The sequence below is a fragment of the Drosophila takahashii genome, chromosome 2L, assembly GCF_030179915.1.
Source record: "Drosophila takahashii strain IR98-3 E-12201 chromosome 2L, DtakHiC1v2, whole genome shotgun sequence".
NCBI lineage: Eukaryota > Metazoa > Arthropoda > Insecta > Diptera > Drosophilidae > Drosophila > Drosophila takahashii.
Genome location: NC_091678.1, coordinates 4,573,517 through 4,717,326, shown reverse-complemented (window position 1 = coordinate 4,717,326; position 143,810 = coordinate 4,573,517). Strand labels below are relative to the sequence as shown.

The 143,810-nt window shown below is 39.6% G+C and overlaps 10 protein-coding genes and 1 long non-coding RNA gene across 12 annotated transcripts in view; 4 read left to right on the top strand and 7 right to left on the bottom strand.

The window, feature by feature from the left end:
* Positions 1-567, bottom strand: part of LOC108057762 (deubiquitinase otu) — a 1,711-nt gene extending 1,144 nt beyond the window's left edge. The window contains exons 1-2 of the mRNA XM_017142163.3: positions 456-567; positions 1-399 (exon numbers count right to left, since the gene is read on the bottom strand). The exon at positions 1-399 is cut by the window's left edge and continues 1,144 nt beyond it. Coding sequence (XP_016997652.3) covers positions 1-399; positions 456-501 — 445 coding nt within the window. The 5' untranslated portion in view covers positions 502-567. The remainder of the gene's footprint in view (positions 400-455) is intronic.
* Positions 568-2,430: 1,863 nt separating this feature from the next.
* On the top strand, positions 2,431-3,900 carry LOC138913527 (uncharacterized). Its single transcript, XM_070217463.1, has 3 exons — positions 2,431-2,448; positions 2,500-3,198; positions 3,331-3,900. Exons 2-3 carry the CDS (start codon positions 2,578-2,580, stop codon positions 3,361-3,363), a joined length of 654 nt encoding a protein of 217 aa, XP_070073564.1. The 5' UTR covers positions 2,431-2,448; positions 2,500-2,577; the 3' UTR covers positions 3,364-3,900.
* Positions 3,901-9,360: 5,460 nt separating this feature from the next.
* dcma (decima) lies at positions 9,361-43,469 on the top strand. Its single transcript, XM_044394880.2, has 6 exons — positions 9,361-9,626; positions 22,746-23,061; positions 31,719-31,885; positions 38,073-38,209; positions 40,394-40,570; positions 41,277-43,469. Exons 2-6 carry the CDS (start codon positions 22,975-22,977, stop codon positions 41,387-41,389), a joined length of 681 nt encoding a protein of 226 aa, XP_044250815.1. The 5' UTR covers positions 9,361-9,626; positions 22,746-22,974; the 3' UTR covers positions 41,390-43,469.
* Positions 14,902-19,695, bottom strand: Taf12L (TBP-associated factor 30kD subunit alpha-2). Its single transcript, XM_017142164.3, has 3 exons — positions 19,681-19,695; positions 15,328-15,543; positions 14,902-15,244 (listed from the first exon to the last, which is right to left on the bottom strand). Exons 2-3 carry the CDS (start codon positions 15,517-15,519, stop codon positions 15,020-15,022), a joined length of 417 nt encoding a protein of 138 aa, XP_016997653.2. The 5' UTR covers positions 15,520-15,543; positions 19,681-19,695; the 3' UTR covers positions 14,902-15,019.
* On the bottom strand, positions 19,909-20,874 carry LOC138911866 (uncharacterized). Its single transcript, XR_011417501.1, has 2 exons — positions 20,570-20,874; positions 19,909-20,507 (listed from the first exon to the last, which is right to left on the bottom strand). It is a non-coding gene; the product is annotated as an uncharacterized lncRNA (long non-coding RNA).
* Positions 43,470-47,629: 4,160 nt separating the features above from the next.
* Positions 47,630-48,267, bottom strand: LOC108057798 (E3 ubiquitin-protein ligase RNF181 homolog). Its single transcript, XM_017142232.3, has one exon. It carries the CDS (start codon positions 48,188-48,190, stop codon positions 47,672-47,674), a length of 519 nt encoding a protein of 172 aa, XP_016997721.2. The 5' UTR covers positions 48,191-48,267; the 3' UTR covers positions 47,630-47,671.
* A 6,554-nt stretch (positions 48,268-54,821) lies between these two features.
* Positions 54,822-57,044, bottom strand: LOC108063968 (uncharacterized). Its single transcript, XM_017151258.3, has 2 exons — positions 56,832-57,044; positions 54,822-56,771 (listed from the first exon to the last, which is right to left on the bottom strand). The coding sequence occupies exons 1-2, from the start codon at positions 56,950-56,952 to the stop codon at positions 54,910-54,912; spliced, it is 1,983 nt and encodes a 660-aa protein (XP_017006747.3). The 5' UTR covers positions 56,953-57,044; the 3' UTR covers positions 54,822-54,909.
* A 629-nt stretch (positions 57,045-57,673) lies between these two features.
* fipi (factor of interpulse interval) lies at positions 57,674-127,654 on the bottom strand. Its single transcript, XM_017151343.3, has 7 exons — positions 127,215-127,654; positions 61,079-61,273; positions 60,400-60,510; positions 60,180-60,317; positions 59,926-60,078; positions 58,531-59,022; positions 57,674-58,396 (listed from the first exon to the last, which is right to left on the bottom strand). Exons 1-7 carry the CDS (start codon positions 127,255-127,257, stop codon positions 58,182-58,184), a joined length of 1,347 nt encoding a protein of 448 aa, XP_017006832.2. The 5' UTR covers positions 127,258-127,654; the 3' UTR covers positions 57,674-58,181.
* LOC108064021 (uncharacterized) lies at positions 88,692-89,671 on the top strand. The gene has a single exon (XM_017151344.3). It carries the CDS (start codon positions 88,806-88,808, stop codon positions 89,397-89,399), a length of 594 nt encoding a protein of 197 aa, XP_017006833.2. The 5' UTR covers positions 88,692-88,805; the 3' UTR covers positions 89,400-89,671.
* Positions 127,655-128,797: 1,143 nt separating the features above from the next.
* On the top strand, positions 128,798-131,005 carry LOC108064017 (U2 small nuclear ribonucleoprotein auxiliary factor 35 kDa subunit-related protein 2). 2 transcript variants are annotated; one of them, XM_017151339.3, is made up of 5 exons: positions 128,798-128,869; positions 128,928-129,746; positions 130,212-130,315; positions 130,439-130,595; positions 130,658-131,005. In XM_017151339.3, the coding sequence occupies exons 1-5, from the start codon at positions 128,856-128,858 to the stop codon at positions 130,902-130,904; spliced, it is 1,341 nt and encodes a 446-aa protein (XP_017006828.2). In that variant the 5' UTR covers positions 128,798-128,855; the 3' UTR covers positions 130,905-131,005. The 2 variants fall into 2 exon arrangements, with proteins under 2 accessions (XP_017006828.2, XP_070075591.1); XM_070219490.1 differs by lacking the exon at positions 130,658-131,005 and having other exon boundaries at positions 130,212-130,343; positions 130,469-130,587.
* Positions 130,925-136,669, bottom strand: slf (C-type lectin domain-containing protein slf). Its single transcript, XM_017151340.3, has 3 exons — positions 136,559-136,669; positions 134,660-134,792; positions 130,925-131,925 (listed from the first exon to the last, which is right to left on the bottom strand). Exons 2-3 carry the CDS (start codon positions 134,790-134,792, stop codon positions 131,363-131,365), a joined length of 696 nt encoding a protein of 231 aa, XP_017006829.1. The 5' UTR covers positions 136,559-136,669; the 3' UTR covers positions 130,925-131,362.
* Between the last annotated feature and the right edge of the window lie 7,141 nt (positions 136,670-143,810).

Genomic DNA, 143,810 nt, shown 5'->3' with positions numbered 1-143,810 from the left:
TCACGGAGTCAAAGTGCCCCTGGGGGTTCACAAAGATCCTCAGGGTCTCCGGATATCCCCGGTTGTAGACAACCAGGTGGCCCAGATCGAAGGGCTGGTGGATGATGACATTGCGCCGGTACAGGTGACACAGGGCGCGCAGCTCCAGCAGGGTGCCCTCCGTCCTGGTCCGCTCCAGCTGCCACAAATACTCGTCGTAGTCGCCGCTCACCAGCCGCCCGAAGCTCCTCCGTTTCCGGAACATGTAGCGGATGCACTCCATCCGCACCTCGTAGTGCAGCATCTGGGTGTCGTACACCTGCTCGGCGATCACCCGGAACAAGCTGCAGGCGTCCGCCGCCGTGTGCTTGCGGTACAGTAGGTGCTGCTCCAGGAACTGGTCCACCGGATCCGGGGCTCCTTTGGGGAATTACACTTAATATCGCTATCGATTCTATCGGTTTTATATTACTCACTTCTACTGCCCAGGGAAACGGATCTCTGCAGCATTTCGGACATCATTGTTAGGATTTAAAATGCAGAATAAACAGCCAATTAGGAAAAAAACACTTGCGGGAAAAGCACGCGGTCAGGAGAAAGAAAGAGACGGTCACATTGAATGCGATGGATAAATCACGCTTTCGTGATTTCGATAACATTCTAAAGTTGAAAGCATGATGATACGCAGCTCTGGCAACTCTGGTATTAATTATCGACGTAGCCAGATCGGTAAAAATTAAACCAATTTTTCATTTTTCAAAAAATAATACAAATTATAATTTGTTTGTTTTATTTTACTATTGCACGAGTATATTTGCATTTTTTCAATTCCATTTTCCATTTGTTATGAAATAATATACCAGAGAGTGAATAAAAGCATGCCTCGCATAAACATAGTAAGTGGAACCGAAATGAGAAACGGTTAGCCAAAGTGCTTGCAAGTTTGTCCCACCCTGTGCAAATAAATAAGTGCAACATTCTTTTTAAATATTGATTACCATTTGTACTAGCCTTATGACCGAAGAAATTTTAGAACTATGAAATTGAACTGAACCACATTTCGAGTCAATCCTAAAAACACTTGAAAACAATTTAATTTGTTGCAATTTTAAGTCATACAACTATAAGTTTTAGTCTAAAACAGCAGGAACGACGATGGACAAAAATTCTCAATAATAATAATTTGAAAGTAAACCTAGTAGCTTCTGACTTTATGGGGTATTTCATTTTTGTATCAGCACTGACGGAGGGATTATAAAAATCAATCTGGACAAAACCTGCAAAATGGACGATTTTTCATTTTCCCAATGGATACCCAATCCACAAGTTCCACCGGACATACTAAACAAATTTAAAGAAATAATGGTAATAGTCTAGAAGAGCGGCCTGAGCACCAAAAACCGCGAAAAAATTACCCTCGATGGACCGCGATTTCTTAGGAATTTACGTGCAGAAGATTATTTGCGGAAATGCAAGGTTCTCTTGTAATTGCATTTCAAAGTTGCGTGTTTTGCTATAAAAACAAAGTAGGATTTTGAGGTGTTTTGTGTCATTTTGCTATAAAAACAATGTAGCATTTTCTAGGAATTTATGGGTTTGCTATAAAAAACAAGTAGGCTTTTGTTGCTTAATCAGAAATGGCACTTTTGATTTTTGTTTACTATGGATTCCTGCAACGGGTGCACTATTTCTTATAAAGACTTTCTTGCCATGGACGAAGAAGAAGTGTTTGCATTTCTGCAGAGACATGGAGTTGTTCTAAAGAGCAAGAACTGTCCCAACTGCAGTAAGCCCGCAACATTGTCTTTCAATGCGAAGAGACCGATTAGTACGCCATTTTGGAGGTGCCGCAGGATGATAAGTAATCATCAACAGAAACGAAAACAAGAGAGAACGCTATAGTCGGGTGCCCCGACTATCAGATACCCGTTACTCAGCTAAAGGGAGTGCGAAAGAGATGGAGAAAAACTTTGATCCGCCGTAACTTTTTAACGAATGGTCCGATTTAAAAAATTTCTTCTACATTTCGATAGGTATTGATAAACACAATAAAACTGCATTTTTACTTTTCCAAAATATTGAAATTTTTAAAATCGTATATATGCGATTGTGGGCGTTAGAGGGGGCGTGGCACCCTTTTGAAACAAACTTGCGCTGCGTAGGAACTCCTAGAATCTGCATGCAAAATGTCAATCTTCTAGCTTTTATAGTTTCCGAGATCTCAGCGTTCATACGGACAGACGGACAGACAGACAGACAGACAGACAGACAGACAGACAGACAGACAGACAGACGGACAGACGGACATGGCTAGATCGACTCGGCTAGTGATCCTGATCAAGAATATATATACTTTATGGGGTCGGAAACGCTTCCTTCTACCTGTTACATACTTTTGCACGAATACAATATACCCTTTTACTCTACGAGTAACGGGTATAATTAAGAAAAGTTCAATGCTCCTTTAAGGTAACAATTGTTTAATTTAAAAAAAATATTGCTTTAAATTATATTTGTAAGGAATCCGCCATCAAACGGACATTCTTCAGCAAGTCCCACGTTGGCATTGAACAGGCCTGTAATTTTGTGGCTTGGGAGATGAAGGGTTCAACAATCTCATTCCTTCGGGAAGAACTAGGCTGGTCCCAACAGACGGTGGTTGATTGGAGTAATTTTCTTCGGGAAATTTATCTTAGCTGGACGAAGAAGAACGCAAAACAAATAATAGGTGGAGACGGTTTAACCGTCGAAATTGACGAAACCAAAATTGGCCGGCGCAAGTATAATTGCGGTCGCGTGGTGGATGGCCAGTGGGTTTTCGGAGGAATTTGCAGAGAAACCGGTGACTTTTTTTTGGTGCCTGTGGAGGACCGTAGCCAGGAAACGCTCCTTCCAATTATAGAGGCCAACATCGCCAATGGAACCAGAATTATATCCGACTGCTGGAAGTCATACAATGGTTTAAAGGATGCGAACTACTCTCACATGACCGTTAATCACTCAGTAAACTTCGTCGACCCTGAAACGGGAGCCAATACACAGCGAATAGAGAGACTATGGCGTGATCTAAAGGAGAACATTCCCCACTATGGCCGGAAAACGGAGCACTACCAAGGGTACCTAGCGCGATTCACTTTTTTGAAAAGGCACCCAAACCACACCTCAAGATTCCATGCAATTTTCTCAGCAATGGGCGAATTGTTTAATCCTGAACGCGATGTTAGTATTTAAAAAGAGATGGGAAATGCTAAAATCGCGCGATTTTTTTTTTTTAATTTTTTTGCCTCCGGCGCTTTTTTAGCATTTCCCATCTCTTTTTAAATACTAACAATTAACTATCTTAAATTTCAGGAATCCACCGATACGGACAATGAAAAAGAATAGGCTTAATCTGTACCACTAACCAGCATTTTTTATAAATAAATATTTACTGTCCAATCATTAACCATAGTTTTATATAGCATTTTATTTACTATTACAAATAAGTTACAAGTATAAGGAGGTACTGATAAAGACTAAGGTTGATCCTCCTCGGATTGCGATTTCTTAAGACACATCTTAAAAATGTATATGTTGGTCATCCATGGTCGCCCAAGCTCTTAAGGAATCACGGTCCATCGAGGATATTAATTCGCGGTTGTGGGGTCTGGCCTGCTATAAAAACAATTTCACATTTTTGTCGAATTTTTTCGAACGCTTATTATTTTGACAACAAACGGAAAGCCCATATGTTTTTTATAGCAAAATGACACAAAACACCTCAAAATCCTAGAAAATCCTACTTTGTTTTTATAGCAAAACACGCAACTTTGAAATGCAATTACAAGAGAACCATGCATTTCCGCAAATAATCTTCTGCACGTAAATTCCTAAGAAATCGCGGTCCATCGAGGGTAATTTTTTCGCGGTTTTTGGTGCTCAGGCCGCTCTTCTAGACTATTACCCACGGACGATGAAGCATTTACGGACAATTTCTGCCTAGTTGTCGATCAGTTGGAAAAATATGTATCTCTGATGGAACCTATTAAAACTCGCTATGATGCTTTATATACCGAGTTTAAAAATAACCAATCAAGCCCTGAACTTAGGAAAATTTTGGCAGAATTCATCCTTAAAATGAGCGAAACTATAGAACAAAACAACCCTTTTAAATAACGTACACCCAGAAAAATTGAGAACGAAAAAAATCAACATCGACCGATCTTGATTTTAGTATTCGTATTCTCACTTTTTTCTTCTTGATATCAAGATGAAAGCAGTGCTGATTCTAGTATTCCCAGTCAAAGTCAATCTCAGTTTTTATGTTGTGGAAGAGGGACGTGAGGAAAAGACATCGAAAAAATGAGAGGAAAAGGGCGGAGAGGCCGAATTCCTCTCTTGTAGCTATCGGGCAGTCATGCTTCTTGATATCGGTAGCCTAGGGGACTAAAGCGTGCGGATTATATGTTTTGTAAGCGTATAGTCGGAAGTGTGTGTTCAGTCCCGCGTCGAGGCGGAAATTTTTTGCGTTTTTTTTTTTTTACTCATTAATATTTATATTTAATAAAAATTTGGATTTTGTTAATCTAACACTTATAAATGGCTTAATAAGAGTAAAAACCAAGAACCCAAGAGAACAAAATGTGATTGAACTTTGTACAGCGCCTCATGTGATGCTTCCATGGCGCAGCTAGTAGAGTGTTTGACTGCAAACTGTGAGGCAACGGGCTCGATTCCCACGACCGACCAAAGGTGTTTTTCCCAAGATAGTAAGTTATTTGAATTTTGTTAATTATATAATAATTTCAGTTATTGTTTCAGTTAAAATTTGAAACTAAATGTGTTCTTATATACGAACATAGTGTGACGTCATCCATGTGTTTAAATAAAGGAAAGAAAAATACATAAGTTGAGAAACGGGGGGAACCAACAACAACACCGACGAGGACAGGAGGGGGTGCAAGAGGCAAAAATTTCCGATTCCTCAATTATTTTTTTTCTTCTTCTTATTCAATTTGTATCTTAAAATCGACATCGATTCGATGTTGAAACCGAGAATTATTTTTTTTCTTCTTCTTATTCAATTTGTATCTTAAAATCGACATCGATTCGATGTTGAAACCGAGAAGACGTCATCTCGATATCGATAGCACACATACTTAAAAACCATTCTCAAAACCGAGATGACATCGATGTTGATTTTAGTATTTTCGATCTCGGCTAGGTTTTGTGATCGAAAATACTAAAATCAACATCGATGAGAACGGTTTTTTTTCTCGGTGTAGGTCCAAATGAAATGAAAAAACGTTTGTTTTATTAATTTAATTTAAATTTTCATTCTAGTTCCATCCTTGGATCATGGATTGATATAATATCAACAAGAAAGGATTTCTTAAATAATCAAGTTCAGAATATAACCAGCTCTTCATTTTGTAAAATATAATAACTATTAATTATAATAACTATTTTGAACTTGATGTGGTTTCTTCTTAATTAATGGGCAAACAACTGTGTGGCACATAAATAAAACTTAAATGCATCCGCATCTAAGACGCACGCTGATTTATTAAACTCTAGAATGGACAATTGGGAACAGCAAAAATGATTATTTGACATAAATGCGGCAATAAATAACTAAGCCAGGAAAAAGCATTTTAACATTTGCTTGAAAACATGTATGTAAAATACTCCAGTGGTGTTCAATAAATTAAAACCTATTTAACATTTTAGCAGGTGGGTAATCAATTGAGGGGCAGAAATAATCGAGTGAATTATGCCGGCATAATTCGATTTCTGCACGTGTCGCAATCAATATCCACCAAACGATGCTGAACAATTAACTAAGCGCTCTTCCATTATTTGGCAATCATGGATCATTCATGGAATTAATTCCGCCAACCGAGCCACTTCATCATCATCACAAGGGGGGCAAGGGAAATAGTAGGACCAACTCGATAATGAAGTGGCCCGAAAATAGACTTGTGGAAGATTTAAGCGTTTCTTCCGCTGCCCATCGGGATATTGACTTGCTGATTATTTTTATTTGCCCGGCAAACGCCTCAATTGAGACATAAAACTATGCCGACACACACATAAACATGTATACACACGATTAGGAGTGCTGTTTGTTTTTATGTTTGGTTTAGCGCTTCCGCTGTTTGCGGCTACCAAGAAATTCCAGCAGATATTGCGTATACGCATTAAATGGCCCAGAATGAGATACAAACAAACAAACGGAAAAATGGGCAGGAGGGAGGAAAACAAAAACGAAAATTGGCAAAAGCGAAGGGAGCGCAAACATTTGGCCAGATTAAAGTGTGCACTTCGAGGCCAGGGCCAAAATTCAATAAAACATGGCCCATAAATCAATGAAAAACTAATCAAAAAATCAAAAGGAAAACACTGGGGGATTTGTTGGTTCCGAAATGGAATTGGCTGCCAAATAAAAATAAAAACTATGTATGAAAAGCAAATTACAGCAGAAATTAGGGCTGCTTCTGTTGCAAAATTCATTTAAAATGCAAATCAATTAAATTAAGAGCGCAACTTTGTGTTTTCCAGCCGGGCTAAAATTGAACACTTAAATTTATGCAAATGCAACAGCAGCAGCAGTAGTAGAAAAAGCGAGATTCTGGCCAAGCCGCAAGCTTAAATGCTCATTAGTGTTTTGGACCAAAAAAAAAGCAGTAATAAAATAAAACCCCCGAAACTAAAACGAAGAGGGAGCGCAGTGGAGCGTGTTTTCGTCGCCTGCATCGCATTTACATTTTCAGATCTAGCAGTGCCCCATAAGCAGGGTTTATAAGGACGAATAGCCGCCCCATCTAAATGCAAAGCACTTGAAGAACCGGGGGGCTTTAGGTTGCCGAACTGCAAGCAATTAATTGGGACTTATGGCCCAAAGCCAAGGCCAACTTGGACTTTGGCTGAAACAGTAGGATTTCGGCTGCTGCATTCTTATGCACTCTTGCGTAAATTGATCCCCATTTAATGATGCGCTTCAGTGGCAAAAATAACTTGCTTGTGACAGCTAAGCCTTCGTTTTATTTCATTGTTATTTCATGCGAGTCAGGTCTTCATGCAAACAAACTCACTGCTTTGTTTTTCGTTTGAATGGAAAGTCTCATTGATTTCTGCACACAATGCAAATTCAAAATGTTAAGTATACGCAGCGTTGCGCCAGCCAAAGTTTGCGCAAGCAAATTTTCCGATAAACTTTGGCTAATTAAAAAGTTGCTCTCAATACATTAAAAGTGCACTTTTTCTGTGTGCTGGGGTGATGACAAATTGGCATATTGTGGCTGCAGAAGGTTGCAACTTGTAACTCTTGCCACATGTGGCACAACAGGAGGTCTAATTCTTGCGGCTAATTCCGAGTTTGTTGCTCTAAGCCTCGAGCATTTGGCATCAGCTTCCCGGCGTTATGCACAAAATTGTCAGCACACACAGACTGTTGGCCACACGATAAAACGAGGGCCAAACAAAACCGCACACAAGCTACCAGCGGTTTTACTAGCCCCCTTGGCAATTGCAGAAATAGGAAAAAAAGAGGAAAAAAGCATGTCGAACACACTGTTGTTGTAGCCCACAAGCAGTTGGCCAAGAACTGCGGGCTGCAGTTTAAAAAATACCGAACTCAGCCACTACTCGACTGGACTCTCCAGCCAAAGAACACTCCGAGTTTAAGCTGTGCGTGAGTTTACTATCAATAACTTTTTTTATTCACTTTTAAAGTGCATATACACCATTTCGCTGGTGTAATCTTTATTTATGGGGTTACTTTTTATGCATGCCAACAGTATGGTTGGTGTGAGCTTCGCTTTGGCTTAGTTTAATCTTTTAACGTAAGCTTATTTTGCAAACCTGATTATATTTCAATTTTTGGGAGTTATATTGATCTTATATGGCCTGAACTTTGGCTTTAATAATACGAAATTAAGGCGAATATACACAAAAAACACGTATTTATCAAGTCAAAATAAAAAATACAGCATATCTGTAAACTTAAGAAACTAGATATCGTTTAAAAGTAAATAAATATTTTAAAAAATTTTTCAAAACAAGGAAAAAATAATTTCAAAGAAGAGACATCTTAATCTTTGAATTTCCGTTGACAACAGAAGGCATATCGGGTATCGAAGAGTCGAATTCGTTGAAGCATTTACTTTTTATAATTCACTTGAGCCTTGTTAAGACTGCTGGTGGGCAGCATGTGTGTGTTTATGGGCCACCTCATCATCGGCAACCCGAGGAGAACCCCAGGAAAACCCGAGGAAAACCCCACATGCAACCACTCCAATTTGCTGTGGTTGTTGCTGCTGTTTGTATTTGCCATGCCATTTGCTGGAGAAATTTTTCTTGATTGCCTCGCCCTTAGCATTTTGCTTGTTTTTCGCTTATGCGTCGTCATCTTTCTTTCGCAGTTTCCACTGGCACCGCCACTTCCTTTACCCATTTTCCACTTTTCCACTGGCTCCTTCTCTTTATTTTTCCTAGCAGACAGTGATTTTGACATTTCACGCGCATTTGTTTGTTATGCTTTTCTGCTTTTCTGGTTTCTGGCCAGCAGCATTGACAGCATTGAGCGCGGGAAAGGTCAACATTTCCCTTTTTTGCATATATAAGTGCGTAAGGCCATGTATTCATAGAAATCGTAGTGGGGCATAATAAAAATAAAGGCTATGGCACGCAGGCTCATTAACATTTGCGAGGCACGTGGCGGGAATGACGCTAACTCAGTTGCTCCCCAGCGTCGCATTCGACTTAGCCAAATTGATTTTCCGTCCTGCCGGCCAAACAATCTGGCACAGCGAAAAAATACATAACAATATCAGTTACATTACCATCCCCAGTTTTGCATAACAGTTTTGGGCTTTCCAATTTCTAATCCAAGGCCTCTTACGATCATAACTTATCTGAATTTTTGCCAATTTGAGAGCTTATTTTGATGGGAAAATATATTTGCATGCATTGAAAACGGTTTAAAATATTACCCATATTTTATGAAAATCTATTTAAATGTTTATCATGATTAACAAATTCAAGGAACTTGAAAATTATGCTTTTTTAATTCCAAAATCTACAATTATTATTTTATTTAATATTTTAAAATTACTAATTATATTTTAGAATATTTTAAAATGTATTGCTTGAATTAACAAGTCTGAAAAATATATTATATTATATGTTTTCCTCTTTTTCCTTACTCTGTATTCCCTCAAAGGCAAAATAAACCTCAGGCCAACACACAATTCCACTCAAAACAATTATGAATGAATGGCCAGCAGAGCACTCAATCCAGCTAACAGAGGAGCTGTTGCTGTCGAGCGTATGTTAACGCCTTCAGTTGGCCAACAGCCACAGCTTCTGGCAAATATTCTGGATTTAGTCCAACAACAGACGTCGAGGCGAGAGCACGCGGCCCCAAAGACGTGCGCATGTCAAGTTGCGAGCTGCGTTCGGTTTTCCATTTGAGCCACATGGCGTATACGCGATTCGGTCCGTGCCACTGCCTGCATTGAGTATTGAGTCAATAATGGTCGGTGGTCAGTGCTGCGGCTATAGTGCGTGAGCTGAGTGGCAGATAATGTGTCAATAATTGATTGACTGGGCAATCGGCATTGCTCGATCAGTATGTGAACAGGAATAAACTGGGAAGGAACTTCGATGTAAGGTTTCAAGAATATATAATTATAAGTTAAAGAATATGTGCATGATAAGAACTCAAATATTTCAATCGGTATAACTTACTTAAATGGTGTAATATATATAAAGTGAAGTGAATACTTTTCGAAAAGATTGTGAAATTAGAAAATATTTAAATAAAAAGCCTTTTGACTTTATGTTGAGTGTATCATCAAGACCCATTAACTGCTATCAAAAAGTCAACAAAAATCATATTTGAATTTCGAAAAATAAAACCCTGTTTTTTCACTTAACCCAATCCTTTAAGTAAAATTAAATAACAATACGAAATATAATATAAATTTAAGGGCAGGGCCTTTGAGACAATCCAAAGAAAGCCAGAAGGGCCCAAATAAATGCAAATGAAATAAATTCAAATCGGATCAGGACGGTGACGTATTTAAATTTCACCAGGAGCGAAACGAGCCCACACGTAGTTCGACATTCGAGCTGTCATAAGCCGGAATTCAGGGCGTATTGCATTAGGGAAGTTCTTTCTTGTGCCGCTCGAATTTCCCCGGGGCACTTGGGATGCACGTGAATTCCATGCCGATGGATTTGCCTCTTATTCCCCTTCCGCTCTCATGTATTTTCCTTTTTTTACGGCGTTTGTCAACGCCATTTCCCCTCTGTTTGATTTGCATATAGCTACCTGTCTGAGTTCCCCGAAAAAACACCCAAGAACGTGCGTCCAAAGTAAACAGGGGATGGGAATAAAAAATATAAAAGACGCAAAACGTGATAAAATAGGCGGAAAAATAGCGGATAAAAAATGAAAACATTTGCCGGAAAACAAAGAAAATTATCTGACCAGATGCCCGGTTTCCCTTCACTTCCCGGGGGAGAAAAAAGGAGGAATACATAAAAAAATCCTGGGGTCGCCGCAGTGACAAGTGACAGTTTGTTTGTTTGTTTGCCGGCCAAATAACGTCTGATACGGCCGCCTAATTTGGCCGACGCTTTTATTGTTTGCCCACGGACATGGCGTCATTATCTCCTGGCATTTTCATGACCCCCCTCCTCTCCCCGCGCTTGTTTACACGCACTTTTAACGTGTTTATTCGGCCGTAACGCCAACTAATTGAAACACACCGGGCGTATACTTATTGTAATGCCCGTGGGCGTGTCACGTTCCGCGTGCAATCAGTGGCCGCCTTGAGATCCACTCACCTGCAATTGCAGTGCACTGAGGCTACCACTACCACTACTGTCATTCGGCCCTCAATGCCAGCAACTGAAAGCAGAAACAACAGTAGTCAGTAGTGAGTAGTCAGTAGTCAGAAGTCCTCGTCGTCGTCATCAACAGCCTCGTAGTCGCGATGCCGTTCAGAGGTTGAGGTTCAGGTTCAGGCCGAGTTGAGGTTGAGCCGAGCTGAGTGAGTGAGTGCCATGGGCGGCAACTTGTTTACCCGCCTGTGTTTTAATGAAATGCAAATGCAAACACAAGCCCTGAAGTACCATGGGCGGGATGAGCTCAAAGTGAGGCCAAAAATAGGTGAAGGGTTAGCAAATCAAAACCCCTTTTATATTTGTATATTTGCTTACCATTAAATTGTTTGAAAATATTGTTTTTAAAATATAAAATTCTAGCGGAAAATACAATTCCAAAATTAAATTTTTGTTCCAATAAATTTACCCTAAACAGAATTCAAACAAAATGTTGCCCACTTTCTTTTCATTCAAAAAACCTTTAATTGAGGATGTTTTGATTTGGTCTATCGAATTTGGTGTATTCTAAATCAGCAGTGTTTGTTTTCATAAGCCAGCTCGATGGCTTGCCAAGATTGATGGCTTCCATAAATCGAAATAAATGGTTGGAAGTCTCCGGTATTTGAGGTAAACACTCCACAGTGCGCACCTGGTCCGCTCCCCTCTCCCCTTCGAAGAGGTAATTTTTCTTGGCCCGCCTGCAATGGCACTTAGTGGTAATGGGGTTACTGCCAAGGAGCCGCAGTCGCTTTGAAAATGTCCCTGATTTGCTACGCAAACACTTCAATTTCCGTGACAGATGACAATTTGCCACAATTGCACATTGCAGTGCAATTGGATTTAATAAATTTTCAAATCACATTTGGCCGCCATTAAATATGTATTTATCATAATTTTATTCATGTTAGTCCTGCGTTTGATGTCCTCCCCGCTCGCATAAATAAATTGGCAAAAGATTTCTTTACGACCAAAGGGGATGATGGCGTTTCGGCCCTCAAGTTGACTTTGCCAGCGAGGTCATAAAAACAGATTTAAACACAATTTTGAAATTGCCTCGGATTGGCCACCATTCAGCTGGATTTTGATTTAAACTGCAATTTGGGTATGCATTAAATTTATGGCAATACATTAAACTAAATACTCTTCATCGAAGATATCGAAGGTGTCGCAGCGGATATTGAACGTGACAAACTTATGAAAAGCGCTAAAACATGTTTGCCTAAGCTTATTTTTTTATGAGGAATATTAAAAGGGGGTTCTTAAGTCGTAAATATTTAAATATTTAAAAAGCGTAAAGTTTATTCAGCTTGATGAGTTAATTACACCATTACTATTCACTCAAGAGAGGAAAGTTTGAAACTTCCAGCAAACTTTGAAATTGACTCCATCATATTAAAATAAACACAAATATAACTCTGTAATTCAAGTTAAATTCACATTAAAGTTGCTTGCGCTTTACCAAATACATTTTTGAGCTCAGCCCAAGTATTTTCTTTCAAAAGTCAAACCGTCAAGGATAACGTCAAATACTCCTTAAGACGAACTCGAAAAGTTGAAAACTTTTCCAATTCACTTAGTTCATTAACGTGATTCATCGGCCAGTGAGTTTGAGAAACTCCGCAAATGGTAATCAACTGGCATTGATTGCTCCCTTTTTTTTTTGGTCTTGAGTCCTGATCCTGTGCCAAGAACTCGTCTCGGATTGCAGCAACCCATTGACCTTGGCCGGAAACCAGAGAGGAATATTTTTTGGCCAGGCCCAGCGACAACTCTTTGGTAACATATCACTCAACTCAAGTTTTTAGCCCCGGCTCCCCAGTCCTCTGAAAGTTGCCATGAATAACTTGTGAATTTCTTTGAAAATGACTCTCTCAAAGGCAAAGGAGGAAAAGCGGAAGTTTCCTTTGCTCGCGTTTGACATGCAGAAAAGGTCGTCCAACACTTGAATTTAATTAAAAAAGAATTTGTGCTCTAAACTTTTAAGCTGCAAAGGCAAAGGATGCTGAAGCTGCTGCAGTTATTTACCCATTATGCCGGTTAATCCAAATTAATTTACAAGTTCGGTCGGGTCTTTATGATTTATGCTGATAACTCAATTTGGCTCCCCCGTATTTATATTTATATTTATATTTATTATTCTGACGCCTAGCCAACATTTTCATTAATTTATTACCGCCAGCGGCGACTGATTTCACTTTAATTCAATTTATGTCGGCCAACAACATCGCATCCGTAACACCATCGAGAATTCGTATTTATTTCATGCACACGATTTCCAACAGCCAACCGTCAACAGCCCATGGGCCATGATGTCGGGACAAAGTCACTTAGCTGCTTATCTCCTCGGAACTAAGCCAAATCGCCCTGAAATGGAGTGGGCGTGGCACATTGTGTCTGTTTTTCTTTTTTTTTTCGTTTTTGGAGGGAACAGAGAGAGTCACGCATCGGGGAATATATGTACTACTAGTATGCACGACAAATTCATTATAATTTCGCCTACCCAAAATCCTCGACGGCTTGAATTTTCCTGCGTGCGTGCCAAGACATACGGCAAACGAATTTCCTGCCAGCTTTGCGGTTGTATTGGTGGCACCAACACATACAACCCCCACTCACCCGCACACGGACACTGGGAAAACACTCACTGATCCAATATGAAATCAGTTTAAATGCGCCCCAATGTGTCGTTCCTGGATTATGATTGCGAACGTTTGCGGCTGCCTCGAGGGCGGCTCCAAATGTAATGAAAGATTTTCTATTTTTGGCTATAACTGAGCGGGAAATTTATTGAGTGATCAATATTTCCATGGGAAGAATAGCTTTAATTTTAATATTAGTTATTATTTAATAATCTGGGACTTATGAAATAGCAATAACTTGTTTGATTTTTGACTAGCTGTCAGTATTTATTAAGCATGATAAATTCATAAAATATTGTTGGAGTCATAAGGACTTAAGTTTTGCACATTTATTCCATCTTTATTAAATAATTTAAATACAAATAAGCATTAAATCAATAGTAGAAGTATAATCTCTTATTAATCAGCTGCTTTTAATTATATTAATTACAGTTTTTAATCAGTCCATTTGCAATTCGTATTTCATTTCAACTATTGAGTGTGCTAAATAAACTGAAGCCAAAAATATTACAGCTCGTCTGTTTAAACTTTAAAGCTTTCCTCTCGCCTTTTCTATGTGAATTCAATTTTGTTTTTGATTAAATGATAATAGCATATCCACACGTTAGTTTATAAACGCCATTTTATATCAAAGCAATTGCATTTGAATGGGTGTTTAGTTTCAATCTTTATTATATTGGAAGCTGGCATACAAAATAAATATTTTCGCCATTGGTTTTTATTGTTGTTGATTTCCCGAAAAATATTCAATTCAGTTGCACATAATAAATGGCGCAAAAACGAAAAGAATTGCAGCTACTGGGAATGCCATAGGGAAAAAGTATAAAGTCCCGTGGTGATTATTTAAATAAATACAGATCATCTTCTGCATATATAAATACAAGTTTGCTTAAGAGCCAGAGAGAAAAGCTGCAGAATTATGCCTTTTTCCGTTGCCACAATGTGCCCATGGCCATGGCCAGCGAAAAAGTATTCTTTATTCTTCGGGCAGCAGGCGAAAAATATGAAGAAAAAATCGTTCTCGAAATTTCCGCCTTAGCTTTCTCCAGGTTTTTTTTCGTTTTTTTTCGCAAAGGATCTGAAAAGGAACCCAGTGCTTGTTCATGTGTGTAAATGGGAGCATGTGAGTGTTTTCCAGCAACTGTGTGAGTGAGGCATTATGCGCCCTGGCATTTTTATGGCACTTTAACTTTATGTTGAGTAATTCCCGGCTGAAAGGCGAGAGTCAAGGGCCCGAGCAAGTGTGGCCGAGACCATGATGACCGTTTTGTAGGGGCGATTGAATGCGTGTGTTCGGCCCTTAACGGCGGCTATTGAATTTATTAATTGCTTAATCATGATCCGGTTTACAATTTTTCACCCCTTTTCATCGATACCTGAATGGGTTTTTTGATGAGATTTTCACGTATTTTCTTTTGGTCGAAAGAATTGTTTATTTATATGAAAGTCTTTAATCATTTTTAATTAATCAAAAGGCAGACATTTTTGGGGGATTGGTAAAATATTTTTTTTTTTACTTATTTTTCCATTTATTTGTTGGGAAACTCCATGTTGTATTCGCGCTTGAGGACGAACTTCAGGTCTAGCAGGCCTACACGGCTCTTTCGGTACTTGGCCAACTTGACCATGCGCATGGAGACGTCATTAGCGAAGGCATCGGCTATTTTGGCCATCATATCGCAGCCCTGATCGTCCAGCGAGGAATTTCCGTCGATTTTCTGCACAAATTGCTGCAGGTTGCTCTTGGTTATAATCTGTGTGTGTGTGTGTGTGTGTGTGTGGGTTGGGGGAAAAGCGGCTCGATTAATACATCTTAATTGGGAAAGTCGTTACTCACATCATAGCTGCCGCCTGGGACGCAGAGGCTCTCCATTTCGCTAGACGGCTTCACTTCGACGCAACTGTCGCTGCTGGAGTCGCTGGAGCTGCTCGAGGATCTGGTGGAAAAGTGAGTCTCGCTGTCAGACGATTTATCGCTGTCGTCGCCATTGCGGCCAAAGGACCAGAAGTCCTTGTTCTTCCTCTCCATGCTTCAATTAATTTCTTGCTTTTCCTGGATAATACCACATGAAATAGGTGAGAAAATGGCCAAAACTAGTTGGAAATTATAGGGAGATAATAGTAATAGCATACTTTTTGGCGTTTAATATTTATAGTTTCTTTAAGGTAAAAGGAAAATGTTGAGACTCAATAAAAGTTAACTCATTAAAATGGGAAAATAAGAACTATTTTTTTTTTTTACTCTTTGAATCGGGGAATCCCAGCTGCGCGGGAAACCCAGACTCTACTCCCTTCGCCCTTGGCCCTGCCATAAATAACCAGTTTAAGTCTCTGCACCTGAACGCTTGCCATTGTTGCCGCAGCGTTTCCCTTTTCCGCTGCGGCTTTTCCTTCACGGTTTTTCCGCCGTCTTGTGCTTTTGATTTATGTCCCGACTCGACGGTGCACTTTTCATTTCACATGCGCCGCATCTAAGTAAATATCAAAAAGCAACAAATTGTGGCCGTGCCATAAACGACCTTTGGCCCAAGCCTAAGAAGCGGCCAGGCGACAAGAGCGTCGTCGTCGTCGTGGCTTAATTTTATGCCAGGTGGGTCGGGACAAGGCCAGTCAAAACAACAGCCCACACGTGCCCAGGTGTCCTGCCGGCCCATTATGCCGTTTGTTCTTTTCGCACACGGCCTACGGCACAGTGGGAATTTCACTCGGGCGAAACGCGCAAAATTTAAGACCACCTTGGGAGTTGTGGAGCTGGCTGAGCTGGAATTTAAACTGATTTAAATTTGAGATTTTCATCCACAGTAAATATTTTAAGATTACGAGTTACGCATTAAAGAGATGAATTTTAAATTATATTTAAAAACATTCAGTAAATCGGAAAATAATTTTTTTTTATAAGTTTGTAGGTTTGCTGGCAGAAAACAATTTTCCATTTTTAATGTAAAAACTGCACTAAGTAAGTGGTATTTATAAGAACAATTTATTATATATTTTACAGATAAAAGTTATTATAAAATGTTTTAAATTGGGATCACTTTAAAATTCTAAATTATAATTGCGCATAAAATTAATTCTAATAAATATTTAAAGTATTTAATTTAATTTTTCCAGTTCCATAGTCCCCATTTTTGACATTCTAAAATGGTGTGCCATTTGTTTGTGCTGCGCTCTGGCCACTTTGGAGGTGCTCCTCGGTGTCCTCGGCTTAATAAAGTCGCCTACTTAAAGCGAGCGACAATGACATTGTGCGTATGTTGCCAGTCCGCCAGGCGCAGAGGTTCTGGGGGGTCGGGGTCACCCCTTGGCCATGTGTCACACATCCGCATCCGGTGTTTGGCATTGGCATTAGGCTTTCCACTTGCCCCCTTCCCCCTGCCACTTTCCTACTTTCCCCTGCCGACTGTCGTTTGTCGTTTCCGGCATGCGACTCTTTTATATCGCCGCTTTTATTTGCTGTGTGCACTTTTTTGCTCCTGTCCGCCCATTGTTGCTGCCCCTGCGCCTGATTTCTGTTTCATATTTTCACATTTTGCCCGGCGTCCTTATGCACAGTGCGAGAGCAAAAAGCGCTCGACGTTTAGCTTTAAGTGTGCTGAGTGCCATAAATTTCACTTTGTCAGGGTCTTTAATCGCCCAAGCCCCAATCAGGCAGTCATTGTGGGGCTTGAATAGAACTTGGCTGGTTGCGAAAGGTTAACTGTCGTCGGGCAGACGAGAAAAAAGGAACTGAGTCTAATACATGAGAAATATGTTTTAAATTTTATATCTAGCCAAACATATTTTTTAAAATTTATTTTAATACTTGTGCAGACATTTTATTATTTTAATGACATAAATCATTGCATTTTTGATTAAGATTTGTTAGAGTGTTTAGACATCAAAAAATTTTAAAAACTTTCTCTGAATCTCTAAAAGTGTTTACTTAGTTATACCTCACACAACTTTTTATTAAAAAAGGTATATTTCCCCTAAAGTACTGTTCAAATTCAACATATCATTCCCTCAGTTCGTGTTTATGAAGTGCTAATTTGCAGTCGCACTCGCTCATAAAAAATAACAGGCTTAGTTGCCAAAATGTTTGAATTAATCACACATTTGTCAAAATTATTCAAATGTCTTTTGCGGCGCACAGAGAGAAAGTGTGGGTGACTGAGTGACTGCGACTGTGTGCGGACATGAATAGTTAATACGAATGCGGTCGTTCCGCCTCCTCCGCCTCACTTTTATCCGGGGCATGTGTCTGGTGTAATAAAGCTAATGAGTTTCTGCCATGTCTGGCAGAGTGTCGAGACTGAGGGGCTAATTCTCATTGCCATTCGCAGCCAAAAGAGATGGGGAACATGCACTCGCAGCATGGTTTTATTTCACATGATTATGGCATTCTGTTGTTAAGGATTTCCCACACACAAAAGAAACTGCCTCGCATTCTTAGTCACCATTTTATTGGCGGGGGAATTTTCTTAGCCCGCGCCATAGCCATATCCAGATATTGCGTATACGTCACGGTGGCAGATATTGCGTATACGAAATTGATTTAATTCGTGCCAGACACTGCACACATACTATGTTTATACGATAGCAATCACGATTTCTTGAAAGCGCGATATAGAAATTGCCCCTGTTTATACGACAGCCGAGAATTCATGCTTTTATTCACTCTCAGCTGATATGTATGCCGGACCGGTAAAAATATCTAATTTTTAATACCACTGATTAGAGAAATGGCCTATAAAAAGCCATCAATTTCTAGCGATCTGGCAACGTCGATAATTTTTTACAGAGTTACCAGATTGCATATCACCAAATCACGCTTTTGGGCTGAAATCATAGTCAACTTTCGTGTGTTGCCGAATTCACGAAATGGCGTTTATACAAGCACGAATCGGCCGAAAGCGTGAAATGATAGCGTGAATTCGGCATCGTATAAACACAGTAACAGACAATTAAACATAACTTGATCTGCAACAGATTCGCGTTAATGTTTCATAAATGCAAAAAGCAACGCATTTAAATTCCTTCTACATTTAAGTTTTTAATTACACTCAGCACGTCAGCAACAGGAACGAAAATGGAAATGAAAATGGGGAGAAGACGAATACGAAAACGAGGACGTGGATGAGATGAAATCCTTTAATAGGCGGCGCGCCATTTTGTCGCCGGCATCGTCACTTAATCCTTTCGCGGCATATTTTCCAACGCGCCGTGACTTAATGAGGCGCATGTAACGAACATTGATAATTCTCAGGCCAAGATGTTGACTAAGAGAAGAGCTCACGCGAAATTATCTTCCGGCTTGGCTCGTCGACATTGGTGTAGGTTTTAGCTACTTCTCTTGACTGGCCTATTTTCATTATTAATTCTAAACAATATTCGCGTGACAGGACAAGCTATGACAAGGGGACGAGATACTACATATTTTTAATCAGACAATACGGAAATCTACGACTATGGGGTCTATTGCACTTCGCCTATTTTGTGAACACTTTAAAACCTCAGATGTTGTGGAGATTTTACATCGCCCTCCCTTCCTTTGACCGTTTCTTTCCTTATTAAAAAAACCCATATTCTATGAAACGGTCCCTTGTTGTTCAGGGGTGTCAGGGGGTCATTTATGCCGAGTCAAAAAATTGGGGATTTTAAAACATTATAATATTTTATTTAAAAACTAAAAGAAAAATACGAGCAATTCATGGGGACAGCTATACATCATAATAAATTAGAGAACAGTAAAAATATAATAAATGGGACAATATAAAAATATATATAAATAAAATTGCGATAAAAATATGGAATAAAATATAGTTTATATAAAAGGTTAAATATTCATGCGGGCTCTTATGCGATGAGATCGGATTTAAACATCTTGGATATCAAAAAATAAAAATGACAGGATTTAGAAAGCGAATCAGATTATTTTGGCAAACAAGTGTAAACACATAGCCATGACTTGAGCAGCAAAACGCAAATTATTTGAATTATATTTTTTTGATTTTCCACCACTCATTTGTTTTCTTTACTTCTTATTTTCGGCTTTCATCTTCCCGTGGGATTTTTTTGGTTAATTTTACTTTAAGGAAAAAAAATGTATAAATTCTCGCATATCGCATATTTTTACTTGTGACCTTTTCTTTGTTAGATTATCCTCTATATGTCATGGTTCATAATTAATACGGAACTTTTGTTCGCTCACCACAATTTCTGCTGGGGTCCTCCTCGACGAAAGCGCTTTCTCGGGATGAACCTGAAACTTCAGAAAATATTCTTTTTTCCTGGCACAAACATATCACGGGATTTAAATATATATATATATTATTTTTTTTTATACATTTAAGATTAAAAAAAAATCACACAAAAAAATGCGATTGAGTCGCCGGGCAGAAATCACCAAAAAAAAAAACCACTCAATTTTTAAAACCACTCAAATCGACCTTTGCCTTTTTCTCATCATTTTCGCACTTTGATCGGGTTTCGTTTTTTTTTTCACCGCATGGATATTATATAATTAAATTAGGTTAAACAACTAAACTAATATATTTTTTTTCTTTTTTTTTTCTTTAAATTAAGACTTAACTAAAAATTTTCTGCTGCCTGATTTTTTTTTATATTTTTTTATCATTGGGCACTCGGATTCGTTCCGACATTTCAACAACTATATGTGCGCCACTTATTTGTTGGCTTTGGGGGATCTAAATTGGGCTTTGACAATTTTTCACGTCACTCGGTCGGGGCACTCATGATTGGAAATTTTTCCTCTATTTTTCCCACTAAAACTGAATTTTCCCGACGAAAGTTTAGCGACTTTCGGTCATCCTCTTCCCGGCGTAAAATAATTCGCCCTCGAAGGCGGCTGCGCGACAACTGCGCGAATCCAGAAAAAACTCAAGCAGGCGCGGCGATTTGGAGATTTCTTGTTGTTGCAAGCCTTCGTCTTTCTTCGGTCCTCGCTTTGCCAATATGCACTCAATTTTGGTGCGCTTACTTCCCAACTGATGATTTTGATTTTCTTTAGCGCCAAGCCTAATAAAATAAATTCCTTACTAAATTTTCCTTCACCCAAACCCTACGCTTTGGAAACTCACCAGCTAGGATTTAGCGCTGCGCTGGATATTTGAACGCTTTTGCGTTTCTCTATTCGCCAAGCTGCCGGGGATTACTTCCGCACAAAAAAATGTAATTTGGACTGTATAATTTGAACTTTTGTCCAGCACAACTTGTACCTCTGACGCCACGATTAGAACAGACAGATTCAGACGCCACAATTATGGCGGTAACCTCTAGCCGGGTAGATTAGATAGAGAAAGGGAAAGTTGACAGAAAGGTCTGTTGCTCTCCTTGCCGCTTTTCTTTTGCCACACCCCATACCGCCGAGCGACTCCTAGATGGCGCTAACCCTATTTTACATTTAGCTAACTACAAGCGCTACACGCATTTCCATTTCCATGCCAAGCACGCGGCTCGTCCTTCCACGCTCGATGGCAAACAATGCGGATCCTTCCGGGAAAAGTGTGACTCTAAGCCAACCGCCATACACCTCTTATCAGTTGCATTTACGGTGGCCCAGGCACAAATGTGGAATCACATTTAGTTGGCTTGGCAGGTGCTTAAAGCCCCCCTTTGTTGGCCAGAAAAGTGTGAAAATTTAATTTTCCAACAGGAAATTAATTTCGTTTCCGCTCTGAAAATATCCTAGCAGACTAAGTTAAATTGGCAAACCATTTTAAATTGTTTGGAAAGAGTGGGAAATTATTAAATAAATTAAATGGATATCAGAAGATTTATTTGGATTTTAAATAGATTTTATAAATATTTATTTTCAACATTTTTTTTTTTAGTCAATGGAAAAGATTTAATAGTTCTAGAAATTCAAATAGTTTAAAGAAATTCGCAAGGTAGTCCTTTTTCAATTATATTCCCAATAAATCAGATGATTTGAGTGGATCGAACCGTGAGAAATACAGCCGATTTAAAGGATATTAATTGAATTATTGCATTTCTTCACTCTTTTCATGGCCACTCGAATGATATCCTTCGTAATTTATTCAAAACTCTTGCCCAAGGCCTGTACAAAGCTGTTTGTGTTGGTAAATTGAGCGACTTGACTGGCACAAATCAAACACGGACTGCAGGCAGACAGCTTCCACTCATCTCGGCCCCCAATCTCCTAGCCATTGCAAACAATTTACCTTGGATCTTAGCCTACATTATTTGTTTGCTTTGCTTTCCTGCGCTGGCTTTCAGACCTTTCAGCTGATGCAGCTGGCTCAGTTATGCTCAGTTGTTTTCCTTTTAATGTAATTTCATCGTTTTATGGAGAAGATGGTCTAGCAAAGGTCAGAATGGCGGCGGAGGTTGCTAGGGAACTTTTTAATATTTTAGTCCGAAAATTTAAGATATTTAAAAAGTAAATGAACAGCATTTTAGTTCTGTCACACATACAAATTACTTTAATATTGTTTAAAATATTAGAACTATTTATTAAGTACCTGAGAAACATAAAGAAATACATTTAATAGTAAAATATGCATTATTTTCTTCATGGTCCCGAAACGATATCTTATTTTTAACACGATACTACACCATTTAAATAGGATTTTATTTTAAAAACTTTTGTTTATCTCCACGGATTTTTAAGCTCCATGCTCTATTATAAACTCTGCTTTCCAGTACTTCTGTAGCCACCCTCTTTGTAGATCCTCCGTCTGTTGTCTTGCATATTCCTGCTGCACCAAGAGTTGAATTTAATTTCATTTCGCTCGACTCGGGCTCGACCTTTGTTGACTGCTTGTTTATTTGTGCGCATCGAGGGGTGCCGAGGGCGAGGGCAGGGGTTAAGTGGATACAAGTTTGTGGCCACCTAGAATAGCCAATTCCGCCACTCAAAGCCAAATGAAGTGTTAACGCCGAAAAAGCCAAGAGCGTTCGGTTGCCAACTGTCGCATCCGGTGTGATTGTTGTTTTGTGCCTGAGGGGCAAGCAAGAAAAAAAAAACAAGCAGAGCCACAAACAAAAATCGATGGCATGGCAAAAAATGCGAAACTAAAATCCCCGTCTGAATCGAATCGATTGCGGCGACGATGGTGAAGTGACGTGCCGGAAATCGACGATGCCACATCCCAATTCTCTCCACCTTCCGCTTTTCCGGCGATTCCGGAAAAGCGTGACAACGCGTTCCCGGTGTCGCCGGATTTTGCATATATGCAATTTGATCTCCAACCCACTCAATCTCACTCTATGTTATTTGTCCCGCTTCCGCAGATGGTCAGCAATCCAGGCGAGGTGATTGGAAATAAGCGAAGCTAAGTGCATCCATTTGCATTTGCCAATTTGCAATTTGCGAGCTGAGCGGCCGCCTTGATGGCTTGCCGCGATTTCGAGAACAAATAGCGGATATCTGTGACTTGTGAGCCATGTTCGATTGAATGCGGCAGCAACATCTAGACCAACAGCAGCAACAACAACGGCAAGAGCAACACCAACGAACAACATGTTGACAACTCACCATCTGCACCACCTGCACCACCATCGCGGCAGTACGGCCGTGGAACTGGACAAGATCACCAACCTGAATACGGTAAGTTCCCAAAAATATTACAGAAATACTTAACTTAAATTTAGACCGCCGTGGATCTTTTAAAACCATCTCTAAATTTATTATTATTTAAATAACCTTGAGCTATAAAATATTTCTCATTAAATGACATCTGATTGCTTTTTATAGCAAATTAATCCTATTCCAAGCTTAAAACTCTAACAAATCGCAAGACCGCCGGCCAAGAAAATAATCTTTAAAGTTTTTAGGCTGCAATGATTTAAAAATCTCCGAATAAGCTAAAATCTAAATTCTTGTCTGTAGGCAAATATCGCTTTAATATCAAAAGACCAAACTCTCTAGTTTTTCTGATGGCATCAATAACTTTGCTTTCCGTAGTCAAAGCCGAAACGCTTGATTGCATTTGAAAAGATAAATTCAAGCAAAAACTGAAACCAATTTAGCTTGTTCCGAAACTTGCAAACCTCAAACGATTGCCAAATTGCATTTATTTTTTCCAAAGAATTCCGGCTGTGTGACCTTTCCAAGAAGTGCCGACTCGCCTTTCGGCAAGTAAAGTAAAGACGAGCACTAATGAATCCCAATTCCGAATGCACAGTTTAATCCGTTGGAAAATTGCGAGGGAGAGCTTAGAACTGCAAAGCCACCTTAAGTTGGCGCCGTAAAGTGCGCTGCAGGAAATGCATCGCGGGAAAATCAACTAATTGACATGGCCTTCAATTAGGGCGAAGTTAGCTGCGATTTTCCACAGTGCAGCTGGTCAGCATCCGGCCCAGAATAATAATAACAGGATTGAGTGGAAAACAAGTTTATGGCTAGCATGTGAAGGAGGTTAGTTAAAAGCAGACCACCCACACTGCATTAACAGCTGATGGAAATTATTGAAAGGATTGCATTAAGTGAAAGTGGGTTTGGCGGGGGCGGCGGGGATAGAAAAAGCGAACGTGGCTCTCTTGACCATACACAAAAGTTGTCTAGCAGCAAAATGAAAAATGTTTTTGTAAAAAAGCGGGGGGAAAAGCGGGCAGAGTGGCAGCGAAAAGGAAAATGTGAAACACGTTTATTGCCATTCATTATATTCTCGCGAGCTGTTGCGCAAAGTAATGAAGCACTTTTATACGAGGCAGCTCTCCTTTCACAGGGCACGCACAGACCCACGCCCATTCCAAACTACGCCTTTTGCACTGCAAATAATATTTTTAAAACATTTATACAGCTGTTCTTAAAACCGTGTTTATAAAGAAAATATTTTATCAAACCAAAATATAAATTGAGTTAAAATAAGACAAAACATTTTGATTTCAAATATTTGAAAAAATAAATAAAAACTGTGTTTTATAATGAATCAAAATAGTTCTAAATTTTTTTAGCAAAAAATATTTGACTATTATTTTTAGTCCCACATTTTTCCCAGTGTCTCAGCATGTTTTTGCTTTAAAAAACACTCTTCGGAACGGGAGATTGACTGGCGTTGATGAGAAAAGACTTCTCGGTCCTCCCGTTTTTGTTCAAGAAAAATGGCTTGCTGTCTTGGACTAGAGTGGAAATAATAATTTCGGGTTTGGCCACTGCAGTTTTCCACGGACCGAGCCGGAAAAGTGCGTGCCAAAAAAGAACTACAACCAATTTTCATTAAACGAGCACTCCCACACTCAACAGCCGCCAATATGTCTTCATTAATTTCGGAATAATGTATGGCATGTTTGTGTAGACATTTAGTCGACCCTGTCATTGGGCTTGCTGGCTTGTCGGTTCGGCTCTTAGCTCTTGGCCCCTGGCATTCAAGGGGGCCTGGAACCGCAGGACCTCAATAAAAACTGAAAACTTCTACTTAACTTTAGCGGCGAACATTTGTCTCTCCTGCGTGAGAGATACCGAGTGTGTGTGTGTGGGGTTTGAAGGCCAAATAAATTTCGGGGCTGCCCCAGGAAGTTGCGCAATAAAATGGCCCTGCCTAAACAAAGGATCCTGTTCAAGGCCTTCGCACACAGGACTCACCCGCCCTGTGTCACTCTCAATATGGTCGAAAGGTATCCGTCGATTGTCAGTCTGCTTGATTGATAATGTAAACCGAGCAGCTCAGCACACACTCCGACCATTTGGGCCCCGCAATCCCTATCCCTATTTCTATACCTATCCGAATCCCATCGTCGTAATCGCAGGCCATTGAAACCACTATGGTCCCACTCCTCGTCAAGGAGCAAATAAAAGTCCGTCTCGTTCTGGGCTAGCATCTTATCGATTTTGCGGATTACAAGTTTTTGTTATCACTTACGCAAATGACCCGAATGGCCGATGCAATTGCCGACTAGATGGGAGTTTTCTTTCAAAATGGAAAGGCTGAGTTTAGTTGAAGATGAAGAGGAGGTCTTTAAGGAGTAGAGCTTTAAAATTCCATATAAAAATATTTTAGGTATTTTTACGGATTAATTAATATTTTATTTCTATTTAAATATTATCAGGATAATTGTGTACTACAACACATTTTAATTCTATCAAGGATAATTTAAACAAAAATTGATCTCTACGCAAAATTCCATTTCGATGGCAACCAATTGGGAAACCTCAAAGAAACTGCATGTGATCTAACCAGAGGCATGCCGTCCAATCCAAATTGCTTTCTGCGGCATCAGGAGTCGTGTTCAGAGGGGTCGGGGGATCAGGGAATCAGGGGGTTAGGAGCTCTCATCACCGTCACGTTGCTGCAGCTGCGATTCGATGGTTGTTCTAGACACTTCTCTTCTTTTATTGTTGCCGCTGGCCGAGTGGGGCTTTGTGGCTCACACCAACACACCATTGGGTGCAACACACATCCCTCTTGTCCCCCACACAACCCTCACATGGGTCCATTCGATATTGGCCGTGTGTGTTGCACATCTGCGGCATTGTGTTGTTTTTGCTGCCGCCTCTTGCTGCAAGTTGCTGCCGAGCTGTAATGCACTGAGCAAAATACCTTAATTAAAGCTGGAAATTTAATTTGGAAATGTATCTTCTAAAGTATACTTTTAAGTGTAACCATATTTTGAATTATATTAAAATTTGTATATCCTCTGCTACCCTCTGCAAAGTTGATTTCTTTTTAATTTAAAGATATTTTACAAATTATTTACGATCCTTTATGAAACTTACTTTTTGATGGGTTCTTGTTGGGTTCACAAATTGGAACTACTAGAATTATATTGCATTTTTTCTAGAATAAAATAAACATTTATTTTAACGCTATAAAACAATATAATTTAAGCATAATTACACGTAAAATTGAAAAGTTAAAGTCTTTTAAACGGATTATTCCTTGCATCTTTTTAAAAAAAATCAGCCTCAATTGCTTCTTAGGTAAATTTCTCTCTCTGTAAGCCGATTTCAAAACGATGTCCGACATTCATACACTGTAACGAACCTTTGTTTGACTGAAGGGGGAAGTGGGAGTTGATGCAGGCGACAGGAGGAAGTGGAGAGTTGGGTCAAAGGTCGACTGTTGAATGGACAGTTGGCTAGTTGGCTGCTTCCTGCGATTGCCCGATGCCCCCCCCTTTTGACGTTCCTGCCAGTTCGATTGTAATTATTCTACAGTTCAACTTGTTGGTTCGCCGGCTAATGCGTTTTGGCACTGCACTCTGTTAGTTTTGCCCCAGTATACTGGTAATTGTTCCTTGTGGGCGTGGCCTTTTCTGGACATCAACAGATGTGGATGTGGAAAGCGCATTAGCAGCAGCGCGTTATCAAAGTTTTTGCAGCTCGTGTTGCAAATGGCGCGTGATATTTATTGGCCAAAAGGAGTACATCTGTAGTTTTGCGCAAAATGAAAAAAAGGAAAATGAATATTATCTTATCCTAACACAAACATACTGCACATGTGGTGAAAGGGGAAAATATTATTGTAATGTTTAAACATAAAAGCTTAATGGTGTTTCTTAATGTTTTTCGAAAAACTACATTTTAGTAGTCTTATATCCACATCCAAAATGGCTTTATAAAACGTTACGAGTATAAGTGCCAATAGTATTTCATTAAATAAAAATAATTGGAAATAAAGTAAATTAAATTAAATGAACTGAAAGGGAGCCTTTAAGGAAATCTTCTACTCTTTGTGGGAATGTAAATAATTATAATTCTGAAAGGCTCAAATTAAAAAGTAAAATTTTTATCTTTTAAAAAATGTAGCTTAAAATTTTTGTAATTCTGAAAAGCTTTTTTTTGTATTATTAATTTGTGAAGTGTGGGTCTCAGAGTTATGCCAGGCAGTGGACATTGTCATTCCATGGCCCTGGGCAAATGCATTCTTAAATGTATCAAAAACACTCTTTTACATATTCTAACGCCCATACACTCTCTTCATTACGAGTGCTGTCTGGCTTTGTCTTTGTTGGTTCCTCTTTTTTGTATTGCAATTTTAATTTCCGCTTTCACTTTGTCTAGATTCAGTCGTACTTGTCGTCGTCGCTTTCTTTTGTTTGTTAGTTTCGTTCTTTACCCTGTCACCCAACCACCCCCTACCACCCACACCCACACGCACACCCACACCAACCATCTTATCTCATCTCCTCCCCGCGGGCTTTCTTTGTCTTGTTCTTGGCGTTGTGGCATTTGCGTTTTTGCTGATTTACACATTTGGCCAACGAGAGCGGGAGTGCAATTGTGTTTTCCTACGGCAGCCACAGCACGTAGGTGCACTGGGAAAAAATTAGGGCACTTTAAATTAATTTGGATTAAAGAAATTATAATTATGAAGGTGACTAAAAGTATGCAGTGAAATATTTCTGTCTGACATCCTCAATACATTTTAGTGCATACTATTTGGCACCTTTTTTATTGATTTCAAAACGCATTTGCCATCTGTGATTTTGAAATTTGCTTTATGCTTAAGTACCTTATTCATCTTTCAGTGTATTTAGCATATGGCATGTGGCACGTAGAACGCGTGCATTTCTTGCTTTCACTTGCTTTTGTTGCATTAAATTCGCAGCAGATGTTTTTCAATTTTCCGCCTCAACTGTTGACGTAAAAGTGGTTCAAAGTGGTTGCCAGTAGGAGAATAATAGAACAACATGGCCAGTCCAGTTCCGCATGAATATGCATATTCACACGGAATGGGGGATTTCTCCTCCGACTTGTTATTATTCTACACGCCACATCATGTGGCGGCACATCTTTTGTAGCACACTTTTTAGGAGGCACTGCTCTCATTACTGACCAAATGAAGCGCCAACTGCGGCGGGGGAATTGAATGTGTATACAGGATACCCAGTCTTATACAAATGAATTTCCCTCATATGGGTAACTGTGTGTGTGTGTGGTCAGGTAATTTCAGAAATGTGCCCCGCTTTTTTCTCGCATCTGTATTATTTTCTGTTTTTGCACTGGGACTTGACTCTGGTTTAGCACTGCCCTCGGCTGTCCCTTTTTATGCCAGCCCAAGGACCTTTGCCGCAGGACGAAGACGACAGGCGTTTACGTTTGGGATTTGCATGAGCTGCATGAACTTTTTGCAATGCCATTCCGACTGGGCCAAAAGCCCCTCAAACTCCCTCCTCCCCGCCTTTCAACCTTTCCACCTTCTCACCCAAAAGCCCTGCTTTGTCTCTTTATATCTGCCGAGATTTAAGCGTCATATAAAATTTATGCGTGTGGCTTTTATGAGCTTATACCTGTGCCACACTTGCTAGTGTTTTATGGGACTCACTGTCCTTGGCGGACAGGTGAAAAAACCCAAATAATTAGGTAGCTACGGCGAGGGGATTCTGTGGGGTCCCCAATGAGCTATGTCTTATTAAAGTATTTAATGAAACAGTTTAGGGATACTGGTTTCGGGTCATATAGGAATACACTATTGGAGGGAAGATGTGTGCTAAAAATAAAGAATTAAATTATTGGGGGTGCCACAGAAATAGCTAGGTTTTTAAAATCACTTTTAAATGTCAAAATAGGTGTCTAAAAGTATGCAACAATATACTTTATATCCTTTATTTTTATTTTATTAATTTATTTAATGACTGCACTCAGAAAAAAAATCGCCCTAAATTTTAGAAAATCGCCATACTTTGAAAATCGCCTTGAAATTCAGAAAATATTTCTATTTTTCAGAAATATTTTTCTAAATAATAAGAAAAACTTACCCTGATTAGATCAACTCCTCTTGTTATCCACTTTTAGAAAAATTTTCTGTTATTCAGAAATTTTTCTTTCAAACTAAGAAAAAATCGCCTTACATTTTAGAAAATTGGCCCAATCGGTAGCCTAGGGGTCTAATGCGAGCGGATTATTTGTTTTCTACGCTTATATTCGGAAGCGTGTGTTCGATCCCACGTCGAGGCGGACATTTTTTGCGTCTTTTTTTTTTTTTTTTTTGCGCATTAAAATGTATACTTTAATACAAATAAGGATTTAGGTAAGCTAACACACACATAATGGATAAATAAGAGTATAAACCTAGAACCCAAGAGAACAGAATGAGAAAGTACTTTGTACAGCGCCTCTCGTGATGCTTCCCTGGCGCAGCTAGTAGAGTGTTTGACTGCAACATGTGAGGTAAGGGGTTCGAATCCCGCGAGCGACCAAAATGTTTTCCTCAAGATAGTAAGTTATTTGATTTTTATGTTTATCATTAATAAATAATATAATAATTTCAGTTATTATTTCAGTTACAATTAAAGATTAAAAGTGTGTTTGTGTACAAGCATCGTGACGTCATCCATGTGTTTAAATAGAGGAGAGAAAAATAAGTTGAGAAACGAGAACCCCAACAACAACACCCCACACCGACAGACTCCACCCAGTCGGCATAACTCCCGATTCCCCGATTTTTTTTTTCTTCTTCTTATTCAATTTTGCAAAAACTAACCCTAAATTTAAGAAATTTTTTTTCTAATTTTTAGAAATATTTTTTCTAAAAGGCAAGGCGAGCTGCCTTTGGCTTAAAAAGTATGGCGATTTTCTAAAATTCAGGGCGATTTTTTTTCTGAGTGTGGATACTTTTAGCAATTTCTGTGGCACCCCCTATATTTAATATATATAAAAGAAAGAATAAATATTTACTTATGGATTGAATTTGAAGCTTACCCTTTGATGCATTACATAAATACCTTGTGTAATCTTTACTCAACCCTTTTTAGAAACCCATTTTCATGAGATGGCAAAATTTGTGCCTGAAATGAATCCGCATTCAGCAATCGACCCTGCCTTGTTCCTGTCAATATCACAAGCAACTGGGGCAAACAAAGCTGGGTTCCAAAAACAATGAATCCAATAAATTTGCCAACGAAAGGGGGGCTGGGGGGCAGCAACAGCTGATGGTGGAAAAGTTTTGCCTATGCTCAGAGGCTAAGAGGAATGATTACAAAACCATGATCCCGCCCCTAGGCTCTCCCTGGTTTTTTGAGGGAAAGTTTCTGGGGGCGAATCTCGTACTCGCAGCACATTCAATAAGCAATTTGGCTAAGTGCCCCGCCCTGCTCCTCGGCCGCCCTCTTTTCTGTGTTCCAGTGTCTGTGTGCTCGGCATTGTCAAGCCGATGCCATCAATATGACTAATCATGCATATATTTCATAAAGCTGTAAATCTTCCAGCCTCCCCTTAGACTTCCTAATCGGCACAGTCTTCACATCGCACAGCTGTCGTCCCAAATTGAGTCAAGCCACAGAATTCACTTTGCATTCGCCGGGGGCGTTTCAGACTTTCGAGGATTATTAAAATTACGCATACGCCGCGTTTTAAATGAAGTGCGCGACCAGATGGAGGGGCGTGGATTTTGGTGGGCGGGGGGTTGTTGGAAGGTCGGTCGGAAAATGAGGTTGCCAAAGTCAACCATTAATATTTAAACGTGCCGCTCGCATGTGTGTGCACGTGGATTTGCGGCATTGGTTCGTTTTTGTGCGGGAATTACGCGGAAAATTAAGCTTAGCGACTGACGGTAAAACTTTCTTGGCGGAGATGGTAAAATAAAATCAAATTTTAATTGAAATTGGAAAGGCTAAGGGAAAATGTAAATTTTAAATTGGTTATAATTAAAATATAAATATTTTATTTAAAACTATGAAACTTCTAATTAATAAAATCTTGCATTATTTGGCGTCCTGTTGTCGAACCCCTAATTGACTTATCAAAGCATTCCATACTGTTCTATATTTAAACCCATCAAATTAACCTAAAGCCAAGAATAAGGAGTACAGTCAATAATAATTGACTTAATATACTTTTCAGCAACAGCTTGACCCTTCTTCGGCCCTCAAAAAGGGCTGGCCAACCCGAAAGCCATAAAAATGAGCTCGAATAATCCCTTGCATTTCAGGCATTTTAATTTTTATGAGCCTGATTCGGCCGCAGGCAAAAGGCGATGGCGTCGGCAAAGGAATTAGGTCTCGATTGCTCGATTCATTTGCCGCCCTCCATTTCGGCAATGAGCCGTAAAACGGCAGCAGCATCAACAACAACAGAATCCGGCTCAGTTTTATCTGGCCAGAGAATTTTCCCAGAAATTTTGCTGCCAGCCAGTTGGGCAAACAAATATGTATACATATATATTCTTAGGCTGCTGCTTCTGCTGCCTGCGGACCTCGGATGGGGTTGTGCATAAATTAAAATATGTAATGTGCTATGTGCCGGGCCTAATAGAGCTTTCGCATAAATTAAGCATCAGTTGCCGCCGATGACCCTGATACCAGCTTCTCCCTCTGTGATTCCAGCTCATCGTGGAGATCAACAGCCATGTGGCGCTATTCCGCGATATGCTGATACACGTGGGCCAGGCCAAGGATTGCCCCGAGCTGCGAGAGAAGATCCGGAAGCTGCGACGCACCTGCGTGGAGGCACTCAAGCACACCGCCCAGATCCTGATGCCGCAGGTCAAGAGGTGAGTTGGCGCCACTTTCACTCCTTTCCCACAGGTGCACTGGAATAAAATCGATAACTTTATCGAAAATGAGCAAAATTTGAGAACAAAATTAATTTGGTGATTTATATAAATTAAACATATGTTAAAGAAAATCATAACACTTGAAATAAAATATTACGTATCCTACTTATTTCTTATTTATATTAAATTCAAAATTTTTTTATTTTTTATCATATTTATAACTTTATTTATCGAAAATATATTTAAACACAGTTTAAGAAATTGGAAAAATAAAATATGACATGTATTTGTTTCTTATTTAAATTAAATTCACACCTAACTTATTATTATAAAATAATCTCCAAAATAAGTCCATTATATTAATTGTTTAAATTTATTTTAAATATTTGTCGTTTTACAAAAAAAGTATGCCATCATATGAAATATCCCCAATTTCCTTCAGTGCACCTAAGCGGAAGACCCTAAAGGGATAGATAGCATTAACATAAACATAAACAGCAACGTGTGTGTGACATTTGGGGCATTTCCTTCATGTGTCTGTCCCTTCTTTATGGAAATGTATGCAAATCTAATTGCACTCAAATTGGGAGGGGAAGGTATAACATAAATAACAATTTGTTGGACTCGGATTGAAGACCCTTGGAATGCTCTCCAAAATGAGTTAGTGGCTGAGTTTGAAATTCAATTTCAAAGTGCTGCATAATTTATCAAAGCACTTCACCTCACTCTCCTCCTCCGAACGAAACGGCAAAAGTTAATAACATTTTTTCGAGCTGCCTCGGGGGCTCACAGCATATTGGGTAATTTTTTTTCATTAAACCTGATGAAAGGACCTCTGAGCGAGTGAGTGTGAGTGCAATTGTTTTTCTCATTTGTTTGGGGATAACAAAACAAAGCAGCAAATAAAGGAAAACTGCACAAATGTGGTTGGAAATTATTTTGTTCGATGTGGTAAGAGGTGCCATCAATGTGATATGGATTTACACTCTGGAGAGCCCAGTCCCGTGTCAGCTGGAAAGGCACAAAAAACTTTAACGTCCCAGTTGACTTTCACGGCCTGTCTGTTTACCGACTTCAATTTATTGATTTATGCCCCCCGAAAAATGTTTCAAAGACGAAATCCCAAGTGGATGCCACACATGTGCCGCCATTATCGCACCCCTAAAAACGCCTTCTTACTTATCTTATTTTTTAACAAAACATCTTGAGGGGGGAAACCCTATACAATATCTACCATATTTGTAATTTCAGACGTGTGCGGGGTATCTGTCAAATTTTTGTTTGCCGAGAAGAACTTTTTAAGCACACCACGCTGGCATATGACAATGTGATTTATTATCGAGCAGACGCTTTAAATGTCACTCTGGAGTGGAGAAATGTCAATATAACGAGACGAGCATCCGCATCAGCATTTTGTCCATTCGCACTCTATATGTATTGGCAGATAGTCGGCAAAAGTGCAGAAGAATGAAGAGTAAAGAAAAAGCGGAACCAGAGACACAGTTAAATTGATGATTGGCTGGCAGAAGGCCAGAGACAAAAATACTGACGGGGAGATTTCAATTAATTTTTGCTTTATTGACACAAATGAACGAGTCGTTTTTTCTCTCTCTCTCTCAGAAGCATTTGCAAATAGGCGCACATGGCGTATGAGTGACGACAATGAATTAGCGCTGCAAAAAGCAGACTGCTCGAGGACTCAAACTCAAAGTTAAATTGAAAGTAAAAGCAAAAGTTCAATAAAGCAAAAAGTATGCTCAAAAAATGAACAAAGCAAATGGAAAAGCCGGCAATGGATGGAATGGGGAAAACTTCGGTCGCAACTTGACAATGACAGAGCCAAACTTTGTGACAGTGTTTCGTTGTTTGTTGCTGTTTTGTGTATTGTAAACACATGCATGACCCATGTGAGACAGCCAAAGTCACAACAACTCGATAGTACTGTGTGCCATAAAAGAGAAAGGAGAAAGAAAAGAAAGTGAGGACACCAAAAGAAAATAAATACTTTAAGTTGGATGTTTTGCCATGAGGAATATGTCATACTCTGGGCGAAACCCCTCAAGTTAAAGAGGGAAAATATTAGTCAGAGCTTTTAAAACGAATTTCAATTGCAAATAAACCAAAATAGAAGCCAACTCCTGATGGCAAACTTTTAATATATTCTTGGCTTAAAATCAAGTATCCTGTCTTTAAATTTAAGTCTCCTGCCAGATTAAACTTAAATTAAACCACATTTGTCTCTTGCATATATGCAATGAAAACTTATTTTTATGGCTTCTTAAACTGTTTTATATCTAGCTATTTATGTTAGATCACCACAAACCAAACATTTGTAATAACAACTCAAATATGGCCAAGTTGGCTTTTAGCCTCAACTTTAGTGGTCTTGTTGGCCAAACAAGACGACAAAGTTGTGATACCTTGTGGACACCCAAGGCAAGCAAGTGTTTTTCCCAACCCCTCGAAAAGGGGGGCGCTAAGAAAAATCAGCCCAGACCTATCAGACTACCTTGGAATAGACACTCTTGCTGACGCTTTTCCCGAGTCATGCTCATGCCCATTTCCATTTCCATTCCACCTCCATTTCCACTCTCATTCTCAGATGGCGGCAGCACTTTGCCAACTGCCTTGAGTGACTGATAGTTGTTTGCCTGCTTGTTTGTCCAACTCGCACTTATACATGTACTGAAGATACACTGAAAGAAAATCAATATCAAAGGGATAATGACATATAATTTAAAAGAAATAAGAATTACAATATTTTCAAAGTCTCTCCAAAAAATATATACTTTCTTTTTCGATATTTTAGTAGAATTGTATTTTATTTAATTCAACTTTCACTCAGCTAATTACATTTTTTCCATGTGCATCTTATAGAGCACATATATCCTTGGAGGCGACGTTCGGTCCATTTCGCCGTGTTTGCGCTCGTGTTCATGTTATCTATCCATCTGTCTATTTGCCTGCGCTTACTTCGCATTTGTTCTGCTGTTTGCCTTGTAGTTATGTGCAGTTGTTTGTTGTTGCTAAATTACTGGCGCTGCCTTTGTTTTAGCCGCTTGGTTCCTCCTGTTTTGACAGTCAAGTTAGTCAACAGAGAGAGTCCTCGGGGGCCGGACTGGCTCCCATTGCCATGAAACCCATCCCCGAAAGACATTCCACGTCATGTTGGCTTAAACGCATTTCCGCTGCAAATATTACTCGGACTTCTGCTTCTGCTAGCAGTCTCCTTCGTCCTTCGCTGCTGAACGGAAAACACAATCCGACAATTGCCCAGAGTCCGCAGGGAGAACATAACACAAGGATTCTGACCTCCGGGGACAGCGCCATCAAAGCCAATCCAATCCCATAGACGTCGTCGATGGCGTTGTCTGCGGCTGTGTCGGAAATTTTATGTTTCCTGCAACTGCTCTTGGCACATTGCACTGTGGGAAAGGACCCTTTATATAATTTTCACATTTAAGAAAAGTTTTAAGAGCATTTTATTAATTTAAAAATATAAAAAATTTATGATCCTAGCTTAAAGAGGTTTTTACCAAGTTTATCAAAAAGGCTCTTTGCTAAAATATCATTCTAATTTAATATGGCATTCAAGTGATAAATGTTTAATTATGAAAAACATATTTTTTTTATTTTATTATAAAATATTTGGGTTGAAAACTATATAGAAGAATAAAATACATAATTAAGATAGCATTTCTTAAAACATACGGATATATATTAATTTATTTTTTAAATTCTTTGATTAAACTTACATGAATTAAATATTGGTTGCAATTTGATATTTGGTTATCTCTATTTAATTTAGGATAAATTCATTTTATGTGAGCATAAGTAATTTTACATTCCCAAAATTTATGAATTTTAAACAAGCAGCTTGAATGATTTTTGTAAAGATACTTTGCCTTCCATAGTCCTCGCTGGCCTGCATTGTTTTATTGTCGCTGTCGGCTACTTCGTTCATTATTTCGACACTTGATGCCGGTTCCCTGTTCCCGTCTGCGGATGCCCAGCTTACAGGCGATGTTCTGTGGTCATGTTTGTGAAAATTACAGGAAATTATTGAAGACAGGCGCTGCTGTCTGGAAAGGCAGAAAAAGGAAAGGAACAGAAAGGAAAAGTGGGTAAAGTTACACAATTAGGAGGAGCTCGTCACGTAGCGTCAGACATTTTAAGGAATTCTGTCTCGTAAAGTGTGGCAATTTTAACAGCTTTATACAGCTGCAGTTAATAACTTCGATTGGAGTGGCAGAGAGACCCAGGCGAAAGCGTTTTATGAACGGCAGTCCCTTTACCATTTTGCACAATTTCGCCAGCAACATTTTCTTGGGTCTAGCGAGGGAATAAAAAATATTTCACTGTTATTTGCCATAAATGAATATAACGTCCGAGCTGTAATCAAGACCATCTGCTGACAATGGTCTGCCCATTTTTTCTTCGGTCTGCCCTTCGCTCTTTATTCGCCTTGATTTTTTTTGCTTTCTGGGTTTTCGGATGCTTTGCAGATTTTGTTTCGTTGCTCCAAACTTATTATTGCGATTTTCTGGGTGTGGTGGTGGGGGTTGTGCTGGGCGAAAATGACCCACGTTAATGTCCGCGCACCACAATCAAGAAAAGATGGGATAAACGGCGGGGGAAGTCATTAAAACATTGCTCTCTGCCATTTACAACTTGCAGTTTTTCAAGGAAATCGCTTAGCATTAATTTGATTACGATTTGAGGCATTAAAGTCGCACTCTTTGCCTAGCAAAATGTACTATAAATGCTGATGTGTGATAATAAAATATTGATGGGGGTATTAGGCAAGGTCATAACCGGATGATTATGAATTGCGGATAGCCCAGCTAATTTGTATGGAATTATTGGGAACTCAGCAATTTGTGCAGATATTCGAAAGAATATTTATGTTTGTGGGTATTAAAAAATGGTTTATTTTCCGCATTAAATCTATCTTAAAGTTTAAAATCTCTCCCTAATCGTATGAGCCATAGGCACTCCCCCCAAAAATGTTGCCAACATTTGCCTGAACAAGGAGCCCAAATCTAAATCGCTTTAAGCCGTATCCTCTCGGGCTCCAACTCCTTTTCAGAAACACCTTGGGAAAGATTAATTTGCAATTTATTTGCTTTAATGCCAGCCGTGGAGGGTGAAATCAGAAGACACGGCAACACTTTCAGGACCTCGCTCCCTGGCCCAAATACATATTTTTCATTTCCAGCTCCGTAGAGTTTAGGCCAATGCAAAAGCAATTTACAAATTGAATTTATTCCCGTGTAGCTGAAAATATGTTTATGGCAATTTATATCTGTGTCCCACTCGGCAACTGCCCCCGGATTCCTTCATAATTGCCCCGTCTGTGTTCCTGGCCCTGCTAAAACTGAAATTAATGTCAACTAAGCAGCAATTTGCGTACCAACTGTAAATTCTGAGTGTCTTCTAAATGAATTATGCCGCTGCGAATGCTGCTGCTATATAAGTTATTTTCGTAATGGTAATTTCGTTGAATTAAAATGTCGTTTTGGTGCTGATCAGGAAATTATAAATACATTTTCAGTGTTTATTTGCAGCTGTTGATTGTAAAATTATAATATTCATGTCTTTATAGGGGAAGGAAAATACCAAAAAATATTTGATATTAAAGTAAATTAAAGTAAATTTACAGTTTAAAACTTCTTTATTCGTTCTTTAGAATTATGTAAAAAGTAGTTTACAAATAGTTACAAACCAAATTTCATGCGAAGAGGTTATTATTTTAAATATTTTACATTGAACTGCTGCCAGCAGGAATTATTTTTTCAATGCTTCCCAACAATAGCAAAGTTGTAAATGTCCTGAAAAAAATGCAATGTGCTTTCCACAAAATATCCCTGTCTCGACAAGAGCAGCTGAAAACATACACAACAATCGATGGTGGCCTTTAAAACTTTGCCGGAAATGAATTAGTTTGTCACCAGTTTACGATCCCCACTCCCGACCCAAAGAAATGTCATAAAATCATATAAATTTCATTTCACAATTTCCGCATGCAATTTGGCGTGCCACAAATGCGGCCCACACAATGCGGCATTCCAGTTTTATACCCACTCGGAACTCAGAACTCGGAGCCCGATGTTCATGTTACCTTGCAATGCTCTCATTGTTTTTTACCCTTTCAATTTGGTTTATTTTTGCCTTCTTTTTGCAGCGCCATGGCCGATGGCATCCTCACCGACAACCCGCACTTGGTGCTCCTGTTCTACATGGCCCAGTTGTTCCTACGTGAACTTGTGAAAAGTTATCGTCTCATACAAGTCGTGCCAATGGATATGTCCGGCTATTATGGTAAGTTTAATGCAACACCCACGCACTATTCCACATTTCCACCCAGCCAACTGGGACCATGTTTCAGCTGTCGCCACTCCGATTGCGGGTCATTGCGAATTTGCAGTCGCCAGCAAATGTCAAAGTCAGCGAAGGACTTTGGCAAATCGAGTTCGGTTTCGGTGCACATAATTTGTTTAAAGTGTGCAAAGGCATTCCTATTGCATTATATAGTCGTTATTAAATTTACTATGTGTAACAACTCACATAATAAGTTAACCAGGAACTGCAAATAACGAGTAATTGGAGGCCTTTATTTTTAAAGTCGTAATAACATTTTTTCATTTTCGTTTTTTCATTTTTTCGTTTACCATTTCGACTGATTTGTATGTGCTTTGTACAAAAAAATGATGATGAAATTTATTATAAGCAGAAGTCTCAAATGAATTTAATTTTCTTTCCTGAAAATAAACAAATAAATAAAAAAGGCACATTTAAAAATATATTAGTTAAGAAAAGATTTTTATAATGTAATTGCAATTACTTTAAATTAAAATTTTTAACGTCTCGAAACTTTAATGACATTGCTGCACAACTATTTCCCTGCATTCCGAGTTGGTTCTAACGAGGATATCCTTTCTTTGACATTGCCATTCAGAGCAGCATTCCCTCACTCAAAAGCAGACACTCGGTGCACGTTCAACAATTGTTTGGCATACTCCCAGGGACTGCAGTTGCGATTCTGATTCGGATTCAGACTGTGATTGCCATTCTTTAGCCATGTTTAATGTGCACGTGCGAGCGCAAAAATATGCAGAGCCAAACTTCGAACTGATTTGTCGCCAGGCTGACCATGGAAAATGCCGTCGAATACAAATGGGAACGCAAATGCCAAATGCCAATTGCTGATCATAAATTTTTAAATTACAACCACTGTGCTGGCACTGGTTTTTCCACTGTCAACGCGCCCGGAAAATTTGCTTGGAATGGGGAGTAAATATTTACAGAGCCACAGAGCCAGAGTTTCTGGCTTTGGGCCTTTGGATGCAGCAAATTTACAACGCACCCGCATTTTCCCCAGCATGGAAACAAACAAATATCTGCAGTGCCATGAAAACGCCATCAACGCAGAATAAGCAATAAAAAATTCAAAAATTGCAGGCAATTTTTTTTTCTGTGTTTGGCTGTTATAATTGCAAACCAAAATATACGAAAAATTGACAGGGCAGAGATAGTATGTAGTATGTGATGATGGAATGGGCCGAAGCGATGACAGCTTTATGCGGACCTTTAATTATTGCCATGCTGGCGAAAATTCATTGCCTTCCAGGGTTTAAGCAAAAGAACTACTCGGTTTGGGGCTAGGACTATGGAGTACCCTCTAGGTAGATAAAATAAATAATAAAAATAATACCCAAATAAGGAAAATGGTAATTTAAGCAATAGGTATCTATAGATAGTGCAAAAAGGTTTTCATAAATTAATTCACAAATGTCTTATGCTCTTTTTAAAACCAATATACCCTCAAACCCCGCTGATACCCTGTAGAAAAATGGCAAACGTTGAATGCTGGTCATGCATGTTCGCATACGCGATGAAATATGAATATTGCGCATACGCCGCATTGGACGATCGAATAGATTGCAATTCATTGGGGCATGCAGCTCAGAAAGTTTTACTAAGTAATTAATTTGACTATGGCTGATGAAAACTGATGGGCGATCGGAAATTGATTGCAGCATCAATCAATCAAAGGACCGGTATCAGCTAAGACACTAGTGAAATGTGGAAACATTAGGGCTTATGCTATCCACAAGATAACACAGCCGTATAATTGACAAAGTTATAATATATTTCGTTTTACTTTTAAATTTCTGATCATTAAATTAGGAAAAGTTGGGGCCAAAAAAAGTTCCGGCAGACATCAAAGCGCGGTAAAAATAAAACGCAAAAGCTAATGAAGCAGTAAGAGAACGGAAGTAAATAAAAAGCCGGGAATGCAAACGTCAAAGGAAAATGTTTGCATAAAAATGAATGGAACAAATAAATGTGGCTGCGGCCCAGTCAAACAAAATGGTTTATTTTATTGCCACGATGCGGAAATGTTGGCCGAAGAGCTTGACCGGGCTGCAGCTTGGCTTAGAGGCGGCTTATTACTTGACTCTGAATTATCCCCTGGCCTCTCTGTTTTTCGGTTTCTTGCAGAGAACCGAGCTGGGCCCTCGAACCTGGGCAATGTCATCAGCCAGATATTGTTGTGCAAACAGTTTACGCCCGACTTCAACGAGGAGGAATTATGCAGCATCACCAAAGACTCCCAGGACATCGCCGTGCTCCTTTCCGAGATGCAGGAGTACATGCCGCAGCACGAGGCGTACTTGGGTGAGTTTTGCTGTTCTGCTGCTCCGACTGCGCAGGCTCCCGGTTTCGGTTTTTGCCCATTGCCTCGGTGGCTCGACTGCAGTTCCATTGCCGTGCACTTTGGTATTTGGCCAAGGACCGTCGAGCAAACAAAATTGTATAGCCAACACAAAAAGGGCAAAGCTGCGCACAAAAAAAGGACAGGCTATTAAAGTCTATAGCTGCAGAGATTTAGTGTCATTTTTTTCTAAAAAAAAATTAATTACCATTAAAGTGTTTTGAATAATAGGGAAATGATTTATAAATCAATTAAATCAAAAAATAAATAGATTTAGATAAAAAACTCCAATTTTTTTTTAAATTTTTTCTTAAATTTATAGTTGAAATGGCAAGTTTTATTAAGTAAGCTTACAGAGCTTTTTCTCTTTGTAACATATAATTAAAAAACAATTACAGATTTATTGAGTGTTGGATAAAAATCTTTACATATAATTTTCAGTGTAATTTTTTTTTTGGAAAAATAAAGGATTGTTAAAAGTGTTAATAAATATTCCAAGAGATCTTAATGAAAATCTACATTCATTTAAATTGATTTTTGTATTATTTGTATTATTTATTAAACACGTTCACTGATTATTTCCAGTGTCCTCTGCCCACACTTTCCTTTTTCCGCCGAACTCATTAATTAATCAAGCCAATTGTTTGCTCTTTCATGTGGTGTTTGCAGAACGAAACGCGGCCCTGGACACAACTGGACCTTGGCAGGCCAAGAGGCGCCAGAACTACATCTGCAAGAACATGAGCCTCCTCTGCTGCGTATCCAGGCCCAACTATCTCTGAGAGCAGGCCGATAGTGTGTAGTCCGAGCTGAGCTAAGCCCCCGACAATGTGACCATCTCCGCACTCAACCACTACTTATATCAATTACTAGCGCCTAAGTTGAGCCTGCAAACCCGTAGAGGAAATTCTAGATCTTAAGCCGAGGAGCGGAACACTCAATTAGCATTGTAACATAATCAAAGGTCAATGCATTGACAGCCATTGCAATGGCTGGGCCAGGAGGGCATTGGATGGTTCTACTCCTCCCAGAGACATGTGTATAATCAAAGTTAATTATGCTGCATAAACAATATTAATGTAAAACCAATTACACAGTACGGATATGGATATCTACTATATAGACACCGATATAGAGACGTTTAACTAATGGAACGAAGCCAGTTAAGACTTTTAGGTCATTAAAATGTATTCACTGTATAGACCCAAGCAAAAACCAACACACACACATCGTAAATTATCTGAAAATGGTATAACACCTGAGTTAACATTAAGATTAGAGGCTGGGCCAAGGGATAGAGTAGGGTGCTGGGAGCAAATGGCAGTTTAGTGGTAGTTCAAAACGATATAGCCTTCGTAATTAAGTTGAAAGCCTGGCCAGGCAAGTGCTAAACAGAAGCAATAACAATCGTGTTACTCAAAAGCATAAATATATATACATATATCTAACCGAAAGGAAGTGTAATTGAAGTGTCTCTAGGTTTCCGTTTGTTCATTTCACGGTTTTCAAAGTGAACTCTGCACAGTACCTAAAATCAGAACAAATAATCGAGCAACAAACGAGCAACGTGTGACCAATGAAAATACAAATAAACCAAATCAATCTGTTTAAAAAACATGGTTTAATAGCAAATCAATATCCCATTCTCAAATGGTAATATTAAAAATTCAGTGAATGTTGGAGGCAACAAAGAATTTCAATCAGCAAGTGGATATTTATTTCAGCACAAGGGATTCATTTCAAATAATAGTTGGATCTAATCACAATAATAATAATAAATATTTTTATTTAATAAATGAGACCAAAAATTTAACAATTAAATTATTAAAGTTAGCATTTATACTCCTCCCATTTAAAATTCTTATTTGCCCATGGGGTCGAATATTGCATGTAAAATGAAGCAATTGTTGGCAAACAAATTTATTGCACCGCCAAAATGAATAATTATGTGCTTATTGTGTTTTCGGTTCCATTGAAATCGCATTAAAATTGCACAAATTTTATTTTTACAAATTAAAATATGCTTTTAAACGGCTGCTGCCAAGCATATGGAAAATTCATAAGTTGGTTGGGTTCGAAAGCAAAAACAACTTTTCCATTCAATGCATTTTTCATTCGGAGTGCGCATACTTTTGGCCATTGGTTGCGGGTATGTGTTGCATATTTAATGGCAATTAATTGAAGAATATTTTTTTTGTTTGCCAATTAAACTGGCAGGAAGTGAGCAGAACACTTGTTTAACGTTGTAAATCAATTTGTTGTGCCAACAAGTAAGTGCTGATCAACTATGCTTGGGCTCTCAACAATTGTTGGACCGCTGAAATGACAATGAAAATGTAAAAACTCTGTTAGAATGTCCGAAACACAATGGGTCAAGTAGCTGAGAAAAGCAAATATTTGTACATACTTGGAACCCAATAGAAAATACATATATATATATATAAACAGAGTCTCTCATTGATATTAAAAATGTAGTACAGATTATTTACTAATTTTTATTTACTTATTCGATTCTAGGCATAAATCAAACACCAAACAAATTTACACGTCTCTAGAGAAGTTAGTTCTAAAATAGAACGTTTATGATATTGATAATTATTTACCTGTATATGAATGTATATTGCTTAGATCGTTTAAATAGGTATTCCAGCAACAAGCCGTGATTGTTATATGATATTCATATAAGAATAATCTGAATGTATTTATTAAATGTTTGTTCATGTTGTTCGAAACTAAAGGCCACTGAGAAGTAACTCAAAAACTCACACACTAGCAACAAGAAACTAAAGCCGAAAAACCGAAACTAATTACCAAACTGGGTACCAATCAAATATGAATAAAGCTATTTTTAGAGAAACTAAAGCCAAGTCTTGGGTTTATTTCGTGTTCTCGGAGGCTTAATGCTTTGGAAAGGGGCCAAGAGCGTAACTCTGAATTTATTACACTTCATAAAAGAGCGATTAATGTTTATAGATGTGATTTTATCACGAACACCCGGGCAACGAAATATATGTATGTTGGAGCACATAAAGGTGGAAGATGGCTGCCGATTGAAACGTCGAAGGGTTGATACCTTGGAAAAATATTCAGATGAATAAGAACACCACTTAAGGAGTTAAAAATAATTTTATTTTACTAAAGAGAATATTTTAAAAAATAATAAAAGGTTATTCAAATTTCGAAAATTGACTTAAAAATAGTTGGACATCTCCTGGTCGTATATACTCCCATTTATACCCCTTATAACCCTGCTGAATAAAATGGTTCAGCTTTAAGCACTTCGGGAGGTGCCGTTTTACGTGCCAAGACATCGAGGACAAGCCAACGTGTTCGACAATAGATACGTCTTAATCAATCTTTACCTGATGCCAAGTGGCAAGGTGGCAGCATCGCAAAACCCCGTCACCTTGTTTATTTTAAACGCACTGTTTGACGGCGAAAAGGTTCTAGCTTATCGAAGAGCTAGCGGGACGAACGTGGCTTAAAAGTTGCAGCCACGACTGAGGCCCAATGCAAATTGCATGGTCACGTAGAAGTCTATGTAAATTAGTTGAAAAAGTTACGCCAGCGATTGCCTTTTGATGTGGGGAAAATCTGGGATCCCAGGGGGTAGGTGCTGAAGCTGAAGCCTTTTGCGAATACGTGCCGTTTTGGCCAAAACGCTTCATTTACCGCACACACACACGCACTTGGACACCTTGCTCGATGGCATTGGCTGTGGTTTTGGCCCAGCTTTCCCACTCTCTCCTTTCTCCTTTCCCGATTGCGGCCATAGCGGGCTTATCCTCCAGTCAGACGTGAGGTGTTAATAGATTTACGTGGCGCCCGTGCGGCATGGGCCTTCTGGTTGAGCAATGTACATGTACTCCTTGCCACGTTTAAGTGCGTACTCCATCAGGTGCAGTGGGAAAAAGTGCGATTACAGTCCGGGTTTAAGGCATGAATTTACCCAAAGAAGAAATAATTACTTTTACTTTTTAAGATACATAAAGATTTTGATATATTACTACAGACTGCCTCGTGGTCATAGCATTTTTACTCTGCCGGAGCTCTGCCGATACACACACAGTGTAGCCAGAGAACAAGACTGACCTAAGCTATAAGTTTAATTTATTAATGACTAACTTAATAATCAGTAAATTTGATTAGACTTATTATCTTAATTTTTTTTTATTAATTGTAGCTTTGAAATATTTGATATTTAAATTAATTAATTAATTATTATTTTCTCTGCGTGTAAACTGCTAAATGACAATGGGGCACGCATGCCGTGGCTGTGGCAGCACTCGCGGCTCATTATGCTCCGCAATGAAGTGAAAATAAAAAATATAAAGGGCCAAACAAAAATTTGCAATTCAAAGTAAACAGAAAGCGGGCAAAACAGCAGCGAAAAGTTAAAACATCGAGCAGAGGCTGGCGTCAAAAGTTGGCTAAGCAGAACGGAAGTTGACATTATTTTTATTCTCCCTCGTTTGTTTTTTGTGTGTTTGTTTGTGTGTGTTTGTTTCTTTTGATGTGTGTGTTTCAGGGTCTCCGAAAAAAGCGGAATGGAGTTGAGTGGCCAGCAAACAAGTTGCCACTGCCACAGGATATCCCAACATCCCAACTCCCACTGTGTATTTATTCGTGTATGTGGGTCTGGCTGCGTCAAAGCCAAAATAAATGCCAACAAGGATAATTCTGGGGTAATCCGATTTAGTGCGTTGCCCGCTGCTGGTTCTCTGCAGAGGATCCCTGGCTCACACACAAAAAACCCTCTTGATTATGTGCCGCTGCCCCGGACTCCTGATGTCCCCACTTTCGTTGCTCTCTATAACGCTGTCCTGGCCAATGTCCTGGGCACTTACTAGCCAGCTGATGCTGGTTAGATGGCCTGCGGATTCCACTGGATACAGTGGGGATGGTCAATGTAGCTGGCTAGCCCTTTATTGAGATTTAATAGCTTTACAGGAAATAAATTAAATTTTATGGGAACAAAGTAGTTCGCTTGCTGTTTTTGCAACATTTCTTGCAAAGTAAACTTTAAACGGTTTTTCTGTTGATATTTTAGTTGGATATATTAATGGATTTTTCATATTCCCCCTTTACTGATTTTTAAAAATTAATAGAAAATATTTGAATTTTGTTCCACTGTTCGACCCTCTGTGCTTTTGTTCTGTGTGTTGGCTTTTGCAGCGCAGACCTGACTTTTTAATGTTGTTTGATGCGTTTCGTGGTCGGTGAATTTTGTTTGGGTCCCAAAATGTTGTTTTACCCCCTCCCACCCTTTTGCAGTGTTTTTGTGGCGTAGTCGAAAAAAATTAAAAACATAATTTTCATGTTGCCGCACGCATTATTGCTGCCTTTTGCATAATTGAATAACGTAGTCGGGCGGAATGATAATATCGAACGGTGGGTGGTTAGGGGCTGAGTCTGCGGCTTTTGTGTGTCCCCTACCAACTGCGGTCTTTAAGACAAAACGCCGGGGCTATTGTACAAATAAGCACGGCCGAAATCCAAAATCCGTCTCAGACGGAGGCAATTGCTCTTGGTCTTCGTCTTGGCCCTCTTCCAAATGAGAATGGAAATCGAGCGCTGACCTCGAGTCGTTTTGTTTAGTCGCCAACTTATCAGATGCCCTGTTTTTGGAGGACTTTGTCCTTAAAGTCTCCCAGACTTCCAGACAAAGTCTTAAATTTAACAAGCTCGTGCTTGAGGCAGTGGATAGGGGGCTATATACCTACTTCCGTAAGTACTTAAACGGCACACGTGGCGTATGCGCAATAAAACGATAGCGATAGCTAATCATTGAAGTACATTGATTACGCAAAGTCTTAAAGCCATTAATTAAAGACCACGTTTCGCAGAGCAAACTCAAGTATTTCGATTTTATTTCCTTCTGGGCATCCATCCTCCTTTTTCATCACAAAGCCAAAACCACTTCGCATTGCTGGGGCACAAATGTTTTAGCTTCGTTCTGCTTTTTCGCTTAGAAATGCACAAAGGAATTTCAGCACAAAGTGGGCGAATGTTTGGTTCGCGATGCCTGTTAAAAATGCATTCGTGCTGCTTTCCTTTTTTTTTTTGTGCGAATTGCATGCGATAAACTTTATAATTCAATTGTGGCTCTCCAAGTCGTATGTCGTGTCGAAGTCAAAGAACAGCACACACATCGTGCTGTTGGTTTGTAATTTTAAAACTGAATTACAGCACTTGTGGCTTAACCGCAAAACCACCGACTTAATTCAGCCGGTTAGTGGTGCTGCGCAGAGTTTTCCATGCTTTTTTGGTGCACACTATACGTTACTTATTTTTACTTTCCACCTGACAACTTTAATACAGCTCCAAGTGAGGGTGTCAGAGCCTCATTAGTATGCCAATTGTAATTAAACCGTAGAATGTCCTTTCACGCTCCTGTCAATCGAGTGACCCTGTCCATGTGACAACCTTCAAGGGGGCTTTCCCCCGTTTTGGACGGATTAGTGGTGAGTTGGTTGTACTGTCGATTGGGTAACTAATTTGCAGTTAATTGGCTACTTAAGAAAGTAAATTCGACGGCTACCAGATATAATGGATGACACAAAATTCGTCGTACTTCGCTGAGAACTTCCACTTAATTATTTACAACATTTAGGCCGAATTTTAAACGAAAGAGTTTCCGTGTCCCCAAATATAATATTCCCAATTTCCGTTAGGATCTCTTTAAATTACACATTTGCAGCAGTTAGCTCCTGAAGAGTAATACTCAGCTTTTAGTCTAGACAAGCTGAAGGTTTGTGTTCGAATAACTGGTTCGTGTCTTGACTTTTGTCCTTGTAGAATAAGGACGTAAAAGGACGAAAAAATTAAGCTTTTAATTTCAGAAAGAGCCGCTAGAGGGAGTTTTTTATTTGGCGCCAATTTAAATGATTAGTCGGCTAAGAAAAAATCAAAAGTTTAATATCTCAAATGTCTAGTTATCACTTACAGAGTGGTTTAAAAAATTAAACATAGGCTAATATTAGTTTATTATTGTTTAAGTAGAACACAAAGTTCGTAAACAACTCAGAAAAAAAACAAATAAAGGAACATAAATAATTTCGGGTTCAAACAGTTGGTAAATTATTAACATTGGAAATGCGAGGTTTTTTATCTGGGCTATTAGTTTGAGAAGCTGCGAAGACATGACATCCGAAGATTCGTATCGGATCTGAGTACTGAAATACAAAATCATGGCAAGTGGGGCATTTATAGTAATCTCTTAAATATGTCGTGATGCAGCTTTCCCCAAAAAGATGACCGCACGTCAGAGTGACGAGGCGATGGTCGCCATCCGCATTCCAGGGCATTAGACAAATGCAGCAAAGGTTCCCATCCTCGATTTCCTGCAACTTCTTTTTCAGCTGGTGCACCTCTTCGACCAGTGAACGGTGCTCCGCCTCCCGGAGATCAAAGATGGCCTGATTGGACTGCTCCTGCTCTGCGATTTGTTGACGCAGTGCCTCATTCTTGGCCAACTCATTTTGCAGTTGCTGCAGTAGACCATCGCGCTCATTGGGAACTTCCAGTGGCCAGTCCGTGGTAAGCATAGTAATATAATCCTCGGAATTTGACTCTTCTCCCATAGTTTTTAGATAAAGTTCTAACAAATTACAAATAATACAACCGACCTTGGAGAGTATGTGTAAAATATTGCTGTAAAAGTTACGCCTACTTGAACAAAAATAATGAATACATTTTTTTAAACCAAGTTTTTAAGCTTATAATTTTGATTTGATTACATTTCTTCATAAATAATTGACTAAATTAAGTAAATGGGTTAAAAATCAATATATTTGCCAGTGTAAAAGGAGTACGTTTAAAGCTTTCGAACTAAACTACTTTTTGGCCTTTCGACTAGCACATTTGGAATCATATTTCGATGGGCGTTAGCATTCGCACGTCTGGCCACTCGGTGCTCCTCATATTTGCATGGCTCACTTCAGGTGCACCTGCTACCCCGAATAAGCAGTACATCCTGCGGCCGTAAAAGCAAATACACCTAAGTTCAAACACCTGCTAAAGTTCAAAACATCAACGGCAACGGGAACCGCAACAAGCAAACAAATGAGGGTCAAACTGCGAAAAAAGGAGAAACATTCTGCCCACAGAGCTCAACACGGGCACATGCTAGCTGGCACAATTCAATGCGGCACATTAACCCTCCCCTCCCTTCCATGAGTTTCCTATTCCTGTTCCTGATCCCCTTTCAATTAGGGGCGGCTGAAAAGCGGAGAAACTAGATGAACTTTGACCATTCAACACGTCCATTTCCATTCGCAATGAGAGCATGGGCGGTGCAAAAGGGTATTACATTTTAGAATCTGCTGTTCTAAGGATTATTTGCGCTTTTGTCGACCTATAAATTAATATTCCGTAATCTGAATCATCTTAATATTAAAAAGTATTATAATGTTGATCCCCCTTCCAGCACACCCCTGATTAACTCGTTTTTTATGAGCTGGCCAACAGGAAGACTGGAAGTTGCTCGTAATTCTGTTTCCGCTTGATTTACAAATATTTGCATGGCAAAACATTTTTCAACAATTTTGCGGGCAAGCGGGTGGAATAAAAAATCGGCTGCAATACAAATACCAAAATAGAACAAAAAATCTTCAACGAAAATTGCAAGGAAATGCAAAACTGGCAAAGTTGTTGAAATGTTTCTAGCAAACTATTTTTGTGGCCAGTTGAGTCTGATGAGTATAAACCAATGGGTTTGTTGCCTTCGAACTGGTATTGGAAAAGTTAAACGGCATAATTGGTGGGTGCAACAAGTAAAATTGTGCAGGAATATAATTTAAACAGCAGATGGTTTCCTTTTATGTAAATTAGTTGAGAAATTTGTATTTGATGTAAGGAAACACTTTTTTATCATTTTATTGTGATTATTATAATGCCCAGAAAATATCTAATTAATTTGTATTGATTTTTAAATAACTTAAAACTATAAAAACTATATAATTTTGTATTTCTACTACTAAAAGCGAATAATTTATTGACTGCTGCTTTTTTTCCGTAGCCAATTTGTCCATAAAATGTGTCTCAAGTTGTCTTTCATTCCATTGTTGTCATTTGCTTAGTTTACTTTATAGTTTGTTTCCACTCGTTCTGTCGTTTCTGTTTGTTTATTTACTCTATTCTTTCCCGTGCAGAAAAGCACCCTTCCTTTACTATTTGTTTGACTTCCTGGCGGCAGAAGTAGTAGTAGTCTTTATGAGCCGTCTTTATGCGTTCGTCTGCTTGACGGGGGGCCAAAGTTCAGCCAAGTTTTGCAATTTGCATGTCAGTCTGGCAAAAGACTTTCGAGGATCATTAATAATCAGCTGCTGCCTGTTGCTCCACCTGCACTCGTCTCTTTTTTGACGGAGGGGTTTGGCATTAATCACGGGCAAATTTCGACGCTCGTTTGATGGCAACAAATCTTGCGCAAATTTACGCAAACATTGGCGCCTGGCAGATCCCAAAAATCGGGGACCCCGAGTGGCTGCCATCCGGCTGCAGCTGCTCATTATGTGCGCCAGTTGCTACCCGGTTCCAGCACACAAATCTCCCCAAAGTAATTTACTGGCAACTGCGCAAAGTGCACTCTGCTATTTTTCAAATCCAGAACGACCAGAGCCAGACGACAGGATCTGGGATTCCCGGATTCCGGATCCGCTGACTTCTGGCTTCGAGTTGAAATTGAAATTGAATTGCGATTGATATTGATTGGCTGCGTGCTTGAGCGACAACTCGGCCAAATCATGTGCAGCCAAGCCAGGATTTCCCTGGTAACTTTCGCTTATTGTTGTTTCGCCATCTCTCCATCCCGGCCCCGAAAACATATATCCAACCCATCCAGATCCTCGGCGAACTTCGGGGCTTGACTTGCCTTTTTCGAGTGCGGACTGGCTCGAAATCGAATTTCGAGTCCCTTAGCTCCCTGGATATTCAACTATAAGTTGTGTATTGTTTAGTCAAGTGCAGCTGTTCGTGCAGCTTGTTTATGTGCTGTCTAAATAGGGCTCGGATGGAGCCATGAGTGCGCAACTTAAATGGAAGCTCGAAAATAAGTAATTTAATACTGGGCAAGTGGAGTTTGTCAAATTAACTGGGAAAAAAAGCCTTGCACTAAAACTAGAGAAAACTTTTTTGGAGTTATTTTTTAAATTTTTTTAAATTAATTTTAGGTGGAAAAAATATAAATTAAATGTTTAAGCTTTCAATTAAATTTCAAATATTAAGAAATTTGAGGTAACTCTTATTTCTCAATCCTTGATACAGATTACCCCAGGTTCTTAGCTGTACCTTAATTCACCAACTGACTACTGGCCGACTTGTAAATTTGCACTAATTAAAGCGAACAAATCGGAGCCAGCACAGTGTGGCCAAATGCGGAAGCAATCAAACAAACGCAGTAACAGGGATTGCATTAGGATGCATACAAAAGCACTCCAGGACACCGGGGGACCACAGAAGGTGGCCGGGCAAACAGGTGACAGGCGGGCAGGAGCAGCACTTTCAGCCACAAAGAGCTGAGTGCTCGGGATTGGAAGGGGAGCCAAGGAAGAAGCAGGAGGTGGAGCAACAAAGGCAGTTCCTGCCAGGACAACGATGGAAACAGGAAATCCTGGCGACACTAAAAATATTTTCTACCAAATTTACAATATGAAGTGGCTGGCTTGAGCTTGCTGCCAAAGGTGCTTGCCTCTGTATGTAATATGTATAGTTTAGTATCGTGTGTGCTGCCACAGCATTCGCATAAACCAACACACAGCCTCACATTCTCCTGCTGCACTGTATGTATGTTGCACTTCATTGCGTTGACAGAAACAAACGTGGCACCAATGGGACTTCTCCTTCGGAACTCAGAACTCCCCCCTTCAAAACTCCATCTGTTGCTGAGTGCATTTCGAACATAATTTTCAATTTTCATGCATGTTTTGCCATTTGCTCGAGGAGTGCAAAATTGTTTCTCTGTGACATTTTTTGATTTGCTTAATGGTCGCTTGGTGATTCAGCACATGGGCATATGGACATTTTATTTAAATCCCTTTTAGTTGGCAAACACTCTGCATTCGTTGATATTTGAGTATCAATAAAAGTTTTAGAGTGCATGTCTTTACTCAATTTCAAAATAGTTTTTTAATATTTTTTTTTATTTATCTTTTTAAAATAAATAATCACATGCATAGTACGAGTAAAACCTTTTTAATAAAAACGTTATTTCTGGCAGCCTGTTGGGAAATATATTTTTGATGGAATTTTTCTCTTTCTGTTTAAGTCAATATGAAAAAAAACTTGTTTAGTAGGAATATATTATTTTTTGAATTTGAATATTTGAATTTCTTTTTCCACCCTTTAAAAAAAGAGATTAAATCCATAACACGCCATTTTTTATTTGTACACCCTCTGCTTTAAAATGCTTGCCATCAAGGGCTTTATGAAATTTAAGCTGTTTATGCTTAATTAGTTTTATATTAGCAACATATGCTGCGTTTTGTAATGTTGTTAAACTCACTTGACTAAACGATTTAAATTGCTCCCTGTGAGCTTCGTCCATAACATTTGATATGCGCTTTGAGACAAAGGCCAAAAACCGCTTAAAATGTGCGCAGGGTCGCACAAAAAGCCCGAAAAGCCGTGTTAAAGTTGCAGCCGAAAAAGCAGGTCAACAATGGGGGAATTGTACTGGTTTCGCTTTGGGCTTGGATTTGGGATTGGGCCCTCTTCTGGTCCAGGTCCTAGTCCTTGTCCTCTTTCGGACGGACTTGGTTCCACAGGCAGCATAATTAATTGCGGTAATTAGTGTGTTGGCAACAAACAGCAAACACACGAAAACATTCAGCAAAACACAGCAAGTGAAGCCAGCAGAAAAAGGGGAATTTCGAGGGGGCACCGATGCATTTACTTTATAGAAGATTTGTGGGCTCCGCCAGCACTGGCATATTAGTTGGTTTCGCGGAGCAACTTTTATTTACGATCTATATATATCTCGACTCTTGAGTCTGGCGACTGTTGAAAGGCCGCCGGCGCTAATTTAGTTGGCCGCCTCGGCATTTCTGTGGCATCATTAGAAAGCGGAAAATGATTTTTATTGCTAAGCAAACGGAAAAGGCAAACGGCGAAAGGCAGGGACAAGTAAATACTTCAAGCAAATCTCGGTAGCTAATAAGTCGGAGTAAAAGGAGCTGAGTTTTATGGAAGGGATACAGATATAATAACCCCGGGGGTCCCTGTTCCTTCAGCTTGCTTCCTCTTTGCTGCTCGCTTTAATTGGTCACTTGGCGAGCACAGAAGAACAATTTAATTTTCGCCATTTTCTTATTATCTCCGTCTGTGGAAAGCGCGTCTTCTCCTCATCTCATCTCAGCTCTACTCTACTTTATGTAATTAAGGGCCAAAGGGGCGTGGCCGGCGTCTGTTGTGTGTTATTACCACCGCAGTCATTAAATCTTTTGTGTGTAATTAAAAAATTACAATTTAATGCTTTGCGCTCATTTATTGACACGGCGTGCGGTCGGTGCAAAGGCATTCACATTCGCCCCGTGGGCAAGCGACTTCAACGAGCGGAAAATCGCGGAAAACCAAGTGGAGAAAATGTGGAGCATTCCGGAAGAGGGGCAGGGGGTGGAGGGAGAGGGGAGGGGGATAATGAAGCACTGATGGAATTCCTAATGATGCAAGCCAGCCCGACTACAAAACGTGTTAAGTGTGTATTTATGGCTAGGTAAATGTTGTTAAATCTTTGTATTGCCATCGGCTTGGCTTGCCTTTGTTAATGCTGATTACTTGGTAATGGAAAAGGATTTATTTAGCCAGTCGAAGACCGCTAACATGTCTTCATCAACATCGAACTGTGAAGGAAAGCTGAATTTAAATTTTATTGCAAGGGATTACACGTAATGAACTTATTTTAAGGGCATTCAAATTGAGAACTTTAATTTATTTTGGGAAATATATTTTTAAAATATACAAACCGTTGTACCTGATAATTTTAATTTAAATAATTGCATTTTTTTATAACTTAACAGATTAATTTCACTAATTAACTTTATTAATATAAATAAAAATACTTTAATTGAAGCCCCCACTTTGGCTTTGTTGGCAAAAACAGCACAATGCTTGATTTCAATTTAAAGCCTGACCCCCAAGAGTGCTGTGAAAAATGTTGAGTGCTGGACTTTCCGATAAGCCAAATAAAAAAGAAACAGATATGTGCAAAAAGAGGAAAGCTCGACGCTGACATGGAAATTGCATTGCCCCCCATCGAGATGGTTGGCGAATGGCTCCGAGAGGATTTCGCCTGAGGCTTTGGGAAAAATAAACTGGGGCCAAGCGTTGATTTGCTCTAAAAGCCCGTGCGAAACTGACCCACTTGCCGGTGGTTCGGTGGTTCCGTGGTTGCAAGGCTGAAAATAGCCAAATGCTGTTTTTCCAGAACATTTTAAATTTTTTCTTGATTTTTGGTTCAGCTGTCGTGACTCAAACTGTTGACCTAAAGTGTTGATATTCAGAGCTGGTGGGCTCCATAAGCCAATGGCAAAATGCAGAAACCCTTTGAACTCACGCTATGCCGAACAATTTGATGCACGGAGAAATGATTTCTACCCCCTTTTGAAATTAAAAAGGCGGGATGATTGTTTTGAACCGCGTCCGTTCTGTTTGCCCACTAAATAACGCCAACGTTCCCGGCTCATTGTGATGCGTATGGCGGATGGCAAATGCCAAATGTCATTGGTTTCGCTGATGAGAACGGGGCATCCATGTCTGTGCGTAGTCAGAAAAATATTTAACTCGCGGTCGGGCAATAAAAGTCACTACGCACAATATGGCACATGGCATCCGCAGAAGCAGACGCAACGCGTATCCGCATTCGCATCGAAATCCGACGTTTGGCATTCAACTGATTTATGCGGCTGTCAACGTACTGCTCCTATACCTACTCCTCTCCCCAGATAAATCTCCCCCAAAACGCATATGCGGGCCCTCAGTTGAGCCCCAGTTGACGTGGCTGATTGACAAACCGCACTCTTTGCCCAAATGAACAATTTGACATGAGGCCCACCGGTTGGGGAAACTCCAAGTGCAGGTTACGGTTAGGTTCAGGAACACAAAACAACATTTCCTTTGTTCTATGATACGACAAAGCGCAATTTTCCCTATCCGCTAATTTGAGTGTAAACTAATTTAAATATTGGAAAATAATATTTATTCAATATTACTCTTAATTTATAGATTTTATATATTCGCTCTTAAAATTGTTATAAATTTTACTTAAAATTGTATAAAAATAGAAATTTAGATGTTTCTTCCAAAATTTTCAACCACAAGCTATTTTTTTATGGGATCTTTTAAAGAATTGGTCTCTAGTAGGTGGAATTAGTCGGGAGTCATATTTTCTTTTAGTTTTCTGGACCTGACAATCTACTGATGTCGAGGTCGTTTGCAGTTCGCTCAATGGATTTTTATGTTCGTCATGGGGTAAAATGAACTGATCATCCTGAACTGATTTTCTATGACCGGATTTTGATTTAATTTCTTTGCCAGATATTTTTTTGTTCCTCTTTTTCGACTTACAAGATTTATTCTCCGAATCTTTGGTAAGGTTTTCTGGAATGGAGTTGACATACTTCAGCTGTTGGAGTGGAAGCCCCAGAACCCTGGCGACATACTCCCTACCCACCAGGCAAATCCCACCAGCTTTGTGATCGCAGCCACCGCACTGGCGATCCGCATGATGGAACTCAAAGGACAAGCCCAGGGAGCAGTTCTTTGGCTTGATCGTATTCCGCACATCGATTACACTGAAGGTGAGTATTTCCTGGAAGACGCCCAACTGTACGGCCTCTTCGATGGCGGCATCGGTGACCAGGAAGCAGCCCAGAGAACATCCCGAGCTGAGGTCCCTCACGTTTACGTGATAGAGATTGTCGGCTCTCAGGAAAATGGATATAACGATATCGGTGAGGCAACGATCGCCAATCAGGTCCATCAGCTGGCGGTGGAAAGAGTCTAGCTGGGTCAACCGCTTTCCTTGACAAAACTGGCAGGTGCTCGAGGGCTTCCTTTCCAGCTTTTTGCAGGCGGACTTCTTCTCGATGCACTTCTTCGTCAGCGACTGAACGTTGGCATTGAGGGAATCCACCTGGGTGCGAATGTCGGACAGTTCGTGACTCTGAAGACCCTCCAGCCGGCGATTCATTTCGCTCAACTGCTTGGTTATATCCGAAATGGCTGGGCAGTTGCTACATGGCGGGGGATTCATAGAGCAATGGGGCTTCTCTTCTATATGACAGTCCTTAGACTGATTTGTGCACTGGCATTTTGAATGAGTCGGCTCATTTGGTTTGCAATTCGAAACAGGACATGTTTTCTGATGTTCCACTGATGAATTTCCGTATTTTGGGGTAGGATTGTAAGGTTTCTCCAGAGGCTGAGATTTCGGTTGGCTTTTTTCTTTAGAATTCGGTGTAGTATCATTTTTGGAGTGATCCTGGGTAACTATTTTCGAATTTTGTTCATCTTGTGCCTTTTTGTACCGCCTGGTTCCCTCACCCGCGGGCACCACAATTATAGGTCTACTGCAGCATCTTCTAGCTGACTGATTTCTTATCCTCTGAGGTGGAGGATCTCTTGCCGTTTCTGCGGTACAATCTTTTTGGATTTCCTTAAATGATTCCTGACTGCAGCAAACGCCGATAATCGGCAAATGGCGTTTATCGGGATCCGTACATGGACAGTTCCGGAAGGGCGGATCAAAGTTGGGAATATCCTTGGCCACGGGCTGTTCGAAGGACACGCAGCTTTTGCGCTGATTCACAGGTGCATCACAGCATGTGGACTTAACGGGTTCCGGCTTTGAACTGCAGCTGCTTTCCGAATTTTTTGAAGATTTTTTATTACACGGGCTGGGAGATTCCACAGGTTTATTATTCGAGAGGCAATCAGCTTGTTTCGATGGCTTAGCGGCTTCGCAAGGAAGTTCCTTTTGCTGGTCACAACATTGAGAATTATTTTTTAGTTCCTGCGAGGATTTATCCGAGTCCTTGGCGGATCCACCAGCTGAGATGCGAGTGTGGTGGGCCTGCGAGATTCTAGAACTTCTGGAATGGAACCTTCTGTGTATGGAGTTTTGCACTCGAACCAGGGTTTTCATGTACCGCATGTATGCTCGATTAGAATCTGTGGATTACAATTACAAATTAATTATTGTTGCCAAATTATTTTTATAATTTTTCTTACCCTCGCTTGAACTAAAATTATATTTTTTTTGCGAACGCTGGAACATCTGCTCTTCTAAATTAAAATCGGCTTCTAGTGGTTGGTTTGAATTCTGACTAAAAAAACGAACTGGTTTGCCCATTTTCCAACATTTTTATGTTTTGTGTGTGTGTTTTTTTGTATTTTTTGTAAGCAGTGTGGTGTCAATTTTAGGAAAATAAACATTACTAACTAGGCCAACTGGAATCCATTTGAAACACTTTTAAACCGCTTATGTGTTTATCAACTTACCGTATTTAACTTATACGTAACTAAAAAATGTACTTTTATTCCACAAAACTCTATTTCGGTTTGGTATTCATAATAAGTTTTATTTTGGCTCACACACAATTGGCAAACGAATCCACAAAATATTTAATCTTTGGCTAGGTCTTATGGCTTACATTTTACACCGCACACTAGACGAAATACATTTTATTTAATTGGTTATAAACTATTTTTGTAAAATATATATTTTTTGTTTTTGCTTTAGCAACGGTCGTTTGCCTTTGTATTGTGGCAAAATGGTTATGCTTACTGTTACGTAAAAATTTTATCGTTTAGCCCTGGAAATTTAAACGTGAAAATGTTTGTTTTGGCTTTGGACTATTAAAAAAGATTACGTTTCATATAAAAGTTTCAAATGCTTTTGTTAAGCTCTTTCATATTGTTATTTAGTGTTTAATGCGTTTGAGGATTTACTCGAGATTTTAGATGAAAATCGTATTTATGTAGTTTGGTTGAAAAATTTGTATAGGGATATTAAATGAAGGAAGAATTCTCTCTTGCAGAGTAAATCAATAAATATTTATTTTTTATTTGGCAACTTTCTGATTATATCTTCAAGATTTGGCAACAAAATCTGATTTAAGTTGCAAGGCATAAGCACTGCAGGAAGATTCCCAATTCGATTTCAAATATTCACTAAATCAATGTCTAATTTAAATTTCTCATGAAGAGGAAGGTTGAGCAAAGCTTTAGATTGGCGTCATTTTGGGGAGCCAGGGCCAGCTAACCGTTGAATTTCTTTAACCGCTATGAGGATTTTTTTTACATATAAAATAAGTATTCCTATAAGTTCTCCATTAATATCTTTCAAATCGAGGCCGAAAAGAAACTCTTACTAAACTTAACCGTAACATTGTTTTAGGTTATATTAACGCGCTGAACTTAAAAGTTAACCCAATATAACTTAGACCGAGCAAATCAGACAGATAAGTGTCCCCGTGGACACGGCTTAAAGCTATACAAAGCACATGGGAGTTAAGGGCCTGGTTTCCGGTTCCGCTAGGTGCATCACCCGTCATCCTTCATCCGCCTGCAGATTCAGATTCATCCGAGGTTTGGCCGCACGAGACCCGTTAGGATGAGCAGTCCCAGCAGGAGAGTCGTGGGTTTGAGGATGCCCGAGGAGGCCCGAGGCTCCAGGGAGAGTGTCTTGTACTTCTCCACCCTGGTAAAGTCACTGAAGCCGGCCAGGTTCCGAGATGCTGCCCTCACCAGGTAGTTTGTATCTGGCTCTAAATTTGTCAGAAGGAATGTTGCTCCTGAAATGTAGGTATAGAAATAATAATAATGGAAATAAGAAAATATTTTTGTTTTTTCTTATATTTATATTTATTTGGAACAATTCACCTAACTGATTTTAACTATTACTTAGTTACATCGTACTACAACTCACCCTCTTCGAAGGGATAGTCCTTCCGCCTGGCATTGGTCCACTTGCCCACCTCCGACTTGAACTCCATTTCGGTCATGTACTCGATGCGGAAGCCATTGACCCCCATGGGACTGTCGAGGGGACCTCGCGGGGCACTGAGAACCACGTCGAAGGTGTTCGAATTGAAGCCACGCAGCTGGAAGTTGGTGGGAGCCGGGGGCTTGTCGCCCTGCTCCAATCGCGTGGTCCTCTCGATGACGCCCAGGTCGTTCTTGGCTCGACACCTGTAATTATCGAAGGCGCTGGTGTTCAGCACGTGGATGGTGAGGCGGGACCAGTAGCTGTCCGTCTCGATGGTGTAGCTCCTGTTGTTGCTGTACAGCTTGTTATGTTTGCGGTACCAGGTGAAATTGGCGGGCGGTTCCGCCTGAGCTTCGCACACGAGGGTGGCGGTGCCATTAATGTAGGCGTACTTAAGGCTCACAAAGGGCGTCTTGGACCAAATGGGCTTGTCTGTACAGGGAAAAAACAGTGAGTTAACTAAAAAATATTCCTATAAATATAAGCCTAAGTATTAAAAAATATTAGGCAACTAATAAAGTTTTATTCTAATTTAAACATCAAATTAAAAATTCCCAAGTTGCAACACAGAAATCCTCAACTGACAGCTCAAAGTGCGGCGCTCAAAGGTATGCCATGGAAATGGAAAAACCATGTCCGCTAACCATAAATCAGTCCACGACCAAGTTAGGCCATTAGCTGCATGTGTGCCACGCCCACTGGCCAAACATCAGGAACACCGGCCGACATCGGGATCCAGATCCATCAAAAGCGGTCCTTGTGCCGCGAATGTAATTCCAACATTTTTCGTGCTCAAAAACTATTTACCGCTCAGTGCGTCGCATACTAAGCACAAACTCAAAATTTAGGGCCCCCTCACAGAAAGAAAAAAACAAAACGGTGCTCAAGTAATTTCGACAGGTCATTCCATATTGCACACTGGGACTAGGTAAGACCAAAAATGTTTACCTGATGCAACTTTAATTTGATTTGATTTTTAAAATGTAATTACGCAGGTTTCTAAACTAAAATTTTGAAAGTAAAAAAATTATTTTAAGAAAGTTAATATAACTTTAAAATAAAATTGTTTGGTAAATGAAATGAAATATTTTAAGCACTGAACACCGGACTAATATTTGTACGAAAACTATAAAAATCTTAAATAAAATATTTTTTAACACCTGTAAAAAGAATTACATTTTTAAGAAATATTTTTCCCAGGAATTAAACTTTATACTAATTTAGTCATTATTTTGGTACAAATTTCGTACAATATCCGGCATTTCCTAAATTATTTTCTTAGTATCCCTGACCCAGTGTTTATTTTTTTTTTTGGAAATCATAAATCACACTCACGTTCGATTTTCATCAAAACTGTGCGCTCCTGCATATCGGAAGCAATCGAGTTGACTTGGTATGCCCGGCACGCGTACTCGCCGGTGTCATTCTGTGTTACCTTGTTGATGAGCAAACCATCGGCCAGGATGCGGAACTTGGAGTCGTCGGCCGCTGCACATGGAATGGAGTGGAGAAGGGTAGATGGCCATGTAGTTTGGTTTTTGGGTTCGAGGACCGGAATGCAAAATGCTCATTATCGACGGGGCTCTTACCGCCGGCACTGATGGGCTGTCCGTTGAAGTGCCAGGTGACATTCGGCTGGGGCTCGCCCTTCACCTCGCACAGGATGGTCGCCTTCTCGCCCTCCTTGACGGTCATCACGGTGGCATTTTCCGTGAATGTAATTTTCTCTGGGCGTTCGTGTGTGCGTGGGCGGGAAAACAATGCAATATTAATGACTGACCTACGTCCTTCGGCGATTCCAGCACTTACGGTACACAATCAAATCGAAGGATTTACTATGCAGACTTCCATCAGCAGCTTCGCAGGACCAATTGCCCTTGTCGGCCAATGCGATGTGGGCGAAAACGATTTTCAATTGTTCTGCGCAAGGAAAATAAACAAGCGAACGCGACGGAGAGTGAAAAGAAATGGAAAATGGGAAATTGAGTAAGGAATACATAGAAAAAGGTTAAACGGGGTGTGCAAAACAAAGCGTTGATACCCTACAAGTTCTGTTCAGGGTAGGTATATATGTGTAGTCAATTCTAAAAAGGCTGGCCTAATTGAATTTCTTTATTTCTTTATACCAAATGATTACTTATGAGGCCTCCCAAAATTATTTAAATTGACTTTCAATGACTTTTAAAATAGGGTTTTCGATTTCAACAATTAAATAAAAAATGTTCTTAGATAAAAGTTATTTAAATTTTAATTAAAGTTCTGTCCAAATTATTCCATTTAGGTTGACATTACTGGGTATTCAGCTACAAAAGAATGTGGATGGGGAATTGCAATTAATTGCGTTTGTTGTGCCAGTGGCCTTGTATACATTCGACCACTACCCCCTGACCCCTGACCTCCTGCCCCAACTAACCACTCCCCTGCAGTCTTTTTTTCTGTTTTATCTAGCTCATCCCCATTCCCATCCCCATCCCAATTCGATCCTTACCTGCCGATGTTTGCTCAATGTGAATGCGTCCTTTGTGCTCGCGTATAATTTCGCCTTTTGGCGATTTCCAGTGCAGCTGCACTTTGGGATCCGGACTGCGGCACTGGACGATGAGCGATTCGTTGGTATATCGCACCACGCTGTGCTCCGCCGGACTGAGGGTGAGGCTCTCGTGGTGATTGGCCCACGAGACAGCTGCAATGGCAAACAGATGGGTAGGGATATATGTATTATGCGATATAATGGCGCGTTAATTGGCTTCGCTGCTGCAAATGTCAACTGAAAAGTTAAGGAGAAGTTACTCTGCATTTGCATAACAAGGCAAGCTGCTCGGTGCATTTTATTTACTTAACCACTGTAATGGTAATACTTAAGAAACTTTGTAAAAATATAGTAGTAGGGAAATGTTTAATGCCTAACCACTTTAAGAGAAGGGAATTAAATGCGAAAAAGTGACATTGAATATTATACATTGATTTAAATTAATTTTTATCGATTTAAAAGAATTAAAAAGGTATTTATTTATTTGGAATATTCTGGAAAATCCCGTAATAAGTGGAGTTTTAGCTCAATTCCTTTACAAAATGATACAACTGTGCTAAACTTTTTAAATATTAAACCCACCACAAAGGTAAACCGTTAAATATACAACTGCACATGTCCGTGACACTCGACCACTAATTGTGAAATATTGTTCTTACAATTTTCCAAAGACTTGCCTAAGAAACAGAACTGTTTGTGAGAGGGCTTATATTTTATTTGGCATAAATCAGTTGGCACGCAATTTATGTGGGCAATTTTTATTTGCGAACCGGCTGCTAACATACAGCAAACTGCACTCAACGGAGCGAAATCGTTGCCGCAACTCAGACTTTCACTTCTTGTTTGCGCCTTTGCAAAATGTTCATTGAAATTTATCACAAGAAATTGCAATTTCATTTCGCCAATTCGTGTCAATCTGCAGAGGAAGGAGGCAAGGAGCCGGCAGGAAAACTTGAGGCAGGATGAGGCTGGCAGGTCCAAAAACTTGAGCCAGAACCGGATGGGGATGCAGATGCCTCTGCAGCCCTTTGGGTATTCGGGCAATGTATAGATGCAAAAATTTCTTGCATACTTTTTAATAAAGTTTGTTTCCCAGCCCAAAGTGGCAAAGATGGAATAAAAACAAAAACTACGAAACATTATGGGGTGTGGTATGGGCCACATGATTGCATCGTTCATTTCGTTGGCAAAAACTTTTGCGTTGCCTTTTTCTGCTTGTGCAAATTTTATTGGCAGCAGTACGGACATATTGAAATTATACAGCTACATAATGAAATACTCGCATATATACGTATTACGTATTGGGGTGGACCGCAAAATGGAGCCATGTACAAGGATCCGCCGTCAGGAGCAAGTCAAGCGTCATCTCGGTGGAACATTATTAACAATGCATCTAGGGCAAAGATGTTCGCAATTAGGTTTCGGCAGTGAAAACTTTGCTGGCATTAATTAGCCTCGTTCAACTTTGAATTTAAATGATTTAAAATGTGGGCAAATAAATTCTAGCTCGGCTCTTTTAATTGGAATTTTTAATTGAAAGTAGTAGTAGTGTTTGATTTTACATTTTACTTGATAAGAAAACCTTTTAGGAGGAATCCACTGATATTTTTATGAAATTTTAAAATTTGGTATGATAAAATTAAGTCATTTTCCATTAAAGCCCTTTCTTTACAAACTTACACCTTTGTTCTCTGTTCAGAACTTTCTGATATCTTAACGAATCAATGCTGACATCAACCAGAGTTGCCAAACAATGGGCGATATTACTTTTTATCGCGCTCTTGGCACAACTTACACGCCCCCCATATCCGCCCATATATGTGTGCTATATAGTTATGGGAGCGAACAAATATTTGCATTGTTTGCCCTCACCTGCAGACGCCAACGTCACTGTCTCTCTTACGTCTGTCTGTTAAAAAAGCGAGCGTTGACTGTTTGTCGGAATAAGAGGATGGCTATGTGACTTGTTACACTGAAAATAAAGTCCAGCAAATTGGGCCATCAAATGTATGCTTTCAATGCAACTTACGCCTACGAATACCATGTTCTTTTTCAAATAATGTTTAAAGCCAATAATTATTTATTAGAAAAATTTAGATTGTATTAAATTTTGTATACATATTAGTGACATGATCCAAGGAACTTTTAAAAATAGTCCCTTCATATTTTTAGAATATAAAAAATTTTGTCAACCTTATGATCGGTTTAAAAATCTGTTAGAAAGGTGAGAACTGAAAAGAAATGTGGTATTCATTTATTTTCCCGTGTAAACCCTTATAGAAAAAATAATCTGTCAATATTAAGATCATATTGAAAATCAGTTAAAAAGGTGAAAGGAAATGTGGTATTCAAAAATAATGAATACATTATATTTTCCCGTGTACATCCCGGGGCTCCTGTTGCCGCTCCCTGTCACCGTTGGTGATATCTTGGCCAGCAGGGCGAGCGTTGTCATAAAATTTCATGTGCCAACCAAAGTCGCAGCACATGCGAGAGCTTAATGACGGCGTCACGAAAAAATAAAACAAATATGTGGGTAGCAGAGGGTAGCAAAAGTAAATGTAAAGCAGTGCCAAGTGCGAGAAAAACAAACGGTTAGTGGTAAATCGGAAATGGCATTCCCGCAAGAGCGAAATGAAATTATCTGACTGGCTGTTGGCATTGTTCGGCGGCCTTTATAAATGCATTATGCCGTGCACTCGTGTGCACTGTGAGTGGGAATAAAAAGGGGAAAAAAAGCGGAGGAAAAACTGCAGCTGGCGGTGGGTGGGTGCTGCACAGTGGGCGGAGTTGAAATGGAGCTGTTGAGCGGTAACACGTGCGAGCTGCCAAAAAATGCAACCAAGCATGCAGCGCGTGGGCGACGTCCTTTGAACTGACGTACAATGCCAACTGGTCCTGTCAGGAGTGCGAGCGAGTGGCTGTGTGCGTGTGGGATATGGCAAAGTGTTAACCTGGAAATTCCGTTAAATGAAATGCATTATTCAGCTGCATTTTTGCGGCCACAATATCCCCATTCGTCGCTTACAAAGACCTGCTGATTTTGGCCTTTGCTCATTTTTATTGTTAAATAATTATTTAATTAATAAACCAAACCGAATTCTTAATATTTTAGCTAGTGCAATACTAAATGTTTATGTGAGCGGAACGGAACGGAACGGATTTTTTATATTTTTTTTTGCGAAAGCATTTCAAATATGTATATTAGGCTCATAAGAATTTTTAATAACTCATAAACAAATAATAAACCGATTTCATATTTTTCAGCCACCATAAAAAATGAAGCTGTTCTAAAAACTTGTCACTTTATTGGGCATTTATTGCTGCTTAAGTATTCTATTCAACTTGAAATTGCAGGCATTTATTCATTTGTTTTAAATTATTCATCCGGAATTTTAATGAAATTTCCCATCCTTTTTTTAAGGCGGGGTTGCAATTCAATTTCCATTAGCTCGACGAAAAACTTTTTAATTATTTTCCAATGCTTAATGGGGGGACTGAGTCCTCGGCTCCAGAATTTTATTTGCCTCGAAATGCTGCAAGTTTTCCTCTTTGTGCGACATTTTTGTTTTGCATTTACTCTGGCAAAAAAGTTTGTTATTATTTTTTGATTTCTTTTTTTTCTGTTTTTTTTTGCTCTGCATTTGCTTTGGCCCAGTACGCACGCATGCTCGCAACTTCAATGGAAAAGTTTTAATTTTGTAGCTGTAATGGGAAAAGGGGAACAGCCAGTGAAAAGTCCTGGGCTCCATTCAATGTGTTATAATGTCAGCATAAACGCATATGAAGCGCACTTAACCTGAATTATGCGCGGCTTTCCCCATCGCAGGCCTAAAGGAAAATCCGGAAAAAAAGCAGGCAAATAATTGCAGCATTTGTTCGAGCTTAACCCATTTCTGTCGGGACTTTTTTGCCTGATGCGTTACGTGGCCAGAAAGTTGGCGATGGTTAACTTTTTATCAAAAGCCAGACACAGAAAGTAACTTCTTAACCACCGGGGCAATAACCTGGTGGCCATTATTCCTTTTTCCCGAATATCCTGGCCAGGAATTTAATTCCAATGGCACACAGGGCACGTAATGCCAAAACATACATAAATCATCAGCGCGTCTCCGCACAAGAATATATTTCCGCTGCAGAATGGACGTTTCCGCATTTCGGGCAACTGAAGGAGCCACGTCTTGGCCATGGCCAGCAGGAAAACAGGAAGTCAGGTTGGCTTTTTCGGTTTCGGCTTCTTCCCAGCTGCAGTTTCAGTTTCTGGCGGAAGTGCAGGTAGCAAAACTTGCTCCAGTTGTTGGTGCTTCACCTTGAAGATGCCTTTTTAATAGTTTTCCAGCTGACACTTGGCCACGCTCTCTTGTTTCAGTTTGGCAATTAATTTTTTTCCTGCTGCCCCCCTGAAACCAGTTCATAAATTCTCCATTATGTGAGTGGGCGCCGGAAAATACATTTATGTGTTTTTAAATGCCTGCCAGCTTATAATTCTCCCAGCTCGGCAGCTCTCAGCTCTTCGGCTGGCCTTTGAGGAAGCTGGCGCATATAAATTTGCAACTGTCGGGCGATAAGAACTCAGAGTCCACGGATGTGGCTCTAGTTGGTCCACTGGTCCTGGTCCACTATGCCAATGCCAGGCAGGACACTCTTGCCCATGATTCGCCTTTCAACTCATTCATCAGCATGGTGCGCCTTTGACTTTTGAAACAAAAGTTTGACAAACTTTACTTTCCACTTGGAAGGTGGAACACGAAGCCAGTTTAAAATGACGCTGTTGCGAAACTCCATAAAAGTTAGAGCTACTTAAATATTTTAAACATTTTATAGATAAATCTGCGAACAGTGGCTCACTGTCAGTTGCGATTGGGATTTGTGTCAGCTAAGTATAAAATATTCTCATTCTAAGAGGAAATTCATTTAAAGGAATAAATGAAGACAGTTTCAAGGATTTAGGTAAAAATAAACTTGAAGCTCCTTTGTCTTATTTCTTTTGTCTCCTAGCAGATACATAAATAAATCAAATCTATGATTTTCAGAAAGAATACAAGAACAAGAACTCATAGCAAGTTGATAATTTATGTCATTATTCATGGACTCATATCTAAACAGTCATCAGAGAGAAACATTTTCATTTCTTTGTCATTTCACTCCACTGTCTCGCTTTCACTTTTCCACCCCTGCCACCAACTTGAATACATTATTTTTGGCCTGTTTCGCAGAAGCTTGGACCATTTGTTAAGCAAATTCCGCGTAAAGTTGCAACACGACAGGCGACGCATTAATCATGGGCCATCAAATTGCATTATTCGCGGCATCAAGTGTCGCTGCTAATTATCCTGGCCAAGGATAGCGTCATCCACGTCACTGGGACACACTCACACTTATTGGATTGCCTCGCTCTGGTGCACCTCATGAAGTTGTAATTGAAACTGTTTGGGCCCGCACTGCGTATACGCAACGTGCAACGTGCCACCAGAGAGTCATGGCTGTAAAAATAAAAATCAAATTTCCCCCGCCATCTCTAAAGTTGCTGGCATGCAATTTTTAGTTAAAACTTTGTCTCATGTCGCTGCTAAAAATTAAAATCCAACTGCTGGGCGACAACAACTTGTGTAACTACGGCTCCAGCCATGGTTGTTGCCTTTCAGTCCTTTGCTAACAACTTTGCCGCTTGCACTTTGTCGTAAAAATAAAGTTTTACACACGCGTACGCGAGTTGCTTTTTCTATTGTATTACTTACTTGATGCCATTGTGCCACGTTTCCCGTTTCCCTTGCTCCACACACACACATGCCGCATTACAGCGCCTTTAGTGTCTTCATTTTTAGTGCCCCATGTGAAAAACTTGTCAGTTTCCCGATCCACTCGAATTGTTTTTGTTATGCCAACAAATTGCGGGACATTTGTGCGGACAACAAGGGATTTAACCCGGAGGTATGCCAACATAATAAGCAAAGAAACCGGAATGCCGATGCATTGTTATTTTTACGACCACCCCAATTCGAGTACTCAACTGTGGATAGAAGGTGCGGTGATGTCAGCATTCAGTCGATTAAAGCATTTGGATAAGAGTAATAACTGGGAAAAGCTTTCAATAATATCTTAAAAAATTAATACTTTTTTTTTAACTGTTTAATATTTAAATATTTAATTGTTCGCTCCTTTAAAATATTATATATCGAGGTAGATCTCAAGCATTTCCATATAACTCCTTAAAGATTATTATATATTTTTTATATTTCTTATAATAATAATTAGAAGATGATTTCAAATAATTATTTACAAAGTTGTGTGTTTAATAAAATTAAATTGATATGTTAGACTTTCTACTCAATTTTGTTAGTCAGCTAATTTTGGTAATTTCCCGTCAATTACCGCGAGTTAGTTCAACAACAAGGTTGCTAATTTAATTTGAGTCTGAGCAAACACTCGGACGCGCCCATTTCCCTTTGGCCCGGCCAGGACTTCCTGTTTACCCGCCCGTCCGAACCTCCGTCGCCCCGTCCTTTCGATTTATACACCTCAAAGTTAAAGCCAAGTTCCCCGACTCACGGGCGATTAACCCGCTTAGGAAACTGAGCCGCCGCACTTAGCTGCATATTTCATTAGCATGCAAGAGGCGCTCTTAATCCGGGGTAACAACAATACTGTTGCTATAAATTCTGGTGCGTGCATGAGTCTCAAGTTTCGAGTTTCGAGCTTCGCAGAACACTTACTTGCGGGCGCAGATAGCTCGGGTAAAAGGTAAAAGTCTTCAGCTGACTGGCCCCGCTGCAATTTAGCAATTTATAACCGCGGATTCGCTGCAACTCCAGTTGCCGGCTACAATTAATGCTCTTTTAATTAAACTTAAGTGCGCGCTCGCAATTGCAAAATTTCACCCAAGTATTTTAGCTGGTAAGAAGCGGCTTTCGCGGGGACGAGATGCGATACACACTGCCGGCATTTAAATAGTTTAGTCAAGTTGAGCTCACTTCGAAAAATGTGGACTTAAATCGCCTGATAGAGGCTTTAAGTGGCTTTTATTTTAATGAAATTTCGCCTGAAGCCGAGGAGCTTAATTAAATGGAGTTTACCCTCGCTGTTTACACAGTGAGGTTGGGAAAAGAAACCAAAAATTAATACAAATTTTTATTTATTTTGTTTAAATAAAAGATAAGTGGATTAGTGGATTTTTTTTAAATTTCAAAACAAACTAGATTTTATTTTAAAAATAAATAAGCACACAAAAAAACACGCCGGGATCAAATCGATATGCGTATGGTAAATTTCTGGTATTTATACGCAAATAGTTTCTGTCTCTCTGCTTTTCCCAACCACATTTTAATTGTTCATTAGAGTTTCGCACACCTTTACCGTCAACTTTGTTTCACTGTCAGGCATGCGGCTCCATTAATTTATGCTGTAAACTATTAGATTCTCAACTGGAACAGGATGTTGCTGCCTTAACTCAAACCGGATAGTTGCATAAATATTGTGTATATATAGTAGCAGCGTTGTCTAAGCTTTTAACGGCGTGTGTTCTGTGTGTTATGAGCAGCTAAAGCCAACATAAAGAGTGTAACAAATTGAATTTTTCATCCCGACACTAAGCCCGTTTCCACACACGCACATACGCATACGAGCGGTGGCTAACCACACACTTAACAAGTTTTTGTGCAGCGGTGGCAAGTGAAAACTGAAAATAGAAAAGTGGAAGTCGGGAGCCGGGTGCATATTGAAAAATGCGACAATATTTTCCACCGGCAATGAGGTGAGCTCAGCAGGGGGGAGGGTTTTCAGTTAGGCGGTTAAGCCTGGCTCTTCGGGAGATGAGTGGGTGGAAATATTATTACGGCAGGTGCGAAAAGATTGCGCTCGCTGTGATCCTTTAATTTGCGAGCGAGAAAGCAGCGGGTATCCTGAGATTGCCTGATATCCACACAAATTTCACTATTTATATATAAGAAAGCCTTGGTGGCGGGCAAAAGGAAAATAAAAGAGAATACCCTCGGTGGTTTTGGGGTTCATTTGCGTGAAAAAGGCTTTGCTGGCACTTAAGCTGCAGCTAATTACGCCGCCATAATGAGTGCATTTATTACCAGGTGAGTGGCGTTGCGAAAGAGCCATTAAAAATGATTTACCGAAGGGGAAATCCTCTCAACAAAAATAAGTTTCGAGATTTTATGTATAAATTTAATCTTCATGGAAGCTCAGTAATTAAATTGCTGTTTAATTTCATGTTTTCATGGGGGATTTTTCATGATAGTGATTGACACGAGTCATTATTATCGATTAAGCGACTTATCTGTAATGGAAACTTATTGGCTTTGTTGCGTAATTTAAACGGGTGAAAAGTAAACTGTATTCCTGTTGAAATTTAAGGCTTGACGGGAAGTATTTTTTTTGAAAACACTTTGACTTTGGTCTGTTATATGGCTGATACCTATATAAATGACAAGATATAATATTTAAGTTAAACTTTTTAATAAGTTACTTTATCCCATTTAAAATTTGCATTCCAATCAACCTGAATATTTGTTCTATTACTGCTTCAAACAGTTCACCTCGGAAACGCAGCGACTACTCAGCAGTTATTTATCAAGTATCCAACAACGATTGCCATCCAACTTTTACTTGATTCAGTTGCCATTAGTGCTTTCGCATTGAATTTGCCCTTCGTGTAATGCAAAGTAAATGCAGTGAACTCACTTTCCTCTGATTTACAGCGTGAATGGCATGACTTTGCAAATAAACTGCTACCAATTCGTCTTGATCATGGTCTCTGATTTGAAAATGCAAATGCACAGCACTCTCTCAATCATTCTGGTTCTGGGGGCAGAAGCGAAAAAGGCAAAAGGATGCAGTTGCATTAAAAGCGAGGCGCTTGTCGCTCATTTCAAATCGAGCAAACAAATGCACACAAATTCACATCTCATCACCGAGCGGCACGACCTTTTTCGTGTTTTTCCGTTTTCAGTTTTCCATTTTTCTATGCTTTTTTTTTGTGGGAATAGAACCCACAACTGGATCCGGATTCGGATCGGGGGCCATATGTCTTGTTGTGTGCAGTGGGCGAGGGACTTAAGTAATTCATTACTTTAGTCATGCATTGTCATGCATGTTTGCCACGCTTTCCTTTCCTTTCCCATACTTTTCCCTACTTTTTTCTTGTTGGCGTTGAATTTTTATAGAATATTTCCTGGCAGGTCGCTCCGCTTGGGTGCTGCACGTCAAGCTCAGTGCTGGCTGCTGTTGCAATTTGTATGCAAAATTGTTTTACAAATTGAGCAAGAAAGATGGCGTAAGCAGAAGGCAGAAGGCAGACACACACGTATTCACGTATCACCTGACAAAGGAAAATGTCATACACACACTCTGGGGAAAATGCAAACAAGACAGCCAAAGACAGCTGCATTTCACTTTTCCTCGCCGCTTTTCTATAAATTTTTGAATTGCTGCCCTCAGCGGAGGTGAAATCTATTAAATAAGTCGAGTCGAGTTGAGTCAGCAGACTGTTGCGAACATATTTACATAATTAATCGAGTTTATTTTTAATTTATGCCAAACAAAAGCCAACTGATTACGGCGCCCACACAGTCATAATTACCCGCGCGTATTTATAAGAAGATTAATTACAATTTAACAGTGGCCTCGGGGCCTTAAAAGCGTAACTTTGATGCATTGTTTATGGTTACGCAATCTAGGCCGCATAATCTGCGTGTCCTTCGTCCTTCGTCCCTTGACCCTGGGGCTATTTTTACAAGTTTTTCCTTTCGGCTATGGGAAATGGGAAGCCAACTTTGTAAGCCTCTGATGATCCACTTCAAAATGTAGCAGGTGTTGGCATTTAAGGAAAATACAAGTGAACACAAATCCCAACAAAAGAAAAAGGGAAAACTTTGACGCAGGTAAGCGCTCGAAAGTATGCTGCATTGTTATTTTATTGTTATTTTTAAATCGCTTGCAGTTGCGAGCCGACATTAAGTATACGCCGTGTGGCAGGCCCTTGGAATATGATATAAGCTGGCATTTCGAGTGGCTTTTCTTATTTACTGCGATTTATTTCTTGTAAAATGCTCACTCAAATTAAATTGTTAAAATAATAATTTAAATTACAATTTACTTGTTTACCATATTCGGTTTATTGCTCATTCAAGTGGACCCTATTATCTGCTTAAAGTTTGTGTGTAATAAATAAATGCATTGCACTTTCCCATCAAAGTTCAAATTGCACAAAGCCTGGGTTTGCGGTCAGAATCTTGCGGTTAACTGGCCATATTATAATTAAAATATAAATATATATTTACGCAGCTCTTATTCAAGTATTCAAATATTGGCAGAAGTTTCGTCTTCGGGGATCGGGGATGAGTAAGTTTTATCAGCAGTGTCGCAGCAATTTGTGTGAGCCACTTTTCGAATTCCGATTGTTCGATGTTAGAGCTCTGGAGTCCCGCATGTTCTCCATTTGTTTGTTGGCCAAAGTCCACTCGTCGGGAATCTGAATCTGGTCTATTGAGCGAACTTTTCCCAAAAGTGGAATTGCATTTGCTTTGCTCGAAAAACTATTATAACTTTGGCCAGTGCCTGCGCCAAGCAAGAGTTTCAGTTCATCCAACTATGAAAGTACTTTATGTGAGCTAACAAAAATATTTCTTTTATTGAGTTTCACCAGAGCCTCAGCCTCTGCCTCAGAGTGTGCCTGAGTTCCCATTTTAGGCTGAGTGGATCGAGTGCCGCCCCAAAACTTTTGTTCTCAAAGCGCTGTTGCAGAAGGCCAAGTCCCCAGTTGCCACCAAGTACCATTGTTGGCCGAAGTCGAAGACAAGTTGATACCGGATACGAGCTCCGTGGGATGGGTTATTTGATATATGCAATCTAGATCCTAGACCTACGAGGAAATCGTTTTATTTACTTAAATTAAGCAACGCCTTGTGGTGTTATAGTGTAAGCTGCTTTTTATCGGTTTAAAAAGTCTGTTATACGTTGGTTTTTGATATTTTCCACTACATAATTGCTAACTATTGCAGCCTTATCGTAGCCCATTCAAATGCAATTATGTCAATTGGGCTTTGTGTGCAGGCTGGAAAACTATAAAATTTGATTTATTAACTACACAAATTAACCGCAAGTGTTTGGCCGTAAATTGTGAAACGAACCTTTTTGCATGCAAATTGCCAGATGATGCGACATAAATTGTGCAACATTTGCATTTAAAATGTCATGGCGAAATTATAACTTAAAGCCCTCGGCCACATTAGCCGGTCAAATAAACCTGTTCGAGCCGCACAAAAAGCCATCATAGTTATACCCGTTACTCGTAGAGTAAAAGGGTATATTGTATTCGTGCAAAAGTATGTAACAGGTAGAAGGAAGCGTTTCCGACCCCATAAAGTATATATATTCTTGATCAGGATCACTAGCCGAGTCGATCTAGCCATGTCCGTCTGTCCGTCTGTCCGTCTGTCTGTCTGTCTGTCTGTCCGTCTGTCCGTATGAACGCTGAGATCTCGGAAACTATAAAAGCTAGAAGATTGACATTTTGCATGCAGATTCTAGGAGTTCCTACGCAGCGCAAGTTTGTTTCAAAAGGGTGCCACGCCCCCTCTAACGCCCACAATCGCATATATACGATTTTAAAAATTTCAATATTTTGGAAAAGTAAAAATGCAGTTTTATTGTGTTTATCAATACCTATCGAAATGTAGAAGAAATTTTTTAAATCGGACCATTCGTTAAAAAGTTACGGCGGATCAAAGTTTTTCTCCATCTCTTTCGCACTCCCTTTAGCTGAGTAACGGGTATCTGATAGTCGGGGCACCCGACTATAGCGTTCTCTCTTGTTTTTAGTAGTTTTCGGCATTTGCACACGCAACAGCACACAAACAAACCGCAGACTGTGGCATATGGTCGGTGTTTCGGTGTTCTGGTGTTTTTGTTGCTCTCTGATGTGATGTAATATTCGCCGATGTGGTTGTTGTTGTTGCCTTGCCGGTTATTGTTTGTTGCGCTAGTTTTGTGGTCGCCCTTTGTTTTGCCCCAGACAATGCAAAAATGGCAAAAAGCATTGCAAAAAATGTTGCTTACGCAACAGCAGCACACGCCTCGGATTTCCCGGTCCCCAATTGTTGCAGCGCCTGTAGTTAGGCAACGAAAAACAACAAAAAACAGGGAACAGAAAACAACACATTCGCATGCAACGTCAGCAACAGCCAAGTTTTAATTACGTAAAATATTTTTGCGTAGCCCTGCTTCACTCCCTCTAATCAACTTAAAAGCCGGGTTCTCGCACAAGCTGCTGTTGCAGTTGCAGCATCAGACGAAAATTGCAATTCGGCAGCACGGGGTCCGAAATGTTGCAGCTCGCAAATGCGCCACGTAAGTCTCCCGTTGCAACTCCGCGGCTCTGGATCCCAAAAGATCCCAAAAGCCCTTTCCCCGGCAAAGAGCTTAGAAAAGTCAGACATCAGTGCATTCTCATCTTCCCCAAGCACTGGTAATTACAGCGCACCATGCACTTCCATTGAAAGTCGTCAGTTCAGCTTCACTCCAAAAGGGCATATCGCTATTGTTCAGTGGTTTTTGACTGTGCTGGAAATTCTGAAAATTCGTGCAGGTCAAAGGTTGAATTTGAATAGAGTTTATAAGGATATACTTTTGCTATTTCAGGATATTTGAAAATTAGCCGGTCTTTAGGAGCTCCATTAAAATTTTGAAAGATAAGTCTTTACGTAAGTAATATTTCCTGAATATTCTTAAAATTTATTTTACTGATTATTTACTTTCATTCGAAAATATAATTATCTTGGGATTTACATAACTAAATAATTTAAGGTTGGTATTTACGAAATAAAAACGTGGAGAATAAATTCACATGTAAGTTAAAGCACAGAAAATTCTGTAATTTCTAAAGATTTTAAAATCTATATAGATTATTATTTAAATATCTTTAAAATATTTTCTTATCATTTTCCCTGTTCCGAAGTGATTTCTGGCAGTTTACCAAAAATATATTAAACATATTTTAAAGAGCAGAAAATGCTATACCTTTTTCTATTGCACATTCAGTTATTCCCTCACGTCCAGCGTATTAAATAGTGTGTGGAGCCCGCAAATTGTTTCTCTTCTGGGTTTGTTGTTATGTAATTACTTGCTGAGTGGCGTACGCAAAATGTTTGAGCTGGCAGTTGCCAAAGCGACAGAGACTGAAACAGAAACACAGAAACAACAACTCCAACAGCAGGACATGAACCACACACACACAGACGCGAACAGTGAGTGCTAAGTGCTTTTTGGCATGCAACTACCTACTACATACTGCACACTGCATTTATGAATGCTTGTATAGGTAGGTGCGAACATTTATTAACATGCATGCGGCGGAGGCAACAGTAAAAGCAATTTAGTTTACTGCAAATGTTGGCCGGCGGCCCTTTGTTCTGCTGCCTTCAGCATTTTGGCTGATTCATGGCTAAACGTTTTCCAGCAAACAGTGCGTATGATTGATATCGTAGGTGGCCAACAGAACAGAACAGCCCGTGTGTGCGGTGTACGAAAATTGAATTCACAACTTGCGGGTGGCGGACAACTTGGTCCATTAGAAGCCAAGCCACTGGGCCAACAAAGTAGATAGAACCAATAGACAGGAGTGCAGGCATAAATCACAAGTCACCTGGCTGATATTTTGGCCAACAATTGTTAATCAACTCGCAACATGACAGGCACAAATTATGCGAGGGACTCGAGGCCAAGTCGCCAAGCCAGGCCAAAATCCGGTCAACAAAGGCCTGGAGTTGTGGCAACTGATATTGGGAGTAGGCTTACCTTTGCCTGCGAAGTGTTTGCTAATGTCTGCGTGAATGGAATTTATTATGCCAGCCGGCAATCGATCAACGTAACCTTTTGTCCGATCGGCGTGGCCAGGCCAAAATGCTCTCAATCGATTTCAATTGCCATAAATTGCAACATTCTGTCAATTTGCCCACACAAAAGTCAATGCAATTATGTGCAAATTGCATTTTATTTGATTCGATTCGTGGCATTGATTGGATTATGCAAATGTTTGATGTAAATTGCAAAAGCATGCGGCTAATTGAAACGCCGGAAGGAGAAAAGTTGAGGCAAAAAACTTTCTGCGCCAGGTGCTGGGCCATTTTTCCAACATAAAATTATTTAGTTCAATAATTTCGGATTCCTTTTTGGGATTTCTGAAGGAAACTTTCTGCCTCAGCTTGGCAAATTAAATTCTCGCATTAATGGGAATATTTTACAGAGCGAACTTCAAGACTTCGACATATTTCCCTCGTTGTCGTCCTGAGGTTGGTTTACTTAGAGTAGTTTTAATTAACAGATGCTTTGCTTGTGAAAAGCTATGCAAATGCGAAAAGCTCTCAAATGGGACCAATTACAGAGTCAACATGTGGAATTCTGTTTCACATATATGTACAATCTGAATAAATAAGCAAAAGTGATACAGGCCATAATTACTATATTCATGACTTGGCACTCAAGAGTCAATTAAATTAAAAATGTTTGGGATATCAAAGTGGCTTTTAATGGCTTACCACTTTTTGTACATTTTTTTCAGATTTCAAAAGGGAGTAAAAAAACACTTCCTAAAAAACTTTTGGATAATTATGATTAAAATATTAATTTATTCAGATTAAGTTCAATCTGCCTGCTTTTATTTAGCAGATTATTCAGGGGTAAGCGTGTTTTTGCATTTTCATTTTCAATTAGCGATCGCTTTTGATGGGCGCATTATGCCATCGCATATTTATGCATATCGGCCGAATACAATTTGAGCCGCAATTACAATTGCAATTGGGGCTGCATTCATAATCAATCGGCGGATGTTTTTAGAGGAGACATTGCAATTGAAGGACGATGATGACGGTTTTGGTCCAGACATCAAATTGCTAAACAGAAATAATCAACGCACTGACATTTTAAATAAATCATAGGGACATGGGCCGTCCTCTCTGCCTCTGTGACATTTGTTTTGGTAAACAACGTGTGTGGTGCACCGCATTCGCTAATTGAAGTGTCGCGACGGCCAACGTGGCGTATGCGTAATGTTTTAGTGGCGTATGAATAATGTCGCTTGGCGAAAGGCCATTGACATTTGACAGGACATTAAATGTTTGCAACATGTTTGACATGTTAAATTTAAATTCCCGACATAATGAAGAGGAAAACAGGCTTTGAATGGCCTTAACTCAGTCACAGCTTTCGGCTAGAAACTTGGTCCTTGTGTCAGTCCAAAATTGAGCATACATGTGAGGACATGGAAAACAGAAAATTGCTCCACTGATGCCTGCAATTGTCACGACAACTTGCTGCTTCTAATTGCAGTTTGCTGGCAGTTGCCATTCTGGCACTCGCACAACGTCAACTTGACACAATTCGAAAGCTCGATGCCGTTTTGCCATTGTGCTAGCTCGGGCTAATTCCTCTGACAGCCTAAGTTAGTGAGTGACATCATAAAGACAGAGAAAAAGAGAGAGGAATGGAAAATTAAAGTCTATGCATAGAATAGGTTAAAAAAATGCCAAACTATACAGTTTGAAAATTAAAGGAAAAACTAGCATCAGATATATTTTCCTGTAAAATGCATATTAATATAGTTATTGATTTTTTTCGGAGTACCAGCAAATATTCATCCTGACATTTGTTTACTTTTTCCTGTAGCTCGCATTCATTTACATATGTAGGTAAATCAATTTAGAGATATTTCCCTTCCTTTTTCGGCACTGGCCATATAATTGATTGCCGTTTTTGCTAGCCACATTTGGCCAGAAGCACAATTCTGCACAACTCTGCTCAAAACTTAGACTATACTTTGCGGTTACGTACTAATTGGGCACTTGCCACGTCCTGATTTATGTGCATCTTCCTGCCCGGCAATTTGTCCAGTTTATTTGAGGCACGTTGTGGCCATCGGGCAAATACTCACAAATGGCCGAAAGGACAAAGAAAACACCATTTTGTGTGCAAAAATAATTTTTGAAAACTTTTCATACACTGGCCAAGTGTCGGGCGTTGAGAGCTGTCAAGAGCAGGGCCAGAAAGACACCGACATCGATATAGGACTCAGGACTAGCCGCACAGGACCTCGAGTAGCAGACCAATGCGTAACACTTGGGCCAAACAAACTTGTTTACACATTTTTGGTTGCTCAATTTCTAATGTCAACAAGCGAGCCACTACTGCCAAGTTGCTCGTCCTTGTTGTCCTTGGGTCTTCCGCTTGTGGGTGGGTGTCCTTGTGGCCTGCTTGTTGCCACTGCAATTGGTCTGCCGTTTAAGCCCGAGAATGAGCTAGAAGTAATTCACGACCAGTACTCAGCTCGACAAAAAAAAAGGGAAAAAAAAGGACACTTCCTTGACCGTGTGCCAGATGCAGGGTCTGCGATTCAGGACTCTCCCTTACTGCTGGCTATATGCAAATGGGCCGCCGGCACGACTTGTCGCGACTTTATGGCCCGATGCAGATGCAGTTTTTTACGATCGCGAGTACGGGCGCAGTGCTAAATTACAGTCGCGCATTAAGGCTAATCCATTGCAATGATGACGTTTAGTGGCCCCGGCGACAGTTGTGCGAACTTTTATGCGCCATAAAAATGCCACGAGACAGTGGACTAATTTTGGGAGTTTATAAGCAAAAGTGGCTAGGGGAACTAAATATATTTCATGGATTTATTAATACAAAAATATTATTTCTCTTTGGATTTTATACCCATTGTACCTTTATTTTTAAATTTAATTGGTTTTAAATTATTTAAACAAAATGAAATTAAAAGAAACTTTTTGAATATTGTAAAAGTATGAATGTCATTTTGTAGTTTTTAATAATAGCTATCGAAATGTAAAAGAAAATTTTAGAATCGGGCAATTCATTTAAAAGTTATGATCAAATAATAATAATTAAATTTTCCGATAGATGGCGCCCTTTTCAAGCGACTGCTTGCTTTGCTGCTTGCATATTTCCATTTCTCTCACACTCATCAGCTGAGTAACGGGTTCTTCCTTGTTTCTTATTTCAAATATTAAATGACCGCATTGTCTAACACGCAATAAACTTAAAGAGTGATGCAAAAATTCCATAGCAACTCCACTGTTCCTGGCACTTTTTGCTGGTTAGATGCCTGGCAGTCTTGTGCTAATTTCGATTTAATTTTATTTGAGTTTAAATTTTTTATATCCCTCAACTTGGCTTGGTGTCGTGCCGGCATTCGGTCGACATCCTGGCGACCGCCCCCCAGTCCACATATGCCATGCATTTAAATGAACATTTTCCTGTGTGCGTGAGTTTTTGCTATTCCATTCAATTACCGACTTGAGCCTCGACCCGGTATGTCTATGGAAATGTCCATGGGCGTGGTGTGTGCCAGTTGAGGAGGCTTTTATGGCTGACTGGAGCCTGTCACATTTGCTTATGCCTTGGCTTAGGTCAAATTATGTTTGACTATAAACGGCATGCGAAATTTTCGGACAAAGCCCCGGGCACATCAATTTTAATCAAAGGCCAGGGAACGTGCTCAGCATGGTAGAACGGGATGTTAAAGGAAAATGTTGGTAGGTCAGGAAGGATGAATGCCGAGAAGACCATTCTCATCGAGGCCTCTCATCATATCGTCGCATCAAGGCGTAAAAGTTTCCAGCCCTTGGACAACACTTTTGAGATGTCAAAGCGTCGCAGTAAATCAAAGCTAAGCCCTCAGCGTTGATGACCATCAAATGTCACTTGGAGAGAAGGAGAGGTACATGGGAGATTTCCAAGGCGGGGTCTTCAGATGCATCCGATGGCGAACTTTGAACTTGCACTGGGAACAACGGCAGCTTAAGCCTTAACCCCTTAATGCCGTTATCAGCTTTCGCATTTCACTTGGCTGGCTCGACTCGAACTTTGTTGGGTTATTTGGCCTTGCTTTCTTGCCTTTTGGCTTGGCCTCGCCTCGGCAATTGCACAATTTTTTCTTCCACCGTTTGCTATTTGCCACTGCCCATAGCCGCTGGGCGGTTGGCTTAAACCTGGTCACTTGACCCGCTCAAATCCTTTTTCAACAAGATTCGGGGAACTAGCCCTAGGGGTAAATCAGTGCCGCCATACTGGAAGATTATACTTCAACTTAAAACACCAAAAGAAACAAGAGAGAACGCTATAGTCGGGTGCCCCGACTATCAGATACCCGTTACTCAGCTAAAGGAAGTGCGAAGGAGGTGGAGATAAAAACTTTGATCCGCCGTAACTTTTTAACGAATGGTCCGATTTAAAAAATTTCTTCTACATTTCGATAGGTATTGATAAACAACATAAAACTGCATTTTTACTTTTCCGAAATATTGAAATTTTAAAAATCGTATATAAGCGATTGTGGGCGTTAGAGGGGGCGTGGCACCCTTTTGAAACAAACTTGCGCTGCGTAGGAACTCCTAGAATCTGCATGCAAAATGTTAATCTTCTAGCTTTTATAGTTTCCGAGATCTCAGCGTTCATACAGACAGACAGACGGACAGACAGACGGACAGACGGACAGACGGACAGACGGACAGACGGACAGACGGACAGACGGACATGGCTAGATCGACTCGGCTAGTGATCCTGATCAAGAATATATATAGTTTATAGGGTCGGAAACGCTTCCTTCTACCTGTTACATACTTTTGCACGAATCTAGTATACCCTTTTACTCTACGAGTAACGGGTATAAAAACCTAGTAACTTAAAAAATGTTTTTTTAAATATTTTATAACTATTTTCTCTTAAAGAAATATTAATAAAACCCCAAAAAAACACATGAACTTATAATCAAAAGTTTGGAAAATAAAAGTATTTATTTTTGAAGTCATACAATTTGTTAAGAATATTTATTTCTTCATCATTTTGATCTTGAGAAGCCCTTGGAAAATAATTACCTTTTATTTTAGCTAGCTGCTTTGTAATATCTCTTTATGAAAAGATTTTACTGCTCTCTGCTGTTCATTGCCAACTTTGTGTTGCCTAATTCCCTTGACTTCTGCGAATTTGTCATCATGCATCAGTCGTCCTGTCACCATCCACCAACTAACAACGAACAACCGACAAGCGAGGCTAAGCCCCCTGTGCTTTGTGGACTGGCTGCTCGCTCTATTACCTTACTACGACTTCCTGGCCCCGAGATCCTCCGCCTGGAACAATGTGTCCCGCCTAATCCTTTTTATGCCCCACTATTATTACCAGCTGCAACATAGTTATGGTTCTGCTTGACGAACCGGTTCCGACCCTTGGTAAGCTGCTTACGGTTGTCCCCACCATCCAGCCAACCAACCAACCCATTTTCCCATCCCAACTGCAAAGCCAATGACTTTGTCTCAATTTCAGCAATTGACATTCCTGTTGCTGGCAGCAACTTTAATATTTATTAGCTGTTGGCCGACTTCAAAGCCAAAGGCCCAGCATTGACATTTCAATCGGCTGATATCATATTTAATTCATCTCGGGAAGCAGGCTCATTTCTGTTTGGCTATTAAGTAAATGCCTCTGTAAATATAATGATAAATAATAATTTACTGATGGTCGTTGGCACAGTGCCAGTAGCAGAAATTTTACTTTTTGCACTGAAACAAGGGCATGTTTATACTAAAATCCCTTTTTGCTTTTACCCTTTTTTCATAAATGTCTATATCAAAAATTATAAAAGCATTGAAGTCAATAATAAAATTCATTTGTTTTCTTTCTTTTTGCCCAATTAAAATAAATTAAGTCTATGTCAATGACTTTTAGATTAATTGATTTTAAAATCGATTCTAACATCGCCTTAAAATAATTAGTAAATTCCAGCAGATATGTTTTCTCTTCGTTTTTTCTCTATTAATTTTTTTATAATATTTAATGTTTGCCAAAATTTAATTTAAGTTTATTCTTGAAAAAGGTGCCTCGTAAAGCTTTTAATAAAACAAACTTCAAGCATCCCCTAAAAACGAAATGTGGCGCAGCCATTTAAGGCGTCCAAACTGTTTGTTTATATATAACGGGCAACCGCAAAAACCATCGAATTTGGCAAAATGTCAGAATGCGGTTTTTGCCACCAAACTTTACGTATTTGTGCAGCCAAGGCAAAAGTTCAAAGGGCTGCGGTGAATGGATAAGTTGGTAGTACCCCTCAACCGAACCCAAAAAAAAAGGAAAACATTGACAAGGACGTAAAGGAAAGGATCCTGAATGGCTGTGGCTGAAAAGTTGCCCCGGCAAACATGTGCTGCAATGAGTTATATGCAGTTTTCTTCGTATCCGCCGAAAATCAATAGTACCAACTGCAACAGCTTTCGAGACTCAGCCCGTAATTTCCGAAAAGTCCAAAACCAATTGCATTTCCCATTCGCCAGTGAGTGTGAGTGTGTGGGTGCTAATCGTTGCATATCAGTTACGCGCCGCACGTTCAGTTTCTGCCCCTTGCCGCCATCATTTTTCTGCGCAGGTTGCATCTGCTTATTGCCACATAAATCAACCAATATGCCAGACAGAGCTGCAAGCCAAAAAATGCTCCCCAAGCGAGTGTGTACGTGTGTGTGAGTGTGTCACGCCTCCAGGGCGGTGCATTCCCCATCCTCCACATCCACATCCACATCCACATCCGCACCCATATCCTCATCCACATCCGCATGGCTGGCTGGCAGACAGGCACGTGTTCCATCTTAAACGTAATATGAGTGGCATCCTCTTTGTCCTTGGCAGCTGCCTAGGACTCTCCGTGACTTATGAAAATGACTTCAACCATAAATCGAGCAAAATTGCGTCTATGACTTCATAATTTCCACGTGAAAAACACTTTAAAGTTCAATTTGCCAATGTCATCGTCAGCATATGGAAGACAATGAAAAAGCAATATTTCGTTACATCAAATTTATATTGGTTTTTTGCTTAGCCACGTGTGCTGTGATATTGCCAAATATTTGTTGAAGTGCCTGAAATTATGATTTATAAATTAAGAGTGCTTGGGAATACAAAGAGACATGTACAAATAATTGTTTAAAATTTAAATATTTAAAGGGAAAAATGGGGCTATATTTATTTTATTCCAAATAAATGTTGGAGTATACTCCAAATTAATTAACTAAATTTGCTTTATTTAATTTTCTTAATCTTAAAGCATAAAGTTAAATACTTTTGCATTTAGATATGTGGTTACTTTTCTTAATCTTTAAGAAAATATAATTACTTTTGCAAACAAATGAAGACATATTCCAAAAGCTGACTTTCCAAATTCCGGCTCCACCGTTTAGTGACTTTTCTGGCAGACAAACTAAGCGTTGTGACAAATAAACGAAACGCATAAATAAAGTACTACCCTCGCCACACTGACACACACACACTCACCCAAGAGACACCAATACCGAGGCAGATGCCCACACAGGCACAGAATGTGGCACTCGTGATGGTATATTCGCATATAGATCAACTCGGCGTCGACGACACGGAAGTTGCCGTTGTATTTCCGGTTGTCTCGCTGACATTGCCGCCATTGCAGCGTCGTCGCCTGTTTGTCGCCTGTCACACACACATAGAGCCTTAAATACACACACAAACATACTGTATCCCAAAAACACAAACAGTGCAAATGAGATGCCAAAATAGTTGCGTTTATGGTTAACATTTGGAGGTAAATGAGTTTTGCTTATCCACTTGATGTTTCAGTTTCAGTTGCTATTTTCGTTTTAGTTGCTTTTGCATTTGCATTTTCGGTTTTAGCCCGGCTTAATTGTGTGCTTTTGTGTGACATTCAGTGCATCCAGAATCCAGAACTCAGTATCCAGGACATCCGCATGGATCCAAGTGCCATTCGCTGGTGATTAAATTTTCAGTTTTACGGCAACATTTTTGGGGCTGCGGGTGGGCTGGCTCACTAATTGAAATTGCTTTTTCAAAAGGCACTTTCGGTTGGCTACAAAGATGTCATCATATTCTCCTCGCCCTGGGCGTCAAATTAACTCATTATAATTTTTGGGTCGAGGGGCGAATGGCATATCCTGCCTGCAAAATCCCTGGAAAATCCAGTTTCCCGCGCAGCAAATTGAAAATTTGTTTGGGGCAAACTCAATTGCTGCATAAATAGTTTAGCCGGCTCTGCAGCTGTGGCCCATAAAGCATACGACCCGTGGCCGCAGTCGCTTGTCGGTCGTAGCTTATTAATTACCGCAACGATGTCGATGGCCCCCCGGCCACCAATGGAGCATCAATCCGGGCATCGATCTCCCAGCATCTCCACATCTCTGCATCCTGGTGTGCATTAGATTTTAATTGCACGTAATTTAACATGACTTGCTGGCGATGCCATCGATGGCATCAACCGACAGCGCTGCTGTGCCAGCGGATTTGTTACAAAGGAAATGTGAAATGTGTGTGATTGACGTCGAGCACTTGGCTCGGTGCAATGTGCCACGAAATGAAAGGATTCTCCCACAGCCAACAGCCAACCATCCGCCACCGCATCCGCAACAAATGAATCGAACTATGCAATAAAAGCCATCAATAACCGGGCTCCAGATGTCAATTGATGGGAAGAACTACAACCGACAGCCCAAGGATGCACTTGTCTCTGGCGGTAATTGTACGGACTGAAAGCAGTTGGCCCACTGAAAGCACTTCAGTGGAGGGAAATTAACACAAAAACGAGAATAAGGAAATGGCCTTAATAAAATATAATCAAGCAAATGGCTTACGTAAGCCAGCCAAGGGTTCTCCACTACAAAAGCAAATAGCAAAACAATCCATTCAGGGCAGAGATAAAAATAATCCACATAATATATTGAGTACTGAGAACAAAAGGTAGGATTCTTAGATGAAAAACTTGTGCCATTTCATGCCTAATTGATACACCCAAAAAAAAATTGATATTAACCGTGATCAATTTGCGGCATCTCAATTTGATATGCTCTAAATATAAACCATAAACTTTAATGCTTAAACGCTATCTCGCTTTATTTAAAATTAAAAAATAAGTTTTTCTCTTATGATCTCCGAAAGAGAGTAATAAGCACAATGACGAAATTTAATATCAATTTTACCACTGTTGCATGGTAAAAACGACATTCGTATAAATACCAGAAAATCAGCAAGCGCATATCAATTTAATCCCGCGTGTTTCTTTTTGTGTAGGACAACAAGTAAATACTTTTATTCGATACACAAAAACAGTAAAGAAAAAGTTACACAATAAAATGAAGAAATCATGTTCCTTTTACTTATTTAAACCAATCTGTATACTTTATTCAAAAATAAATGCATTTTATAAATAAATAAATAAATTCAATTAAAGCCTTTGTTGTTCATTTATTATACCCATTAAAGGCAAAGTGTTCACTGCGCAAACACATTTCCTGAGCTCGCCCATAAATTCAACTCTTCAAGGGGCTCTAAAATTTTAAATTCCATATTTCCTGTATCAATTTTAAGCTCCAACTAACTGTAAAAAAGTGTGGGCCATAAAAAGTTAGCAGGCAACATGGCCTGGCCAACATAAAGCCCATGAATGGCCAGAGCAATTTGACAGCTGTTGATGGATTCGGGGGCTGCAAACAGAACTATAACTACGACTATAACTATCCGTGTCACTGCTGCTTTCGCCGGCTGCAACTTTAATGCCTGAAAAGGAGGAGGGACTTGGGAAATCAATAGGGATCCACATCCGCCCGCGGGGCAAAACACCCGATAACGGGCCGCTGGATTTATCCCCAGCCGGGGTCTGGCAAAGGAATTGCTGCAGTAAAAATTGGCAGTGACAAGCAGCCGGGCTGCGAGGTGGATCTGGATCTGGGCTCCAGAATCCCAGAATCCCAGAGTGCTGGCGGTGGTGGCAGCGGTGGCGGTGATGACGACAGGAACAACAAAAACTGGCGCCACCAAACTGCGACGCCATTTGTCTGCCGAAATAGGAAGCAGCTTACAGAAAATGGCACAAAAAAAAGTGGGGAAATGTGGAAATGTGGAAAAATATCGCCCTTTTTGGACGTGACCTAGAAATCTTAAGTTTGGGGCAACTTAAACGAACGAACGACTTGTTAACTTGGCCATGTGCATGTTTCTTCTCCTCGACATTCAATTGATTTATTAGCATTCAATTTTTGCCCCGCATAATTAGGTTTTGTTTGTACAAATTGATTGAGTGTCCAGCTGATTGCCAGCTCATTTATTAAAGCCAACCGACATTGGCCGCACAATATTAATAATTTAATTAGTTTCCGTTCGAGCCAATTTGTATGGGAATGAACTGCCCGGGCGTATCTTTGATTTAAGTCGGCAAAAGGACTTTTAATTAATTCCGATAAAGGCAATTTCACACCGGGTAATCGGTGCATCAGTCATTAAGCTATTCACAAACAGGCTTTAATTCGCATTAAGTGATATTATTGAAACACTACCGGCAGAGTTATTGCACTTTCAATAATTTTCGAAAATAAATCGAATTATGTTCGGTAGTAAATTGAAATCAGCACTGCTGGATTCAGCAGGATATTTATTTGTGAAAAAGTTTAAAAATATTTTTCAGTACTTAAAGCATTGAATAAAATAATAAATTATATTTCTAAATTTATCAAAGTCAGAATCTAGACATTTAATTTAAAAAATTTTTTAGTTTTAAAGCATTTATGGTAAATTGAATATTAGCCAACCGAATATTAACTTATCAATCATATTATAGAAAAAACATGTTAGCCATAAGTATTTAAAAGCATGCCTGCTTCAATTGTTCAACCCAAATGTCAAACCCTTGTCTCCGATTGAAAATGTTTTGCTTTCAGAAAACATTCTATGAATTTCACGCCTCAGGGCCCTTATCCTTAACGTAAGGACTCATTCATATTCATTCATATTCAGAGGCCTCCCTTTGAAGCACTGCCCACACTCGAGCTGGCTTTAAATATGTTATAATTTTAGCCTCGTGACTTCATGGCGATATTATCGATTTGCCAATGGTTGCCAAAAAAGCATTCCGGCAAATGGCCAATGCCAAGAGGTTGATGTGGCGGCTGCCTTCGGAGTATTTGAGGGTCGACTGGCGCCGTCTGGTCGCGGGCACAGCGAACAAAGTGTAACCTTAACACACGCAGCTGAAACCATCCCCTTTTGCATCCCCTTTTCCACCCGCAGACAAGGAGGACAGACAATGCCGTTCATTACAGGAGGCGAAGTGTAGGAAAAACAAACAAGTTTTCCCAGCGTTGGCGACGCCGCTGCTGATAAAGCATAAAACTGTCGTCAAGGCTTTGCCAGAATTCAGTTTCTTTCTTCTTTCCCGTTTCTTTCTTCTTTTTTTTTCAAAAATTGAACTGGGTCTGAGAGGCAGGACGAAAGGGACTGGGAGCAGCCGGAGGACTCTCGTGTGTTGGGCGTCATAATAAGGCTAACACAATGGGCAGGATTAAGTGGGTCCAAAGTGCAATGTGCCCGTCCTTTGTCGTCGTTGCATTGGAAAGCCCGGCAGCCCGAGGCTGTTGCTTGTTTGTTGCGCTTTTGTGTCGGCAACAACAGCTTCTGGTCGAGTCCTGGTCCTCCGACATACATGTGCATGTCCTTGTTGGATGTCTAGTGGCTTCTACCGCCCGATATATATGTATGTGCAGAAGTACTAATGCGTCCTGGCCTGATTCCCGGCCCGATTCGCATTGCAATTGCAAAGTAAATGCCCTAATGCGCTTATCCTTTTAGCGTCGGTCGGGCATTCGTTTAGGCCACCTAACCAAACCATACCAAACCGAACCTTTTCCCCCTGGCTACAGGACCTCCATTATACTTTCCACTATACTCCTTCTCGTCGCACTTTTTCACACCCATTTCTTTTTTCCGCCAGTCTGTGCAAACATTGTCGCTATCGCAGTCGTTGGGTTTGAAAATAATTTGAATGCTCTCTGTGACTTGCTCACGGCGGAAGTGAGAAGGGAATTACGTTATAAGTAGCTAACTTCCTTTGCCCAGGGGCAACTTTTAAGTTCCGTTTTTTATTTGTTTATCTAGGCATACTTAGAAAGCAAGTTGGCAATAATAGGTAAAATGCTCGTTAAAAAAATGTTCCCATAAGTAATTAATTGTGTTTTATATATTTTTTAAAATATTTAAAAAAAATGAAAATGATAAAGTTAAAAACTTAAATAGTACAATATTTTTCCTGAGCTTAAAAGACTTAAATTGAATAAATGTTTTGTATAAATTTCTTTGAATTGATTTTTTTAAACTGGTTGATTGTTTTTAGTCGAAAAACTTTTCAAGCGCTTTTGAAACTCTTTTCCGTGATTGTACACATGGCGAAATGGGGCATGTAACACTAATATTGGATAACCTGGAGGCGAGGCCAAAAATTTCGATATTTTTCCCTTACGTTTCTCGCCGAAATCCAGTCAATTTTCGTCCTCTCACGCTCCAGTGACCGATTTATGCGGGGATTGGTCCCATGGAGGACAAAAAAGGGCAGGAGGCAGTGAACCATGCGGGTGTCAAATATTTGCACAGTTGTTAAATTCCATCAATGGCTTGTCACAGCCAGGAACACATGTCAACGGCAGGGATATTTTCCTTCCCTCTTTTTATAGCAAAAAGACATTCGACCTTTTGTCCAAATTGGGGTATTGGATATACGCATGCACATGCGAGCTGAAACTATGCTAATTAACCGGCAATTAAGGCGACCGAAGAAGTTCCCAAAAACACACAGCTGTTGCACACCGAGCAGCCATAATACCAACAATGCCGAAGAAGAAGGGTTAACTTTGCCACCCCAACCACAAAATGGCGGGCAGACGACTTCCGGTTTACGACTCCCATATCGCACACTCGCAGGAAAGAGAGGGAAATAAAAGGAGAGGGAGTCGCCGTCGAACGCCATTGTTTATTCAAGCCAATATCCGTTATTTAAGTTGAACTTCCTTCCGCCAGACATTCGTTGTGGCCGTTGTCAGCTGTTTGTTTGGCTTTTGTTTGAAATATTTAGCACTGCTGCAAAAGCAAAAGCAAGTGCAAATAGCAAATAGCGCCTCTATTTGGACAAAAGTTCAGCAGACACAACACAACTGCAGTCAGTGGACAAAGTTCATCCTAAAAGGAAGTGTGAACTTTGCGCCATTATATAAAGTTAGCGGCACTCGTGCGCAGCCAAAAAGCGAACTCGAAAATGGCATGCCATAAATTGCCGTGCGAAATTCCTGTCAAATTTGCCAGCGTTTGACCGCAAATTAATGCAATTGGCCAAAAGACGAGAAATACAATTTGGCAGACATTTTATTTGGCATTTTCTTTCGAAAGAAAATACAGTGTACACCATGCAGAAAATAAAGTGAACCGATGTCCGTTTGGAAATTAATTTTAGTTATATCTTAATATTTTCCAATTTTCTAATTTAACTTCTTAATTTAAATATATATTTTGTATGGTATATTTGCAAAAACATATTTTCATTTTATTCATAAAATAATTATTAATTTTAACCTTAATCCAAAACGGTTGCTTTAGAAATGGTTTCCCTTATAATTCAACTATTTATTGTAACATTTTTATTATCAAACCGTCCGTGTTTCTAATTTCAAATATTTTTCGTTCTCTTTCCCTACAGCTCCACATAATATTTCAGTTTATACAGATCTCTCCTACAGTTCACATCTCAATCTATACTAGCTAGTTAAGTTGAAGATAGAACAACAATTTGAATACTTGAAAATCGGTATATTTTTGTAACTGCGAAATGGACGGTGAAAAACCGGGAACATCTAAACGTGCGTACCGAAGGAAGCCGGAAAAGTCTAGTATTGTATTTTGCGGTAAAGATTTTTACTACGACTTGGACGACTTGGAGGACGGACCGGTACCAGTTAAACCAGTATACCGACGAGTGCGGTCAAAAATTGATCCCGTTTCCAGTAGCGACGAGTTTCCTCGTCCCGAAGGACCGTTGCTTAAGCATGTTGGAAAGAGGCCTCCGAAATTTGATCCGCACCATGATGAATCAGCCGATGAGTCTGTCGACGACGATGAAGACGTACCCAGAACAACCAGGGCCAAACGCACGGTTACGAAGAAACCGAAAATAGCAAAGGACTTGAAATCTACTGCCACCACGACAGCTGCCAGAAAGGCTGCTGTGAAGAAAGCTGTTGAAGTCGCGAAGAAAGCTCGTCAACGGAATGCCGATGTCAACAATTCTGATGAATCGCAGGCTAAGTCGGGCGAGTCCAAATCTCGGAGTTGGTGGAGAACCTGGATCAAGTGGTCGAGATCTGAAAAGCGTTCCGCTTTAAGTCAGACTATTGTAAAGAGCACTTGTCTCTTAAAACATTAATTAACATTAACTTCTATTTTTGTATAATTAATCAAAATTCCCAATTTACGGAGCCCGACTTCAAGATATACTCGACGCCATTTTAGACTTTACGAAAATTAAAATAATAATTTTAAATACTTATTTATAATTTATCAAAATTCCTTATTTATGGACCTGAATTCAAGATTTTTGGACTTTACACGAACTGCATAATAAACACGCAGCCCGTGGAGCACTGAAAACGGATGCTCCGGGCCAGATCCATTATAATATACCTGCAGATGGCCAAAAACTTTACCGTTGCCATTATCATTATCTTTGGATGGGGGGAGTGGCTCTGCTCTGTTCTGCTTCGTTTCAACATGTTTGGGCTAATTAATGTCAGAAGCCATGGCAGGGATAACTTGGCCAACGGTCTGCCATTTTGTTTTCCACCTATACACGGGCAGGCAATTGAAATTTAGGGCCGGAAGTTTATTGTTGCAACAATGGAGCGAACTTGGCAGCGGATGCTGCTGTGGAACCTCCACTATCCGTTGTCTTTTAAGAACTAGTTCTGGACGGGTTTTTTGTCCGTAAATAAATCCCTACGAGCATAAATGAAATGCAAACTTTTTTCCGGTAAGCTGACGTTCTAATTGTTGCACGGCAGTCCCGAGTTTGCAACTCCTGTTGTTCCACGCTATCCGCCCCCCCTGGCACTTCTCCGGCACCCTCTTGTTTTTATACAGTTTTTTTTCTCCTTTCTTTAACTAATGTAGAGCACCTTTAAATTGAAAACCTAATGAGAAAACGCCCTTGGGGAAGTGCTCAAAAATTAAACAGAAAGGGCTGCTGGTTACGTGCTCCTGCCAACATAATTGCGCTTAAAATCGTTTAAGTGTTTTATAATCCGCCCAACGATTTTTTCCAGCTGCTGTGGCCGCTTTAAACGATGTGCCATCCATTCTGGGCGATACCAGGATTCCGCAAAAAGTATAAAAAAAATGCAGAATGGGTAAAGCAAACCGAAATGGCTTTTTAAAGCGTTGGCCAGGCACGACGATCCTTTCGGTTGTGTGAGTGTGGGTGCGTATTTGCTTGTGCTGGTCAGTTAAGGCTCTTATGAACGCACACACACACACACACACTCGCCCATGTGAGCCATTAAAAGCGAAGCAAATTTTTGCACGCCGTTTGCGGATTTTTGGCGCTTTTCTTTGTGGCCAACGCCGCACCACAGTGGCATGCGATTCGCCAGCGGTGCAGCTGCCCTGCAAGTGGGTTAATTACGCACGTGGTTCGTACGTGCAGCCAAAGAAATTAGCTTGTGAGAAAATAAAATATTTGTAAGTCGCCACGGAAAAATAAAAATATCTTACATTTCTAAAGATAACTATTTTACCTTCAAATCTTTTATACGGGTGACTAAAAGTATGCAACAATATGTTTCGATTACGATATTTCGATGGCAAAAAATGACATCTGCTTTACACTGCATATTCTTAGACACTTTTTAAAATGATTTTAACTAATAAATATGGATTTTTTACATTTTCTAAATATTTCGGTATTGGCTATTCTCAATTATCATATTTTCAAAAATATATGAAGAAAAGAATTTTTTTATAAATTAAATTAACTATTTTTATTTGCCCTTCTCTGCAGACCATCTGCTACCTACATAAATATTTATATGAAAGTAAACCAACTTTTATTTTCTCTTCAAAATTGTTGTGACATTCTTCCGCCCGAGTGCCTGCCATTTGACTTGAATAATCCCCAAGCCAACCCAAAACACCTTAAAGCCAAGAAGTAAATTAAATTTATTCACACATCTGGAGTAGCTGAATATGTAGTAGGAGAAGTGTGCTTTGGTCTTTGGGGGAAGAACCTTTGAGCTTCCGCTCTATTTTCACCCACAAGCTGGGCGCCAATTGAGGTCACAATTGTGTGCGAGGAATCCGTCTGCGGACCCAAATACATTTCATACCGTAAAACCCTTTTGCCGGGGCAGCCACTCGACGCACCACTTGCTGGAATTCAGAAAAAGTTCCCACTTACCCGGAACTTAAGACACTCAAGGGCTGCCACACATGGCACACAGGCACACATGCACCGAGCAACAGATACTTCGGCCTTCGTATGCAAATAGCGGAGTGAGCCACTTAGGAGCAGCTCCGGATGGGAAACCTCCACCTCTGGCTTACGTACCTGCAGGAGACAAACAACAAATAAACATAAGTAATAATGTAGAGCTTTCTGTGGTTAGTCACATGAATATGAATGTATTTTATTTTTACATATTTATTTCCGCTTTTTCCCCCTTCAGTTTTTCCTTTTCCCTGGGAAGTATGCTTATTTAAATGGCAAACAAATAGACAAGCAAACCAAAGGACCTCAGAGAGAGAGTTATGTAACCGAAGCTGTCGACAGCTTTTGCCCTCCATCCATGTCCATGCCCCATGTCCCGTGTGAGGCGATTGTGAAGCGCTTAAATCTTTAGAAAATATCTAAATTGTTCTCTATGGCTTTTGTGTCAGCTGTCCCACCCAGACAATACGTGTGTGTGTGTATTTTTGTATACGTATACGTACGAGTACATGCGAGTGTGCGACATGCATTATGCTGTTTTTGACTTTGCCACAAAACTACGTAAAAATGTCTTTCTCGCTCGCCTCGTTGCCTGTGAAATGAACTTCATTGTAAGCCGCTCTGGGGATTTGCTGTGACAAATGAAATTTATAGTTCTCCGATCCCCTTTTCCCCGGATGGCAAAACTGCAAAGCTGCAAATCTCCAAATGCTGCAAATCTAATTCATCTTTCGAATTAGTAACGTATTTTTCTGCATATGGGATTTTTCGTAAGGGGAAGTCAGGTTGGATGAGATGTAAAGGAGATAAGGTAGTGTTTTAAGGTTGTGTCTTAAAGATATTTTATACTCAATAGTATTATTAAACAAAATTTTAATTAACCGTATTCAATAGATAAATACAACTTGATCTGTAAATTTTATTATTTTGTTTTTTATGTTTTCTTAAATGTAAATAATAATTAAAATTCACCTTTCCAGTTTTCTTTACTTAGAATATTTTTAACAACAAAATAAATAGTTTTTGAATTTGTTTAATTATATTCCTTTAGAGATAAAAACTTAAAAAAAAATCAAATTAATACCAGGTATCAATTTAGTCGAAACCCTTGTCATTATCTCTGTGACTTGCTTTTTGTGTAGCCAGCGACCGACAATGGTCCTTTGTGCAGATGTGACATGCAGCCCCAAAAGTGGCATAAATAAAATTTCATAGCATGCTTTTTTGCGCTTCCTCCGAGAGATGCGCATACGGATACAGATGTCCATGGGCAGCGCCATTCGTCATCTATTGCTGGACAGGGTTAACCCCGACTAAGAGGGGTTTTTATATAAGCATCCATCATGCCGGCCCCTACCCCTACCTCTTGGGTTTTTAGAACAGGGCAAGTCATTAGCCTGAGTGCGGGTACTTTAAATTTGTCAATGGATGGGGGCGGCTCGCTTTAATCAGATTTATCAAAGGACATAGGATATGGCATGGGCCTGACTGACAGCTGTTTGCGGTCGGACAGCTCGGTGGTCAAATGTATAGCCTGTTGCATTCGCTCGAGTGCCGGAAAGGGGTTCCCCTGCTAATCTAATAAGTTTCCTAACAAACCGCAGCGATACTATCCTGTAATACAAAATCCTCATTCATGTGTGTGTGTGTATGTGCGGTTGTGTCGAAGTGTGTGTGTGAGGACTGCAAGTTGTTGTGGTTAATTTTGTGAGAGACAGCTCTGTAAATGTGGCCTGCACTTGCGGTTGCTCTAAGATTTGATTGCAACTGTAATTTAGGCACGCCTGGCTGCCCAATTGCTCTTCTTTGGCCACTTCAACGAGAACAAAAGTCGATTATAATATGGGGATGCATTTTCTGGATTAATGAATTTAATTCCCTTAAGCATGCTAACCGTAAACCGTTTTGTTCCGTTTTGTACCGTTTGTAAATATATTTAATCACTAATTTCAAATAAAAATATTTAAAATTTGAAAAATATTTATAAAAGTGTCTAAAAGTGTGCAATAACAAATTGCAAGGGATATTGTATTCAATCGTCTGCATTCTTTTAACACCTTTAAAGTTGATTTTAAAACACCTTTTTTATTTCGTTAGTGAATTTATGGGCAATTTAACTTCTTATTTTATTTGAAATAATTTATTTTGGCTTTTAAAGGATATATCTCTAGTTTATACGCTATATATTTTATATCTCTCTTTCCATCTCGCTTGAGTGACTGTGCCGAATTTCGTGTGGAGCTCGCCAGCATTTGTTTTAAAATTAAAGTGCAGAGCAGCAGAAAAGCAACAGCGGGCGCACTTCTTCCTTGTATCCAGCCAGGATAACACTATCCTTTTCGAAGGAAGGCGAGGACCATGGGTGGCTTTTTTCCCGGTTGTTTCTACGCCATATTCCGGCTGTACTATATCTGAGTTATGTGCCATCAGCCAGTGCTGATTAAGCGGAGCATCGCAGCGCCACGGGCATCTCCATCTTCTCCTGATTTTTTTGATCGGAAATGTCGGGGCCCGAGTTTGCCATCGAATTCAGCTGCCAAGTATGCTTTGTGCTTCGCACGGAAATATATGAACATTGTTATGTTCAAAAGCAAAAATAAGAAAAAGAGCTTCGAGAGGACTTTAAAAGTTGAGTGGCGGTGGGTAGAACAAGAGAGATGCACTGAGTGGAGGAAACAGTTACTAAGCTGCTGAGTGGACTTAGGTATTTTTCTAATACAAAAACTTTGGAAAACTTTTAAAAACTTAACTGGAAAAAGCATTTCCTTTGTTTATATATTTATTGTGCACTATATAAAAAATAATGTCCCTTTCTAATAAAAAGCCCAATATCGTAACATTTTTCCGTGGATTTTATCAATATTAAGTTCTAAGTTTGAAACTTCATTAAATTTGTCATAAATATAATTTATGTGCAACTTTTAATGGCTAGCAATAAATCGTAAGCCATGAATTAAAAATGCGTTAGGATTGCATAAAAGTAACTTATAATAACATAAACAACACAATTAATAATTCAACTGGTTTTAATGCTTTTAAAGTTTTTTTATTTTAACCAGTTTAGTTGTTTATGACATTTGGTTGTTCACCTGTCACTGTAATGCAATTAGAGGTTTTTTGCTAAGCATTTGCATATGTCAAATGAAAAAGTGAATTGTATCGCCCACAATGAGAGCTTATTTAATTAACAATCCAGACAGATTAAATACAAATATTTGCACAAAGCCTATCAAATTAGATTAAATAATGAAAATAACTACAAAACACCGGTGTTTATTGCATTTACCAGCATGACCCGATTATGGTCACAGTTAAACATAATGCAATGCGTAAAAAAAGGTAATATATATAAATAAACACCCTGATTGGGCTTACAATGTCATTAAATATAAACGACCACGAGCAGAGGAGGCGTACAATAAATATTTAAATAGGCTGCTAGACGATGCTTAGTTCGTGTTTCTCTTGTTTTTGCGGCTGTTAATGTTAATTAATTTCAACTAAGCGGCTTATGCATATAAATAGCGAATGGGAGAGCCGGCACAATGGCATCAAATGACATTGAGGCTCTGTGAAAGCCGACAAGATAATTATTAGTTATTTAAACAGCTTTTGTTGCATGTTCCATGCAAATCCGCTGCGATTTATGCAGAGAGCCAGCGTGAACAAATGACAACAAAATTGCAATGCCCAGAGGCTTTAATTGGTTGGCTTAGGGATGGGAAAAAATCTTATATAAATAGGTATATTAAAAAACTTAAAAAATATAACCTAAAAAATGTAAATATATATATGTACAAAGATATAATAAGCTTAATTATAAAATATAACAATATAATATTTTAATATATATTTACAAGCAGTTCTAAATTTTGTATTTTATCTTTTTTTGTATTTTCTTTTTATTATGATATTACGATATAATATAGAGCACGATATTTTTGTGTGTTATTCTTTTCTACACCCTGCATTTTTTCACGACGGCACATCTCCCGCAGAAGAACAATAAATAATCGTATAAATCATTTAATTGCATGACCCGATTCAATGTTTTGATAGTGAAACATTTAAACAAAAAAACAAAGATAGTCCTAGGGATGCCGAAACAAAAGAGCAAAGGATTTAAGCCGTCCAACTCCATTCCATTCCCCTTTTTCCTTTATCAGCCTGCGATGAATCTGGGGCCAAAACCAAAGCAATAAATAATAAATCAGCGCTAACAATTTGCACAGCATGCCGCGCTCAGTTTTTCCTTCTTTCATTCTTGCGCTGCTCAAAAGCGGGAAAATCCCGCTGATAGCTCGTCGAGCGACTCGATTTGCCATTCATGAAAATTATGCAACCAGATGAAAAATAATGAAATTAATTGCTCGGAAAACAGTCGGGCAGGGCGGCAAACCAATGCGAAACTCCACCTCTCAATGGGAATGGAAATGTCTGGGATGGTCAACGAGTTGGATGAAAAAATGGTTTCTAAGGGAATTTCTCTTATTGTTAAATCAGTCCCTGATTGAAAGAGAATTTAGAATGTAGGCTGCCTAGGAATTTCATTAAAATATGAAAAGTAGGATTAATAGGACTTGTCCCTCTTGACAAACGAAAAGCAATAAATCTTTTAAAAAATACCATTTTAATCTTCTTGGAATACAAATGATATATTGTGGTAATAAATATGCCAATTCCGAAAGTGTCATCACGCCTCCAGCCATCGATTAAGATTGATTTCATGGGTCAAAAGTAAATACCCCCACATTTGTTCAAGTCAGGCAGACAGATTTTCCCTTTTACTCATGCAAATCTCTTGATTTGGCTTAAGTAGAAAATGCTTTTAACATATCAAAATGCTGAAACATTCAGCGAAATTCAATTTGTTAGCGCGAATCATGATTGTGGATAGAGAGCAGCTTCAAATGCAAACGCCTCGGCTGCATCCTGGCATCCCAGTATCCTGGTATCCTTCGCTCCGGGCCGTCAGTCGTTAATCAAAGTTAAAATGCGTTAAGCAAGCGCAGCCAGCGCAACAAAATGCGCATTTCGACGCCCGTACAACTGGTAGGGAAAATTCCTGATGCCGAAAATGGGTGGGAAAAATTGGTGGAAAGGCAGTGGGTCGACTGCCCCGATAGTGTTCACTGCATTCGACTTCCGCTTCCTTGGCAGCCGAGCTGGCTTTCCGCCTCCATTGGCTCGGCGATCTCAGCTATGCATTTCCCTCGACGTTTGCATGTTGGCACTATCCAGTCGGCGACGCGTTATAAACAAAGTTTATTACAACGGCTCAGGATTTGGTTTTGGGTGTGGACTTTGGCTGCACAGAGAGAAATTAAGTGCTCTGAAAACTATTCCAACTCGTATTTATCCTGTGAAATTAATTCACGCAGCTGGCGAGGTTTTATTTCCTATTCATACAAATGGCCTAATGTCACGTCTTAATTTGATATTTTTCAAAACCTGTCAAGAAATCCGGTCAAATTAAATAGAATATAGTTATACCCGTTACTCGTAGAGTAAAAGGGTACACACAAAAAAATTTGCTTGGTAAAATTGACCAACAAAGATAGTTACGTAACTATTATAATAGTTACATGTATTTTGTTTTTGCTTTGGGTTTGTGTCTTTGCTAATTGTGTGTATTTTGTTGTTGTGAAATGACTATTTACTTAGTAGAATTGACAATTTTGCTGGTTGGGGCCTGTTTGACAATTATTACAGTTGATTTTACCAAGTTTTTTTTTTGTGTGTATATTAGATTCGTGCAAAAGTATGTAACAGGTAGAAGGAAGCGTTTCCGACCCTATAAACTATATATATTCTTGATCGGGATCACTAGCCGAGTCGATCTAGCCATGTCCGTCTGTCCGTCTGTCTGTCCGTCTGTCTGTCTGTCTGTCTGTCTGTCTGTCTGTCTGTCTGTATGAACGCTGAGATCTCGGAAACTATAAAAGCTAGAAGATTGACAATTTGCATGCAGATTTTAGGAGTTCCTACGCAGCGCAAGTTTGTTTCAAAAGGGTGCCACGCCCCCCCTAACGCCCACAATCGCTAATATACGATTTTAAAAATTTCAATATTTTGGAAAAGTAAAAATGCAGTTTTATTGTGTTTATCAATACCTATCGAAATGTAGAAGAAATTTTTTAAATCGGACCATTCGTTAAAAAGTTACGGCGGATCAAAGTTTTTCTCCATCTCTTTCGCACACCCTTTAGCTGAGTAACGGGTATCTGATAGTCGGGGCACCCGACTATAGCGTTCTCTCTTGTTTTAAAATAAATAAGTCTAATCTAAAAACTTTGTAAATATTTTCCAGTTATGATTTTAGTTTATGATTTTTTAATATATTATTTAGTTAAATTGTATTTCGCAAATATTTTTCAAATAAAATACGAACACTTTTTAAATATTAAATAAATCAAATAAAAACACCTCTTAACGAGGTAAAAAACTAGTGACGATCGCACCTTCAACATACAAAAGTTCTGATATCAACATTTGTGACGAAAAATTATTACTCTCGTCATTAAATAGACTTTCTAATATTTTCTCATTCGGCCCGCCCTAACAGACTATTCCAGCCTTTTTCCCTTCATAGGCATTTTCTATTGCAGCGTGCCGAATGAGAAAATATTAGAAAGTCTATTTAATGACGAGTGTAATAATTTTTCGTCACAAATGTTGATATCAGAACTTTTGTATGTTGAAGGTGCGATCGTCACTAGTTTTTTACCTCGTTAAGAGGTGTTTTTATTTGATATCAGAAGTTTTTGTTTGTTTACATTTGCTCTCATAGGAGCTAAAATATACATTTAAATTTAAATTGGTCAATCATAATTTGTAAGCCATTGTATTTAAACAAATTAAGTTAAAAAGGCGTTTAAGTATTTCAAAATACCTTTTAAACGAGGTATGGCACATGTCTGTACCTTTAGTAGTGTAGAACTTACAAACTAACGAAATTTAGCCATTTTTAGCTTTTTTCCCGCTAAAGTAGCGGTTTTTTCCAAAAGTCGTAGAACAAAAGATTCCTATATGGAACTCTTAAGTGCAAATTTACTGATTCCATGACCCTAAAATACAGTTCGGATACCCTCACACAAAATTCAATACTCAGGAAGCTTTAGTTGTTCGAGCTGGCAAAAGTGGCTATTTTCGTATAAAAATAACTTTTAAACGTGACTTTTTACAGTAATGTGTTATATACCAAAATTTAAGGAATCTCAAGGGCTATACAGTTTAAAGTTTTCAAGAAAATCGTTAGAGCCGTTTTTGAGAAAAATAAAAAAAGCTAAAAAAAAGTTTTAAAAAATTGTCTTTTGTTCATATCTTTTTAATTATTACATTTACACAAATTGCATATAGAAGGAGTTTATAGCATTTAAAAATACCTTTCAAACAAGATGCAGCACAAGTCTGTAGCTTTAGTAGTATAGAAGTTACGGTTTTCCGAATTTTAGCTATTTATAGCTGTTTTCCCGCTAAACTAGCGAGTTTTTCCAAAAGTGGTAGAACAAAAGTTTTTTATATCGATGTGATGAACGTCATATTAAATTTTCAAAACTTAAGAAACATGTTTTGGACAAACTGACAAACTGACAAACTGACAAACAAAATTAAATTTTGATTTTGGGAAGAAGAAGGAATTCATTCGACGGGTATTTTCAAAAGGAGTACAACTAAAATATTGCGAAGGGGCATTTATCCCCACCGGCCCCAACAGCTCCAAATTTCGAAATTTTCACTTTTTCACTTTCACCGCTCTCTCTCCCAAGCCAATTGATTTTCTTAAAGTCTTGGTATGCAATTCTTTAAGTTTTTGCAATACCTTTCGATTGGTGTATTACTCATTACGATCGGACTATCACAGCAGATTTTCAATTTTGCGGCTATATAATAGTAGTCGCCTTCGCACACTCTCCTGGTGCGCTTCGTCACTACATGGACTGCCGTCCATAGTGATATCTTATCAAGTTGTTTATGAAGTAAGTTAATTATTATTTTTAATTTATTCTATAAACTTGTAAACGATCAACATTAAATGGTTTTCAAGACGTTTTATGTCCTTAAACGACAATAACTAAACAAATAGGCAGAAAGTTTCTGTTGTTACTTATAGCCTAATAATTTTAGGCATTAAATTCGCAATAAAATGATTCTAAATATAGATACCAACTTGCAGCTGATATGGTCTCGCTTTTTTCTCCCTGTAGATCTCAGGGATATTGCTGGGGCATTGTTGCACATTCTCGAGAGGCGCATAACTTGTCCAAAAGTTTATGCGCGCCACGTTGCTGCTGACAAAATGGCGACGTCCCGACAATGTCCTCCGTTGATATGCACTTCGTGACCCCAATTACAGACACGTCCCCGAGCCAAAGCCAAACCCAAGCCCGACCCCAAATGCAAAGCCCAGGCCAAGGAAGAAGTCCTTTGGCCATAGCCACACTCGTTGGCGTCTTTGTCGCCTGCTCAACCAGCTATTAAACCAATCGTCTGGCAATTTGTCAAACATAAAACTATGCAACTTCAATAGGGAAATTGCCGGCAAATTTTAGCAAGCGTTTGCAAAACGTTTTCCCTCAAAAACTCGTAAATTGGAATGTTTGCGAGATCGAGATATGTGCCTGGAGATAAATGAAATAAATTACAAGAATTGCAATGCAACTAAGTGCATTTATTGGGCTCTTTAAGCAATCTAGAGTTCATAGTTTCCTTAATGGCTTCTATGTGTGATATTGTAAGTAAATTTTAAGAGCTAATTTGATAAACATTTTTACTTGATATGCGGGCAGCTCAACTCGATATGATCGAAATGTAAACAACTGGCCAGTTTGAGTTTGGAATGAGTCTTTCTCGCTTCCACTCAATTAACTTCAGCGCTATCTCGCTCTATTTCAAATTGAGAGAGTTTGTATGCAATTTGTATACAATGTCAGGAATTTACCACGCACATATCGATTTGACCGCAAAGTATTTTTTTTTGTGTGAGAAGGTGCATTTTTATTGGTTTTTTAATTGCGTCATCAATGTGAAATCAGCTAACCAAAATAACAAGAGACTGCTGCTCGTTTACCAGATTTCCTTTTCCAATCCAAGCTTAAATTTTATTGCCATCTTCGAGTCTGCTCGTCTGTCGTTTTATTAACGAAATTGCTAGTCTGATCTGGGCGATGGGGCGTGGACTCAAGGAGCTCGAGGCTTTGATTGCGCCCAGGTTTTTCCCCTTCGGCTTTTACCAGCCTCACGAGCTCGTCTTCTTTCAAGTAGAATTTGATTAAACGCCGTCTATTGATTTTACACCCCAAAAGTCACAAAAAAAAAAGAAGAGAAAAGGGTGAAAACTCCGGAGGGAGAAAACTTTGCAACTACTATGTATTTTAATTAGACTTTGCTATCGGTGGTTGTTTTTGTTGACTGCCGACGCTGCCTCTTCCGCTTTTCTGTCTTCTGTTTTATGTTGCGGTTGTCAGTCAAAACCACAGGATATTTAAATTAGCAGCTATCTGCTTTATGCCTGGCTAATAGTGCGTTAATATATCGGCTCGTAAGTGTGTAGTTCTAACGAAACTTTTGCAATCTATCATCTTTAATGGCAGAAACTAATTGCACGGTCGACATGGCGTATACGTGATGCCGGCGCTAGTTTAATGAATTTAATTAAGTTGATCACAAAAGCTCAGAGCACAGAGGGAAATGGCTAAACATTTTTCACAACAAACTTCGGTTCGTGTGTGTCCTTCTTGTATGGGGAAACTCAAGGATCCCTTTGCAGTTTAAGCAAACTCCTTCGCAGTGTCCTTCTCAGGCTTCCATCTGCTCGGCTCTTCGTTAAAAGTTCTCCAAAGTTAAGTTTTTAGTGTCTGCTGTGACTGGGGAGCAAACTTGCAATGCACTTGGCACATTGCCTACACTAACAGCAAACGGAGTTGACAATTTTTCAGCTGCTGTTTGTTTCTGTTTTCTCTGTTCTGTTTAATGAAATGTCGAAAAATAGCTCTAATTAAAAGAGTGAGTGTGTGTGTGGCCCAGAAAAATGCAATTATAGTTTAGGATATTGGCCAAATTACACAGTGTTCTGTATTTTCTAAAACTTTATGATGGCTGTCATCTGGAATTTGTAAGCTGCTGCCAAGTTGGGAATTAGAAACGATTAGTCAAAAGAAAACAATGGCCAGAAGTGGGACAAACAAAGAAGTTATTTCCCCGAAAAACATGGAATAATTTGTCTTACCGAGCTGTATTCATTTTCAATTCAGACATTCTTATTCTTCTGTTATTATGCAAGAGCAACGAAACCCAAAACCCTGCCCCTGGGACGTAACCCGATTCCCTGTCAAGTTCTCGCACAAAACTCTCGGCTCTCGAGTTACGCAATTTCCTGAAGCGCATTTGCCACTGCAATGCCACATCCGGATTCCAAATCCGAAACCTCCTGCACTCCCTGCCTGCCATAAAGCTGCACAAAAGTACTATTTATGCAGAAAAAGGCGAAAAATTTATTGCTACCCTGGCGCACTTCCTGCGAAAAGGGGCGGATCCAGAGGAAACCGAAGACTGGTTCCGTCTTATCAAGAACTTGGCAACCGAAACACTCTGGCAGCCACACATGCAGGCATTTCTCGTTCGATATTGAAAGCGCATTAAGCAAAACTCGGTCGCACTTAGTTAAGCCGCTTTTGACAGGGGCAAAAAATATTTCGAAATGTATGTAGTAAACCAAAATGAAAATTGCCAGTGCAATAAAATGGCCAAAACGCACTTGAGCGTAATTGCAGTCAGGCAGCATCCTCATGTTCCCTTTTGGCCCAGCCAAGTGTGTCGGGCCGAAAAGCCTTTTGCAATAATATATATGCGTCGAAATTTAAATGAAAAGGCTCTCTCCCAGCAATATTATTTGGCGCTGCATCGCCAGAGCGGCCTTAAAGTGTGGCCCCCGAACACTTGGCAACAGAAATTCTGGCTTTCAGGCTTCCTGGCTTCCTAGCTGCCTGGCTGCATAAATCGAGCCTGGCTGTGGTCCTTGCCTTATCTCCTTAAGCCTGCGTTGTCCTGTTTCTGCGCTTCTGAACCCAGGGCCTGTTACCAGGCGCCAGGCGCTAAATCGTACCAGCCAAGAGCAACAGTAAACATGGCCGACGGCCACTTTGGCCGGGCCCAGAAATCTCAACATACGAGCCCCATTAAATTAGCCCCATAGCCATTGGCTGTTGAGCCAGAAAATGGCAGCCATTCGATGTCCTCCGACTGCTAAATACATGGCTGATGCCAGTTAGGCTGAAACTAAGCCAATGAATTCAATGGCATAAACAAGTGATAAATAGGATTTGGGTTTGATTTTTAAAATATTATTTAGATAAAATAATGTAAACCTAAAATTTAAAGCATTTTAAAGCTCAATATTTTAGTATTACAAATATTAACCACTTCCTTACCCTATTTTTGCAAACACAGTTTTACTTTTCATATTTGTATAATAATAAATGTGCATTTACAATAAACCGAAATGTAGACAATTATTTTGTAATAGCTTTCATATTATTTAGGTGATTATTTGCAGCCGATTCAAAAAATGAAATACACTTTAAAGCACATTTAATTTATTTTTGTAAATATTTACAACTTTCTTAGTTTGTTTTTTCATTTTACATATTTGTTGTCACACCGTTTTATTTATAAAAAAAAAAACAAATAACAAATGTGCATTTAAAATAAACCGAAATGTGGACAAATATTTGGTAATAGCTTTTAGGATCGCTTATTAAAAATTCCGGCATGTCCCTTTAAAAGCCTCCATTGCCAAATAACTTAACCCAGAAAAAAAATGGAAAAAGCAGCTCTGTGTAGAATATTATTTTTGCATATTTTATGCCCCTGAGAGCGCTACTCGGCCTCTTACCGCGCGAAGCTGCTGTAAATATAAACACTTTTAATTTTTTTTTAATTTTCCAAACGAGTACACACTTTTTCGAGGCTGCTGCTTGGCTGGGCACATGTCGCCGGTGGCTCGAAGGCTTTCTGGGCGGATCGCCTGGTGTTGCAGGCAACCACAAACACGGCAGCAGCAGCAGCAGCAACTGTGGCAACAGCAACATAAACAGCACAGCAGCAACATCATCGCTGCTGCAAAACAGACACAAAACTGGAGCGACATGTGCCTCTCTGTGCGCCGTAGAAGAAAAACATATTGTTAATGGAGTCGAGCATGTGAAACAACAAACAGGACGAACCGCTGTCGTCCTTTCATTTCGGCAGGACTGCGAAAATGTTACCAAAATCGAATTGGGCTGCGCTGTGCGCACATTTGTTGGCTTTAATTAGCCTGACAAAAGAGTGATCGAAGGCGTTCTGTTTGCTCTGCCTGAATTCATTAAAATTGTTTCGTAATTTTCTGATTTGTTTTCAGAATTACTTATGGCGCGCTAATCGCGGAAAAGTTTCGCAGTCCTTTGATATTAAGGTGTGTGTGCTGCCAGCGGCAGCTTTTAGCCTCGGTTAAGGCCTAATAAGCATTTAATTGACGCCTTCAAAAGTTAGGCAAAAGTTCAGGCAGTAAACACACGTGCGTCATCCCGAAAAACCCACATCTTCGCCAGTTTACACCTCAGGCCGCCCACTGTGCGTCTGTCAGTTGCCAAAGTTACCGACTTGGACTCCTCAGCTATGTGTTATATATTTACCAAGGGCCCAGAGCCTTTTTTAAATACTCGCACGCACTTTACACATTTGATAAGCCGCTTTCGAGAAGGCGTTCTTTGTTTAAGCATCTCTTTTTTTTGTTTTTTTTTCAAGCATCTCTTGAGCAAACCCGACAGGCAACTGACAAGCCCTTAAATTTAAATTTAAATTCATTTGACAGCCGGTGCGTATACGTAACGTGCTACATGACGGAGCGCACGGCATTTGCTTTCGGATTTGCATGCAGGCGGCGCTCTATTTTTCATGCCACGTAAACACTTGATAAAACTCGCATAAATTTTTATCAATGCAGGATTCGATTTGCTTGTACATCAAACGCGGTAAAAGCCGCTTGGCCCATTTAACTGCGCTCCGTTTCGAGCGTAAAAGTCGCGTTTAGTCAGAATTCATGGTGAAAGTAAAATAAATAAATCCGAACATGCATATCTATATGGGACTGAGTGTACAACTCGGCAGTTTTGGCCCATGAAAATTGAAAACATTTCCTCAAAAAATACCCTAACAAAATAGGACTTAAAAAGTGATGAAATTTAAAGGAACGACTTAAAAAATATCGCACTAAATAAATCCAAAATATTCATTTCAACTCAATTATAAAAATTTTAAAATATATTATTAAAAAACTTTTATAGTGTAAATAAAGTTTTGTTTACACTTTTCCCGAACCTGTGTGTTTATTTTTAGCTTTGATAAGAACAATAGCAACTTTTAGCGAGGATGTGGGAAAATATTTTATTGCCGCAGGCTTTCGTTTTGCATTTTTTATTTGAATTTTGTAGTTTATTTTTTCGTTGTTCAAACCACAATAAAAAAAATAACAAGAAATATAGATGCACTTTGATTTTGTAGCAGACGTATGAAGAAGAATACTCTATAAAAACAAGATGGTAATAAAACTATTATAATAAAAAAATGATTAGAAAACTGTTTAGCATTTATAGAAATGGTATAATATGGATTTATTTTTTAAATTACACGCAAAATTCAAACATAAAATTCGATTTCGTATGTGTTTTACCTGATGCGCCGGCATAAACTTATTCAGGAAACTCTTGTGGTGAATATATATTTTTAGCCAGAATATTCTGCCCTGAGCCTGTGCTTTTTATGCTGCGGCTTGTTGCCCTCCGTAAAAATAAATCTACCGCATTTACGCCGCCTCGTTGGCTTTTGAATATTTTATTTTCGTTGTTCAGTTGCTTTCTGTTGGCAAATGCACAAAATATTTGCTTGTTGATTTTATTGATTTTTTGTTTGGCTGCAACTCCGAGATAGAGCCTAAAACGCATTTGTTTCGAAATGGCTAAAATGGGCTAGGACCAAATGCTAAGCCACTTTGTGCCGACCATGCAGGCGCAATTCCAACGGCAATACAGGCGGGGAAAATGCAATAAAAACGAAAGCAGTGGGCACAAACAAACCGTGAAAACCGGGAAAACCGTGAAAACCGCAACCAACAAGCTTTTCCCCCTGGGCAGTTCGCCCTGCAAATATTTACCTGCGCAATCAAATTTAAAATAGCCAGCACACACGACGGGCGGCACGTTGAAGCATTACAAGTTTAAATATTTTAGGCAATTAGTGGACAACACACTGGTGTCGCATCCGGCGACAAAGTGGAGTTTTCCTGGAAATGCATAGCGGAAAAGAGACGAGCTGAGTGGCCACAATGGAGTAGTGTTCACAAAGTTGCTTCATTTCCATGAGGGTGGAACCTGGGCACCGGCACTCGAGACAAGGCGAAAACTTTGCCAATATATCAGATGCTTAAAAAACATAAACAAAGCAATAACACAAGGAGCCCCAGTGCCTAGCCCACTGTACAGTGGAGAATTTGAAGAAAAACTTACAAAATTCCTAGAAAAAATATTTATATGATAATGGATTTGTTAAAATTTTATGGATGACTTTAGAAATCCTTCAAAATAATGTACTTCTTAGTCTGTATTTTTTTGGATTTAAGATCCCCTTATATTAATTACTTATTGAGAACTTTCCTAATAAGTGATCGTAAAGTACAAAGATGTTTTTTTTTTAATTTTCATAAATGTTTTTAAACAAAATTTATTTATTTATTATTATTAAATATTATTTTTAGACCTCTGTAAAATTTATTTTTCCTCAATAAACAACCACTGTGGCAAGCAGGGCAATATATGACTTTTGTAACTTTAGCAAACACGCCTCTGCATATTTTCTCGCTCCGTTGTTGTACGCAAATGAATGGGTAACTCTTTCAACTTTGTCTAGGGGCACACAATGTGCGAATGGAAAGTGTCTAATAATGCACGCGTTGTAGGTGTGCACTGCGTTTTTGCGTAATTAAATGAGAATGCAGGGCCAAATGGAAGCGGAAGTGGAAATAGAAATAGAAATGAAAATGAAGTGAGTGCTAAGGCGACGCATAAGCCATTAAGCGAGCGCGAAGCCATCATGTAAATGTCTGTCCTTGCACTAATGGCTGGCACTTTAATTGAACCCCGGATGGCTGTTGGTTAATGGGCAAAGGAACCGCACCCAGTCAACCAGCCAGTCAGGCAGTCGGTAGGGCCCGTCAGAAGATAGTTTGACCCAAGTTATGGCAGTATGTGCACTATCATAACCTCTGTCAGCTCATTTGCAGCATTTGTTGCAGGCGATGGCTCGGAAGTGGAGTGACATCGAGAAAAACACAAGGGGAGAAGAAGGCGACAGGATCAGAGAGAAAGCAGAAAGGGACAGGCCATTAGCCACAGAACGACGGCGACAACTCAACAACAAGTTGACAATGCGTTGCGCATACGCCGCGTGTGCGGTGGGCAACTATTTCCAAGCTGTTGCACACTTTCGAGCTCACTAAGCAGCTACGCCTTATTGGCCATGCCAGTGGCAGATATATCTGCATCGAAAACTCAGCTCATCGCATCTTATTAGCCATCCTGTCAGTTGAAATAATGGACTTGTTTATTTATATGCATTGTTGTCTTTTGAAAATAAAAATAGTAGTTTTAATAGAATTCTAAAAAATAAATTTAATTTAATTTTGTATGGTGCTTAAATGCAAAATCATCTTGTTTCAAATAAATTCTTTATTATATAATATTTTTCAAAAATATCTTAGTTTAGAGGGTGTAAAATTAATTTTAATTAAATTATAAAAATGTACAAAATATATAGACCTTAAATTTAGGGACTTAACCAACTATTCAGTTGATTGCCAAAGTCGAAAGGTTAATTTACTTACTCAGTTCCCCCAATTACTTTAACTTAAATCCCAGGGAGTCCCTTCCCTGCTAAATTCTTTGCAGCTAAACGAACTGTCCTCTCGGCAACTGCTCTTTTGCAATATGGAAAACAGTAAGCAGCTTTTGACAATTTGCTGAGTGGGATGTCTGCTCTGCAATGCTTTGCTGTGCTATGCTCTTCTATGCAGGCAGTCAACGCCCCGCTGTTGTGGCTGCTGTTTGCATAAATACATTTAAATGGCCGGAGAGCAATATGTTACGTATACGCAGTGTTGGTCCAAAGCTGCACCCATTGTGCTCTGTGTTTTTGTGTTTCTGTGCTGTGGTTGCCGCCGCCGCCGCCCTGCCATGCATATTTTTAAGCTGCTCGACTTTAATAATGGTTTTCGGTCAGTTGGCCTGGCCACAGGCTTGATGGTTTTGCGAACCCTTTCCGGTTCTCCGGTTCTCCAGGAAAAATATGTAGTAGGTTGTAGTAGTACCTGGAATGCTTTTGGGCCCCACCCTGCACGATTTTAATGAAGTGGCTTGCGAAATGGCAGGACTGGCAGGTGGTTCTGTCCGGAAGTTTGGCATTACCTGCAGACTGTGGTGATGCAAAGCAATGCGCCAGTTATTTACTGCACATAAACTTGAATAAATTCCGTAGAGCCTTGGAGTTTCTTTGAGTTCATTAGTGTTACTTGAGGGCCAGAGTCGCTCTCGAACGAGAAATGCAAATTAAGTGCTAGGATTCTAATGCGGAGGCAGAAAAATGCAACTCATTTTTAATATCCTGCGGCAGCAGATGTCGACACAGCAGCAGCCGTAGAAGCAGCAAAATGGTGCCGGAAATTAAAACTCAATATTCGAGTGATTGTGTGCCGGGCAAAGAGGAATTGTTTGAGCCAACGCCATCCATCGCCATCGCCATTGCCAATGCCATTGACTATTTGACTTGGACCGCACAAAAGTGCGCAATTGAGGCGGCAAATCAAATGAAATCCAACGGAACGAATCGAAACGTGCACCCAACTCTCGGCTCTGAACTCTCGACTGGCAACTAAACTCGAATTTAAACCCAGTTCAATGCGACTTGCTGCAGACGTGCAATTTTCGCAGGCGCTCAACGAAATTGTTTGATTTTGGCCAAGTGCAGCTGCGTCTCTGGCATTCTGCTATCTTATGCCATTGCCGTTTGCTAAATGTTAATGCCATTTCAATTGCTCCCTCCTTTGCGATCCCGGGGCTCGGTGGCCTTTCACCATCGCAGATCTGCTGCTGACATCCAACTTATTTCGCACCAAGTATACCCTTTCTTGGGGAATTCACACTCAACGAAATGCAACCGAAAAAAGGGTTAGCATCGTCAAGGAGATTGGGAAAGCAACGAAGGCTTTTGAATTAGGAAAAATAGTCCACAATTTATTTAGCTATCGTTAACTGGAAAATTGTTTTGTTGCTTTAATAAAAACTATTTTTAGATTTTCATTTTATTTGCAATCCAACTTATGATTAAATGTACATTAAAACCAACAAAAATGATTCTAAGGAACACTATAATCTAAAAATTCAGCAAAAAATAAAATAAAAATATTATGTTATCAAAAATTTGTTTTAGATGCTCGTACAATCAGTGCTTAAATAACAATAACCTTAAATTTATTGTTAGTCCAACAAAAATGTTCGTAAAGACACAATCTAAAAATTTACTTATTTAAAAAAATCGAAATCCCTTCCATTTATTTTATTTCATTTTTTAAACAAGAAAAAACAATTTTCCAAGAGTATTTCCTTGGCAACGTTTGGATAATCCTATAATGCTCTTTCCATTCTTTTTTTTCCATTTCAAAGGAACAATTCAGAGGCTTGTGCAATGTGCATATCGCATATCTCGTTTGTGGGACACTTTTATATGTTTGCCGGGCACTTTGCGGCAGGGATATTCACCAGAAGATGCTCGAAGCCAGTGCCAGGAGTCTGTTTTCGGGCAAGGATTTGACTTTGCTACGCTTCGGGGGCCTTTCAAATGGCTTCATAATTTGCACATGAAGATTTCATAATCCTCACAGTTACCGTTTGCCAGAGGAAAGTGTGTGTGCGATAAGGACTCTCCGGTGTGGTCAGCAAAATTTAACAGGTGAAACTATAATTCCGATTTCATATAAGCGATGAGCAAACATAAGTGTAATTATGGGAAAATAGTTAATCTAAAGTTTAGTCAAACTCGCATAACTGTCTTGGAAATTAACTGAAGAGACTGAAACTTAAGTGTTAAGCAGCTATCTTGTTTATATTTAGCTAAACTGATTTACTTCTCTCTTCTCGCTCTTTACTTTTATCTTAGTGTTGCATGAACGTAGTTCTAGTGAACTTGCTATTCAATATTGATTATAAGGGTCCGTGCAACACTGCAAAACATTTTAAGGGGCGCATTAAAAAATGGTCCTCGATTAGAATGACGCTCACGTCCAATGCCGGCGCTCTGATTGATTGACTGACTAAATGGCTTGAATGGCTGATTGATTGACTCGCCCTTACACACGTACGCACTCGCACAGGATTCGCTTGGCAATTTAAAGTTGGCAATCATTGCGATACTCTTTTTTCCTATTTTTATACCCGTTACTCGTAGAGTAAAAGGGTATACTAGATTCGTGCAAAAGTATGTAACAGGTAGAAGGAAGCGTTTCCGACCCTATAAACTATATATATTCTTGATCAGGATCACTAGCCGAGTCGATCTAGCCATGTCCGTCTGTCCGTCTGTCCGTCTGTCCGTCTGTCCGTCTGTCCGTCTGTCCGTCTGTCTGTCCGTCTGTCTGTCTGTATGAACGCTGAGATCTCGGAAACTATAAAAGCTAGAAGATTAACATTTTGCATGCAGATTCTAGGAGTTCCTACGCAGCGCAAGTTTGTTTCAAAAGGGTGCCACGCCCCCTCTAACGCCCACAATCGCTTATATACGATTTTTAAAATTTCAATATTTCGGAAAAGTAAAAATGCAGTTTTATGTTGTTTATCAATACCTATCGAAATGTAGAAGAAATTTTTTAAATCGGACCATTCGTTAAAAAGTTACGGCGGATCAAAGTTTTTATCTCCACCTCCTTCGCACTTCCTTTAGCTGAGTAACGGGTATCTGATAGTCGGGGCACCCGACTATAGCGTTCTCTCTTGTTCGTTATCTAAACGTTTGTACACGAAATCAATGGGTTTAAAAGAGAAGCAGTTTAAGTTTTTCAACTTTTTAAGACAATAAAAGCTTAAATATTATGTTATTAAATATAAAACACATTTTAAAAATCCTAATAAATTACTTAACATTTTTTTTTCTCTTTTATAAAACTTAAATTTTGTAATCCCGCTTACAAAGTGTATTTACCTCCATCGTAATTTTCCCGGAACCTCCAATTGCTTTCCCATTGAGCTTTCATGTGCTGCGTATGTGATTTGTTTTACGCCGAATTGCATAAAACATTCGCAATTGCGTGGCTCGTGCTCCGGATGGGAAGCGAGTTAAGGCTTATTTATATTCACTTCAGACACACCCACAGCCCGCAGCCCCCCTCCTTCCGCCTCTCCCTATGCCACGCCCCCTGAGGCCGTAATCCAATAATGCACCGCATAGACAGCAGCTACAAATTAGCCAGCTTTCGGTGGGTTTACATATCAAGCCCCGTCGGCCATCATAACCGCAGCTGATTAAGACCAAGGAAGTGGGCGCCAAGTGGGGGCTTGTGCATATCGCAAACTTGATTAAGAAGCCTGGTCATAACGGGTTGGCTGTTACGGTGTCAGTCCCGTATAAATAAATCAGGCATATTGCCGCCATCGGCGTACACAATGTCATCATCCGGATGCATGTGTCACTCCGAAGAGCCTGTGCCTGGTTTTATTGACACCAAGGGAGAGCGAAGGTGTCCTGTTCGAAGGCAGTGCTGACAGTTTGGGTCTTCTTTTGCTTTATGAAAATTTAAATATTTCAATTTTAAAGTTAGAGTATACTGCCCCATCAATACATATTACTCAAAATGAATTTTAAAAATGTATTATAAGGCAACGTATTAAAAAGCTCATGGATATATTTTCCATTCAAAATCGTCGTGTTTAAAATCTGTTATTTTATGAAACACAATAATAAAATGTATAGATAAATAAAAAATTAAAAATAATAACATATTTTTAAAAATTATTATCATTGCAAATATTTAAAATACCATATTTATTTTAAAACAATTATAAAACCTTTTCTGAAAATGTCTCTTAAAAAATGTATTTATTTTGTTATTTAATTTGTACAGAATACATCTATTACCACAAATTTATCGAATAATCATAATACACATTTTCTAATAAATAAAAAACGTATGCAAATCTCCTTTTACAACACGAATACTACCAGTGTGGCTACTTTAGGATGCCAGAGCTGTCAGCCATCAAAAGTCTTTATTATTATCTGCCGTTGCACTTTCGGTTGCATGTTAACATCATGTAAACCGACAGTTCTGCGGAGGACAACCGTTTAGTCGTTCTGCATTGCCCTTTAACCCCTGATAGCCCCTGATCCTGTTCCCTGACCCAGTGACTCCGTGACTCCAGGACGTGCTGGTGCCGATTGCTGACGCGTTGATTGCTTTGAAGGCAAATGCGATGGCAGGCAACTAATTAAAAAGTTATACGAGAACTTGCACACGCCTTTAACTTTGGCCAAAGTAATTAAAGTTCGCGCAGCGCCAGACCCGAATATGTATGTTATATGCTGAATGTGTGTGCGTCTGGCAGGCGACTCAGCTCAACGCAACTCAACTCGTGGAAACTCAACTTTGGCGCATTTACATTTCACACCTGCGCGTGTAAATTCGCCACAAAAACCCGACCGTGCAAAAAAGTTAACACACAAAGTTAAGACAAGCGCTTAACGAACAAAAAAGAATTACAAAATAATTTCTTTTTTGTACTGTTGAGTAGAAGCCTTAGGCACAAAATAAAGCTTTTATCCAGCTTACCTCGTGAATTATTAACCATTAACATCATTCAAAAAAAAAAGAAAGAGGTAAAAAGTGCGTTGATTATAAAACATAATTAATGTGTTAATAGAATAAATAAATAGCAATGTGAAAAAAGTTATTGATGGTTAATTAAATCTCTTTTAAATCAAAATCAAGCCCACACAATCTGATTAAATATGCAAGCTCTTTATCAATTTCTAAATTGCTTCTAAACCACAAATTGAAATTTTACCATTTATCTTTTAACCAACTAATCACAACTAAATTAAAATGAATTTTCAGACCATTATTCATGAAGCTGCTTAGAGATCCTAACAATTAAATACGAGTAGTTACTCCCCATCGTTAACTCAGAGAAAATCAGCATAAATGAACAAATCCTTTCAATAATTCGGAATATTGTTTGCGGTATTCATGCATAATAGAGTGTGAAGTTGATATGGCTTGCATTTCAATCGTCGACAAGAGAACACCATTTCAGGTTGTTCGTAGATTGTAGGCAGTAATTGACCAATAATTAGTCAACCAAGGTTGTGTATAATTGCATGATATCATTTGGAAACTTCAATGTCCTCCCGAGGCCTTGGGAGCAGCGAAAATGTCAGGACACGACAAACGGTTTAGCATTATTAATGAAGTCGCCTTCCACCCAAAGGGGATTTTCAAATTGAACTTAATTAATTTTGAGTTGGCGCATAAGAGGATTACCGGCTTTAATACGGCGAAAATTTAGTGTCTACTTATTCTCAAAAATGTCTGCTTCAATGTTCCATTCTATTTTTACTAAAGCCAAATGCAGTGAAACCTCCTTTGTTCTTTAATGCATAAACGTCTTTGTTTGACAATTAATTTGACTTGCCATTGTCCGTCTAGACAACTATGAGCTAACGTAACGCTCAATTGGCGGTGCAATGAACTCTGACGGGCCACTTTGGCCAGTAATTACTGTAATCAGGCATGGTAATGCCATTAAGCAGGACTTTGACGGCGCAGCACCGCAGGCGAGCAACTAAGTTGCCCAAAGGCAGCTCATTAGCCGCAGGACCAAGCTTCGTCCCCGATAACTTGCCGCTGAAACATCAAAGCAGCCCGAAAAGCCGCTCACAAAATTCTAATAATTGGGCTAGATTACCGCCATTATGTAGCTCAAACTTGGCTAGAAATCTATGATTTCATAAATTTTGACATTAAAGTTTTTAATTGGAGGAATTTAAAGGCTAACTAAATATTTTGACTAAATTAAGTTACGGTAATTAAATAAAATGTATAGTTATTAAGCAGAACCCTAAATATTTTGATTTTTACAAAAATGTACAAAATGGCTTTGTAAATTTAAAATGGTTTTTTTCTAGTTTTAATTTAAAAAGCAAAAATGTATTCCTTAATATCAATTTGTAAATTTATACATTTATTATTTTATATTTTAATTTATTTTGGAGATATTTAAGTTTTTATTGAAATTTAATGGAGAATTTAAATACTTTTATTAATTTAAAGAGAAAATCAAGAATTGCAAATCATATTTCTTATTGTCTTAAAAGCGCAGCTGCCAGCACTTAAAATTCAGATATTTATTTTTTGTGTGTCACATAAAGAAGGGGAGAATTATGACTGTTTTCGATGGCATTATTTCTCCGAGTGCTGCCCCGCACTCGGACTCGAGAGCAGCTCTCTGCGGAATTGGTTCCGAGCGCAACAGGAAGCTGCGACGGTCCACGCTGCGTATGATTAACAATTTAAGCGTGTGCATATTTCACAGGCGGCACACGCATTCGGGTAAAGTGAAAATTGCATGCATAGACAATGGGCTGAGGGATCCAGTGTCTGGGGTCGAGGGTCCAGCGTCCATTCTCCAAGGGGGCCATCCCTTAAAGCGGATGAAACGAGAAGGCTTTAAGTGCACTCCAGCATTTCCTTTCCGCAAGATTGCTTCTTTTTCGGAACCAACTGCGTCACTGTTGCTGCAGGTTTACAAAGCACCGGGCATTAAGCAGGCGACATCTGCATGCCCGGCGTCACAAAAAAGCCGAGAGATGGTGTCCAGATTGGAAGGACTACGAACAGCAGGGGGACAAGGACGAGGACGGGGACAAGGACTCCTCCTGACGCTGCGCCCGTCGAGCGATTTTAAGTGAGTTGTCGCCCTCTGGCTGGGCAAACAATGCGCCTCGCCTAAGCAAAGGACCCGCACCGATTGTCCTGCGAGGAGCGAAGAATGTGCAGGACATGCAAAGCATACAGGACACCGCCTAATAGCCGGTGACTGACTGCTCCGCCATTGTCCGACTGCTGCAACAAGCACTTCAATCACCAGTCCATAGTCCATGGGCACACTTCACCAATCGACGGGCCATCGGCTGCCTTCCTTTCCAAATTTCCAAAAACCCAGTCGTAGTCCTTCAGCTCGACACATTAAACGCATTTGCTGTCCTGTGGAGAGTCGCTTATTGATTGAACAAGCGTCCGAATGTCCTTTGCTTCCGGTTATGGCTACCTGGTCTCGGCAAATGGCAAGAGTTTGGCCAGCAATTTGCAAGGGGAATACATTTTGTTCATTATTAACGTTGCTGCAAGCTTTGTTGCAAATGATTAAATTTCCGAACTTTAATGGGCGAACATTAAGGGACTGCCATTTTAAGTGGCACAGATTTTAGAGTGGGGTATATCATTATTCATAGTGACCATAACCAAATGGAGAAGAAGAAATGTGACACTGAAAAAATATATCACATTTAATAAAGAATTCTAGGATTAAGTCACAATAATTAAAAATATTTATAAATAAGAAAAAAATACCTACATTTTTTTAGCCTTGAAATTATATGAATTCATGAGTATTGCTAATTTATATCCTCATAATTTATGGTATTAAATCTACAGCCAGCATTTGATTTATAAAGCATATAAATCAGAAAAATAAATCATGATTTATTTAATATTGAGACTTCTTTATTTTTCTCCCTGTAGTTGGACGCCCCTCGAGTTCTCGACACGGTTTCATCGGTTAACAGCTGACTTTCCACAGGCGGGGAATCCATTAACAGATCAGAACCGCCTCCTCGAGCACCTCGAGTGGATTTCTATCCTGTGTAGTGAGGCGGGGGTCCCATGTTAAGTAGCCAGTTCATTAGCCGAATGGCAAACACACACACTTTGCATAATGGCCGAGATTAAGTGAGGCGTGGGAGCTGGCAGTGCATCGGGGATTCAAACATAATGCCACTAATTGCATATATTGATGCTTCATGTTTGATTTTGGAGAGCAGTGGTCTCTCTACTCTGATTGATTTTCTGGACAGGCTCTCCAGATGATAGAATGGATAGGTAACTACCTAACTGGTTCAAGTCACGCAGCGCAGACTCATTACAAAGTCACGATGCAAACTGGGCCAGAACTTGGGCCTGGACTTATGGTCTTACCCAGAGCACAACAACTATCAGAGGAACAGAGGAGCCGGGGAGCAGCAACAGCAGAGCAAAAGTAATTTTATTATCAAATCCAACTTTAACAACTGCAACAAACCCTGGCCCCTGGGCGTCCATCTCCCACCTCCTTTTCTTTCCTCCGGTTAGCTACCCGGGCCAACTTGTTATTTGGCTTGTAAGTTACAAAGTCTTGTTCGTGTCCTCGGGGTAATAAAACAAAACTTTGTGTTGAAAATGAAAATGTACAACGCACAAACGAACCAACAAACGAATGCAACGGCAATGGCAATGGCAATGCCAAGGCAAAAACCCAGCTCCTTGGCCAGTTGGTCCTGGCCATTTGGCCATTCTGTGAGTGCAAATGACAGGCGGGCCAAAGGATTAAAGTGAAATGTAAATTTCATTTTCTGACTCTCTCTGTCTCTTTTTCGTCTGTTTGCAGTTGTCTAATTACGACCATGGCCATAATACGAAAGCCAGAAGCTCTTAGCAAACGGTACAATCAACCTTGACCAACACGATTTGCAAACACAAATCATTGTGAATTTTATGGTAATTCGGGCATTAAACTTCATTGATTTTAGCATTGTTTCTGATCATTTTTTTAGAAAGATAACTATACAGCAATTAACCAATATCGAGATGTTTTTTGACGAACTGAGAAGAGTTTAAAATAAATTCTTGGAATTTTATGGGTCAAAGTTTAATTAGAGCCATTATCTCTATTGATGGTTATTATGTCATGGCCTAAATATTTTGTAGGAATTTAATTCAATTGAATAATTGACCTACAAAAAACGTTTACCTCACTTTCATATATTCCACGATAATTTTCCATATTTATCTTATCTTTTTTATACCCTTGCAGAGCGTATTATGATTTCAGTCAGAAGTTTGCAACGCAGTGAAGGAGACATTTCCGACCCCATAAAGTGTATATATTCTTGATCAGCATCACAAGTCGAGTCGATCTAGCCATGTCCGTCTGTCCGTCCGTCTGTCCGTCTGTCCGTCTGTCCGTCCGTTTCTACGCAAACTAGTCTCTCAGTTTTAAAGCTATCGGGATGAAACTTTCGTAAAAGTCGTATTTCTATTGCAGGTAGTATATATGTCGGAACCAACCGGATCAGACAACTATATTTTATAGCTCCCATAGGAAGGATCAAAAAAAAAAAACGTAAAAAAATTCTAGCTCCGGTGTTTATTTAAATTTTACCTTCTACTCTTGGGAATATTTTTTTTTATATATTTCTGAATTTCGGATTTTTTGTTTTTTAAATCGGATCACTATATCATATAGCTGCCATAGGAACGGTCGAAAAATTAAATGGAAATTAATGGGAAAAAAATTATATCTTTGTTGGTTTTTATTACATTCCCTTCTACTCTGGGATATGACTATTTTGAAATATTTTCGAATTTCGATTTTAATTTTTAAAAGATCGAACTACTATATCATATAGCTGTGATAGAAACGATCGAAAAATTAATGTGAAATAATAAGAAATTTAACATTTTTGCGATTTGTAAGTTAATAGAATTATCTGCAAGGGTATATAAGCTTCGGCTTGCCGAAGCTAGCTTTCTTTCTTGTTTAGAAAGAAAACGAGTCTTCATGTTAAAATGTTAATTTGCTAATGTCCTTTTATACAAATTAATCCCATTTCCATTTACTTTTCAACACATTTCGCTCATAGATTAGCAGAAAAATGACAATCTACCCTAGTTATAATTCATAATATGTCTTCCTGTGTGGAGACTATAACTTATAGCCAAGCCAACCTAAATACCAACCTCCTACCGATTTTCCCCCTTCGAATGTGTGCGTGTGGAGCTGGCCAGATAAGCGCATTCCCATTTGCAGAGCTACCTGCTCTTATCTGCCAAGCCATTTACCAGGACTCCCGCTTCCTCATCCTCAGCATCTCCTCTTCGTCCTTAAACTTCCTAGACCAGGCTGAAGCGTTTCCCCATTTCACAGCTTATTGTTATTCAACAGCCAAAAGTTTTTTCTGCTTCTCGCAAAAGTCATAAGAAGTTTGAAAGCTTTTTTTCCCCAACTCGTTTTGGGCTGCTGCGTAGCGTAACTCACTTGAGTTCTTCTGCTGGGACGCCTCAATAGTTTTATGAGCCCGAAATGGGCGGGTATTTGGCATTCGGCGTCCCCGGGCTGCCGGAGCGGAGTTAAATGCATTTTTAAATTGCAGCGAAATTGATCTTTAGTGGTGCGAGCTAGCGAACTGGCGACGTGTAGCCATCAAAATCCGCTTTGCTTTCTCGAGCTGCTATTAAGGAAAGGACCTGCCAAGTGGCATATAAATCGAGTGCATCCAGTGGGTGAGAGAATACAGTGGCAGGGCACTTAAAAAAAATAGAAGAGTAAAACAAATAAAAACTTATATTTCTAAAGATATGGCGGTTTTTTGTGAAATTACCTTCTTAGAAATCTATTAATTTATAGAGATTTTTCGAAGGTTACAAAAAAAATCTTTATGGTTTTATTTTTGTAACAAAATATCTATGTTGAAAAATACTAATTATTTAAAATTTTTAAGGAATATTGTGACAATTTTTTGATTGATAAAGTTGTTGATTTTAATTAAAAATTTCCATAACACAAACTAATAAAAAATTGTAAGCCAAGAATATTTTACTTATTAAGAAGTTGAATAAAATTGTTTTTATTATTTAAAATTTTTATTCTATAACTAAATTAATTTGTTTAATCAAAAATATTTTATTTAATAAACTTTTATTTCATAATTCTCTTTTTATTTAATTTTTTAAATCACCATAGTGTTAAGTGTGTTATTTATGCAAGGAATTTATTTTTTGCAATTAGCTAAGTTGATTTCTGCCTCATTTCTTCGACTGCTCCATCCGCTTTTCACCCGGCTCATTTCCGTTGCTCATACGCCGTGTAAACACACGCTGGCAACAATGAGTCATAATGATGGCAGAACCGCAAAAAGTGCGGGTGGTTCCCGTAATTGCAGCACGCACTCCGGCAGACTTCGATGCATTTGTCATGGCATTTATTAACTGTTCACGTGCAACTAACAAATGATATTTTCCCCCTCTTTCCCCCCATTTTCCACCCTTGTTTGCAGCCCGAGGCGAAGGAATTAAGCAAGCATTCAGTATTTCCTTCGTGACAGCATCTTTCTGACAAATTGAATTTGGCCAGGACGTGCTGTTGTTTCATGGCATGGCCACGCTCCATTTGCGCTGCTGCATTGACGATGCCCCAAGTCAACTGGCCAAACTGCAGAACAGAACCCCCAGTTCCCAGTTCCCAGCCTCTAGTCCTGGCCAACCTGCTGAAACCCCAACTGTTTGGGTGGAAACTTTTCAATTACATTAGGTTCTCAAGTCGATGAAGGAGCTTTTCGTGAGCAAGAGGGGGGGAGGATTCGGTGCAGCAACATCAACATGTTCGTCCAGGCGCCCGCTGACAATTCATTAAGAGTGACAAATTGCCGGAGTGGGGCGTGGTCTCCTGCCTCGAGTCGTTGCCAAAGTTGGGAACCACATTTAATTAGACTAAACTTCGGTCCACTCGCCGGCTAATGCAATTCATTAAACATTTAATGCCTGGCCCGCAAACTTTGTTGGCAGCAAACAAGTGCACACTGCCAGTTATGATGACCAGTCCCGAATGGCTTCCTTTCGGTCTTACTTTGCTGATCTACACCCTTTCTGCATAACTTAGCCACTCACTTGTGCTTTTGTTTGGGCCCAAGGTGCAAGACATAATATTTTGGAACCCTCCTAACGAGATTGCCCCCCTTTTGGCCATAATTCAGCCTCAGTTTTCACTGGATTTCACACACGAGCCATTATCCCTTCACGCACAGTGGGCGATTCTCTCCCAATAGTTTCCTAATTGGCTGGGCATCTTGTATTTTGGGCAGCCTAAGGATTCTTATTTATTATTTAAGCCATTTACCCTGGTTATTTCTACAGGAGGCTAACTTATGCAAGCCGATCATTACGTACATTTTCCGTAATTTTGTGCACATCATTAATTTTAAATAAGCGTATTATATAACTACAAATTCATCCAAATGAACTGATTTAATTATTAAGACTGCATATAGTATAATACTCTTATAGAAGTTGGTATTTGAATTAAATCATAGATTACTGAAGAAGTAGATTTAAAATATACTACAAATGGAGTTCCCTTAAACAACTGAGAATTTTAAAATCGATTGGAAATAAGTAAAAGAAATGATTGCAAAGACAGATGGGTTGGCCCTCGTCTATAAATAAATCGTAGATATTTATTCAAGTGCTGCAGCAAGTAAACTTATTCACTATGCGAAACAATAGCAATTTAAAACTGCCGTTGGCGAACTTCTTACAGGTCTGTCATTACAAGACTGGGAATGGGAATATGGCGGACTCAGGCGGCCTCAGGCGGCTTCGTATTTACTGATTGATAGACTTCGGCTCAATAAATTCAATTGTCAGTGGTGCGGATGGCGCAGTTGGCTTTCTGCTCCTGCGGCCAACACTCCCTGAGGTCGGCAGATTTATGTTGTGTCTCCTGATACCCCGGACAGTAGCATAGGCCCACTGACCGCTTTTCGATGGACGCACCACTCGCTGCGGAACAAATTGGTTTGGTGGGCTTCCCGACTTTCCCAGCTCGTTACACAAAGCGCACATATGACAGGCAATTTGTGTTTATTGCGTGGCCATAAAGACCTGTCATATGGCCGAGTGAGAGCGACTACAACTATGGCTGGAACTAAGAACAGGGGCCAAATCTCCTTTTCCTTCGTTAAAGACACCATTAGAGAATCCACCCACCGAAAGACACACACACACACACTCCCACTCAGTCACACTCATAAGCCACAAATGCGCCACACGATTCGGTGTGTCATTAAAGGTACATAACGTTTTTCTCCACGAAGGATGATACCCTGTAAGCCATAAGGGTATATGCGAACTTAAGAATATGATGTCTGTGAAATGGTATTTAAAATACAATAATTTTAAATCACGATTGAAAATATTAGATACAATGTTAGTAATTTTACTTTAAATATTTTATTTAATTTAAAATTTGATTTCATACTAGAAGCAAAGTGTGCATGTTAAATATATATAAGCATATATATTTTTTTAAAAGTTTATAGATTTTTAACTGGGTATAAATGTCTCTTAACACCTTAAAACTCTTTGGAGTCCTGCCTGCCCTCAGTTGATTAATATGCAATTTCTTGATGGTAGAATCGCCATTAACGCAGACATGCAAAAGAAAACCGCTAACACACACAGCCCCGTGAAACTGCTGTTGTTTTTTTTATCCTGGTCGGTCGGTTGCCGCGGCTCGAAGTCGAGCGTTTTGGCTTTGTTTGTGGAGCGGAAAAAAACACAGTGGCAAAAACAAAGGGATAATTTAAACTCTGTCATAAACTAGGTTAGCATCACACAGTGCCACCCCCTCAACCACCCACACACACTTGTCTGGCAGACTTGGCTATAATAACTGTCGGTCGGTTTGGAGTTTTTCTTCATCAGCTTCTGTTGCTGTTTCTCCTCTTTTGCGCTTTATTTCCTCGCTTGGTTATACTGCCTTTTTTTCGCCTTGTTGTCAGACAATACGCGCATTTATTTCATTCACTTTTTTTTCTGGGTTCTGGGTTCGGGGGCCACTACATATACACTCAAACACACTGATATATATATGGGGATGTGGGCGTGCCTCGGTCGGGTCATGCGGCATTATGTGGTGCATTTTTTATGAGTCGCTCTGCCTTTTATCACATATGCATACACATAAGTACAGCCTCTGCGCTTTTTGTATTCATGGCGAATCGCGGCAGCCACATAAATTGGCCGCAGAGTTTAAAATTCCTTTTTTCCTGCCTTTCCTGCCGCTGGAAAAGCGGAAAATGCAAAGTGGAAACTGCCGCTGAAACAGTTTGGTAAATTATACTTAAAAAGGTATTTGCTCTGGGCCACGAAAGGCTTTGAACATCTTTTAATAATATATTTATTTACCTATGTATTTTATAGAATTTAATTGAATCGAAATGGGAAAATGCCACAGTTTTTCCAATTTGCATAAAGCGCTATCGTTTTTGTCGCCACAAATTGTGATGTTATACAAGGACCGCAACGAATTCATATTTAGATATATTGACAGAGTGAGCATTTAGCAGCAATTTGTTTACGGCTCTCTCGGAAGCATTTGTCTTTTAATAAATATTTCCAATGTTAAATAAATAAATCCGTGCTAAAGTGAAAAAAAGAAGAAAAAAAGTGGAAAACCAATGTCGGACAGAGAGCCATAAAAGAGCGATTAAATTCCCGATTCCCAGGCGAATGCAGGCGTGTGGAATGCCCTTGCAACACGGGCTTCCTGTTTATTTATTTGCACTGATTGAAAACACACACAAATCGATTATTATTAACGATTTTTTGCCAATACTTTTTACTGCGTTGTGTGTGTTTGGGCAATTCATTTCAATGGGGCCATGCATAAACATCAATTAAACTCGCCTGTAAATCGGCATGTGTTTTATAGGTAGCTTAAAGCCCATATCTTTCAGCCATTTAATTAAATTATATCACAGTGGGCCACGCCCCCAGTTGCACAATGTCTGCATCGAATGGTCTCCCAGTTGCGCCCAACTATTTTTTGTCTTTCTGCTTACAACCCCCTTACAACCCCCTTGACTGACTGCCTTTCATATCATATCTATTGTTCAACGCTGCCTGCCAGCGGGGTCAGAGGTTAATTGATGATAAATTGAAACATCATCATCGCCCCTCCTGTGGCTTTCTGAGAAGGGAAAAAAGAGAAGCACAAAGCCTGAAAGGCATTTAATTAATGAGCAATTGATTAAATCATAAACAAAGCAGCGAGACACCATCCAAATTGAACGCACAACAATGTCATACATTTATTTATCCGTCGTTCTCTCAATAGTATTTGTATTTTTTGTCTGTGGCAAGTGCAATGATTTCTGTCCGTTTGACTCGGTGCGTTGTAATTGCCACAGCAATTTGTTGGAATGTCAAAGTGCTCGACGTTCTCGGTGTGATGCACTCGAATTTGTCAGCCCCAGAATTCCAGTCCCAGTGCCAGTTAAATAACGAATGTCTGCACAAATTGTGGCGGTTACTCTGGTATTTTTATAACTGCAGACTAAATTGATTTTCTGAAAGCTAAAAAGCTGGAAACCTGTTCTTTTTAATGTGTCTTTATTTTTACTACTTCAAAAATGTTTGAATAGATAAAAATTCGTAGAAATTTATGACACCCGCTTGGCATTTATTTGTTTTGTCACTTAAAAATGTAACCATTAGAAAAAATATAAGTTTCCAAAGCCCTAGTTAATTGCTTATTTAATCCCCAACAACTCTCTGCAATTGTTGCTTCCATTTAAACCCCAATTAACTTTAATCTACTGCCCAGAAACCATTTGAAAAATCACAGAATTTGAATCAGATCTCACACATTTCTGGTGTTTACAAATCGAGTTCGATTGCGACCCCGGGGCCAACTGGCTATTGTAATTATTCACGCCGCGATTCCCCGGCGAATAAAAAACCGGGGGAAAATCAGGGATCGTGGTGTCAGTGGCACACTAAAATTCAGGACTCGACACCACCTGACAGCCACTCTACGTGGAGTGCTTGTCGGATTTAAAAAATAATAACAAAACGAATACTTATGGCGAACAGCAAGTGACACAAAAAAGAAGATGGCCAAAATCATGCATGCAAAATGAAGGCGAAAAATGAAAATGGGGACATGTTATGGAAGTGGGTGGGGTTGGTGAGGGGGATCTGTAGATGCTGGGAAGGATGACAGGACACTTTTGCAAGTGTCAGTTAAATGAAACACACGATCCACACAACAATGGACAGTTCCTGGCTCGTGGTTCCCAGTGGCTCGTTTCCGACTTCCCGCTGGGCTACCAAAAACTTAAATGGTGTCAAGGCTGATGAGTTTGTATCTCTTCGCCACCTTCAAACACACACGGAATACGGAAAGAGGAAAACTTCAGCACAAGTCAAAGTTCGGACGCTCGGCAAAAGTTGAACAAATTCAATAGACAACAATAAAGTGAGAGCAAGTGAGTTGGGACCGTTTTGTAGCCCATGATGGAGAGGTGCACTAGGAAAAATTAGGGTCGCCTGACACCAAAAAAAACATAAATGAAGATTTGTTTCCCTTTTCCATTGTGAGTACTTGTAAATATTTTAATATTTTGTGTAATTTAAAAATTAAATTATTAGGATTTTAAACATTTTTTGAAATACATTTTTTAATTTAATTTTCTGTCCAGGGTTCAATAAAATAAAATATATTTATTGGAAATCGATTTATTTAAACGTTAAATTATCGGAAAGAAAATGAGTTCAAAGCCAGTCGATCATAATATTTTTTGATTTTCATATCATACATTTTTTATATTTTTCTCAGTGTATCGTTTTTATCTCCCCAAACTCCATCTCTTTCATCACCCTTTTCACGACCCGTTGACAGCGCAAATATGCAAAGTCAAGTGGCAATTTATCATGCTCTGCAGCGAGTCCGCCCTCCGGACAGCGCGAGAGTTAAAGGTGGCGGCCCAAACCGCCGCATGGGGCACTCTGGGGTTAAGTGGCAAACTAAATTGAATCGCCAGCACCGAACCATGCGTGGGCATGTATCTACGCCTACAACTAACACCCCTCGGCCCTTAACCCCCCTGCACCCATTATCCCGGTGGCACTGCACATTGGATTAAGAGCGACTTCGACGTAGATTTTTATTTAGCTTGAAGTGCAGTGCCAAAACCAATAGTTAAATAAATAAATAAAAAGTAAATTTTTCCTCTGAAAGCAAGCTTTATTTAAAAAAGATTTTTATGTAAATAACATTATTAAACAAAATTTATTATCAGGAAGCAATTAATATTTGATATATTTTACTCTGATTTATGCAAAATTTTACCTTAACCCGTTTAATTTAATATACAAGCCCCAAGAGCCAAATATAATAAATTTCCAGCTTTACAGATGGCCAAGCGAAATTAGATAATTGTTATAAATTCCCCCGGCATTTTATCCAGAGTAGGTCTAGTGTCCGCTGTTTTGTTGTCGGCTCGTTTTGCATTAAAATCGATGCGACGCTGACCTTTCCCTCAATTAAAAGTGCACACCCACCCGCAGAGGACGGCGCACAGTGCCGGCCAAAAGTAATGGGACGCTCTTTCAGCCGGGGCGTTGCTGTCGACACTTTACCTCATTAGCAGCAGCCGTTTGTATAATTAATGATTGCCTCCGCTGCAGGCTTCATATTGATTTTAATTTGTGGAATTTACTCCGTAAATATGATAAATTTGAGAGGGACACGGATCAAATAGAGGAGGATTCTCTGAGAGGGAAGGGGATGGGAAAGCAGCAGCACTTAGCAAAGTAATTAACCGGCCCGATTTGGCATCGGTTGGCTGCTGCGAGCGATGTTGGTCAGAAAGCCAGTTGGTCAAATCGAGGCAGTTGGTCACTTGACAATCCGAAACCCAACCCGGGGCGGAAGTGCCCGAGGCAACCGCAGGACAACTCGACCCTCCTCCATCCAACGTCTCCGGAAGCTCTCCGCTGCCGTTGACAAGCCTCAAGAGATCCGACCAAAGACACTCGTCCTCCCGTCAGTAAGTGACCACAGCAACAGAAACAGCAACTGGGAATATGGAGATGTGTCGGCTTGTGGGCCGCCTGGATGGCAGGGAATCAGATTCAGATCCAGATGGGATGGGATGACACTGGCGGCGAAAGGCGGAGTAATATGCGTAATTAAACAAAACCGCAAGTGGGGCAGAGCAACAGAAATAAACGGAGTCAGGCGCAAAAGGATCCAGTTACCAGGGATAAAAGGAACTGCAGATGCAGCGTATATACTCGAAAGAACAACTAAAAGGAAGGGATTCTATATGGCGAATTTGGGATTCACTCTATCAGGGTATTTAAATATTCCTTATGTGGATTCCCTTTTTAACCGAAAGATGAAATTATTATATTTAATTTTATAAACAAGTTTTTTTATAAACTCCAATTAAAATATTTTTAAGAATTCTATATTCTTTATAAAAAGATTTTTAAGATTTTAAAAATATCACAATATTTTACTTTAAAAATTGCAAAAGTTTTAATTTTCATTGATCTCTTGAAGACACTTAAATCATTTAAAATATTTATTATTCTTTGGACAACAAGAAGTGACAGAAAATGTTGATACCCCCCGGCGAGAGATGTCAGCAGGCTTAAATTAAATATTTGCAAGGACCAAGGCAAAGTGGGAAAAAGGAGAAGGAAAAGAAAAAGGACAAGTCGGGGTGAAAGAGTGGCCGGGTGGAAATCAAAGAAAGCCGAGCAGCAGAAGAGCCAAAAACGCAGCGCCACATAAATGTGGGGCATCCAGATTGAAGTGTCGTCCGGAGACGAGGACCATGGCAAATGGCAAATGGCGAATGGTCCCATGGAAAATCAGAATCTGAATGAGAATCAGAGGCATGTGGCAGGCCATGGAAATGCCATTCAAGAGCGACTTAACACCCCCTCAGACAGCTTTTAGGCAGTGGAAATTGATCGAAAGACTAAGAGCAAACATCGTTGACTGACATCGACTTCAAAAAAACAAGAAGAAGCGAATGCAAAAGGGCTGAAGAGCTGCGAGATACTTTCGTATCTTCGAGATACTTATAAGCCCAGCGAAATGTGCAACAATGTGCCACCATCGATTTTCTATTAGCCACGAGACACTTGAGCTAGAAAACTAAATACCGAAAGCAAATATTGATAAATTCGTAACGACAAGAAGAGGAAGAAGACGACCGGACGGCAGAAGAACCACAACAACCACATTATGAATGAAACTGAAGCTCGTAACTGTCCGTCGGCGAGCCAAGAACATAATAAAACGTTGTCCATGAGACCGAAAATAAAACGCAGAACGTAACTCGGAAGAGGTGGACATTTCCTCCCGTTCCCCACTAAAAAAAACCATAGCGTTACCTCAACGAATGTCACACTGAAACCTAAAATGGGGTCATTACACTTATTTAATAATATCAAACTAACATGAAACATTTAAAGGTCTTATTTCCTATCGCTATAAAAACAAATTGGAAACTCAGGCGTCATGACTTTGACCTTTTATAAGATCATTTTCCTATTAATAGATCAAGTGATAGGAAATTGACCTACAAGCACTTAATATATACTTTATATATTTGCGAAACCAAATATTTAAAAGAATATTATATTTGGTTCGTAATTACAAAGATGAAATTAAATTATAAATAATAAATTTGTTTAATGTTAATGCCTTAAATTGTTATAAAATTAATATTGTCTTAACTTTTGTATTTAAAATGAATATCTTGCTCCATTTTCCTCGTGTAGGAGTCACTCACCTGTTAGGGCTGCCAAATTCAGTATAAATCCAATTAGTCGCATTGCGAGGACCACAGCGATTATGAAATTCTATTATTACTATCAAAATGGTCTTGTTGAAATTCCTGTGACCTGATTACACGTTCAAAGTGCCAGCGGCGTGAATTATTTCATTTATCTAATATCAAATTGTGCCGCGAGAATTCCACTTCAATTGTTTTGGCTTAGTTTCGCAGTTTCAAATATTTGTTGAGCACGGCGATCCGGCAAACGGAGCCGGAGTCCAAATTCCGGACTCGGATCCGAGTGCGAAAATAGAGAGTTCGCGAGACCCGCTTAGCCGGAGAGAGCGAGACGGAGAGCGAGCGAGCGAGAGAAAGCCAGGAGAAAGGCTTTTCTCTGGGGACACGAAGTGTAAGTGAACCAACGCGCACGAATTTTACTTTATCACTGAATTTGATTTTTTTTCGCATCTTCGGCACTTGCGGATACAATGTTGCAGCAACAAAGCCCAGCTCGAAAAGGAGGGGAAATTATTGTGGTGAAAGCCCGGAATGTGAAGCTTTTCACCCTACCAAATGCCATAAAGTACGATGCCATAATATAATGTTTATAGTTATGATTCCTAACATTTTGCGTTGTTAATGTTGTTTCCCAATCTTGGCGCTATAAATATTATTCCACCAAACTTGGCGTTACAATAAACTGTTATCTGTAGCACGTGTCAAAATGTATAAAAGTTCGGATATAGGATAAACCAAAATACAACTTCTTTAAGCCAAACTTTGTAAGAAAAGAAAAGCTTTAAAATCTTTATCCTGGGAGATTCAAGTGTATAAAATACATTTTAAATTGTCTTTTGAATTGTATTGCATAACTTTTTAAAGAAAATTCTGCTTACCATAATTAATAACATCCTCGTTATTCTCCACGGTGGGGTTTGGCAAGGTATTAGGCTTCAATTTAACTGTCTTTGGTTCTAGTGAAGTCTCGACACTGCTGACGATTTCCTTGATAGCTTCTAATTGGCTTTCCTCGGCTGCCTGACGGTTTTCTATCCACTCCAGTTGCTCCTTGAAGCTTTCCGAGATGTTTTTAACAGATTCCCCCAGATCAGTCAGCTGGACTTTTATCTGGTTCTGTTCCACCTTCGATTGTCTCACAGGAATCGGAGTCCCTGTCAGAGATCCAATACGATCCACAAAAATCAGCACGAGGAACACAACGACTGCCAATTTACACATTATCCTTTTATTTAAGATCAGCTTGAGTAGGCTATTGAAATATCGAGCTACAGAACTTTGGTTTTATATGCGGCTTATCATACATATATCAAATAAAAACACCTCTTAACGAGGTAAAAAACTAGTGACGATCGCACCTTCAACATACCAAAGTCTTGATATCAACATTTGTGACGAAAAATTATTACACTCGTCTAAAATTTTCTTATTCGGCCCGCCTTAGCAAACTATTACAGCCTTTTTTCCTTCACAGGCATTTTTTGCCGATGGAGAAAATTTGCTAATTTGCTTTACTTTGTAGGTCCACCCTGTTTTTTAAGTGTGGTATTTTTTGAAAAGTCATGCACGGTCTTTTTTTGCGAACTCATATTTGCGTTCCAGCTGCTCCGTAAAATCCAATGTTTTGATTCTCCAAAAATGCCGGGAAAAAGGTAAATATCTTAAGAAATCCATGATTTTAATTTTAAATAAATTGTTCATAATATAAAGAGCAAGAAGGAAGTTGACCAAGAAGAATCAGAGGAAGCGGCGTCGTCAAAAACAAGCCAAAGAACGCGATAAACTGGAGGAGGAGGCGGAAAGCCAGAGACTTTTGCAGCCGGAGTACCAGAAATGGGTGCAAAAACAGCGGGAAATGGAGGAATTCCAGCGCCTGGCCGAGGAACGGGAGCTCCAGGATGCGGAGGAGTTGTGGCTGCGACGAGAGGCCATCGCCCAGAGACAGTTCCGGATGGACGAGGCCAAGCGCCGCCAGGAGCAGGAGGAAGTGGAGCGTTTGCAGCGGGAACAGGCCAAAGAACGGGCGGAGCGGCAGGAAATCCAAAGGAAACAGCGCGAGGAGGAGATCAGGAAGTCTGCCAAGGCTGCGGCCGAGTTCGATGCCATGATGGAGAGCATGAATGAGTACCTGAACAACCCGCGTCTCGAGAAGCCGCCCAGTCACCTGCTACGGGTGATGGAAACCCATCCAGAGGAGCGGCCCTGCGAGTTCTTCAGCCGCACCAATTGCTGCCGTTACGGCCACGCCTGCACCTTCAACCACCGACGACCCATGCTGGCCCGGATCCTACTCATCCGGCACTTCTTCAACCACTCCATGCTGCAGGAAAAACCGCCGCACAAGGAATACGCCTCCGCGGAGGAGCACTTGGAACTGACCGAGCAGGATCTGCGCAGCGACTACGATGAGTTCTTTGATGATGCCGTCGAGGAGCTGGAGAAGTTTGGCACCATCGTCAACTTTCGAACGGTGCGGAATACGCTGGAACACCTCAGGGGTCATGTCTTTGTGGAGTACACAAGTGAACGGTTTGTCAGCAAATCTCTATTATAATAAATATTAAATTAAATAATTAGCCATTGTTTATATGCAAATGTTGTACTACATGAAACCTAGTTCCCAAAAATTTCATGTGCAAGTAATTACACATTTATATTTATTTATATTTAAATTATTTTCAATTAATATCAGTACTTATTGTATCTAAAACCAAAAATATGGTTAATAATTGTATACGAAACACTTTGTTGAAGGTTTATTTAAAAGATTCAAGGTTTTTCTTTAACTCAATAGTTAAACATTTTCATGTGAAAGTAACTACATATTTATATTTAAATTATTTTCAATTATTATCAGTACTTATTGTCTCTAAAACCAAAAAATATGATTAACAATTGTATACGAAACACTTTGTTGATTCTTGAAGACACTTGAAGATTCAAGATTTTTCTTTAACTCAATAGTTTAAAGATCTTAAATTTATTGTCTTTCAGATCCGCTCTTCGCGCTTTTACCAACCTCCAAGGTCGCTACTACGCTTCCAAACGCCTGAACGTGGAGTTCTCCAATCTGAAGACCTGGCGTGGCGCAGTCTGCGGTACGTGAGCTGCATGCCCAGAAGAGCCGTATCCTTTGACAAACCAAAAAACTCACTTAGTTGCTAAGCCCCTATATATATTTTAATCCCATTTTCTTTATCAAAATCTATGGCTTTTTAAAGGTTTGTCCTTAACACGTAAATGTCCCAAAGGTAACGGCTGTGGCTATCTGCACTTGTTTCGCAATCCGAACAACCTGTTCAACACCAATCTGGAGTACACAACGACTCCAAAAGGGGAACGACCCGCTAGCCAAACTCCAAAGGCCAAAACGCCCAGGTAGGATTTTATTTTAATGTATTTTTTATGAAGATATTGTATTAAATCAATCTATTTTTTAGTTGGGATGATCATAACGAGCATGGCAGAAACTGGCGCTGGTCAGAAAGCCCTGAGGTGGAGCTGGAAAACCACAATAACTTGGGCAACAGCATTAAGAACTCTAACAACAGACAAGTTCTCAAAAATTCCAAGTCAAGAAGGGATAGAGATTCAAGACGATCAAATCGTAGCGAAGCTTCTAAAAGAAATCGCAGCTCTTCAGAATCATCCCAAGACGATCACAGATCAAATAGGCGTCACCAATAAAAACCAAAGTATTAATTAAGTTTTTTTTATGGGATCTTTACAAAATTTTATTCAATCTCTTTGTGGGCAAAACATGAGTGTCTCAAACAAAAATACTAAAGAGATTCCGAATTTCTTGCTAGGATGAAAGTCAGAGAGGGCCAGAGATACACTCGCAATTTAAGATTGCTTATAAATATGGAAAGTGCGATCTGAAAACGGCACAATTGATTACAACGGAATGGAATTCTACGCGTAAAATTGGCAGTTTCGAAACGAGAAGTGGGGGTGTGATGACAGTATTATAGGTGGTATAAGGTAAGATCGGAAATTTGTAAATTCTAAAGTCTATTTGTCTTGCTTTCTTCCGTTTTTCGTCGTACACATACAAACAAAAATTATACAAAAACTCGTTTAAGGAATATTATAATAAGTAGCTTTAAAATTAGGCAAACACAGCGAACGCCCAGCGAGCCGCTTTATAGACGGATTCCGGGATTCGTGGCCGCCACATAGCGCAGCAGCTCCTCGTTGTCCTCGCAGATGACGGGCTTCTCGTGGTAGCAGGCGACGTCGTGCCAGGCGATGCCATCGTTGTACACGTTGTTCAGCACGGACAGGCACTGCTCCTTGGTCTGGTTGATGTCGTATTCGGCGTTGTCGGGCTGCGGGCGCTTCTTGTGACCGGTCTGCGACCAGGGATTGTAGCCCCATCCCTGTGGGATGCGGTTGGTGGCCTGGATCTTCTCGCGGGTTGCGGACCAGAACCATCCGTAGACGGTCTTGGGCTCCAGATCGGGACGGTTCTCGCAGCCGGCGAAGTCACAGATACGTCCGGCCGTCCAGATGTACGGCACATCGTTCTGCTGGATCACGCGGAAGATCAGGTTGTTCTTCTCTTGGGTCTCCAGGGCAACCAGGTCCATGCAGTACTCGCGGCACAGATTGCGGCCATCCAGCCAGTCGACCTTCTTGTTGGCCAAAGCGGGCACGTGGCTGGTTAGGAACATGTTTTTGCCGCGGTAGGAGAACTCCTTAGGACCTGTGGGTCAGCAAAGAGAAAGTCGGTGGGGTGAGTGGGGAGTGATTTATAGGATTGCACTGGAAAAAGTTATGAGTGAGGATGTCTGGGTTTTGGGGTCTCTATTCGGAATTTCTAACTCTCAAGCTAAGATTATTTAAAAAATTAATTCCAAAACATTAATTAAATAGTAAATTGTTAAGGTATTTTTGTATTAAATACATTTTTTATCCAAAAAAAAGTTTGTAATTTAGGACAATAATTTATAAAAAATTCTAAACACTATTATAAGGTAAAAAGTTTACCCATGAGTCAACATTTTTCAAAATTGGTTTTAATCCGTTATACACATGTAAAATATATAAAAATTATTTACAAAAAATTCCAAAATATTAATCGTTTTTTATCAAAAAAAAGTTTGTAACTTAAGACAATCATTTTTAAAAAATTCTAAACAATATAATAGAGTTACCATTTTTTAAAACTTTTAATTCGAAATATATAGAAAATTAAAAAAATAATTTACATAAAATGCTAAACAAAAATTACTATAATTCCTGATTAATGCCTAATTCTTTCCATATATTTTTCTCTGTGTGGGCGTGGCCTGTGGCAACCGGTTTTCCGCCCGGCTGCAGTCTCATCTTCATCTCAATTTTCATTTTCAGCTGGGAGGCCCAGTGCAATGTCTCGCAGCCTGCCCCATGATGGGCACAAACGAAACCGAAAGCAAGTAGCGCCAAAAATAAAGAGATATATGTATATGTATAGCTGCCCCGGGCCTTACACAACTTCCCCGGTGGCAACGGCGTATTACGCAATCTGCGCAATTTATGCAGCATGCTTCTTTTTGCGCCTGCCGCTTTCCTTTTGTCTTGGGTGTCAAAAGGTTTTCTGTTTATTTTTTTGCTACTTTGCTATTTTTTTTTGTCGGTTTGTTTGTTTGTCCGTCGAGGAACAATGGGAACCCCCAGCCCCTCCCCCTCGACCAACAACTCCATCCTCGAACTTGTTTCGCCTGAGCGAGCTGCCAGCTTCCATTTGATTAGCTGCCTCTTCGCAATGTGCGATATGTCCGCCCCCGGGACACGCCTTAAAAAAACAGAGGGGGTAAACCCGCCTGTTGCCACAGTTGGCACGCGTCATTAGCCGCGCTTTAAGCCACTTTTGCAACTGCCACGCCTCCGCCTTCGCCCATACTTCGCGTCAAATCAGCTTAAGTCCCCAACATAATGGCCTTATTTGCCATTGTTTGCACATTATTATTTATTTTGCTGCCGCCTTAGCTGTCGCTTGCAATTTCCTCACATTTCTGGCCCTTTTGTGCGCGGGTCAAGGCGATCAATACAGATATATGGCTAAAAACCCCAACTCGTCTGTATATTTTCCTAACCGAAACCGAAAAAAAAAAACTTGCATAATTATCCCGGCCGAACTGCATTCCCCGATTGGCATCTTTCAGCAGTGACTTAGAAAAACCGAACCGTTTTCGAATCTTAATTATCGCCTGGGAGAGTTGTCTACAAAAGGTAATTAAGTCTGAATAGTTAATCAGGTGATTTAACTCTTAACTATTGGGAGACAGACCTAAAAAAGTTGCGCTTGTATAACTGGAAATTTCTAAGAGATGAAAGATCTAAATCGCGCTGCCAACGAACGGCACTGGCTCAAAAACAAAATATATAAAAACTGGATATGCAACTCTCGGTGACGCCCCAAAATTAAGTTGCATGTTTAACGGCTTTGGCTTAGTCTCGCGTCCCCAAGTGTGTGTTAGCCATAAGTATGAATATAAGTGTGTGTGAGTTAGGGTTTGTCTAATTAGCAATAACTGCAAAGTGTTCATTAGTGTACCGGATATGCAGCGATGATGCTATTGTTCAGGCGTTTCACCCGTTTTGGCCCGAACTCTGGGCCCTGATGCAATGCTCGTAATCTCAGGCGATGACTGGCAGCGGCAATCATCGGTAGAATGTATGAGGAAAACCCACTTCAACTGAACTATTTAGAGATTAACACCTCTCGATTTTGCAATTAAAAGCTTAGCAACAAACTTGATCCTAGAAAATAACCTGATAATTGATTAAATGTCTAAAGAATCCATTGGATTTTTATTATTTTACTGTGCAGTTTAATGTTTTATGGTAATAACTTTAATGTATTTTTAAGTACTTGTTGTGCAGTCTCTTATTAAAATTAAAAATATTATTTTGGATTAAAGTTTTCTGGAAACTATTAGTAAAGAGTTTTTAGATTTTTGGTTTAAATGAATTACCAAATTAAATAAAATAAAACAAAAAAAATGTATTTAATATTGAATCGAAAAAATAAGTATAATTTTTAATAATTTTTGATACATTAAATAATCAAATAAATTTAATAAAAGAATTTAACTTGTATATTTCTCACATTAAATCAAAGAAATACAACATGTTCTCTAGTTTTTTAATACTTTTTGATACATATAATTTAACAAATGGAATTTGTTTACGAAAAAGGCGGGCAAAGAAAGTGAGTTGAAGCTATAAACTCAGCGACCTTCAGCAAAAACCCCTCGGTTGTTGTGGTTACACCCACACGTCGCATTGCCAAACAATTTCAAGTGCAAACTTGGCAATCGCAGCGCCGAAGCAACCGCTTAATATTCTCGCCGCATTCGTCACTTTTACTTTTCGCCATGGTGGGAATAGGTTTTATGTATGGGTATGGTTTAGGTATGGCTTGGGGATAATGATATTAGATGAGAAATACTTACGGCTGGCGCATTTGGCGGGCACGGGCAGTGAGAGGAAGCGACCCGGCTTGGTCGCTGTGGTGGTGGTGGTTCTGGCAGCATGGCTGCAGGCCATCACCACGCAGAAAGTCGCTATTGCCAGGGTGACTTTCATCTGCAGGCCAAAAAGAGAAGAGAGAGAAAAAAACAGGTAAGACTAAAGACCATTCAATGTGCGATTTGGCAAGTCACAGGTACAAAAAACAGATATAGATATGCAAATTGTTAACACGTTGTCATTAACATAAATTTGTACACGATTATCGGGCGATAAAGACGCCGCCGCGCCCTTTTGTTCGCCACCTCAGCTCAGAGCCACATTGCGTATACGCAATTTCGTATAAATTTCCAGCTCGCATTGGTCTTTCGAACCGATCCGATCCGAAAGATGTAAGCTGGTCGCCGATGGTGCCAGATCGAGATCGCTTTTTATGTCAAGGATGCGCAACCGGTTGCCCCCGGCGGCCACTGACACAGTGCCACAGTGACTACCAAAAGCGATGGAATCGCCGATCGACGACACTTGAGACTTTATTATTTTCATTTTCATTTTTATTGTGGCGGCAACGTGATCAGCATCGGCATCAGCATCAACATTGGCGTCAGCACATCACATTATTCATAAATAAAAATGTATTTAGCATCTGCAGCAAACATGTTGATTACACAAGCAGCGGCGGCGAGCCTGACCTTAACTGGTTTTATTGACTTTTTATCGCCTGCTTTTTTTTATTCCAAGTTCCCAACTTTAAGACTTTAAGACGCTGCGTGTCTTCGGCTAGAACCTTCCACGTCGGCTAGCATTTCAGCTTGAATTAAAGCCCGTTTTAGAGTCGTTTCTTCTCTTCCTCCTTATGCTAATGCAATTCGCAGCGGATCGGAGCTCAGCTGGAAATTGTTGCATATTAATTGGATTCGATCCGTGTCCGGCGATTCGATTGCGTGTCTGCGTTGTTTATCGCCAGCATATTTATTTGATCGCCTGCTGTCCGCTGATTTGGCAACTATAAATCATTAACGAGCGACCCACCGCTTATCAGCGGTCAGCGCCTAATTTGGTAACAATGCATAATGAAAAGTGGATTTCGTATTGATTTCATTTTCGACAGCGACATTTCCAAAGTGAGGAGTTCGTTCAGGCGTTGGGAAATACGTGGTGGCTACTTTTTTTCATCTTTATCTTATTTGTTTGTTCATTTGTGGCGTTTTGTAACTTGTCCATCAGCGCTTTGTCCGTTTCTTGTTTCGGCCATGTTAATCAATCAGCCGACGACGAGCTGATGAGGCATTTAATTATACTCCTACGGAGAGCTCAGTGCCCTTTGATGCCAGCGGGCAAATTACAGGCCAAGTGGGCTCTTTGTGCATTATCGAGTGTTTCTCTTTTCGGGTTTTCCATCGTGGGGTTTTTGGGGTGATGGAAAATTTAATGTGCAGCATTGCGCAAACCATATTTTATGGGAATATTTTTAAGTTTAATTTTATGGAAATTCGTAGAACAAAAGACTTGGGCAACGAACTTTTACTAGGTGACAAACAAAAGACTTAGGCAGCGAACTTTTTCTAGGCAAGTTCTCGAAACGAAAGACTTAGGCAACGAACTCGTTGTCTAAAGACCTTTTTTCGGCTTAAGTTCTCTTCGATTCAGGTCTTGCAGGTTCTGAGCGGGATTTCTTTTTAGGTTTTTCAGGTTTCCATATCCTTGAACAGCTCACAGCACTCAGTTTTTTTTGGTAAAATTTATGTTTTTTTTTATTGACACATTATGGCTTTTGGCACTTTGGGTTAGTCCTTCGATTGTCCGCACACACACATTTATAGTATGTGGCATGGAATATTGCACACTGTATGTATCCTGGGACGCGAAGCGCTGCTGCTTACCTTTGCTTGCTATTTGGAATAACACTGCACAGCACGGTTTTTATACTGTAGTCGCCGAATTGCCCAAGTAGACAACCAGACGAGACCAGACGCAAACGAAAACAAAAGTCAATTGGCAGCAGCAAACTGTTTTATAGTCGAAGTCGCGCCGCCTGCCCACCAACAACATCTCGTGCAGCTTTGAAAAGCTGCGACTGCGACGCCGACGACGACGTTGACCGCAACTTTTGCTGCAGCGAAGCTTTGGCAGCGGCTATATGGTTATAGCCACATAACAAAAATAAAAGCAAAGGCAACAGCAACGAGATGAGCTGCTCAGAACATCTTTAGACAACGACAACTTTTGTCTATAAATATTTATGTTCGCCCCTCGTTCTTCTTCTCTACTCTGTTTTTTTTTCTACCTTTTTTCCCGTCGTTTTATTTATTTAGTTTTTATTTAAAGCAACTTCTCAATCTATTGTTCGGTCTAAAACTGTAGTTTGATAATTTTTATAGCCGCAGATCCATTAAGTAGTTGTTGCTCGAGTGTGCCAGGCACTAGAAACTCGAGCTCCGAGTTTTTTTTTTATATTTCGAAATGTATTTATGCAAACACTTTTCAACCCGCCGCGCTGGCATGCTGGCATCCATCTCCCCGGCCAGCTTCATATATCAATTTTTGATGAAGTGTTTGTCTTCTTTTTCAGGCCTTGATCTTGAAAAGCCTTTCGAAATGCCATTAAAGACCGCTGATGATTTGGCTTCCGCGCTCTGCCCCACGCACGCGTTCAAAAATAAAAGCCAAAAGCGGTTCGATGGGTTCGCTTCGTTTCTTCTGCCATTTACAAACTCGGTTTCTGTTTCGGTTTTTAATTGCCATGTGAATGAACTGGCGGCGATTGGGGGAAAGGATCGTCTACCCACATCACACCACCCCCCACAAAAAAGTCTGGCGAGTGCTTGGCGGTGCCAGCCGGATCTCTGAGATTGTTCTTAAAAACTTTTATGTTTGCTTTTTATTTTCGCTCATAAATATGCAAATTGATCGCTTGATTATGTAATTTATTTGGTGTGATGGTGCGAGTGGGGGGATTCTCCCCTCTATTTAAATAAAATACAACAAAAATCTGCGTCATTTATTTAGAGTGTTTTTTTGATAGTGAATATCCCCTCTGTTTAGATAAAAAGCAAAAAACTGTCGAAATGCGTCAATTAAGATAAGGGGGCAAGTGCAAGTTGCTAATCTTGTTTAATTGCCATCCTCAACTTGACATTTTAACTGAATTTAAGACCTCTTGGACTCTTGGATAGCGCAAATGTTTAACCTGCCCGCTCTTTTGACTTGTGTTTTTTTGGTTGGCTATCTATCTTACGTTTATTTCTGTCATATTTCTGTTGGCATCTGCTAATTGACCATGAAGATGCCTTTGGAGACGTTTGTTTGGGTGGCACTTTTGTTTGCCATTTAGTGCTGTGTTTAATAGCGAACTAATTTTGAAAGCGGATTCGAATTCAAAAGGCGTGGTCGAGCTCCAATTCCCGCTTCTGTCTCGCAGCATGGGGCTTCCCCCCTGTTTTAGATCCCCCCTCCTTTTCATATTTTAATTAGCCTTATTAATAGAGCCGCAGTCTTTCGCCTTGGGGCGCCATGTGCAAAAGGTTTGGACCCGAAGAGCCGTGAATTGTGTTGGCCCAACAGATTAACACTAGCATCAAATTAATTACATATTTAGCTGGCCAGTGTTAAGTTCATATTGCCAAAAAAATAAAAGAAAAAATACCCGTCTTATTGGGAAACTTTTAGTTGGTGAACTGGCACGAAGGTTGGTGACGCAGATCAAGGATGTAGGGTCTTTCAGGAAGTGCAGAGGCCTTTTTCCACGAAATTCCCCAGAGATCAGGCGAAGATCAAAGTTGGCTATAAAACGGGTAAAACGTTGAGTCACATGTTTTCGGGCCCGAAGTGTTATTTAATTAGTTTTATGACCGCCTAAAACAGCGATGTCTCCAAAAAAATATTCAAATGGGCTTAAGTCATGTGACTTTTGGCCAATTAACACAGTGCACTTAAGCGGCAGTTATGTGCTAGAGATGCTATCAAAACGAATTTATTGTTTATTTCTTTAAGTGACAAGAAAAATTATTAAAACTACTAAGGAAGAAATTAAAATAATAATCATTAAAATTATAGTTTTATTAATAACAGCTACAATTACTATTGAAACCAATTAGCAATTATAATTTGGTTTTATCATTTAGATTTTTACAATAAAAGAAATATTATTATTATTTTTTTTTAAAGAAATAATATTTTTCGTTTTTTAATAAAAAATAATAGCATTTTTCTTTTTTTAATATAATAATAATATTAAACATAAATGGGCTTATGATTTAAAATCATTTTTCAGCCCCAAGTAAAATCTGAATATTTAATTTTTGTTAATTAGGTTTTACTTAAGGAACATTTAACACCTCATTGTTCAATATGTTGAAGGCGAGTCTTTCATGTTCTCGACGCTTCTCGGTGCTTGCAACATCCGCAGTTCCCCGTTGATGTTTTTTGCATCTGCTGCATCCGCTGTGTCGATGATCTTGTTTCCTTTCCACTTGTTGCACATTTTCGCCCTTGAATCTGGCTGGGATTTCGGGTTTTTTGTTTTCAGTTGCCTGCACTTCCTGCGACCGACCTTGTGGGGTTCAAAAACCGCTGTGCATCGACAATCGACAGCCTTTAGAAACTGTTCTGGGTATGGGCTTAATCATCGCTAGACGATGATTCGCTATTCACGCAGATTGCTAATACGCAGCGTGAGCCCGTCGATCAGATTGACAGTTTTATGCGATGTTTGACCTTCGGTGGGTGAGCTGAAACAAACTGAAACATAAAACCTTTTGCAACCACAATAGGCAGGCAATAGGCAAGTGGCGCAGATGTTGCCTGCCGCATTTCCATAATCTATAGCAAAACATCAAAAGATGTTCGGCCAAATCAAAATAAGAAAAAAAACACACAAAGCCAGACTTTAAACCAAATCAGATTGCCCTGAGCACGGAAGCACCCGTCGACAGCTCGAGTAGATCTCAATCCGATTTTGAATCCGATTCCGAATCTGCTTCAGATTCAGCGCAGCTTCCGCTTCAATGCGATGCGTTCCGAGCGAAAAGAGCTAAGGAAAAATATACACAATCAAGATGCAAATTGTTGGAACAACAATGGCACAAAAATAATCAATCTATTTAAGCAAACAAAAAGAGTGACCTTAGCTCGAACTATGGGATTCGATTGGATTTGGGACTGTGTTTCGGCTTGAACTTTGGCTCACTGGGAGTTTTCATGCGGTTTTTCGATTGGCCTCATAGAAATTCTATCATTAACATTGGGGCATCAGCCAACTCGTCTGGGGAATGCGTGAAGGTTGCCGGGCGTAATTGCAACTTGTTTTTTTACGGCCAAGAAGCTTGGCCGCGGCAAATCGAACAAAAATCAAAAATCGAGAAAAAAAACAGAAAAACGATGGAACAAAATACTTTTTAAATGGTTTTGCCCGATCGGCAGATGAGAAATGTTGCCAAATTTGACCCCAAGAGGCCGAAGCTTGTTCATTTACACATTAGTTGAAATTTAAATGCTGTGTGTTTGCGTTGGCTGTTGATTTTTTTTTGTTTTGGCCGAGTGTGGGGCTTTTGTCGCACACCAACCACCACACGAAAAGTGATTGGCAACAAATTAATCAAGACCTTGCCAAGTCTCGAGCCAACTTCAAACTTCAGCAGCATCCACAGCTTCCACGGCAGTCATGAAACCTTTTATTCAGGCGCTAAGTGTGAAACTAAGAAGAAGAACGAATCCATATACCCATCTACCCATACCGATAGCCCCAAAAGTATGGATTACGCAATGAACGAATCATAAAAAAAATATCAAAATGATTGATGTCTGCAATTTAGCGCATCTGTGCAAAATGTGAAGACGAAAAACGGTCTGTGTTCGTTGTGACACAAAAGAATTAAGTGCCCGGGCGCATTTTAAATTCGTCACGGAAAACGTGACAAAAATTTTCCATATGCGAAAAACGGAAAAATAAAGAAGGAAAAATTCAAGAAACACCGGCAAACAAACGAAACGAAGAGATGATTGCGAAAATTCACAATGCAGTACAGCAAACTTTGACACACATTTCGCGCACACAACTAGAATCTTCGTATCTCCGAATTGCTGCTTATGAATGAGTCTCCGGCTCCGTCTCCGGTCAGGGCCCCGCCCCCAACCGCTGGCCCTCCCGCCCACATATCTAGTTATATTAAATACGGCCGCCGCCGAAGAAGACAATGCAACATAAACAACAACCAGCGGGCTAATTGCACAAGAGCCAGACTCTTTCATTGCTTCGTTTAGTTTAGAATCGCCATTTGTCCAATCAGCGCCATAAATCTGACAAATTATATAAACGCTGAAAAGAGGGTGTGTGCGGAATTGTTTAGTCAGACCACACCAGACCAGGCCAGACCAGACAGTCAGGGGCAGATGCGGATGTCTGATTCCATAGAATTTCCATTTTCATTTCCCTTTCCATCCCATCCATCTACGGACAACCCATCGCCTCCCATCGCCGGTGAATATGCAATGGCAATAGCTCAGCTTTGCATAATTTGTGTGTGTGTTTTACATTCGGTTTTTCATATTTTTTCTTGCTGTAATTTTTACATCATCATCCACCTATGTGTCCGTCTGTCGGCAGGCACACTCGAAAAAAGATTGGCCCTTAACAATAGGAATTTGCAACATTTTTGATATTTTTATGGGTTTTTAAATGTGCTCTCTACACAGAAAAAAATATTATCCGGGATCAAATACATATAAGAATTAAGAGAGCATTTTGAGCATATTAAAAATACAATTTATTATAGCTCTTTATAAAAACCATTTAATTAAATTTTTCTTAAAGTTTTAAAAAAAACCTTTTTAATGTCAAACAACAAAATTTTTATTTTTAAATAAACCAATTAGAAATTGTTTTACAATTTTTAATAGTAAATCCCAATTTTAAATACAGACTTTTTCCATTTAGGGCTAATATTTTTCCGAGTGTCTCAATCGTCGTGGAGGAAGTTGCATATTTATAAGGCTAAAGTTAATTTTTGTTTGCCAGCCGGGGTGTCATGCTTATGAAATCAATTGAACATATGTTCCAAGCGGCCAGCGCATGCTGAAGTCATAAATCAGAAGCGCTTAGTCAGACAGTTTTCCGCAGGTTGGCCGCTGCAAACAGATGAGAACCGCCAAAACAAAAGACTTAAGCAACGAACGCGAACTTTTTCTCTGGTAAATTTAAATTGGATTAATTTGCTGCGCCATTGTGAACCTTCGTTAAGCTCTTGGGGCATATCTCAATTGTGTTTCACAATGATTCTTTTTCTGAATCATGGTAGCAATGGCTAACTATTTCGGCATTCAAATGTCTTTATTGTTGAATTCGATTCATCAATTTGACGTCCCATTGTTGGAGATTTTAAGCCATTTATTTACGCTTCAAAGCGATTATATCTAATTTGGATGGCTCAAATGATTTTTCGTTCAGAATTCATGTCAAATGCCGATCTAAAAAAAAGATTATTATTTTTAAATCTTTAAATGGAAATCACATATTTCACATAGCAAAAAAAAAGGAAATTTTATTCTCCTTAAGGTTAATTAGTTAGGATTTTTAAATTAAACTAATGAAATAACTTGAGGTACTCTTGTTTTCAATTAAGGGCATCGTGGAAAATCAATTTGAACCCACCAAAAACATGGCATGTCAGAGAAACAACAATGAGACGTGATGAACCTTTTTTCGTGCTGCAACTCGGATTGTTGCAACGCACTTGTTGCAGCTACAAATTCAACCTCACCCCACCTAACCCCAAAAAGCAACTTGCGTTGTGTAAAGTTCATGGGTCGCCGGTTATTTTGCTGCTGATGTTTCTGATGAGGCTGCTGTGCTTTTGGGGGGCTGCTGCAGTTCGCCTAACAGTTTCAGGGTTGGCTGGTTTTTTTAATTTTTCTGATCGCTGGCTGGCCGTTTCTTTAGTCATCAACACACAAGCCACAACTGCGTTGGGGGCGACCTCATCTGTCAGCAGAATTAGAAGCAACATCGGCAGCGGGAACAGAGCCGTTTGTCAGATCTTGTCACATGTCTGCCAACGCACTGCCCTCCACTTCAGTCCCCCAAATGCTCCTCCTCCTCCTGCGAGAAGTTGGAGATGCGTGCCAAGTCAAGTCGAAATTGTTATTACATTTTGAAAAATCCAAAAACAAAACAAAACAAAAAACAACAACCACCTGTCCAACTTGTTGTTAGTCTGCGGTCAAACAAGTGCACTTTAGAAATTGTTCATAAATCATAAACACCAATCCCCACTGGGAGACCGAGAAACGAGCCAGTTTGAAATGTAAAACGTTGAAGAAGTGCTAAGTGCATTCCGCGAAGTCATTAACAATATTTTTATTGTTTACAATAATGTAGGCAGATAATGTTAAGCGCACACAGAATTAACCGTGTGCGTATGGCTTTTGATCTGCCCGATTTTGGCATCAGTTCAAGGCCAACGGCACACTTGTACAAATCTTTATATATTTATCTTAAAAACTAAAAACAAAGATTCCTATCTAAGTAAGATTCTTATCTTTTATGTTTGCAGTAAACTTTCAAAGGAAAGTGGCACACTTATCTTAAAATCTGAAAACAATGTTTACTTCAATCATAAAAAAAATCCTATCTTTCAAGATTCTAATCATTTCAAGGTCCATAGCACAGTCGTAAAAATTAGATATTTAACTTTAAATCTAAGAAGAATGTTGAGTAAACATTGTTGAAGTAAATATTTTTAGATTTTATCTGCCTGGTTTTTTTTGCAAAAGTTCAAGGGCAATAGAACACTCATAGAAAATAAGACCTACTTTTTTAAGATTCTTATCTTTTCAAATTCTTATATTTTATGATCAAAGTAAACATTCTTTTTAGATTTATGTAAAATTATGTAAAATGTAAGCCAATTTGAGTTCATTAATTTAGATTTTCATTAAACTAAAATTAATGTTCAACATCTAAGAAAATACCTGAATGTCAAATTGCATTGTTTAAAAACACAATAACTTAAATATAATACTTTTGAAAATCAATTATTGGTATTATGAATCTAATTAATGTGTTTTTGAATTTATACTATATCTTATCTTATATCTAAATTATATCTAATTCGAGAAAGCAATCCTTTTTAGAGAAAA

Coding starts and splice junctions, on each gene's coding strand:
- LOC138913527 (XM_070217463.1), top strand. CDS start 2,578: ATGAAGGGTTCAACAATCTCATTCCTTCGGGAAGAACTAGGCTGGTCC. Junction 3,199..3,330: donor TGTTTAATCCTGAACGCGAT/GTTAGTATTTAA, acceptor CTTAAATTTCAG/GAATCCACCGATACGGACAA.
- Taf12L (XM_017142164.3), bottom strand. CDS start 15,519: ATGGAGAGGAAGAACAAGGACTTCTGGTCCTTTGGCCGCAATGGCGAC. Junction 15,245..15,327: donor TCCCAGGCGGCAGCTATGAT/GTGAGTAACGAC, acceptor ACACACACACAG/ATTATAACCAAGAGCAACCT.
- dcma (XM_044394880.2), top strand. CDS start 22,975: ATGTTGACAACTCACCATCTGCACCACCTGCACCACCATCGCGGCAGT. Junction 38,210..40,393: donor GGATATGTCCGGCTATTATG/GTAAGTTTAATG, acceptor GGTTTCTTGCAG/AGAACCGAGCTGGGCCCTCG. Junction 40,571..41,276: donor GCAGCACGAGGCGTACTTGG/GTGAGTTTTGCT, acceptor TGGTGTTTGCAG/AACGAAACGCGGCCCTGGAC.
- LOC108057798 (XM_017142232.3), bottom strand. CDS start 48,190: ATGGGAGAAGAGTCAAATTCCGAGGATTATATTACTATGCTTACCACG.
- LOC108063968 (XM_017151258.3), bottom strand. CDS start 56,952: ATGGGCAAACCAGTTCGTTTTTTTAGTCAGAATTCAAACCAACCACTA. Junction 56,772..56,831: donor TAATTTTAGTTCAAGCGAGG/GTAAGAAAAATT, acceptor TGTAATCCACAG/ATTCTAATCGAGCATACATG.
- LOC108064021 (XM_017151344.3), top strand. CDS start 88,806: ATGGACGGTGAAAAACCGGGAACATCTAAACGTGCGTACCGAAGGAAG.
- fipi (XM_017151343.3), bottom strand. CDS start 127,257: ATGCGACTAATTGGATTTATACTGAATTTGGCAGCCCTAACAG. Junction 61,274..127,214: donor GAATTTGGCAGCCCTAACAG/GTGAGTGACTCC, acceptor TTGCCATTGCAG/CTGTCTCGTGGGCCAATCAC. Junction 60,318..60,399: donor CTTCGATTTGATTGTGTACC/GTAAGTGCTGGA, acceptor ACGAACGCCCAG/AGAAAATTACATTCACGGAA.
- LOC108064017 (XM_017151339.3), top strand. Junction 130,316..130,438: donor CTGGCGTGGCGCAGTCTGCG/GTACGTGAGCTG, acceptor GGCTTTTTAAAG/GTTTGTCCTTAACACGTAAA. Junction 130,596..130,657: donor CCAAAGGCCAAAACGCCCAG/GTAGGATTTTAT, acceptor TCTATTTTTTAG/TTGGGATGATCATAACGAGC.
- slf (XM_017151340.3), bottom strand. CDS start 134,792: ATGAAAGTCACCCTGGCAATAGCGACTTTCTGCGTGGTGATGGCCTGC. Junction 131,926..134,659: donor GCCCGCCAAATGCGCCAGCC/GTAAGTATTTCT, acceptor GCTGACCCACAG/GTCCTAAGGAGTTCTCCTAC.